The sequence below is a fragment of the Heterocephalus glaber genome, unplaced genomic scaffold, assembly GCF_053883595.1.
Source record: "Heterocephalus glaber isolate CG9 unplaced genomic scaffold, H.glaber_assembly_v1.0 deba00001594, whole genome shotgun sequence".
Classification (NCBI taxonomy): domain Eukaryota; kingdom Metazoa; phylum Chordata; class Mammalia; order Rodentia; family Bathyergidae; genus Heterocephalus; species Heterocephalus glaber.
Genome location: NW_028258369.1, coordinates 8398880 through 8543058, shown reverse-complemented (window position 1 = coordinate 8543058; position 144179 = coordinate 8398880). Strand labels below are relative to the sequence as shown.

General features: G+C 39.5%; 2 protein-coding genes and 2 pseudogenes across 5 annotated transcripts; 3 read left to right on the top strand and 1 right to left on the bottom strand.

Moving 5' to 3' along the window:
* The first annotated feature begins 7036 nt into the window (after nucleotides 1–7036).
* Nucleotides 7037–46040, top strand: LOC101726620 (membrane-bound transcription factor site-2 protease). 2 transcript variants are annotated; one of them, XM_004866187.4, is made up of 11 exons: nucleotides 7052–7285; nucleotides 10642–10790; nucleotides 13400–13610; nucleotides 18138–18241; nucleotides 19970–20097; nucleotides 33697–33815; nucleotides 35099–35279; nucleotides 38107–38201; nucleotides 42024–42219; nucleotides 43748–43823; nucleotides 45350–46040. In XM_004866187.4, exons 1-11 carry the CDS (start codon nucleotides 7211–7213, stop codon nucleotides 45570–45572), a joined length of 1557 nt encoding a protein of 518 aa, XP_004866244.1. In that variant the 5' UTR covers nucleotides 7052–7210; the 3' UTR covers nucleotides 45573–46040. The 2 variants fall into 2 exon arrangements, with proteins under 2 accessions (XP_087049763.1, XP_004866244.1); XM_087193637.1 differs by lacking the exons at nucleotides 33697–33815; nucleotides 35099–35279; nucleotides 38107–38201; ... (1 more) ...; nucleotides 43748–43823; nucleotides 45350–46040 and adding an exon at nucleotides 23441–24650 and having other exon boundaries at nucleotides 7037–7285.
* A 26659-nt stretch (nucleotides 46041–72699) lies between these two features.
* LOC101703575 (archaemetzincin-2 pseudogene) lies at nucleotides 72700–75074 on the bottom strand (annotated as a pseudogene).
* Nucleotides 75075–86156: 11082 nt separating this feature from the next.
* LOC147823259 (U2 spliceosomal RNA) lies at nucleotides 86157–86321 on the top strand (annotated as a pseudogene).
* Nucleotides 86322–86348: 27 nt separating this feature from the next.
* Sms (spermine synthase) lies at nucleotides 86349–143051 on the top strand. Of its 3 annotated transcripts, none has more exons than XM_087193635.1 (11): nucleotides 86349–86369; nucleotides 117217–117337; nucleotides 120272–120365; nucleotides 120881–120945; nucleotides 126429–126604; nucleotides 128007–128163; nucleotides 128736–128814; nucleotides 133925–134039; nucleotides 134947–135026; nucleotides 140879–140994; nucleotides 142538–143051. In XM_087193635.1, exons 2-11 carry the CDS (start codon nucleotides 117270–117272, stop codon nucleotides 142575–142577), a joined length of 990 nt encoding a protein of 329 aa, XP_087049761.1. In that variant the 5' UTR covers nucleotides 86349–86369; nucleotides 117217–117269; the 3' UTR covers nucleotides 142578–143051. The 3 variants fall into 3 exon arrangements, with proteins under 3 accessions (XP_087049761.1, XP_087049760.1, XP_087049762.1); XM_087193634.1 differs by lacking the exon at nucleotides 86349–86369 and adding an exon at nucleotides 94397–94716; XM_087193636.1 differs by lacking the exon at nucleotides 86349–86369 and adding an exon at nucleotides 94864–95157.
* Nucleotides 143052–144179: the final 1128 nt, after the last annotated feature.

Genomic DNA, 144179 nt, shown 5'->3' with positions numbered 1-144179 from the left:
TTTAAACATTTATAGCTAAATAGATGGACCTTGAGACCATACTCTTAAGTAAAATAAATTGGACCCACATATTTACATACTGCATTGTTTCTCTGGTGTGAGAAACTGAAAGTGGAACTAAGGACTAAAATGTATAATAGATATTGGGAAATGGGAAGAAAATATTCAAATGGGAATGGGAACAAGGGAGGGGGAAGGAGAAAGGAAGGAACAGACAAGAAAAAAAGTGAAAATAGAAGGAAAAAAATGGAAAGCTTTTGTACATAGGGAGAGTAAGGGGCCTGAGGAGAGGGGGGAATGGGAAAAAAGAGGTGGGATGTATCATGTACAGGTGCAAATTCCCTATGATGAGTGTTATCATTATGTATACCTAAAGTGTACCAATAAATGTTTTGTTATAAAAATAAAAATAAAAATAAATTACTCAGTCTGTGATATCCTGTCACAGCAGCACAAAATGGGCTTGGACAAGGTGCAAGCTAAATTTTTCAAATGATCCGTCAGAATCATTGTTGACACAATTCTATGCTTTGTGAAGAAGTAATACAAATTTAAAATGTTAAAATTAGCTTTCTGTAAAATAAAAGCAAAATTTTCTGTTATTCTACCTATTTATTTTGCAGTGCTAGGGATCAAACCCAAGGCCTCGCACATGCTAACTAAGTGCTTTACTGCTGAGTTACATTCCAGCTCTTAGTTTTTTGGGGGGTTTTTTACAGTCCTCATTATCTCATTTAAGAGTATGCTCTTGCTCCAAACTGAGCCAATTAAAAATCTATGTTCCATATATCATGAGAAGTGCTTTACAGTCAGTATCTTATTCGTTGCTTGAAAAAACACTTGCTGACATTATCCACATTTTACAAATAAGAAATGAAGTAATTTGCAGAAATGCACACCTGGTATGTAATGGAGTTAGAATCTGAACCCAGACCATCAAATTCTAGAGAATTTATGTTTAATAACAAAATTGCACTGGTTCTTAAAGTTAAAAAAAAAACAAGCCAGGTGTAGACCACTACATGTGTGTAATCGCAGGACTCGGAGCCTGAGGAGGCTGAGGCAGGAGGATTTCTGTGACTCCAAGGCCAGCCTGAACTACATAGCAAGACCTTGTCTCAAAAAAGGGTGGTGGGGGGGGTGTCAGGGATTTAGCTCAGTGGTTACGCTGCCTGCCTTACAAGCATAAGGACCTGAGTTCAATCCCCGGTACCAAAAAAAAAAAAAAACTAAACTCAAAAATAAAACAAAAGCTCACAAAGAAGTAATACCCAAGGAACATTCTAGGATTGTAGTGTTTAACATTAAGTTTTATTGGTTCTACCCCTCCAAAAGTTATCCTAAATCCAACTGTTATGGCTTGGGTCTAGGTGTCCCCCCAAAGCCTCATCCAGTCATGAGGGGAGATGCTCTTCAGAGGTGGCTGGATCAGTATGTGTGGTGCTGGGATCAAGGGTGTGTAATTACTACATCAGTCCACTGATTGGTTTGGCATAGTTCTGGCTAGGAGTAAACTGAAGCTTAGTCCCTGTGTTTTTATTTTATTTTTGAGAAGGAGTTTCTATATGTTGCCCAGGCTAGTCCTGAATTCCTGGACCTAAATGATCCCTCCCGAATAGCTGAGCCTACAGGTATGTGCCATTGTGCTTAGCACAATCCTTGTGTTTTTGAAGATGAAACTTTATTCTATAAAGATAGAAGAGTGGTTCCTAACACAAAGACGGTTCAACAGAGACTGTAAAGTTAGCAAGGCTACCAGAATACTGAATGAATGTATCTTTTCATTAGCTAGTTCTTAAACTTAAGTGTGAATCAAAATCTCCCAAAAGGTGTGTTAAACTGCCACCTACAGGCCTTATCTCTTAAAATTTCTAAATCAGAAGGTCTGCAGGTATAGGTGGGGCTACAGAACCTGCATTTCTAAAAGTTTAATGAAATCAACAAAGAGCATTAAAGGCCATCCAAAATATGACAGAAAATAACCATCCTAAGGTCAGTTTTTTGTGATAATGGGGATTGAAACCAAAGCCTTTGCAGTGAGCTGTATCACCAGCCCTTTTAAAAAATTGTTGTAAATTTTAAGACAGGGTCTTGCTAAATTTTTAACATCCATGTCTTTCTCTCTCTCTCCCTCCCTCCCTCCCTCTCTTATAAATCTAGAGAAGTAAGTGAGCACTAAAGCTGGTGGTTGCCTTGATGTCAATTGATCTTAAATAAGCCAGAGCTGCTGGGGCTTTCAGTAAATGCAGACATTAAAGCCGAGAGACTTGGAAATTTGCCTCTTTTAGTCTTAGCTGTACATGGAGAAGAAAAAAGTCTCCAATAAAATCTTCTGATTATGAACTGGCCTCCAGTAGGTTTGAAGTCTATAAGGCTGAGTAATTTCTATTGCTCCTAGTTCAGGCTTTTCTTCTATATTTTTAAAATCTGAAATTTATCACAGATCAATTTTCAGGTATCATATACTTAATTCATTCATTTGTTCTTCAAATGAATTTTGTTTCAAATGAACTTTTTAAATTTTATATTTGAGACAAGTTCTCCCTAAGTCACTAAATTGCCCAGGGTGGGCTTCAGCTTGCAATCCTCCTGCCTCAGCCTCCCAGAGTACTGAGATTACAGACATCCAAGAGCACACCCAACTAACACACAGTGGAGTAGATTACACAAGACATGAATACTCTGAGGCAAAGATTGCCTAAAAGCAGTAGTAACTGGACTGAAAACTGCCTATGTTCCGTATGTGAAGATGAAGATTGAGATATGTGGGAGCTACGAATCTTAAGTTCCTTCTAAACATGAATTATCAGAAAACCTTTTCTTGAATTGTAGTCTGCTGTAATATTAAAAGCTATGATATTAAATGCACTACTTTATTTTGAACAGCAGACATTTGGAAACATAGAAACAACTGCAAGTCATATTTAAGATAGATGGCATAGTGAATTAATAACAGATTCAACTCTGCTTGTGCTTAATGGTTGGGAAATTATTGAGGACTCATACAGCTATTAACATAATACATTCTTACTGAAGAACTATATATGTGATGGAAAATTAGTAAAGAAGAGTGCCATGCAACTGTTATTGATGATACAGTAAACAGTGAAGTTTAAGCATGACTTGGGAACCATAAGCATACAATGTTTTGTTCATACACCCTTGTGAACTATAAGCAAAAAAGCAATTACAGTGGTGCCTTGGTTCACGAACTTAATTCTTTCCATGAATCTGGTCACAAACCAAATTGGTCACGAACCAAATCAAATTTCCCCAAAAGGTCAACATTGAGGGCTGGGGATTTAGCTCAGTGGTTCTGCCATCTGCCTCACAAGCATAAGCACCCAAGTTTGATCCCCGGTACCAAAAAAAAAAAAAAGGTCAACAATGAATCTAACCATTGAATTTGATTCAGTTCTCGTTCAATAGAAGAAGTAAAAACAAAAACAAAGTTTTCAGAGTGCAAATATTTCTTACATGATAGCTTCTGGAAAGATACTCTTATTGTACTGATACTGAATACATGCAATGAAACTGAAATGCAGATGGAAGGACCAAGATGATTGGTTTCTTGAAAATCAATTATACCATTTCATTGCCACATTTGCAGAACCAAGGTTTAAGAACATATTTTACTCAAGTGATTGTGTAAAGCACCAAATGCAGGCAAAAAAATTAAAAATTAAAAATGCAAGTTAGAACAAAACTTTCTGAAAGATTTTCAATGAAGATTTTTAGGGCCGGGGATTTAGCTCAGTTGTTTCGCTGCCTGCTGCACAAGCACAAGGACCCGAGTTCGATCCCCAGTACCAAAAAAAAACAAAAAAAAACAAAACAAAACAAGATTTTTACCTTAGTTCCTATTAAACAGAAAGGAAAGCTTAGTAATTCCGTGGAAACACCAACACTAGCAGTATCCTGTGACAGCAAAGCTAACCAAACATTATCTGCTATTCTACCCCCTTAGGTGAAAGGGAGCACCTATTTAGTAGATAACACTAACATTTATTTTCAGGCATGTTCTTTTCTAGAGAATTACAGTCCTCCTTCCCTTTTAATTAGGCACAGTCACCTGACTAGTTTTAGCTAATGAAACCCAAGTGTAAGTGACATTGCACATCTGGGCTATTAGCATTTCATTGCCAGGGGTAGATCCCCTAGTAAACTCTTTTCCTGCCTTGGTGAACTCCTAAGCCTCATGTTGAGCTGCAGACATGATTAATGGTAGGGACTCCATTGGCCTGCTACCCTCCCCCTTGATCATCCTGCTAGCCCATGATGGACACACAGTGCACAAGACAAACATCTATCTTTGTTGTTTAAAGCCACTGGATTTTAGGGCTTGTTTCCAAAGCACACCTTAGCTTATCCTGATTGGTGCAATTCAGTGTCATAAATGTAGAGTGTAATAGCCCCAGAAGCAAAATATCGGCTTACAATAATGAGAAATAAATACTCCTGAATGTAACATCAAACTTAATACTCTTTGAATACTAATATTTTTAAATTGGCAAATTAAAATTACATGTATCTATTGTGTATGGCATGTTGTTTTGAAATATAAATACATTATACAATGGCTACCAAAATACTAACACTTTAAATTATAAAATTGTAATATACAAACAACTTAAAATTTCTATATTTTGTGTATATTCTTTTATCTTAGAAAGTTATTGTAAGATGATGATATTCTGCTTCAGCCAAATATTGATTTTTAATGTACAGCTGTTCTGCATTTAACTAAAATATACATTTGGTGCCCCTCTAAAAATAATATACTAAATAAAAATGATACGAATAAAAGCCTGGCTATGTGTGCTTGATTTAAAATAGCTACTTGACAGAAACCTGAAATAATTTGGAAATTAAGACACAAATTTATTCTGTGGAAAAATACCGTGATCTTTTATAATGAAGCATTCTTTGCTGTCATTTTGTGCATCCTCTGTCAGGTCTCTTCTGCTGCCACCAGCTGGCTTCCACGACTGCTAAATTTCAGGAACCAGCAGGATTCAATTCAGTGCTTTGTTTTGACTGCTGGGCTCCTGATGAGAACACCAACTCAGTTGAATAACTAAATTTTTAGGCTGGGAACAGAAAAGCACAATCAACTCATTTCCTACATATTTAAGGTTATCAAATAACAACACAGTAGCTGGTACTTGTCTCAGCAAGTGGTCCAGACAAAGCTTCAGGCTAACAAGAGAAGCCATTTCAATACTTAAGTTAATATTATTCTCCCAGGGAAGAACACCGTTAAAAACTACAAAATCATTATATAAGAGCAAAGGTCAATTCTAACACTATTGTGTACCAATAGTCTTAGTGTAGTTTGAAGCTTTAATAACTTCAGAAATATACATTCTATGAATTGACACAAAATATTTGAAAAAATTATTTAAATTCTTTCATGCTTATTTGGTATTGTGAATTTTTGAACAGTGAATGCATTTTAATTTTCTGTTTCAGTCAACGTTTGGCACCTTCTGTTAGAGGGATTAAAAAATTTAAAATTCAAAATTATTTGAAATTCACAAAACTAAGCATAAAAGCAATTTAAATAAGCTTTCAAGTGGTGATTTTTGCAAGTTTGTTGAATTTATACTTCATAAATTTTCAAAGCTTAAAACAGCACTAAGATTTTTGGGACACCTGTACATAGAAAACTGTGGAGTCACATAATGCTTGAATATAAACTTTTATAATTTACACCCTATGTCCAAAGAAAATTGAAAGCATTTGTAACAATATATACACACATATATTTGCACAGAGATGGGAAACCGAGTCATAAAATGTTTGAAGCTGGATAAACATGTCGCTAAGTGATGAAAACTACAAGAAAACTATAATCAAATGAGGCAAACTGCCAGCAACATCTGTAATACAAGTTTGTGGTATTATACTATAATTTCACTTTAAAGGGGGTTGAGGGTACATTTATGTTTGAAATATTTGTTCTTAAGATAGTATTATAATCTCGATATTTTGGTATTAATATTATTATTGCTAATGATGCTTTTCCAGAAAAGTAGAAACAAGTAACTTTCAAAGATGAACATTGTGAGAATGCACCCGGGCGAGGGGTGCAGCTCAATGGTATGGCACTTGTCTAGTATGCTAGAGGCCCTGGCTTGCAGCACTGCAAAACAAAACAAGACAACAAACAAAATGAGAAACATTCACTGCAATGAACACGGTTTTCCTTCCCATTAGAGATGATCTAGTTCGGTGGGTCTCAACCTTGGCTGTACCGTGGAATCATCTGTGAGTTTAAAAAGTATAGATGCTAAGGTTACACTGAGCTTCTGATTTAACTGGTTTAGGGTGCTGCATTTTAAAGCCCCTGATGATTCCTATGTGTAGCCCAGGCTGAAAACCATTGCTCTAGTCCAACATATAATCAGATATACGTCAACATAAAAATAATGTGCAGAAGTTTGTAACTCCAATTTTTAACAGTAGGACTAATCTCAAGCTCTGTAATGAAAGAGACTTTAAAGAAAAAAATCTGACTTAACAACATAGCTAAATCTCAAAAATATGTCAAGCAAAATAAGCCAGACAGAAAAAGCATGATTCTGTTTACATAAAGTTAAAAAAAAAATCAGAATGGTGATGGGGGCAGGGGAGGACTGATTGGGAAGGGAAATGAAAAGGATATTCCTGAGGTGGAAATGTTCTGTTTTGATTAGGGTACATGGATTACACATCTATCAAAACTCATCGAAACTGATACTTTTAATCTGTATGTATGATTTTGCTATATGTTAAAAAAAAAGGATGAATGTAATTAAACATAGATACCTATAGTAGAGAAAGCAGAGATGATTATTTCAGACGACCCTAAACTTGCTAGATTCAAAAGTACAGCAAACCCCAAATTAAAACCAGTGAAAAAGGAAAGCAGACAGCAGGGAGGGCCAAAGCCTAAGAAATCACTAGAAGGGTGGAAGCCAAAGCCAAGCAGCACGCCTGACGGCGGCGCCCTAATGCCGCACGAAAATAGACCCCTACGCCATTTTCCCGTACTTCCAAATCTGCCCGTGTGTGTTCAGGGGAAGGCTCCGGAGGGAAACGTCGCCACCGCGGCAAAAGACCCGGAGACAACTTAGTTCCTGCGCCGATTTTGTGGCAATAAAGCACGGGACGGTTTGCGGCTCGCAGAGAGGTGGACCCCGGCACTCGCCTTCTTTCCGCTGCCGCCATGATTCCGATGTCGCTGGTGGTCTTAGTGGTGGGTGGCTGGGCTGCCGTCTACCTGACCGATTTGGTGCTGAAGGTGAGGGCCTCGGGCCTAAGTCCCTGGCCGGCGGTGTCCAGGACCGGAACGCAAGGTCCTCTGTCGCCAAAGGCCTTTTCTCTTTTCCTGGCGAGCGCTTCCCGGGCAGGAAGCCGCACCATCCGTGCCCACGTGCGGCCTTCCGCGTGGCTTAGCGGCCCGGCGGAGTAAATCAAGCGCGGCTGGCTGAGGGAGGGGTGTGGCTGCCCGGCGGTTGCCGCTTGCGGGCGATCGGACCCCGCAGCCTTTGGCTCCTGCCCGGGAGGCCCCAGGGATGGGTTAGGGAGAGCTGGGCCTTCCTGGACCCCACAGCAGCAGCGTGTGGGGAGAAAAAGAAAACGTTCACTTAGGAAAGGCACTGTTTTTCCTTATTGTTTCAAGGTTACAACTCTCTAGATACTTTGGTTTTGGAACGAATCTAAATCAAGTCGTGATTAAAATCCTTGGTCTCAAATTCAAAAGTGCATATGATCATCCGGGATTCCGGTTAAAATATAGATTCTGATTCAGAAGGTCTGGGGCCAGGCCTATGATTTACCCTTCCAACCAGGTCCCAAGTGAAACTGATGCTGCTGATCCACAGACCATTCTTCAAAGTAGCACAGTCAAGCAACAAGGACTTAGATAACCGGTTTTCTACTATTCAAATTCTGATTTGCACCCTGCACCTTCTTCACTAGTCACACACAACCTGGGTACATCCTTCATTTTTCAGTTATTTGGGAATGGTAGCAAAAAATAAGTAACAGTTGTCTGGTTCACATGTTCCAGGTAACTTTTTAGAACTGAATACAGTACTGGGGAGTGGTTGTAACTATTTGTGTGGAATAAGATCGCATAAATTCTCAAAGGTTTAATCAAAATAACAATTACGGATAGTAAAACTTTCATGTTAGGAATACAGTTTTAAGTAGAATGGTGTAGTATTGTGCGTCTTAGACATAACAAAGTGAAATGGTACTTGTGCTTCTTTGTCATATTTAAACCTGCTAAGTGCTAAAGTTTATACAGTGTAAGTCCTTAGGGCTCTAGTGGTGGTGAACCTATGGCATTCATGCCACAATGGGCTGTTTGTATCATTGAAAGCTCAGAAAGGTTCACCATCACTGGAACTTCTGCCACTTCCTAGCCATTGTGACCTTGGGCAAATTACTACCTGTACTTTGGTTTCTCATCTTTAAATAGAGATAATAACAGGAAGGATTTCCTGAGATTATAGAGAGGAATGCATTAGTGGCATCCACTAATGTAAAGGCATGCTACCTGAGGTTCAAGGACCATTAGCACTTGGATGATCTGGGAGCTTGTTAGAATTTGAGGCCTTGCTGCTGACCTACAGAATCAGTCTGCATCTTAACAAGATTACTGAGTGATGCCTCTGCACATTGATGTTTGAGAACACTGATGTCAGGGACTTGCTGTAATGCTTAGTATGTCATAAGTACAGGCCACAGTAATTTTGTTTGTGGTATTAGAGGATTTGGGGGTTGTTTTTGCAGTGCTGGGTATTGAACCCAGGGCTTCTGACAAGCTAGAGTGCTCTACTATTGAGCTACATACCCAACATGATTTTGTTGTTTGGGGGAGGGAGTGAGGAGAAGCCACATGATTTCCTCATGTTGCATATGTGAAAAAATAACCTGTGAAACTTGTACAGTCTCTGGTCAAGGGTGTGAGGTGACGTCACTTTCAGTGACAGCCCCTAGCTTCCTATGAGCCCACTAATCCCTAAGCAAAAGACCTAACACTCATTTAGAGTATCTGCTTGGGGAATGGAGAGACTTTAGCTCTTAGGAGCCTGTACCTTAAGCTTCTCTGCTTCTAGGTTCATGTGCTGTTCCACTCTTGGATTTTCTAGGATTTCTGCAGTAGACATCTGCTGGAGGAATGTGTCACTCTTTTTTTCAAGTCTTGGAAAAACTAACAGATTTGAAAAGCTACCTGAAGACTGAGTTCAGAAAGCATTACAGATTCAAAGCCAAGAGATACCTGTATTCAGACTGGCCATTTTTTAAATGACTGATAGGCCTAGTATAGCCTTCTAGAACAAATAAGTTTCTCACATAGATGGACATCATTTATGACAATATTTACAGCACTTATGTAATTGTCAGATATTTAACACAGCCTTATGTTATCCACATCCTACATTAGTCAAGGACTTCATACTTTCCTAAAGATAAAACTCTCTGGCTGTGTATAAGCAGCTAGTCCCACAACCCTGGGGAATTTAGATTTTTACTAAGACCAAAATGGCTTTAGGTAAATTTTGTCCTTTTACTTGATGAAAGTTGGTGTAACTTAGGGCTTCCTCAGAAGAAGAAAGCACTAATTCCAACTAACTTGTTTCTTCTGTTGAGTTGACTGGAGGTCTTTTAAAAGTAGAACACTAGACCTCTTTCCTTTCTGTGACAGCAAGGTCATCTATGCCGTCCAACACGGTAGTTACTGACTACACATGTGGTTATTGAGCATTTGAAATGGAGCTAGTCTGAATAAAGATGTGCTCTAAGTGTAAAGTTGACTCCAGCTTTCAAAGAATACCAAAAAGGTATCTGAATAACTTTTTATATTGACTACATGTTGAAATGATATATTGGGTATTAGGAGTCAAAATATATGAAAATGAATCTTTAGTTTTCCTTTTTAAAATTTGGCTACCAGAGTGGTGCCACACCTGCCTGGCAAGCTCAAGGTCCTGAGTTCAATCCCCGGTACAGGAAAAAAAAATTTTGACTACTAGACAATTTAAAATTGCATATATACCTTGCCTTTGTGGCTCACATTATATTTGTATTCGACAACACTGTTGTAAGTAGAAATCAACAGAATTCTTTTGTAAAAAACTAGATAGTGTTTTAGGCTTTGTGAATCACAAGATTTCTGTTGCATATTCTTGTTCATTGTGACCTTTTTTTTTCTTTTGAGACAGCCTGGCTATGTAGTTCAGGCTGACCTCGAACTCACCATGTAGCGTAGGCTGGTCTCAAACTTGCAGCAGTCCTCCTCCCTCAGCCTCCCAAGTGCTGGGATTACAGACATACACCACCACACCAGGCTATTGTCTTTTTTATAATCTCATAAAAATGTAGAAACTATTCTTAGCTCACAATCTCTATGAAAACAGGCTGTAAGATGGATTTGGCCCGTGGGCTGTGTTTGCCACACCCTAACCTGAGCGCCTGAGCTAGTTTGAGACTTTTAATACTCTGAAGAATAAATTTAAAGCTTCAAGAGTATAAGCATTTGAGCAATCAGCATCTTGTTTTCTTGTAAAAAATACTTTTTAAATTTCCTTGTACATTATAAATTGTTCTTCAAAATTGATTGATGTGAAACTTTTCTTTTTTTCTTAGTCATCTGTCTATTTTAAGCATTCTTATGAAGACTGGCTGGAAAACAATGGATTGAGCATCTCCCCTTTTCACATAAGATGGCAAACTGCAGTTTTCAATCGTGCCTTTTATACTTGGGGACGGCGGAAAGCGAGGATGCTTTACCAATGGTACTCTTCACTTTCTCTTTTTGGTTTAAATTAGTTAGGAGGTAGTGAGAGATAATTTGTTATATTAATTATTTCCATTATTTTTGGTCTACTGGGTTTTAAAATATTCACAGAAAAACTTTTTTAGAAACATGGGATTGTATCGTGCTTTTGATGACATTAAAAGATAAAGCATTTATGGTGTTTTATGGTCTGAGGTTCATGATGATCTGTGGAGCACATAAGATCCTGACAATTTCTGTAGTTGGAGAATGTGGGGTTGGTGGGTAGCATGGTCTAAATTCCATTTTGTTAAAACTACAGCTCCAAGCAGATTAGAGCTAAATGTAAACAATCAGATTATCAAAGAGTTAGCAGAAAATGCAACAAAGTAGAAAGAAAAAAATAATGAAGAACAGAAATCAGTAAAATAGAAAGTATATAGTGAATTGGCAAAGCCAAAAGTTGATTCTTTGAAAAGATTAATAAATCCCTACTATGACCAGTCAAGAAAAAAAGAAAACACAGTAACTAAAAATCAGAATTCTATTGACATTAAATAAATAATAACGAGCCAGGCATGGTTGTGTGCACCTGTAATCCCAGCACTTGGGAGGCGGAGGCAGGAGGATTGCCACAAATTCAAGGCCATCTGGGCTGCATAGTAAGTTCAAGGCCAGCCTAAACTACATAGTGAGACCCTATCTCAATGAATCAGTCAATAAATACATACATACATACTCCATTATAAACAATTCAACTATAGATTTGACAATTTATTTCTTTTGGAGGCACAACTACAATTTATTTCAATGTAAAAGTAATTACCAACTGAAACAAGGAGCTTAAATGCTTATATCAAACATGTTGTCCCAAATATTACAAGAAAATGAGGCTATAAGACCTACAAAGTTAATCTAATTTACAGAACTGTCAAACACTATTCAACAAACTTGAAAACATACAATATCTTACTAGGCCAAACTACCACTGAGTTCAAATAACTGACATGGAAGTATTTTGGTAAAGTCCCCACAGTGAGAGTAATTTTAAAAGCAGCCCCTATGTTCTACAGAAGAGTGACAGTGAAAACTCGTCACATTCTCTGCAGCACTACATGGCGCTCAAGCATTCAGGGGGGCAATACCCTGGACACACGGCTTATTTCACGTTAGTGAACAAATCCAAGATTTTTATAACAGTTCTGACTTTGGGCCAGAAGATAAAATGTCCCAAATATACATATATACAGACCCTAATTTCTAGCCTTTAGAATTCTCTAGTTCTGAAAAATGGCTTTTTGACTTGTTTTTAAAAAGGAGAAAGTGTGCTATACACTTGTATTTGCACTTTTGAGTTAAAGAACTATACACATCAAGTGAGCTTGGGATGGTACTAACCTATTTAAGATTATGTACATTATCTTTGGGTATTCATGAGGATTAGTTTAACTGTCTCTTGCCTTAGAGCATAGCAACTTAATTTTTTAAGTTACCCAGGAAATGTATTCCACCATTTACAAAAACAAAAATTCTAACATGCTACTTTACAAAATCATGGTCTTATTTACCTGCATACTCTTCCACAAGATAGGTATACATTAAAAAATATTGTTCAAAAACATAAAAATATATATTATTTCTTTCCTTTGCCATTTATGCATATAAATATTTTACTGACGATGCATTATTCAACAAACAAATGCAAAAATTGTTTATATAAAGTGTAGTTCTCTGCTATTTAGCAATAGAAAATATAAAGTGAGTACAATGTAAGTAGCCACTGAAGAGCTAAATTCAAGAGATTTAAAAAACCAAAACAGCAGTGAATGGTCCCTTGTACAAAAGTCCATTAAAAAGTCAAGATTTGGGCCGGGGATTTAGCTCAGTGGTTCCAACGCCTGCTGCTCAAGCGCAAGGACCCAAGTTCAATCCCTGGTACCAAAAAAACAAAAAACAAAACAAAACAAAAGTCCAAATCTGACTATTTAAATGAAATAACTTCCTTGAAAAGCAATTTATCAAAGAATTAGAAAATGTAACAAATTATTCCCAACTATGGAAGAGTATTTTTTTAATTAAAAGTTAAAAAAGGACCTACTATTAAATTTTGCCATATTAATATTTAAATTCATTTATCACATAGTAAAGCTAAAATACAATGCAGACAATAGAATAGGTAGATGATAAAGAATGGAAATGTATAATTTTAAGTTTCCTAACTATATTAGAGCAAGATCAACAAACAATGCTATGTAAATAAGTAAATACATAAGAGGCAACACGTTTTGTTTTGTTTTTTTCTTTTTTGGCAGTTTTAGGAATCAAACCCAAGGCCTTACACATGCTATGCTACCACTGAGCTTTACCCCCAGCCAAAAACACACTTTTTAAATTAGAAATGATATTCAGCTTCTTTAGGTACCAGGAAATTTTGTAATTTATTAAAACTGCTTAATGAACCTAGCTAGTGCCAAACTTCAAGTATTTGAAGTTCAGAGAGGAAAAACAGTTATTGAAATTTTTAGCCCTTATTTTAAAACTATGGAAGTGTGGCTGGTCGCTGAATTTGTTAGTCCATATATTGTGAAGAATCATACATTTATGTGATTTGTTTTTTCCTCTTGACAGGTTCAATTTTGGAATGGTGTTTGGCGTAATTGCCATGTTCAGCTCTTTTTTCCTCCTTGGAAAAACACTGATCCAGACTTTGGCACAGATGATGGCTGACTCTCCTTCTTATTCTTCCTCCTCCTCTTCTTCCTCTTCGTCCTCTTCCTCATTCTCTTCATCATCTTCTTCTTCCTCTGCTCTTCATAATGAACAGGTGCTACAAGTTGTGGTAAGTCCCTTCTTTGTGCATTAAGTAACTTTGTTGACATATAGATGCAAGATATTTTTTCTGGCTAATATAATTGTTTTCCATAATATAAACATGAAAATGAAAGTCCCACAATTCTTCAAATTACCTGCTTCAACAAAAACATTAAGTAATTAGCCAGAATCGTTGCAATAAATATTTGGTGTGGTATTGGTAGTTGTACCAGAGAACAAATGCACCACTATCAAGACTGTTAGCAATTATTAGCTATTCAGCTTAATTCATGATATCCTCTTAAGATGTTAAGTGATTGTTTGAAAGAATAACCATGCTGATTTAAGATCTCTATGATGTGTAGATAAATTGCATTTTAATCCTACACAAAGTATCCTCTGTCATTTTCATGGCTTTCAGAGCCTAACCAAACCAATAATACCCTTTTTTGTTGTTGTTGTTGTTGTTGTTTTGTTTTGTTTTGTTTTGTTTTGTTGAGACAGGGTCTCGCTGTGTAGTTCAGGCTTCCCTTGAACTCATCATGTAGCCCAGGCTGACTTTGAACTCAAAACAATCTTCCTGCCTCAGCCTCTCTCGAGTGCTAGGATTATAGGTGTGTGCCACCATGCCCAGCTAATACCCTTTTAATTAAAGATATGGGACTAGGGCTAAGGGTGTAACCTAGTGGTACAGTGCTTGCTTTGTATGCATGCACAAAGACCTGGGTTCAGTCCCCAGCATTGGGGGAAAAAAAGGTGTAAAACCTTTCTGAATGGACACTGTGATTTCTTGATGTAAAAAATAATGTGCTGAGTTGTGCTCCTGTAACTGTAGGCTATTTATAATAATTATCATGTCAAAGCACACATGTGGACCTATACCTTATCATTTCTTGTCTCTAGAGTTTAGAAAGGAGCTTCGCATTGGCTCACTTTTATTTCACATTTTTACATTTATATTCCCATTCCATGAGTTATGGATGTTATATTTTTAATCACATTCTTATTAACAGAATAGACTGTTTAAGAGTTAGTAACAGAAAATAGAAGAAAAAGTGGAAACAAAGCTTTTGTACATAGGGGAGAGGGAATGGGATAAAATAAAATAAAACTTTATAAAAAGAGTAACAAGTTTTTATAAAAGTGTCTCTTTTTGGCCTCTGCTATGCTGTGTTATTATGGAGAGATTTGGAAGTCATTTGTAGAGAACAATAAAGAATGGTATAGGTCTTTCTTAGAGGTAAAAAAGGTTCACCAGGTGAGGCTACAGAAGATATGATTTATTTCTTAGGCAAATGTTTACTGGGTATACTCTGCTTACTAGCTGTGTGCTGTGTCCTGCTTATTCGGGAACAGAATCCAATCCTAGTTTTCGTGGAGCTTTCAGTCTCTAAGTAGAGCTGCTATGATTATGCTACAAATGGGCATCATACAAGGTGCTGTGAGAACAGAGGAGTACAAGGTTTGCCTGGTGGAAAGAAAATAAAACTTCAACAGGAGGATGAGGAAAGTCCACATAATCTAGAAAAGGAAGATGAAAATTGAGCATCCCAGTAATTGAGGGAACGATATACATAATGTGGACATGCAGAGGGTATGGCCATAGTACTAATAAAATCTAGTTAACATGCGGTGCTTTGTGTGAGGTTTCTGTGCCTGCATATTTTAATTTTTTAAGTTTATGAGTACGTGTGTGTAGTACATGGTGTTTGCATCCCTTGTGGGAAGTTGGTACATGTACATAACACATCTTAATTCCTTTCTTCATCCCCCTTCCCTCCCTTCCCCCTCTCCTCATCTCTGGATCCTCCTTTTTTATGTACATGGTTGCAGTACTTAATGTTTACATTGCTTGTGTGGAGTAGGTACGTGTACATAACACATGCCAATTCCTTTTATTCATGCCCTATCCCCACTCCCTCCATCTCATGATCCCCTTCCCCTTTCAGAAAGATCTATCTCCCTACTTCCTATTATCTATCTTTTATTTTGCTCTTTCTTTTTACTCTGAGTTTCTCATGTAAGAGAACCCATGTGATATTTAAGCTTGCATATCTAATTTATTTCACTTAACTTTATGGTCTCAAGGTCATTATTTTATTCTTGCAACAATCCCAAGATATTGGTGTTCTTCCTGACTTACAGATGAGAAAATCAAAGCATGGAGAGATTAAACCACTTGTGTGTCGTCACAGCTGGTAAATAGTAGTTCTGTCATCGCTGACCTTAGAATCTACACATCATTATGTTCTACTCTTCTTAAGAAAGACAAATAATTTTCAAGGGAGTATAAATAATTTTGACCTGTGTCCATGAAGTGTAGCATGGAAGAATGGATAGGAGTATTGGCAAGAGAACAGGACAGCACAGGAGACAAGATGAGAGACACTGTATAGGTAGAGCCTAGGTTATAAAAGACCATTCTAAGAAGTTTCAGTTTTGTACAAAATAGACCAAAGGTGGCTAGACTGACATGGAGAGACCATTTAGTAGGGCAGTTGGGGTAATTTGTGTGAGAAGTGACATGGATTTAAACTAAATTAGTGATGAGGAGAGTGAATGGGATGGATTCAAGAGATCCTATGGAATAGAGTTCTGAGACATAGTGATTAATTAAATGAGGCTAGAGGGAGAAGGAAAACTTTAGGATGATTCTCAGGTTACAGGCAGGACTGGTTATTGTTCACCAAGAAAGAAGATAGGAGAGAAGGAAACCTGTGTGGAAGAAATATGATCATTGACGTTGTCTGTTAAAGTTAGAACGGCAACATTAGAATTACAATTAGAAATTATTTCTTCTCTTTGCTTTTCAGTTTATTCATGGTGCTCACAAAAATACTGATGCTGTTAACCCAGTGCTTTGGAACTATTAAGTCAGCAGCCCTCTAGTCCACTGTGCATAGTTATGTATAATTTTTTTAGTTTATTATTACATGTATGTAGTACATAATGTTTACATTCCTTGTGGGGAGTTGGTACGTGCACATAGCACATCTTAATTCCTTTTCTCATCCCCTTTCCCTCCACTCCCTTCCCACTCAACCCATCCTTTGAGCCCCTTCTTTTCTTTTTTGGACATGTTTGCAGTACATAGTATTTACATTCCTTGTATGGAGTTGGTATAATTTAAGAATGTCATATGTCTTGACTTTGATGTAAACCCTGTATCTTAAAAAACATACTTTCTGTTTATTCCAGAATTCTTTGCAGCCTTGTTCAGTATTGATTCCCAAAATCCTGGCCCTCTGTGTTGTTGAAAGTAGATGTATTCACTATTCTGATACATCTAATACCCTGTGCAATCGTGGCAGAGGCAGATGGGTGATCTTGTACTGTTGCCAGCAAATAAGACCTACCATCTGTTGGTATAGTCACACTCAGATTCCTTCCTCATCTCTTCATTATTATATCCAGAAAATAATAAATAAAAGGAACAAATATCTGATTGTATAAAGGTTACTTATTTATTTGAAATAAAGTAAGGTAACCAGGATATTTTGTGAGATAAGCAGTGTGTATGAGAATTAATCCTAGGGACATGAAATTAGAGAGGACTCAGAAAATAATTCTGAACCAAACAGATGCCTGAAAACGTGGGAATGGAGCATGTATATAGAAAGAGAGACAATGGTCTTGTGAAAAAAGTTATCAGTAGGGTCAGACTAATGAAGCATTGTGCATACATTAAGATTGATAGTTATGAAAATAGTTTCATAACCAGAGAATGGACCCTTGGAATCAATGGAATTTAGAAAATGATCCAAGCAGCATTCTGTGACTCTCCGCTTCAAAAGGAGGTAAAAAAAATTAAATTCCTCTTCTGTGCAGCACAAAAATAAATTCCACTAGAGTTAGAATTAAAGCTTTAAATCATAGAGAACCTTGGAAGAAAAAAAATGAGGTTGCTGGTTATGTGCACAGAGTATAATGGGCAAACTGCTGAAATAGGAATGAAGGGTATGATTCTCCCACACACTGAGCAAGTGCTTTATTATATACTAGCTTTCACTACCAATTGTCCTATAACTTGAGAATATTGAAACAAAACTGGCTGATTTGGGAAGTGGTTTCCCTGTATGACTCAACAGAAGTGCTTGGACCTTTGCAGTAACAATGCAGAGGAAGGACTCGAAATTTTAATAAGAATTCTCAAAACGAGCATCCAGCCTTTGAGGGTGGATCAGCTGCTGCCTCCTTCATTGACTGGTACTCTGCATTCCCTGACACTTACTGGGCTCCTTCATTCTTTCCCATGGTGAAGACTTCAGGAAGCTAGAATTAAAACTTTTTAACCTGGTGTTTCCTATTCTCTTTATGTTGGTTGTGTTTGTTCCAGAGAAATTGCCTACTTAAAAAAAACATGTTTTTGCTTTTATATTATAGTATAAATATCTCAAGAAGTGAATCATTAATAGTCATATTACTCTCAGTTTAAGGAACATTCAGTTTGGCAGTTTAAACTTTAGTACAAAATGAATATCATGTCTTTTGGTGCCCAGTTGGGGCTCCCATGCATCCCCACTGACAATTGCTGCCATATTGTGTCTGTGAACAGGTTCCTGGTATAAATTTACCTGTCAATCAACTGACCTATTTCTTCGCTGCAGTTCTCATTAGTGGTGTTGTACATGAAATTGGACATGGGATAGCAGCTATTAGGTAATGATATTTACCTTTTTTCTACTACATACAAAGATGCTTTTAAGAGGGCTTAGTATTAAAATCTGCTGTATCTGATAACTATTTGTCTTTCTGGGATATTACCCAGTACATATCATGTATTACTTTGAAACATCTCTTTAATAGAGAAGATTAATATATTGATGAATATGCTCAATTAACCATGTCACATCTTTAATCTGAGTGTTTCTATCCTTTGCTTGTCGCCAGTATGGTGACAGTATGGTGTTGCCAGTATACCTTCGTGGTGCTTCAGGGTTTTTCATTCAACCTTGAAAGCTAATCTTTGCATCATTGGATTGGAATAATGGCCACCCTACTCAACCCCTTCTCCTCTGCACCTTAGTACTTTTTTTCAGCCTATCAGCTGAAATAATTTCCTGCTCCTATTCATGTCCTCCACTGGCTAGAGCAAAAAAACTAGGGGTTTAACAATTAACATAGCCTATCTAGTAACAAATAGAAGAGGATGAGACCTAGGACTTGCTTTGAGTGTCTTGTCCTGTTGGTAGTTTTGATTACCCAAATCTATCATTCTGATTATACCTGAGCACTTAAAAGCCTGTGAAATTTATAAAATCATGATTGAAAGGGAACATGTCACAACTCTTCCTGGTTGTGCTCACTTCGGCAGCACAGATTCAACTCTTCCTGCCACCCCATTGATAAGTACTACAACAGTCACAAGCATGCTCACAGGAATGTGTTTTATCCTTCCGCTGTATGCACCAGCAAAAAGGAGAACCGTTGTTTTAGAGGAGAGAGTTTAATTGCTTCTTATTACTTTCCAGTTCTTATGAACAAGAGTCTATTGACTGGCAATAAAACTTCATCTTGACTGAACATATACTGTTACATGGGAGTGCAAAGTAGTGATTCACAGGGGAGGCTACCTTTTTTTTTTCAAATTCCCTTTACCTTTGCTTCTACATTTTTAGCTTTTAGGGTTTTACATATAGCAGTACTGATATTAACAGTTTAATAATTTATAATATGTTTATGAAATAATAGGTAATTTTTAATAAAATCCCCATTGCCAACAAAAAATAGATTGTATAATTAGTTGCCTTATAGATTTAGTATTGACAGCACAATATATTAAGGTGATGCTTTTTTGGGGGTGGCTGTTTGGTCTTATGAGACTATTAAATATAATGTGCATTTTTAGAAAATGAAATGATGAAATAGTCCTATTAAGGACAGTCTGGGCATTATACATTTTTAAATATACTTATCTTAATGTTAGTACAGTAGGAATACACTTACCTAAATGTCCACCATTATTCATAATAGCTAAGACAAATAGAATTTAGATAATTTACTTGAATTATATATTCTTCTATGTGTTTCTCTGAAAATAGTTCATAGTAGAACATAAAAATATTTATCATTTAGTTTCACATAGAATTATTAACCATTACTTTATATACGTGACTAATTTGTTATTTATTCAGCATATTGGCTTTTTAAATTTTGAAGTTGTAAGTCTCTTTCAGAATGTCCTTAGCCTTATTTTATAAAATTTAATTTCACAAATAACCAAATCTGTATGACACTATTATAAAATGATATATCAGTTATTCAAGGAGACTTTATTTCTTAAGCAAGAATTTGAATTACAATGAATTTTAAGATTACCTACATTATTAGTTTGATAAATGCTATAGCATTAATTAGTAAATTCCTTTCTCTTGTGTGATTTCTTAGGGAACAAGTTCGATTTAATGGCTTTGGGATTTTTCTCTTCATTATATATCCTGGAGCATTTGTTGATCTGTTCACCACCCATTTACAACTTATATCACCAGTCCAGCAGCTAAGGATATTTTGTGCAGGTAACAGATTTTTTTTTAAATGTTCATCTGTGGTTTTAGTTTTCTGTGGTTAGTGTTTTAGTGGAAAGTACTTACACAAAAAAATTATTTTAGTAGACTCCCTCAAAAGTATATATATAGAAAAACAATTTACATACCAATTTTCTCTTTAAAACAAACTAAAAACAACCTAAATTTTAAAAAATAACAAAAAAAACTTCACTCTCACTGAAGCAAAAACAATGACCAAAACCTGAAATTACAAGCTATGGAGAATGTCAGCTCAGCTGAAATATAAGGAAATTTTCTCAAATCAAAGGAGAATATAAACAACCAAGAGGTAAAACAAACTAATTCAGGAATGGAGAAGACATAGTATGCAGGGATGAATAGTGCACTCTAGCATTGTCAAATTTCAGAAAAACAATTACTTGAAGATATATAGCTATGTAGGGAAGAACTGTTGAGAGACACAGATCTATCTGAGCTAAATTGATACAATACAAATCTATCACAATCCTGCATCTCTTTTTTTCTTTCTTTTTTTTTTTTTGGTACCGTGGATTGAACTCGGGACCTTGCCCTTGTGAGGCAGGCACCAGAACCACTGAGCTAAATCCCCCAGCCCAACCCTGCATCTCTTTAAATTGAATAACTTAGCCCAGTGGTGGTAAACCTATGGCGCACAGGCCACAGTGACTATTTGTAATAAAGCTCTAAAAGGTTCACCATCACTGACTTAAGCTAAGCAAGTGTAGAATTAAAATTCTTGAACACCCTTGAGTATAAGACACTAACCAAAAAACTGGAGGTGGAAAAAGTAAAACCAAGAAGTCTGTGAAGTACTAATTTCCTCCACTTAATGAAGAGAAAATCTATCTGAAGTTGACAGGTCAGAAATAGAGGCTTATATGTAAACACTACAAGATCTAAAAACACATATAAACCTTCCAGGTTATCAGAGTAAAAACATGAAACAGACCAAAGAAATAGATCGTAAAGCAAAATTAAAACAAGGTAACAAACCTAAAAGACCAAAATGCATTTATTTAGTTAATATATATAAATGAGATAAGCTCTCCTATGAAAAGAAAATGCTGGGCTGGGGCTGTAGTTCAGTGGTAGAGTGCTTGGCTAGCATTCCTGAGGCCCTGAGCTTGATCCTCAGCACTACAAAAAAGTAAAGAGAAAAGAAACATGCCCTTAGTTTGGATTAAAAAGATCCTAAATTTGTGATGTATAAAAGAAATTCATCAAAAAATACTCAAAAAGATGGGAAGTAAAATAATGAGCAGACTATACTGTGAGAAAATGAACAATAATAAAACAAAGCATTCAGTTAGACATAAGGGATGTCACTTAATCACGAATGTAAGCTGTCATTAAAATTTAATGATTCTGAATATTGTATCAAATAATAAAAAACATCAAAACACAAAACAAAACTGGAAAAAGTTCACGCAGAAACAAATTTAACAAAGCTAATTGTCTCTCAAAATATGGAAGATAGGGCCCAGGATTTAGCTCAGTGGTTCTGCCGCCTGCCTCGAAAGCACAAGGTCCTGAGTTCAGTCCTCGGTACCAAAAAAAAAAAAATATGGAAGATAAGCATAAAAAGTCAGGCCATGAAACCTGTAATTAGTAAAGTAAAAATAGGTAAGTCAAACTATGTACTATGAATACAGGAAACAGTTTCAAGTGCCCATGAAACTCAAAAAATGAGCATGTATTAGTTCACAGAGAAGACCTCAATAAATTACCAAGAGTACTACTAGGAACCTAAGTAAACAACCTACAATTTATAAATTTATCTTACCCCTTGGATGAATTTAATTTGAAAATGTCATTGCAGTATATCTAATAAATGATGATAATGAAATCATTTTACTGGAATAATTTACATATAAAGTTTTGCTAAAAGAAAAATGTACTGCCTTAGGGACTTACTGTGCAATTAGAAATAGAAATGAATCAGTTAAGCATTCAACTTAAGAAATATGAACAAAGCTATAAAATAGTTAAGTAGCCAGTCATGCTGGTGCACATTCTGTAATCCTAGCACTTGGGAGGCTGAGGCAGGAGGATCACTGCAAGTTCGAGGCCAGCCTCGGCTACATAGTGCAGGGTCAGCCTGAACTTCATAGTGAGACCCAAAACAAAGAAACAAAAATCCACTTTAGCATAACCTTCCAGATAGCTTAGAGAAGGAAATTAAGATTTTTTTTTTTTGTACTAGGAATTGAATCCAGGGCCGTCTGTCACACTGAGGTACATCCCCAGCCTTTTTAAAATTTCTTTCTTTCTTTCTTTCTTTCTTTCTTTCTTTATTTATTTATTTATTTTTCTAGTTCCCCAAGTTGTCTAGGCTGAGCTCAAACTTGAAATCCTCCTGCCTTTACCTCCCAGAATGCTGGGATTACAGGTGTGCACCACCGTGCCTGGATAAGATTTTTTTAAAACCAATATGACACTGATATATCTTTTGTGTAAAAGCACAAAAAAATCTGCAGATACATAGTATAGCCCAAAAATCCAAGGATAGTTCAGTGTTGGAAAAATCTATTTGTGGTAAATAATTGCCATTGGGGGAATAATATTCCTTATCTCAGAATATGAGACAATATTTAACAGATTTAAACATCCATTAATGGTTTTGAACAAATCCTTAGTAAAAGTAGGAATAGGCAGGTATATCATAATGATATAACATTTAGTAGCATTCATATAAATAGGTAAGATAATCCTGCTATCAAGTATTAAATGTTGGTCTGTAAACACGGGACAGTGCAATTAAATAAAAAGGAAATAAAGAAGTAAATATTAAAAAGGCAAAGGCTTTTTTTCAGATATTATTATAAGCCTCATTGGGGGGTGAAGTACAGAAAATTTGAGTAAAGAAACTGGTTGTGAAATTAATATTCAATCAACAACAGCTAAGTGATACACGGAGTGGTTTAACTCAAGCACAGCAAGCAGAACTGTGTGTGGTTGAGTGAGTACACACCCTGAACGCACTCTGCTGGGCGGCAGAAAGCACTTGCGTGACGTGTCCGGACGCATGCGTGAGGTGCCCGGGCGCAACTGCCCGGGCACTTGCGTGAGGTACTGAGGTGCCTGGGCGCATGCGTTTGGAGTTCCCAGAAGCACGTGCTTCTTCCGTCTCATTCTCCGGCACCTTTCTATGGAGCTGGAGCTTTCCTGAGGTGTGGGCTTTCTTAGGCCCACACTTTTGTGTGGAGTTGCAGCTTTTCTCCCCTCTGTCTTTCCTCTCCGCGGCTTTCTGACCACTTACGGCTGCCAGAAGTCAAGACCACTACAAAGGTTTCGGTCATGGCCTCAGACGACAATATCTACCTCACCAAAGATTTGGAATTGCCCTCAGAACTCCTGGAGCTGCAACAGGTAGATGTGGAGGCGGTTCCTGGGGACACCGGCGGGATGCAGACCATCTTATACCAGGATACCGTTGACAGTTGGGTCCACGGTGGCTATCGTTACCCGCCTCTGATTGCACTGCAGCCCTTTGACACCAGTAATGTGAGCTATAGTGACCACGACCAAGAATTCATCATGGTGGAAACCCGAGAGGAGGTGGTGGACTATTGCGACATAGACAGTCCGCAGATCAACAGTGAGTTCGAGGGCCAAGTGATCATCCCAGTCGACGATGAAAACAATTTCTTTCAGCCAGTTCCCGTCTCTTTGCCGTTCTCTGCCACAACACCACCCTCTGATCACGGCACAGAGCACAGCAGTCACAGCAAGAAGCACAAAGAAAAGGATAGTAGCGGTGAGGCCGGGGCAAGAGGCAGCAGCTCCGAGCTGGGCAGCGAGAACTGGGAGCAGAAACAGATAGAGGTCCAAACCCTGAAGGAGGTGTTCCCTGTCATCTTGTCATCCTCAAGCGATGAAAGAGATCTTGCGATAGACATTTGCGGAGAGACTGAAAACACAACTCCTGATTATTCGGAATACATGACAGGGAAGAAACTTCCTCCTGAAGGAATACCTGGCCTTGACCTCTCTGATCCCAAACAGTTGGCAGAATTTACAAAAATGACGGCCAAAAAACCCAAAGATGGTATTCCGAGAACTGTAGCTTGTCTTCAAGAAGGCTGCACAAAGATGTTCAAGAGTAGCAGTGCTATGAGAAAACATCTGCACACCCATGGTCCCAGAGTCCACATATGTGCAGAATGTGGCAAAGGTTTTCTTGAGAACTCAAAACTTAAACGACATCAGCTGGTTCATACTGGAGAGAAGCCCTTTCAGTGCATCTTTGAAGGCTGTGGGAAACGCTTTTCCCTGGATTTCAATTTGCGTACTCACGTGCGAATTCATACAGGGGACAGGCCCTTCATGTGCCCTTTTGAGGGCTGTAACAAGAGATTTGCTCAGTCAGCTAACCTGAAATCGCATATCTTAGCACACGCTAAGAACAAGAACAACCAGTAAAAAGGGAAGATCCTTCTCAAACTCGAGAAGGATCTTCTAGTAGTGTAGTTGGGAATAATTATGCCTCTTGTTTGTATATTGTTTCTTTATTTTTATTAGTACATGTTTGCAGTACATAGTGATAACGTTTTTTGTTGGGAGTTTGTACATGTACATAATTCTTTTTTGTCACTATCCCCTCCCATCCCTTCCTGCCCCCTCCAACTCTTGACCCGTTTCCCATTTGAAAAAGCTCTATTTCCATTTTTTCTTCAGTTCTTTTTTTAATCCTTTTTCCCTTCCTCCTCCCCTCAATCTCTTGTTCCTCTTCCCATTTGAAAAAGATCTCCCTGTATAAACTTCATGTTTGTATATAGTTTCTAAGAAAAATTTTAATGCATCTTTTATAGTTGAAAAGTTATGTTATGCTAGAACAGTTAAAAAGAATTTTAAAAATAGCCTTTCAGGCTGGGGATTTAGCTAGGTGGTGCAGTGCCTGTCTTGCAAACATAAGGTTCTGAGTTCGATTCCTGGTACTAAGAAAAATAATAGCCTTTCTATAGGATAATATTGTTAAGATACCATTTCTTGTTCTATAATGGTGTTTTGTGAACTTAGGTTTCAATGGGTAAATAATGGGATTTCTTACGTTCTTATAAATGTGAAGTTCACTTGTTGCTTACAGTTTTTTAAAAAATCTGTATTTTTCCATTTGATCTCTAGCACTGCAAAAGGAAAAAGATCTTTTACAAATGTTCATGTTTATACTTTTAAACTTTTAGGAATATGCTTGGCAATTATATATGTGGTTTTGCTGGAAGTGGGTAAGTTTTATTGAGAAAGATTTTCTTTAAAAAACAAAGAATTATATGGATACATATTTTCCTTCTGAAAAGTTATATAAGCTTTGTATAATAATTTTGTTTGTATTGTTTAATGGTAACACATTTTGTATAACTATCTTTTAGGTGTATTATGCAGTATCTAATGCATTAGATTATTTAATAGTCAATGTAAACCTATTTTGGCCATTTTCCAAAAAATACTACTAGATCTTGTTTGTAATTTATTTGCCTGTTCAGTGATAGAGACCAGTCGTAGAATGTATTGTGTATATATATTGACTTTAAGCACTTGGTATGTACATCTAGTGTAATGGGAAAAGCAAAAAAACCCAAAAAACGCTGTTTTAAAGAAGAAAAAGAAGTAGCTCTGGGGCTGGGGCTATAGCTCTCAGCAATTGTGTGCATGCACAAGGTTCTGGGCTTGATCCTCAGCACAACTCCCCAAAGATAGCTTACCTGTATAAATATATATTAGTGATAAAGGAAAGGGAGAGAGTGCTACAGGCATCTGGTGGGTAGAGGTGAGGAATGCTAAACATCCTAGATAGAGTGCATAGGCCAGTCCTCTACAACAAAGAATTGTCTGGCCAAAATGCTAGTAATGGCAGTGTTAAGTCCTCCTCTAGGAAAAGTAAAAACATCACAGAGGTGTGTTTATAAATAAATTATAATAATAGACAAGAGGTTGTTTAGATGAAGGTAGTGTGTGAGCTCCACAGCCCCCCATTGCCACTTAGCCTTCATGGTCAAATTCACAATATAGGCCAGTACCTATATCTGGTACCAGCTGCCTGCCTGGTGAGAAATAGGAGACTACTCAGAGAGCCAAGGAGTCAGCACTCCTGTTTGCCCTCACCTTTGTTCTCTTTATTCCTTTGTTCTTGCCTTGTTCTGTGATTAGCACTTGAGGGGTGGGAGTTAGGGAGTAGTATTGTGAATTAGTTTCACTAGAATATATTCTAATGCATATTGAATTGAGTGAGTGAAGTTTTGCGGTTTGAATTGTATTAAACTATGAAAGCAGTATAAGAAAACGCATATGAATCTTTTTTTATCTTAAAATGGAAAAGATTTGCTACAAAGGAGCCATTTGACCATATCAAATTTTTTTTTCTGGAACCGGGGATTGAACTCAAAACCTTGCGCTTCCAAGGCAGGCGCATTACCACTAAGCTAAATCCCCGGCCCCTTTATCAAAATTTTTAATGCCATATAGGTAAAACAAGCAAAATAAACTTAGGGATGAAACTTTTAATACCGGTTACAAAGGACCAAGTTCCTCAGTGCATATAAGTAATAATATGTGCAAATTAGTCTTGTAAAAAGACAGGCTAGCCGAACATGGTGGTGTATGCCTGTAATCCCAGCACTCAGGAGGCTGAGGCACGAGGATCATGAGTTCGAGGCTGCATAGTGAGTTCAAGGCCAGCCTGAACTACATAGTAAGACTGTGTCTCACCATGAGTTTGAGGCCAGCCTTGTCTACTTAGTTCAAGGCCAGCCTGGACTATATAGTGAGATCCTGTCTTGTCACAAGTTCAAGGCCAGCCTGGGCTACATAGTGAGTTCAAGGCCAGCCGGCACTACCTAGTTTGACCCTGTCTCTCGGCAAGTTCAAGGCAAGCCTGGACTACATAGTGAGTTCAAGGCCAGCCTGAACAAAATAGTGAGACCCTATCTCGCCATGAGTTTGAGGCCAGCCTGAGCTACTTAGTGAGTTCAAGGCCAGCCTAAACTACATGATGAAACCCTGTCTCACCACAAGTTTGAGGCCACCCAGGCCTACTTAGTGAGTTCAAGGCCAGCCTGAACTCTATAGTAAGACCTCGTCTCAAAAAACAAAAAAAAACGGCTAGCCAAAAATGACCAAAGTTATAAACAGGCAATTTGATAGAAATAGGTGGCTTTCAGACAAGAGAAATAAAATAACCTTATAAAATGTGTAGGCTCATTCATAAGAAAAGAACTAGAAAGCAGGACAATCAGCAGACTATCAAATCCAGTATTGTTCAGGGGAAGGAAAACAGGAAATAATGTAAACTTGTTGGCGATCACTATCAGTACACATGCTTTTTTGACCCAATAATTCCATTTCTAGGTAAAATTCCCTTTCAGATTCATACTTAAGTAGAACCATAATAATAAAAGCAAATCTGTTTATTGCATCACTGTGTGAACAGGTTAAAGCACCCTAAGTGATCATTAATACATAAATAAACTGATGTTTTTGTGATGGATTACTGTGTAGCAAATATATGAAATAGGATTGATATGACTGTACAAATAAGGAAAAATGTTCAAAATATGGCATAAATAATTTAGTACTTTTGGTGTTTTAAAAAGATATCTTTGTGTGTAATAGAAAAGATTATTTTGGGGCGGGGGATTTAGCTTAGTGGTTCCACTGCCTGCTTCATAAGCACAAGGTCCCAAGTTCAATCCCTGATACCAAAAAAAAAAGAAAAGATTATTTTTCCAATAAGTCCTGAGCCATCTTACCCTCGAGATTTCTGGAATTTAACAACTTAGATCACTTTTTAAAAATTTTTTACGATGTGAATATGGTACATGGAACATGTGTTAGCTAGGTATCCAACTGCTCTAATAGCTAAAATAAAAGTGGCCTCAGTTCTGAAAACATTTCACATGTAAATAGCTCAATGTTGATAATTCTGTGATTTAGGAGGGTCTCTGTTGTTAGCTTTGCTACTCCTAACATGCAGTTTCTATGCCACAGTCTCAAGTCTAGCTCCATCATAACCACTAGATTCCACAGTAGGTCAGGGTGGTCCACATCATTTCCATTCGAACCCTGATACTCATACCCACCCCCCACTCCCTGTGCAAAAATCTGCTGTAGAAAAAGGGAAGACTTGGTACGGGAGGAGGGGCATGCTAGTGAATGTTTCAACACCTGGCTCTAGAAGGTATAGTGAGCAGCTCTGTTATTAGCATTTCCTGGTTCTGGTTTCTGTGGTATGAATACTCCCATTGTGGCCAATTTCAAGTTGTAACCTACAGTTCCTAAAGAAGAAATTAGGAGGAGATGTACACTATTGGCTCTGGAAAGCTAATAGGAGCAGGCTGCAGCACACTTCTGAGTTCATATTACATCTCTGCCAAAGGATAGAATGTAATTGTTAGGCAAAAAAAAAGGAGTTTACAGTCTAAAACTGAGGGCTGCTGGTGCAGCTCAGTGGTAGAGTGCTTGCCTAACAGACACAAGCCCCTAAGTTCCATTCCCACCTCCACACACACATAAAAAGTGTTTACTGGCCAGGAATGTACCTCAGTGATATATCATGTTCAAGGCCCTGGGTTTGGTCCCCAGCAACATACACACCAAAAAACACTGTATACACCTGTATCTTGAAAAGCCTTTTTATTTTTCCAGTACCAGAAATTGAACTCAGGACCTTACACTTGCCAGACAGGCACATCGCCAGCTGCTGAAAAACCTTTTATTATGTGTTTCTGTATACATTTCCAGACAGATATGCACACATGAAGTATTACATACACCATGCTCATTCTTCAGTAACTGAAAAAATTTTAAAAATACAATTTTTGAGGGCCAGGGATTTAGCCCAGTGGTTCTGGTGTCTGCTTTGCAGGCGCAAGGTCCCAAGTTCGATCCCTGGTACCAAAAAAAAAAAAATACAATTTTTGAGATGGATAATCATGTTAAAAGTCCTTTAAAACTGTTCTTAAATATCCTTATAAAAATATCCTTATAGAGTTATTAGAAGACTTGCTGTTGTGTACTCTTGAATAAATAATAGCATGTCATTCTTGCTGGTGTGAGCAAAGAAAGTTTCTGGAGGAATAATCAAAAAATAGTAACATTTACTGTGAGTCATGGCGCTGGTGGTTAAGAAATGGTATTTAGGAAAGATTACTTTTACTTTTTATTTTTCCTAGATTTTGGATGTTTTTTTAGTCGTATATTTTTTAGTAATTTTTTTAAAAGCTACTTAAGAATTTTCAAGATTTTTTTCAAGTTTTGGTTAAAAATGCACCAACTAGAGCTAGATGTGGTGGCACACGTCTGTAATCCCAGCGCTCCAGGTCTGAGGTGGAAGGATTTCAAGTTAGAGGCCAAACTGGAAAATGTAGTGAAATCCTGTCTCAAAGTTTAAAAAAAAGGGGCCGGGGATTTAGCTCAGTGGTTCCGTCGCTTGCCTTGCAAGCGCAAGGACCCGAGTTCAATCTCTGGTACCAAAAAAAAAATTAAAAACACTGGGGATTTTTTTTTCCCCTTCTTTTATTGTTAGAATTGGCACCTAAGGTCCAAAATTAATACTTAAGAAAGTTGTATGTCCCCACACCACGTAAGAGTTTATTAATTGGGACAGAATAAACTGGCCTAGTCCTGTTTTCGAATTTACCTAGCCCATCACCCCCCCACCCCGGTATGATTCAGTCTCGTAAAGAATGGAGTGGCTTTGCCAGGCAGGGGGCAAAGTGGGGGTGAGGAGATGCACTTAGCCTGCAGCCAATAGAGAGCAAATTCAAAGGATAAGGACTGCCCAGAAGAAGGCATTAGTATTTCATTCCCTGCTGAGTGTTTGTTGAACTGTGAGCTCACACTGGTGCTCTTATTAAAGTGGAAGCAGGTGTGGGAAACATGATCTCTGAAGCTTGTGATATGCATGAATCGCAGAGGGAGGAAGGGAGAGAGAGAGCCTAATTTATTAGTTTTAAATTTAGTAGTGTATCGTTTCTACTTCTAAAATGTTCTCTTCCTTCCATATTAAAAATTTCAGGGTGGCTGGGATTTAGCCGAGCGGTGCTGTGCCTGCCTGGCAAGAGCAAGGTCCTGAGTTCCATTGCTTGTACTGAGAAAAAAAACTCCAGGGTGGGCCAGGAATGCTCCTGTCTGGAAAGCATGAGGTCCAGAGTTCTATCCTCTATACCAAAAGAAAAAAGCCCTAGGTGCATTGGGTGTGGTGGCACATGCTTATAATCACAGCACTCAGCAGGATGAGGCAGGAGGATTGCCACAAGTTGGAGGCCAGCCCGGGCTACTTATTAGTGAGTTCAAGGCCAGCCTAAACTAAATAGCAAGACCCTGTCTCGCCGGGCATGGAGCTCAGCAGCACAGTGCCTGCCTGGCAAGCATGAGGTCTTATGTTCAATCCCTGGCACACACACAAAAAAAAGCAAAAAGAAAACATATTTCGGGCCGGGGATTTAGCTCAGTGGTGCTGCCGCCTGCCTCACAAGCACAGGGTCCTGAGTTCGATCCCTGGTACCAAAAAAAAAGACCCTGTCTCAACTGAAAGAAAAAAAGCCCAGGGTGTCATTTATGTTAATCTACTAAAGAATATTTAATTTATAATATACTTTTTTTTTTGGTACCAGGGATTGAACGTGGGACCTTGCGCTTGCGAGGCAGGCTCAGGAACCACTGAGCTAAATCCCCGGCCCTATAATATACTTTTAAAGAGTTATATATGTTGGCACCGCGCCTGCCTCGTAAGCGCAAGGTCCTGAGTTCGATCCCCAGTACCAGAAAAAATAAATAAATGGCTGGGGATTTAGCTCAGCGGTTCCGCCGCTTGCCTCGAAAGTGCAGTGTCCCAAGTTGGATCCCTGGTACAAAGAAAGAAAGAAGGAAAGAAAGGAAGAAAGGAAGGAAGGAAGGAAGGAAGGAGAGTTATATATGTAATAGCTGTTTTTTAAGCAATGAAATGCATACTAATTTTGAAAAGGAAAATCCAGTACCCATCTTTATGAAATTTGGTGAGGAAGAAAGATGAGATGGGATACATCATTGGCTCACCGTAAAGGCAGATACTTAAATTATTATTATTATTTTTGGTACCAGGGATCGAACTCAGGACCTTGCCCTTGTGAGGCAGGCAGCGGCACCACTGAGCTAAATCCCCAGCCCAAGATACTTAAATTTTGAATAAAAGTATAAAGAATTTTTAGAGACTGGGGATACAGTTTAGTGGTAAAGCACTTTCCCAGCATTGCAAGGCCCTGGGTTCAATCCCTAGCACAGTCAAAAAAATAAAGAATTTTTAGAAGAGAGATTGAACTACCTGCTATCCAGTCCCAAGTGGAGAGTAAATTCTCAGGTTAGGGTATAGGTCAGTGAGAAAGCACTTGCCTAGCAGGCATGAGGCTTGAGTTTGATCCCCAGCAGAGCCAAATAAATTTGTTTGTTTGTTTTTTGAGACAAGGACTCACTATGTAGTTCAGGCTAGCCTTAAGCTCACTATGTAGTCCAGGCTGGCCTCAAACTTGTGGCAATCCTCCTGCCTCAGCCTCCTGAGTGCTGGGATTACAGATGTATGCCACCATGCCCAGGTCAAAAAAAAATGTTTTTAGAAGATTAAACAGTGCCTGCTATCCAATCCCAAGTAAAATATAAATTCTCCATTTAGAAGTATAACTCAGTGGTAGAGCACTGGCCTTACATTTGTGCAGTTGCGAGGCCCTGGGTTCTGTCCCCAGCACAAACACATACACACACAGCCACACAAAACCCACAAACTGTTCTTTATTGCTAAAAATTCCTAAATAGTGAAAATAAAATTTAATCATTCTGGCTCCACACTTAAGTTTTTTAATTCATTCTTGAATATTGAAAACCCTGTTCTTATTTTTATCAGCTAGTTGCAAGTTTAATAAGGAGTAAATAGCAGAAATATTAGTGACCATAGAGATGATGTTAATGATATAATTATAGTAAGCTATGTCCTTGCCAAAGTGATAATTTATATTTTTTCAGATATAACTACTGTGGGTGATCCTTAAAATAATGAAGTTATTAGTTAAGTTATTATTATACCTATTAAGTCAGCTGGTGACCAGGGAATCACTTCCGTGTATTGAATCATGCATACTCAGATTTTTGTACTCTTACCCCAGTCATATTGCTTAAAATGTAAACCAGAATAAAATTTGGACATCAATTCTATCTAAGCCCTGCTGTTGCTTGGCTGTTCTTTTAACATTGTAAAGCAACAGATGCCATGCCATCATAACTAACATTATTCTAGAAGTTCTAGCCACTACTATAAGACCAAAAGGTGGGGAAGGGGATGAGGTATAAATTTTGGAGGTGATAAGTGATCTTTAGCAAATAATGAAAAGCCCAGGAGAAGAATTTAAAGCCTAAGCAATCCTAAAGGAAAAATTCATTTGGCAGTTGATTATGAAGTAAACACAAAAATGAATATCATGTCCTGTATATCTAAACTACCCAATAGTGTCATGGAAAGAAAAAAAGTACCATTGAGAAAGTAATGTGATATATAAAACATCAGAAGTTAATATTTTTTCAAGAAATATATGGGCCTATATAGAGAAAATTACCAGTCTTTAGTGATAGATATAGAGATGCCATGATCCTTTGTCAAAAATGTAAAATTATGGATTCACCCCTAGTTATTGTAGTGACATTAGAAATCCTACTTTGAATAATACTTGGTGGTTGTCAAAATGATTCTTAAATTTCTCAGAAAGAATAAAAGGGAAATAACCAAAGTAAACAAGTTTTTACTTAAATACTGAAATATTACTGCCAGTAATTACAACTGCTTTACTTGACACTGATGTAATATTACCAGTAGGAAAGAGTAAAAAGCAGAGCAGGCCAATATTAAAAGTAGTCTGTTGGCCGGGGATTTAGCTCAGTGGTTCCGGCACCTGCCTCGCAAGCACAAGGTCCAGAGTTCGATCCCCAATACCAAAAAAAAAAGTAGTACTGTTGGACCAGGGCTTTAGCTCAGTGGTTCTGCTGCCTGCCTCACAAGCGCAAGTTCCCAAGTTCTATCCCCGGTACCAAAAAAAAAAAAAAAAAAGTAGTACTGTTTTTTAAAAGGTAGTATTTAATTTAGTAAGAAAATAATACATTGCTAAACATTTTAATAAAGGTAGTTACATTTGTAAATCACACTGTGCAGAAAAAATAAATTCCAAATGGGAAATAAATATAAAAACAAAACTTTAAGACCACCTTCCTCTAAAAAAAAGTAATTATATAATATTAGGTGTAGGAAAGTCTTCCTATGCATCGCTGCAAAGGTTAAATATATGATGAAAAAGATCAGTGGATTACCATTTTACCATTTTCTAAAAGAAAGACCCAGCATCTTTATGGTTTCTTGTTTTATATTCTGTGACATGCTGCATAACTGTTTGTTCTACCAATATTACTCTCCATAATAATTTTAATTTGTAAAATTAAAGCAACCTCTTTTTTCAAATGCCATTTGGGATTCCATATCCTTTTTCAGCAGGAATGTTTTCTTAAAACTTCCTCTTAACTTTTATTTGAATATATTTGCCTCTGTTGAATTTAATTACTTTTTTTCTCTCTTTTCAGGTATCTGGCACAATTTTGTCCTTGCCCTCTTGGGTGTTTTAGCTCTTGTTCTCCTTCCAGTAATTCTCTTGCCATTTTACTACACTGGAGTTGGGGTACTCATCACTGAAGTCGCTGAGGTAAATAATGTATTACTTAGGGCATTCTGTGACCAAGCATTGTGTATAATAGCATTTAATATCAGGTACTTTTATTCAAGCTTTTCTCATACATACAATGCTCGATTTCTTCCAAAGAAATTACTGTAATCTTTTTAAATCTAAATATAATGTTAGTTAACACATTAGCTTTTTAAAAATGCTATGAAGTTTGTTTTTGTTGTGAGTTACAAAAATAATATCAAGATTTTCTACGTGTACTTTTCGATAGAATGCATCATTTACTCTTACTGTTTGTATCTTTTGAGAGAGAGAGACAGACAGATAGACAGGAATGAACCTAGGGCCTTCATACTGACACACTGAGCTACATAGCCAGTCTTTTTTATTTTTAAATTTTGAGGCAGGATCTCGCTAAGTCACTAAGTTACCCAGGCTGGGTTCAAACTTGCAATCCTCCTTTCACGGTCCCAGAATGCTAGGATTACAGGCATGTGCTGCTGTGCCTGGCTGTATCTTTGTTTTTGAGTCAAATGTCATCACTCTAGAAGTGTGTGTGTGTGCACATACACACTCATGCACATACACGCACACATATGTGGGTTTGTGTGTTACCGGGGATTGAACCTAGGGCTTTTGCACTGAGCTATATATGTATTTCTTTTTATTTTTAAATTTTAAGATATGTTAGAAGTAAGAAAGATGAAACCTGAACTACACAGCCAGAACATTTCTTAGGAATTTAAGCTGCTGTTCATTCCTTTAGACAATAACTATTATGATGGCATCAAATCTTCTGTTCAGACATTCTGAAAAGGAAAATTGCCTTTGTGAGGAATTGGCTTACATAGTCATTGCGCTGAGGGTATTCTCTGCATATTTGAGACTTTTTTTTTTTTAATACAGGGACTGTCTTCTAGTTGAATCCACTGAAGATACAGGAAAGTTTCCCAAAAATTTTAATTAGCAGTTTGAGAAAAAAAAATTACCGTTTTTTTTTTTCTTCTTTGGTGCTGGGATTTAAAGCTAATCATGTGATACACCCTCAGCATCAGTCAGCAAATAGATTTACTTTTTAATTGTGAAAAATAAAAAAAGAATCTTTGGAAAATTAGGGAAAGCAACTATAATTGCTGGGCTTTATTTTGTTAATTTCCTGGAACTATTGGTCTTAAAAAGCTGAATTATTTTCTGCATTATTCAACATATTATATTCTATTGACTTAGTGTCTTTTACTGTTATGTGTTCAGAGTAATCTTAGCTTCTCTTCATACCTTGTCTGATTTGGTTTTGCCTTCCTAAGGACTCACCTGCCATTGGACCCAGAGGCCTTTTTGTGGGAGACCTTGTCACTCATCTACAGGATTGTCCTGTTACTAATGTACAAGATTGGAATGAATGTCTAGATGCCATAGCCTATGAGCCCCAGATTGGCTACTGTATAAGTGCATCAACTTTACAACAGTTAAGCTTCCCAGTTAGAGGTGTGTATGCTTTTTCAGTGTAATTTAATGTTTTAAGCATCAATGCCTTCCATTCACTAGTCTTTAGATCATACCTATACCTTCATTTTGTTCCTATCTTTTTAAAACAATTCAGTAAAATAAATAGGCTCAAACAAATAAATACTCTTCTTGGTAAGTTAGATACTAAATATGTTTGTTTCCTTTATTATATATGGTTGTTGAACTTCTGACTACTTTTGTAATACCATATTTGACTTTCAGGACTGTATTATATAATTTTTTGCTTAATAAAACCCTTGTGTTAAATCAGCATTCAAGCTCAACCATACCTAATAAGCTAAATTTTAGTAAATACCCCCAATATAATACTATCTTTATGTATGTGTGTAGATGCAGAATAGTATCTTTATATATCTGTGTAATTTTTTAAAGTTAGTGTAAATAACCTGAAGTGCTTCTCCTTTGCATAAGCTTTTTGGGTTTTGTGGTGCTATGAATTAAACCTAGAGCCTTGTGCATACAAACCACACACTCTACCATTGAGTTAGAACCCCAGTTCCCTCATAAGCTTTTGTTAGAACAGATAAATAACTGATAGTTAATAACTGAATACATAAGACCAAAGCATAAGCATTCTATATTAATATATTATTAACACAGGCATGCAATAAGGAACAATTAAAAGAAATAAAAGAAAATTGACAAACACAGACACAACCTGACATTTAGAAAAGATTTCCTTCTTCTGGCCAAGCCATACCTAAACTTCAGTGGTTCCAGTAGTAGCTATGTATGGACAATGGCATGTGTAAGGCTATTTAGGGTAAAGTTATTTTATGTCTTTTATATGGCAGAAACCCAAAGAAAGTTATCTTGACTTCCAAAAATACCCCATAGAGACAGATATGTTGTCCTGTGCAGCAGGTGACAGCTGAAGCAAGTTTCTTCTCAGAACCTTCTGAACATTTTGAGTTGTTTCAGGTCTGAAAAATCACCCTCTCTACTCTTTGTACAAATTTGAAGACCCAAATTTTTTTTTTTTTAGTACTGGGGATTGCACTCCAGACCTTGGCGCTTGCAAGGCAGGTGGTGGTAGCCGCACCACTGAGCTAAATCCCTGGCCCAAGATGGGATTGGAAGTGTTGGAAAATACAAATTTTCCTCAAAGCCTATATCTTTAAGAAATGCTCTAGCTACTTGTCTATATCTACTGGTATAGGCATATTGATTAATAATCAGGAATAATTTTACTCCTAGGCACAGTGATACACATTTGTAATCCTACCTACTTAGGAGGCTGAGGCAGGAAGATCACAAGTTTAAGGCCAGCCTGTGCAACTTAGTAAGACTCTTATCTCAAAATAAAAAGTAAAGAAGGCTGGGGGATGTAGCTCAGTGGTAGAGTGCTTGTGGGTTCAATCCCAAGTACTGCAGGAAAAAAATAATGTTATTAAATTACTGTGTTTATCAAAGGCAAAGTAGTAAGAACTGAATTTTAAAAGCTTTTAAATTTAGTTTTCTGTGCTTAACCCATTTTCAAGAACCTTTAATTATAAAATAATGCTCAAACATTTATAAAAGAGTAGTATAAACAGTTCCTCTTGTATTTTTCTCCAAGCTTTAGCAATTACCAACATTTTGCTAATTGTTTTCATTTAAGCAGGCCACTTTTTGGGAAGTAGTTTAAAGCATATCTCAGGCATCCTATCATTTCATCCATAAAATTCAGTCTGTCTTGGTAGATGACTCTTTAAATATGATCACAATACCATTATCTCACTGAACAAATCAATATCCAGTTGGTGTTCAGTATTCTCTAATGTTTTTGTTTTGTGGTAGTAGAGATTGAACTAAGGGCCTTTGCATAAAGCTGCATTCCCAGTCCTTTTTTTTATATTGAGAGTGTCTTACTCTGTTGATAAGTTTCCCAGGCTGAGCTTGAACTCACGATCCTCATGCCTCAACCTCCCAGAGTGCCTAACTGTTTTAATACTTGGATAGTACAGGGCCGGGGATTTAGCTCAGTGGTTCCGGCACCTGCCTCGCAAGCACAAGGTCCGGAGTTCGATCCCGGTACCAAAAAAAAATCTGGATACTACAATAGGTTTTTTAAGTCTCTTAATTTATAACAGTTCCTCTGTTTTTTAAATGTCATTTGCTTTTTGATAAAACAGGCATTTGTTTTATCAAATTTTGCATATTCTGGATTTTTCTGATATCACTAACGTGTTCAGATGCCCACAATTTCCTATAATCCAGTAATTAGGCCTACAGGCTTGATTTTTATACAGGAGTCCCCCCCCCCCCACTTTTTTCTCTTGACAAAATTCTTCACAGATAGCACTTGGGACTTCCTATTGCATTATATCAGAAGGCACCCAGTGTCTAATGTTCTTCCATTTAGTGATGTTAAGATTATTCAGGCGGCTAACCTGATTCTTTCAGGTTGAAATATTTGTCAACTTTCTCTATTCTCATGAGCCACTTACCATCTTCCAAAACTTTTCAAAAGTAGATAGATCCTTCTTCACTATCTACTTCAGAAAGGGCCCTGGAATTACAATTACAAAACCTACTGAGATCCTGAACTCCAACTTTGTGGGTGGGTAAGTTCATGAGGACAGCTAACCTAGGGTAAGTGCTGCTTCTTGACTTCAAATTGGATGGACCTGTTTTTATAATATAAAATCAAACTTCAGCAAGTAGGTCTCAGACTGAGCACAGAATTACATGGCTGTTTCCAGACTCATATGCTATTTTGCTTTTTTCTCATAAAAAAGGAAAATGTTCATTACAAATATATTTCTAGATAACAGATTCTAATAAACGCTGTACTTCTCTTTAGCATACAAACGGCTAGATGGGTCCACCGAATGCTGCAGCAATCACAGCCTCACAGATGTGTGCTTTTCCTACAGAAATAATTTTAATAAGCGTTTGGTAAGTTGTCCCAATGCAGTTTTGCTTGTCGAATGTAATTATTACAAAATAAGCAGAAAAGGCTAACATGGAATCTATGAAAACTTCTCACTTTTGTTCTATTTACTCTTCTATCATTTTATTAAAACCTCTCCATTTCAGATGTTACATTTCATCTGAGAATCTTTAAAAATTTATAGTGGTATAATATCTGATATATCCCAGAGTGGTACATTTCAAGCTAATTTATAGTAGGTGCACATAGATCCCATGCTCCTAGGGCAGAGAATCTGAGCCAGTCCCAGCACCCAGAAGGAAGCTCCCCCACCACCATCCCACGCTCCTAGGGCAGAGAAGGTGAGCTGCGTGGGCGCAAGAAGCACCCCCCCCCCGCCGTGGAAATGAGAAGACACGTAAACAAGCCTCAAAAACAGACTTCCAGATCACCTACAGGAACCCCAAAGGGAAATGATGTGGAATATTCTGATACTCAACCACCTGGACTCTCTGAACTGGCAACAAAAGAGGATCTGGGAAAAATGAAATCAGAAATAATTACTCAGATAACAGCAAAGATTGTGCTCATGGTGCAAGACATGATTAATCTAGAGAGGACACAGATAAAAAAATAGAGGATCTGAGGAACATGATGGAATCCCAACATAGAAAACAAATGAAATCCATAAAACAGATGCAAACAGATTCCCAGGAGATTAAAAACTCCATCGAAAGTCTGCGCAGCAGAATGAACCAATGTGAGGATAGAATTTCAGATATAGAAGATAAGATTGCAATTAGGAGGAAAAGAAAAATTGCTTTAAAATTGTAAGGGAACACGAGAAATCAATCCAGCAGCTGCTGTATGATGCAAAGAAGAATAACATAAGACTGATTGGAGTCAAAGAAGAAAGAGGAGAGAGTGCAGATGACATAAAAAAAATTCTTCACAGAAGTGATGGCAGAAAATTTCCCAAGGAGAGGAAAAGAACTTGACATACAGATAAGTGAGGCATATAGGACTCTAGCTAACCGTGATCAAAAAAAAATCTACACATAGGCATATAATAGTTAGGATTCCAGAAATCCAACAGAAGAACAAAATTCTACAAGCAGTGAGAGAAAAGAAACAAATCACATACAAAGGAAAGCCCATCAGAATCACAGCAGACTTCTCAATGCAAACCCTCAAGGCAAGAAGAGCTTGGAGTGATGTATTTCAAGCCCTAAAGGAAAACAGCCTCCAACCCAGATTGATGTACCCTGCAAAACTATCTTTCAAAATTGATGGAGAAATAAGATACTTTTATGATAAAGAGCACTTCAGGAACTTTATGAATACCAAAACGGCACTCCAAAAAATTTTAGACAATATCGTAGGAAAAGACAATGAGGATCACAACCCCAGGAAACCCAGCAGAATGAATCCACTGGGAGTGACAAATTAAACATATAGGGGGAGAATCCAACAAAAAGAAAAAATCATGACAAGGCTTTTAAAACTTTTAACTTCATCTCGCCAATGAGTGCATAATTCAATCTTGTTATTGTTCTGATTAGTATTTCTCTGATTCTAGAGTTGCACACCTTTCCTTGTGCTATACTGGCTATTTATCATCTTATGTCTACTTTTTAATTGGGTTGTCTATTAATGAGCTGTAAGAGTTCTTTATATATTCTGGTCATAGGTTATATGCATTGTAAATATGGTCTGTTTAAGGACTACATTTCATTTTAACGATGTCATTTAAAGTTCTAAATTTTGATGGAATCTCATTTATCAATTTTTTTCTTTTATACATCATGTTTTTTGTATCCTAGGTAGTTCTTGCCTACCCTGAATTCATAAACATTTCCCCTTATAATTTCTTCTTAAAGTTTTATAGTTTTAGTCTTTCATATTTAGGTTCATAGATCCCTTCAAGTTATTTTCATGTATGGAAATAAAGGGTTGAGGTTAATTTTTTATATACGGATACCAGGTGTTCTAGTGCCTTTTGCTGAAAACACTATCTCTTCCTCAGCTCCTGAATTGAGTTTATATTCTATAAAATGCTAATGTTAAATAATCTTTCAAAACTCAGTGGACCATATATGTGTGGTTCTATTTCTAGATTCTCTGTTTTATTCCAATGATCTATATGTCTTTCCTTACACCAACACTGCCTTGATTACTTAGAATTAGAAGAAGTCTTAGCTTTAGAAGAAGTCTTAAAATTAGGTACTAAACGTCTTCCAACACTGTTTTTTATTTTAGCTTTTCTAAGTCCTTTGTACTCCTACATAACTTTTAAATTTCAATATCCAATTCTTCATTTATAGCAAGTATACACAGACCTGAATTTTTATATATACCTTATGTTTTCTAATCCTGCTAAATTCAAATACAAGTTCTAGGGACTCCTAGAGATTTCTTAGTATTTTCTCTGTAGATAATCATTTCATCTACATATAAAGATTTTACTTCTACCTTGCCAATCCTATCCTAATTGTGTCATTTTATTGCCAGACTATTTTGGTGGGGCCTAGGTTTCAAAGTTTAATGGACAGATGAAGACTAAGCATATCTGCCCTTGTTCCCCACCTTAAGGAGAAAGCATTGTATCTTCTCCATTCATATAAGGCATTCTCACTGGAAGTATGGAATACATGTCTTTAATCTGTTGAGAAGGTTCTGTTCTACTTCTAGTCTCCTGATAGCTCTTAGCATGAACATCTGTAGAATTTAGTCCAATACTTTTTCTCCAACTAGTGACAGGATCATATGACTTTTTCCTTTCCTCTGTTAAAACGATGACTTTTGGGGGTGGATCTTCCAATGCTGAACCAACACTGCCATCCCTATAACAAAACCACTTTCTACATCCTGCCAGATCTGACTTCTAATAGTTTGTTTTGTTAAACAAATTTCTATCTCTGTTCATACTTTTTTCTTCTATTGTCTTTATCCAGTTTTAGGATTAGCACAATGTTGAGTTCCTAAAATGAGGGGAGAAGTGTTCCTTCTTTTTTCTGCTTTAATTGTTTGATATAATTTATCAGTTAAAATGTATATGAGCCTGCTGTTGTCATATAGGTAGTTTTTCATGCTAGGAATATACTTTCTTTAATAGGTGCTATTCAAATTTTATATTTCCTCCAGAGTTAGTTTCATTAATTTGTCTTCCAAGGTACTTCTTAGAAGTTGTCAAATTTATTTCAAAAAAGATTTTTGTAATATGCTTTCTATATCCTTTTAAATTCTGTAAAATCTTTGATAATTTGAGGGCCGGGGATTTAGCTAAGTGGTTTCTTTGCCTGCTGCGCAAGCACAAGGGCCTGAGTTCGATCTCGGGTACAAAAAAAAAAAAAAATCTGTGGTAATGTCTCCTAGATCTTGATATTGTAATTTTAAAAAATGTATAATAGATATTGTATAATAGGAAGAAAAGGTCTGAAGGAGTAGGGGAAGTGGGAGGGGTAGTGGAAAGGAAAAAAAGGGAAAAGAAAACATATGAGAAAAGAAAAAAAATGGAAACAAAATCTTTGCAAATAGGGAAGGGTGGAGGGGGTGAAGGGAGGGCAGGGGAAGGGGAAAAAAATAAGAACCAAGAGACTCATGTAATGGTACAAGATCCCAATGATGTGTGTAACTGTATTTTATACCTAAAATGTACCAATAAACTTAATGGGAAAAATAAATAAATAAATAAATAAATATAGTAGGTGCACATAAATAGTATTTCTTTTATATGAACTTAATTCCTAATATTCTAGGTGACACAAAAAATATTGAGAGAATATAACTTTGAAGTTTCTTATTAATAGATCATTTTTAATATTGAATAATTAATATTTTATTCATAGCATACATGTCTACCTGCGCGGAAAGCAGTGGAAGCCACTCAAGTTTGTAGGACCAATAAAGACTGTAAAAAAAGCTCAAGTTCAAGTTTTTGTATAATACCTTCTTTGGAAACCCACACTCGCTTAATAAAAGTGAAACACCCACCTCAAATTGATATGTTGTATGTAGGTCATCCACTGCATCTTCACTATACAGGTTGGTATTGTGGTAGACCCTCAGGTGGGTATTACGTGGTAGACCATTAGAAAATCATTAAGATCATGCATACTCTCAGTGGTAGAAACTCAGTACAAATCCTTGCCTTAATTTCATTTATTATAAATTTGATCACTTATCAACGTTTTACTGCCTTTTTCTTAAGCATCAAATGAAAATTAGGCGCTAGGATGATAATCTGAATTTATGAAGCAAGAGAAAGAACTTGCCCTGGAGAATGATGCATTTTTCCTTCCCCACTGTTTATGCCAAGTTAAATAGATAATCTCTCAGATGTTCTCTGAGAGTTTAGCAAACTTATCCAAGCTCCCTAAAACAGTAGCAAGAGCTGCAGACCCTAAGGAATACCAGGATACAAGGAGACGTAACTATAACTTATGCATGACCCGTGAATTATATATGAATATAATTGCAAAATTGGGCCAACATCATCATTTTACCAATAGCCACATGATTGGGTTAAATATATAGCTTCTGCATATGGCTGAATGTCATATAGTTTAACTCATTTTATGGTATAAGATTCCTTATGTTACAGTTTTAGTGTGTTTACTATGCAATTTGCCCACTTAAAGTACTCAATTGAGTGGTTTTTTTAGAATATCCAGAGGTGAGCAACTATCACCACAATCTAGTTCTAGAACATTTTCATCAACCCAATAAAAAAGCTACTATTCTTTAAGCAGTCACCTACTGTCTCCCCAACACCCCCCAGTCCTTAGCATCCTTCAAGGTTCATCTATATTGTAGCATGAATCAGTACTTCATACCTTTTATAGCCAAATAATATTCTATTCTATGGACTGACCAAAGTTGTCTTTATTGATTTATCAGTTGATGGTTACGTAGGTTTTATGTTACTCTTTAAAACGCTTTATATTGTATTTTAGTCATATCCTGAGAGAAAACCTGGGTTATTTTTCTTATCTATTGGTTTGACACTAAATGACTTTTGGAATATTAAATGCATTCTCAACAATTGAAGAATTGTACCTACTTCAGGTAATTCAGTAATGTGTACCATGGGTTCTCCCTAATTACAGGATAGGTTTTAATGTTTTAAACAAAAACAAGATTATGAAACCCCTTGTCTTAATCCTTTTTTTAGCTGTGAAGTAAAGAACCGAGACCAAAAGAAAACCCAAGTAACATATAGTTGGAATAAATGTGAAATGATAAGAGCTCTTTTGGTATAAATTACAGTATATTTTAAGTCAACCTCTATATTTGGTAGTCATACTTGGTTTATAGTATTTTTATCTTACTCTCACCTCAAAATATAAGTATACACGGGGGTGTGAAATTCATTACACTATTTTTATCAAATATTTTAGAATAATCAATTGCTTTCCTATGTGAGGTATATAGCCTGCCTACATATGTTTAGGAAGTACTTTCTCAACCAATTCAATAAGCTAGCCCAATTTTTGACCATATGGTAAAATTCATAATGCTGTTGGTAATCTGTTATGAATAATATTCATTATTCCTTTGTTTTATTTTTTAGTGAGCATCACCAGTTTTATCCCACGTTTCAACTTTCTCAGCATTGATCTCCCAGTGATGGTGGAGACATTTGTCAAGTATCCTTTCTGGTATGAAAAATTGTTTTACAAATGTGTTACGTAGAACTTGATTAGTTTTACCTTGAATAGAGCATTCTAGATATAGACTGTGCAGGTATCAATTGCTAACAACTAAAAATGAGACTTTAAAGCTGAAAGAGATAGTGCTCTATCTAGGAAGGAAAGAGGAGAAAGATTGATTAGGGAGGGAGAAAGGTTAAGATGTAGAAGAGAAGGAACCCAGGATACAAATTGATAGTTGAATTTATAAAAGATGAATCCTTGGGCCGGGGATTTAGCTCAGTGGTGCTGCATACTGTCTCTCAAGCACAAGGTCCTGAATTCGATCCCCAGTACCCAAAAAAAAGCAACTCAGTGGACAAAATCTCATGTGGTCTTTAGCATGTAATGTTTGAAAATAAAAGATGAATTTTTAAAAAAAATTGATTATTTTATACACTTGAATCAATGAAAAGTTTTGGAAGAGATCTTTATTTGTATCACTTTTAAATCTTTTTAAATTTTTTCATTGATTTGCAACAAAATGAAATGGAGAACAAATGAGCATTACTAAAAGTGTATAATCAAGTTTGTATCTTGAGGGCCGGGGATTTAGCTCAGTGGTTCTGCCACCTGCCTTGCAAGCAGAAGGACCCGAGTTTGATCCCTGGTACCAAAAAAAAAAAAAGATTGTATCTTAAAGTCTTTGCAACTTTTTCTGCAGAGATTTACAGTATAACCTTTTTTTCTTTTTTCTTTTTTTTTGAGACAGGGTTCCACATTGTAGTTTAGACTGTCCTTGAATCCACTATGTAGCCCAGGCTAGCCTCGAACTCATACCTATCCTCCTGCCTCAGTCTCCCTAGTGCTGGGATTACAGGCGTGTGCTACCACACCCAGCTACATGCTACACTATAATCTTACAGATGATGATATACTAAAACAAGGTTCAAGGGTCAAAATTTCTTTTTTTCTTTTTTTTTTTTTTTTTTGGTACCAGGGATCGAACTCAGGACCTTGCCCGTGTGAGGCAGGCACAGTGCCACTGAGCTACATCCCCAGCCCAAAATCTTTGTTTCTTAATGTAAGATTTGCTAAGGATCAAAAAATAGTTTAGGGGCTGAGAATGTAGCTCAGTTGTAGAGCACTTATTTAGTATGTGCAAGGTCCTGGGTTTGTTACCCAGGACTACAAAAACAAAACAACATAAAAAATTAAATTTTTCCTTATTTTTTATTCCTTCTACATTCCTTTCCCTTGGTATATCATTAAGGAATTATAAAGACTTAGTCTTCCTAGGAGTTCATTATAGATTGGTTAGTCTCTAAGTGCTTTGTTTTTATTTTTCTAGTCGAAGTTTTTGAGCTTCAAAATAGTATAAACTCATTTGTTTTAAATAATAGAGATCTATGAAGGTATGGAAAAGATTTAAAGAGTTTTTTAAAGTCTATTGTGATTTCATCCAGCACAGTACAGTATCTACTAACTCATGTATGGTTTCCACTCACATATCACAGCTGGCTCCTTAACTGATTTTAACCCAGGTACCTAATTTCCCTTTCTGGAGCTCTAGCCATTGTTAATGCAGTGCCCTGCTTTGCTTTGGATGGTCAGTGGATTTTAAACTCTTTCCTGGATGCTACTCTTACGTCAGTGATTGGAGATAATGATGTCAAAGATCTAATAGGATTTTTCATCTTGCTTGGTGGCAGCTTACTTTTGGCTGCCAATGTCACCCTGGGACTCTGGATGGTTACAGCACGGTAATGTTTGTACTCATCTGACAGAATGTCTGAGTTATATGGTAATATCCATTGACATTGAAATCCTTATGTGGTATGAAATGTAAAGTGTTTCCTTAAAATTATATTTTGGCCAACATCTTTAAGCTCCTCTTAGATCCAAAGTATGGTGTTAGCAGGATAAACAGAAGCAATGAAAGGCACAGTAACTTATTACATGTTAGTTAAAGATTGAATGTATACACTTCACATATTTGTGGAACAATTTCTAAACAAGTACAAATTCATGTAATACCATTTTGTGTAACTTCATGTAGTATTGAAATAGTATAAAATATAATATAAAGTATTGAAAACAGAACTGGGTGGAAATAATTAGTAAAAACTTAGTGTCATTAGTCAATATTTAAAGGAGAACAGGGCTGGAGATTTAGCTCAGTGGTTCCGGCACCTGCCTCACAAGCGCAAGGTCCCGAGTTCGATCCCCGGTACCAAAAAAAAAAAAAAAAGATTTTAAAGGAGACCAGACTTTGGCTATGCAGAAGAGTGAGTGTATTCTTGGCCTCTATCTTTGTCTTGTTTGAAAAGCATTTTAAAAGTTAATGATATGTTGTTTTATACTTTGAAAGCTGAGGTCTGATTACAGTTAAATTAATAAAATTCTATGAAAGACTCTACTGACATCAAAGGTGAAGTCTTTGTCAAATGATACCAAGGAAATGAACAGAGTTGAAAATAGGGCCTCTGATATCATGAGATAGTTTTTCCCCACAAGTGCTGCCTGGTTGATAAAGTGTCTTTGCACCCTCATGAAACAGCATTAGCCTTCTTACTCAGCTGCCGGAAGTGTCTCACACCAGCAGCCTGTGAGCTGAGGCAGTCAGGGTTGAACCTCAGAACTAAGCCAGGTCCTCTGACAGATCACAGTACTAGGCACAGGATCTTCAACAGACCTGGTTACTACTATTCTCTCTAGAGCTCTGAAGCTCACAACACTCCCAGAGCAGACATTTTCTCTTCTGCTACTGAGGCCATCTGGGCCTATCTTTGAGAAGCAGTGACCTTAACTTTGAGCCATACTCTGTCCTCACCAGTGGGCTTCCATGCTTCTCTGTGCTGGATGATTAAACATCTAGTCCTTGCCTTCCATCCTTCCTTTAAGCTGCCTCTGTGGGTCCACAGAAGACCTGGTAGTACAATGATAGTGGCTACACATGAGAGGGCACAAAAATGTATTTGCCAGAGCCTAGGAATGTTTCTTGAATCTGAAAATGCCACACCTGGTTTCAGGGTCTTAGGGAATAAAGATACAACCCTGGGAAATTTGGGGAGCCAGCCGGCCAGTGTGAAGCTGTCTTAGAGGCTGTTTCATGTGTGTGTGTGTTTTGCAGTACTTGGGATTGAACCCAGGGACTTGCTCATGCTAGGCAAGTGCTCTATCCCCAAGCTACATCTCCAGCCCTTTTGATTTTTTATTTTGAGAGGATCTCACTCACAAGGCCTAGGCTGGCCTTGAACTTGCAATCCTCAGCTTCCCAAATAGCTGGGATTACGAGTATGCACCAACAGTCCCAGAGAACATGCTGTTTCTTTGATGAAAAATGCATACTTCACTCATATACTCAAGAGGTGATAAAAAGCAATAACCCATTAATAACAGTGACTTGACCTTCTTCACTAAGTGAAGGACTCTGTGGGTTATCTTTTTCAGATCATTAGTTGTTCTTTAAGCACTAAAGCTTTTAAATCATTTTAAAGAAACTTTTTAGATTATATTATAAATTTTTCTTCCTTCTTACACGGATCTTATATATTGAATATATTTTTAGCATTAATGGTTCAGCTCATCAGTTAATACCAGTACTAAAACTATACAAATTACTAGTTTTTGCCAGAAAATGTGGCATTTATTCTGTTCTTAGGTAGACAGTCATTCAGGACCAAAGTACATTAGCATAGTAATACCCAGACTTGTTCAGGTGAATTTGGGGAATACCATGAAATACTTGCATAATTAATTTAATTACATGAATTAAACAGTTTATTAAATGTTGTGTATGTGCAAGTCAGTTTTTTTAAAACAGAAAAAAAGTTTTGCAGTGCTGGGGATTAAATCCAGGGTCTCACGCATGGATGGACAAGTGCTGTATCACTGAGCTACATCCCTAGGCAAAGAAAAAATTTTGCAGAGGAAATTCTACCCACTAACTACTCTTTATGGGTAAAGAAAAGAAGAAACAAAGCCTCATTTTATCTTAACTGTTAAGCACTGTGGTCTGCTAATCCATAGGATCAGGATTTGGGAACTACTGAGGGAGGAAATTGAGCAAATCAATACCATTTGTGTAGGAATGGCCTCATTGTATAAGAAAGGAAGTGTTATGGGTTGTCTCTTCAGCTTGACTGTGGGCTCTTCTAGAGCAAGGACCGTGTCATATTCAACTTTGCATCCTTGCCACAATGCTTGAGACATCGTAAGTACTTAATATGGTTGAATGGATGGTGATTAATGTTATTTATGGATTAGAAAAGCATGCTTCTATTTAAGTAAGCTGTAAAAAGTATTATTAAACATTTACTGTAAATATGTATTAACATTTAAAAAATTGGAAGGTCTTTATGTCCTTGGTATATTATCATCTTTATGAATTCATAAGAATCTATTTTAGTTTCTGTAGAGCAGTTAGAAAAATGAGTTGTTTTTGAGGATTTGAAGAAAAGTGTTCTGTATTGTCACTTTAACAGTGAAATTTTATTCTTTGTTCCTACTCTGCATTGTTTACATTTTGAAAGTTTTTTTAATCACCTGCAATCAGTAAAGAATGTATATTCTTGTCAACATCTCAACTTGAAAAGACATACAGTTAACCTTTTGACCTTTTGGCAATTGCTCTTCTAGGTCATTGTTCTCACAGCAAATTGTAGACTTGTGCTTCATAGTTATATGTCTCTCAGACATCATTCTGTCCTATGATATTTCTTGAATGTCCACACACTAAGGATGCACAGGAATTTTTTTTTTAATAAATCCTTTGTGCTGTAAAATTTACTCTTAAGCGTTAACTTGAAGATACCATAATTGCTGGTATTTGATATTTAGCAGTAAAAGAATAAATATACCAGCATTTTATGTTTATAATTATCTGTGTTTTTTTTAAATTGTGGTTTTTATCAAAACTGTTGCCCTTATAAGAGTTAGATCTTAGTCGTTTTTAAATTCTTGATTCTAAAAGCAGCTTTCACTTTTCATTCACATAATCTGTATGAAAGTTAATGCAGATCTCAGTAAGAAAACTTTTAAATGAGGTTCCTGTGTTCTCACTACTATTTTGGAAATGACTGGTATATGAATAAACAAAGAATATTATCATGTTTCCTTTTTAGAGTCTGACAGAATTCTTCTGTAAGTTCATCTGTGTTTTTTAGGAATTCTTGAAAGTCTTTTAACTGTAACACTTGGTTGATTCTTGAGCTTTTGCCCTAATGCATCCTATTGTGTCTCCAAAACCAGCCTCCCCACCCTCTTTGCGCTCTCCCTCTCTTTACCTAGGACCCCCAGAATTGGCTGGGAATTTAGCCCAGTTCCTGAGTGGCTAGCCTCATTCCATTCCTCACCACTGATCCTGTTACACTACAGTTAAGACGAAATGACTGATTATCTGAACCACTTTTAAAACAGCTTTATTGAGATGAGTACCATAAAATTCACCCATTTAAAGTGCGTAATTCAGTGTAAACGATTTTTCTTTTAAAGTTTGATCTAACAAAGTATACATATGCTTTAGTATTATCTAAGCTTTTAAGTAGATGTACCTATGATAAAAGATTGGAAGGGGGAAATATGTTATTTCACAACTATATTAACTTGAGTAATTTTCACCACTGAAATGGAGTTGAATAACGTTTATTTTGAAGGTAAAGCATGTAGATGTATTTCTTTGCGGTGAGCATTTTAAATCAGTACATTTGCACTCTTGCTATTTAGGCCACACTAATTTGAATAATCCATTATATATTTTATTAAACTATGGCAGATGAATTCAGTGAAAAGAAAGCCTCCTTTCAGAAACAAATGTTACAATATGGTGTACTCGGTGTCAGTAGAAAAAGAAATGGCTAGAGGAAGTTGTAATTCTAATTACAAAGCATGTGTAATTAAAGCATTGTGTAATTTAATTTCCCACTGAAGAGGAGGAAAAACATCCCCTTCTTAGTTTTGTTTTGCTAAAGATTAATGGATAGCCAACAATTGTCCCTTCTTACTAACTAGATGCTTCTCAAACTTTTTACGGACATGTTATGTGGAGGAAAAACGCAGCAGGATCTAAGAGTACAATCTTATAATTGGCTCTCTGTGGTATAAAATTGAAGTCTCACTTTATCTTAAATTTATGTACATAGATCTTGCTTTCTGTTAATCAGATATCGTAAAGCCAGGTCTCATCATAAAGCCAGTTCTCCTCTTAAAGATATGAAACTAAACTGTAAAAAAAATTAGACTATAAAAATACCAAAATTTTTTTATTTCTAAAATACATTGATAGAAAGTTTATGACAGCTGGTCTGTAGACTAGTGACAGTCTGCGGGGGTGCTTTTGTCCATCTGTTGTGAAAGGAGGAAAAAAAGCACATGTACAATATTGTCTTTAACTATAAATTAAATATAATATATATGTGATGCTATAAAGCTGCCTACTGCCCTTTATCAAAGTGCTCTTTTATTTAGATTATGGAAATACATGCTTAATTTCCTTTAACACTGCCAGATTTCTCTCCATAAATGGCTTTTTATAACCAGTACTCTGTGGAAAGGCATGAAAGTTCCATGTTTCCCCAAACCCTTACCACCACCAGAAATATCTGATTTCCATGTTCTGGCAGATCTCATTATAATTTTCCTTTGTCAGATTATTCATAAAGTTGTACATCCATATCATTTTTTGCCATTTTGATTTTTCATTTTGCCAATTGGTTATTCATATCCTTTGCTCAACTTTCCATTGAGTGTCCTAATTTTTCTTATTGATCCATCAGAATTTCTTGTATATTCTTGATTAGGGATCAACAAACTACAGCCTTGTAGGCTAAATCCTGCTTGGTACTGATTTTGGCACAGTTTTATTGGAACACAGCCACATTCATTCATATATGTATTGTCTTAGGATGCTTTTGTTCTACAATGGCTGAGTTGAGCAATTGCAGCAGAGACCATATAGCCCACAAAGGCTAAAATATTTGCTCTATTTTTCAAATAAACAGAATAGGCCAGGGATTTAGCTCAGTGGTTTCACAGCCTGCTGCGCATGCGCAAGGACCCAAGTTCGATCTCTGGTACCAAAAAAAAAAATTAAATAAAAAAAAATTAACAATAACCCATGCTCCAGATATCAATCTTATCCACTTAAGATGTTGCAAATAATTTTTACAATCTGTTACCCATTTGTAAATTTTATTTATGAATTGTTGAATAAAGATCTTTACTTTCTTGACTTATTGTTTGTGTTTTGTGAGTCATTGAAAAAGTCTTGTCCTATCCCCAAGCTTACAATAATATTCTCCTACATTTTCTTCTATTTGCTTTAAGTTGTACTTTCACGATGAGATCTTTAATGTCTGAAACATGATACAAAGTAGGGTATCCAGGTTTGTTTTTCTGTACAGACTAAACTATCCTTAAAATGGACATAGTAGTATTTTTCTTTTAAATAAAATGATTTCTGTAAATTTCGTTTAGATGTGTTTTTTTGTTTTGGTTTGTTTTTTTGTGGTATCAAGAATCGAACTCAGGACCTTGTGCTTGCCAGGCAGGCACAGAGCCACTGAGCTACATCCCCAGCCTTCTGTAAATTTCTTAATATGATACCTAGCATATTCATGTTATCAGTACTGTGTTCTTAAATTATCTTCAAAATGCAGAATTCTGGCATGCTTTACTCTCATAGCTCAGTCCTCACTGATAGTAAACCTTGCCGCCTTTTGGTATGCCTTCTAGGCTTCCAGTGCCTTCAGGCTGGTTCTGGTTGTCTAAAGTGATTCCCAGACCTTGACCCTCTTAAGCATTTCTTCTCCTGATCAAATTAGGTGAAAAAATCACAATATTTAAACTATTAGCTAAGTATTTTGCTTACTGCATCTAGTCACAATAACCTGTGTTCATGCATGTTCACTGACGGTAACATAAGCCAATATTTAAATCTGATTTTTATGGTTTATATCTAAATGTCCCCCAAAGTCTTATGTGTTCATAGTTGGGGCTTTTGGGAGGTGACTGGATCATGGGTGTGTGATATTCATCATTGGATTAGTCCACTAGTGGGTTTATATCTGGGTGTGATGTTGAAAGGTGAAGCCTGGTGGGAAAAGGTAGGTCACTGTGGGTGTGGTGTGGAGATAGATAAATAGATGGATGAATAGACAGACAGATCCCTGTCCCTCCCTTGATGGCACACTCTGCTTCCTGGCTGCTATGCTATGAGCTTTCTCCTCTGCCATGCCCCTCTGCCATACTGCCCTGCCTTGGAGGCAGTCGACTGTGGACTGAAACCTCTACAAACTGTGGGCCAGAATAAACCTCTCCTCCTTTAACTTGTGAGTGTCAGGTATTTTGTCCCAGCAGTGGGAAAGTGACTAAGACACTGGCCTTATGAAAACAGTATTTTAACTCAGAGGGAGACACTGTGGCAAGCAAACCAATATAAGAGAGAATTTGGATTAGGATGGCCTTTGAGGCCAGCAAATCAGACAATAGGAAGCTCTCTATATGGTATGGGGTATTGTGTTTCAAAATAAACCCTTTTTTAATGTGTTCGTTGTAATTTTTATTTTTTGTTAAAAAAGAGGCTAAACTTTAAAAACTGTATATTCTTTTGTACACTGTTAGTAACATCCTTTCCTCATGCTTCCCTGTAATGATTGTCATCTTACTGCTTTTCATCATTCAGTACTCACATTTTTACAAAGGATTTACAAACTTAAACTGATCTTCGTTTACAGGTCTCTGATTTTCATGCTTATTAATATCCCTGCTTACCTTTGGGTTACTTTGTTTCCATCCTTTAATGGCTTCTAGTTTTTATTTCTAGGCTTTATGTGTCACTAGAAATCTACAGTGCAGGTAGCACTATACAATTTACAGAACGCCCAGTTCTCTAGTTCAGGGCACCCCTTTTCCATCATGGAAATACCTAAGACACAGGTTTGTAACCTAGAATTTGTTCAGAGAACATAGAATTGCAACAAAAGAAGATAATGTAATTTTTTAGACTTTTATTAGAAAAGTAATTTATTACTAGAAAAGAAATGCAGGTTCATTATATAAAACATGTTTGGGAAAAATAGTGATTTATTGAAAAAATAGGATAATTTTATACATAAACTAGTAACCTAATATTCAAACTTGACAATGTATTATAAGGATTTTTCCATGTTATTAATATTCAATGGGCCAGTAATATTGCTGTGTTAACTATGCTATGATTTAATCACTTCCAAAGGAAATGGATAGTCTTAAGAAATATTCCATACCAACCAGTGAGAGTCATAAATTTATTTCCTTCTGTAACAAATATAATTAGTAAAATAACCTCTTGTTTGGAAAAGTAAAATAATAAATAATTGCCTTTTTGTTTTCTTTTCTTTTTTTTTTTTTTTTTTTTGGTACCTGGGATCGATCTTGGATCCTTGCGCTTGCACAGCAAGCGGCGAAACCACTGAACTAAATCCCCGGCCCAATAATTGCCTTTTTCACTTCAGTAATAAATGAAGTATATATCTCATGTTTTGATTGAATAGAATGCTTAAATCAATTATTCCTTAAAGTTTTTTTTATAGAATTAGTATTTCTTATTCCTAAACAATACAGAGGAGCCATCTGGATATTAACCTCAACATATGTCATTATTGAAAGATACTGTTTTCATCAACTTCTTAATTGACATGTTTTTTGCTTCATAGATGTTAGAGCTTTAATTCATTTGTTAAAAAATTTTCTTTGGAACAAGTATCCTGATTTTAAAATAAGAATTTTGGGCCTGGAATTTTGCTCAGTGGTTCCGCTGCCTGCCTAGCAAGGGCAAGGTCCTGAGTTCGATCCCTGGTACCAAAAATAAAATAAAATAAGGATTTTATCTTCATCAGTTTTAGTTATATAATGATTAAGTATGGAGCACTGCATTCTTTGATCACTTGTTCAAATATGTGCATTAATTTTTTTGTCATAATTCAAATCATGAAACTAAGGAGTAATAAAGATACTATAAATTTGTATTTTATTGCAAAATTTTAAATCAATTGAAAAGAAGTGCTTTTTTGTGCTTAAAATGTTTTTCTTCTGCACTCACTCTATTTGACTTTTTTTTTTTTTTTTTTTGGTACTGGGGATTGAACTCAGGACCTGGAACCACTGAGCTAAATCCCCAGTTGTATTTGACTTTTATTTTTTGGTACTGGGGATCAAACTCGGGTCCTTGCGCTTGCGCAGCAGGCAGCGAAACCACTGAGCTAAATCCCCGACCCCTATTTGACTTTTAAACTTGCCAAGTTTTAAGAGTGTGACACTTGTAAATATGTCATATGATTAAAAAAGATTCCATTTTCTCCCTGCTTATCTCTATTCTTCAGTCAATGGAACTGATAAACACAATCTTTTATTCCTTTAACAAATATTTATTGCACACTTGATATGTGCTAAGCAGTGTTCTAGACTCTGAAGATACAGCAGTAAATTACACAATTCTCTTTTGCATTTTGTAAGAAAAAAATGTCATTTACAGTGATACCTTGGTTATCGAGCTCAATTCATTCCAAATTCATTTCTCAACATCAAAAAGTTCAAGAACTGATCATATTTTTCCTAGAAGCAATAATGGAAAACCAAATAATTGGCTCTGAGACCCAAAAATTACACTTATAAGTTCACTTTTCCAGGACTTTGACAAATTTTGTGGTGATTTCTCTCTTTAACTCTATCATAGTTCTCAGTTTTCCTCTTAGTTTTACTGCTGGTATCACTAACTTTCTTTGAAGCCGTGGTTACAGTATTCTATTCAAATAAAGCACAAAAAAAGGCAGCATGATATCGAATGTTTTAATGCACTGACACATGCACTATATGTTGTCTGAGTAAGAGCAGTGCTTAGGCTGAAGTGTCACCCCTTTGTGTCCTCAGCGAGATGCAGTGCATGACTCTTGGCCGTGCAGGTTTTTTCAAGTTGGATATTTGGTTCAACTATCAAGCAAAGTTACAAACACCTAGCAGATTTTTTTTGAACTTTACTGTTGGAGTAATGGAAAGTTTGAGCTTGGAGCTGTTCAACAACCGAGGTATCACTGTATTTTAAAACCAATAACTATATCCTGAGCACTAAATGTCGCAAACATGGACTGGCAAAACATTAAGCTAGGAAGATTAGCAGAGACCAAGTTTTAGAAATACATTAAGGACAGAGTTGACTTTAACTTCATTGCAAATGAGAAGTTATTGAAAACTGCAAGCAAGAGACTACCATAATCAGATTTGCATTTTGGATACAACCACCTTGACTGAGGGTAAAGAACACCGGGAGGAAAACAAACTGGCAGCAAATAAATTGGTTGGGACACTGTTCTGGTAATCTCCAGCAAGAGATGATGGTGATTAGAATAGGGTGGTAGCAATAGAGATCAAAAGAGAGACAAACTATGTTTTATGGTTAGGAGCAGATTAGGTTCAAAAAGAGGTCAAGAATACAAACAATGGCCATGCCATTAAGGGAAGTAGGGAGTACTAGAAAAGGAGCATTTTAATTTGGAACTCTTGAGTTTGAATGTCTGAGAGAGTTGCAAGTGGATATGATAAGCCAGCAGCTGCATGTGCAGGTGTGGAACTCAGGAGAAATGAGTTGGAGATAAAATACATGAGCTGGTGCATCTCAAATACACAAGTGAATCCTTGGAAGTGGATATAGTTCAGAATGTAGAAAAATAAAAAGGAGAGAAGGTATCCTAGGATAGAGATCAAGGGAATACTAGTGCTTAGGTTAAGAAAGAGAGAAAAGAAAGAGAAAAAGAAAGAAAGAAAAGAAATGGACTGAGGGTGTAGCTCAGTGGTAAACCACATGCCAAGCAAGTTCAAGGCCCTGGGTTTGAACTCCAGCACAAAGAAAAGAAAAGAGAAAAGGAGGAAGGAGGGAGGGAAGGAAGGAAGAAGGGAAGGGAAAAGAAGCAAGCAAGCTGAGAAGAGTCAGAAAGTTTAAAAGAATGGGCTAAGGTTGTGGTTCAGTGGCAGAGCTCTTGCCTAGTATGTGCAACACCCTGGGTTCAATCCCCAGCACAAGGGAAGGAGAAAGTGAGAAAGGAAACAAGAGTTTGCAAAGTATTACAAAAGGGAAGGGATTGGTGTAGAGAAGAAGGGGATGATGTCATAAGATACTTTTGAGAGAGAAGTGACAGGATGAGGACTAAAAACTGTCCATGGTATCTTGCAAAAGATTTCAGAGATGATCTTGAGAAAGCAACCCCAGTGTGGAAAAGTAGAGCCAGGTAGGAGTGAGTGTAGAAGGAATGGGATGTGTGCAGGCAGAGATTCCAAATACAGAAAATGCATCAAGTTGTATTTGTCTTTTTTTGGGGGGGGGGGGTTGGCGGGGTACGGGGGATCGAACTCGGGACCCAGGAGGCGGAACCTCTGAGCTAAATCCCTAGTCCCAGAAGTTGCATTTGGAGGAAGAGCAGAGAAACTGTAGGACCAGGAGAAGGATGTAAAGGAAAATTGTTGTTAGCAGTGGGAGAGTCACATGCATAGTTTTGGTGCTGCCAGAAAGCGCCCAGGATAAAATAAGGAAGGAGATGGCATCCAGAGCATAAGTAGAGGTAAAGAAGGAAAAGTGGGTCCAGGCATAGTTACCTGTGGATATGATGGAAAATATGTAGATCTCCATCATACATCACCTGAGCCCTAAATATCTAGAACAGTGCTGGCACAGAACATACACCTTAGAAGCCCTTGCTGAGAAAGGTGAGTCCTCATGCAGCTGCAAGCAGAAGCTTAGCCACCTCCACTTCTAAATAAGAACTGCCAACCAAGAGGCACTAGAGGATTAGTGACAGGGTGTTCAGTCCCGAATGATAGCACTGGATGTCCTAATTTGGCAGATGTTACGTGTTTACCTAAGTACTCAGGGAGCATGAACTAAAGTATAGGAGTTGAAAGAATCCAAAATAAGCCACTGTGGTCCAAAAATTATTTTGACCTTGAGGTATTGAAGTTACTGACATTCCTTATTTGCCTAAAAAGCAGAGCCTACCAAAGAACTCAGTTGTCATAAACATTCTCCCCGGGAGCAACTTACTTATCTTTCAAAAGTAAATCATTGTTTTTGTTTTGTTTTGTTTTTCATAAGTATCTGTCACCAGTCAGGGTCTGAAGACATTCCCAAAAGAGGTGAAGAACGGATTAGTAAGAGGCATGGAGATTTATTTAGAAGAGAAAAAGAAGTACACACTCAAAATGGATTGCAGGTGTTCAGAGACTGAGATGCATTATTCTCTGGAGCTGAGAATATTTATGGTTTTTTGAAAGGTGAAAACTTGTGGAATTTGTGGATCTACAGGAAGTTCCATCTTGGTTTACAGGAGAAAAGGACGACCCATCCACAGGTAGAAAGATAATGACTCACTTTACTGGTAAAAGGATGGTCCATTTTGCAGGAGAAAGCCATGGGCCCAGTCTATTGAATATATATTTTTAAGATAGATGATCTAAGATGTTTTACCTAAAAAAATGTTCTTTGAACTCTCTGGGGTTTTTTGGTTTGTTTGTTTGGTTGGTTGGTTGGTTTTTGAATCAGGTTCTTGCTCTGTAATTCAGGCTGGTCTTGAACTCACAGCAATCCTCCTGCCTCAAGCTCCTCAGCCTCCCAAGTGCTAGGATTATAGGCATGCACCACCATGCCCAGCCCAGAACTCTCTTGTTTCTTTATGTTAAAATCAGGTTTCTGCCCTTTACATTATCAACTAAGTTAATTTATGGATTTGTAGTATATTTAAAGGATTTGGAGTGTGATAGGCCTGGAAAAAAATAAGCATAAGCAAACCTAGGGAGTATAGATATGGATAGCCTTGGGTATCATTGTGTCCTAAAATAGCAGTCTTCTGAAAAGTGTAATTTTTAGCCATGTGTGGCAGTGCACACCTGTAATCCCAAAACTTGAAAGGCTGAGGCAGGAGGATTACTGCAAGTCTGAAGACCAGCCCAGGCTGTATAGTGAGTTCAAGGTCAGCCTGGACTACATAGTGAGACCCTGTCTCAAAAAAAACCACAGTTTTTAAACTAAGATTTTCTTTGTCTCCTTTCTGTCTTTATTTCTTCTACTTCAGCATCTTTTTCCTCACCCTTTCTAAGAAATCATTTTTCTCTCCAAGAAGGGCTTGCTGCCCCTCCCTGCTCCCTCTTGAAATGGCTTATAAGCCCCAGGTTCTAACTACCTCCATAAGTTTCACTTCCATATGAACTCCCATGCCTACCTACATAATAAAATGTTTCCATTATCTTGCTTATATTTCTTTTTTTTGCTTGTCCTTTATCAGTTTAATTTGCAAGTCTCCAAAAATGTTTTTCCTCCCTGACTGAGTAAATGTGCATGACATTTGAAACTTACTCTCAAATGATTCAGAGAGAGACAGAGAGATATTGAAGCCAATGTGGCAAAATATTAATAATTGTTAAAGCTGGGTGAAGGGTACAGGGGAGTTCTTTGTATTCTTGAATTTTTAAATTCTTTCAATATAAAATTATTTTCAAAATGAAGAGATTCTGTATTTACTGATTATCTTTGCTTTTTTATTTTCTGTGTTTCTATTTTCAATGTCAATACCTTTTTATTTCACAACTTTCTATGGATGCAAAAAATGAGGAATTTGAAAGACAGCTGATTTGGAATTTGGACAAATGATATTTCTGTGTCTTCTTTAATGTCTCCCTCTGTAAAATAAGGATAATATCTTCAAATTTTTGCTACATATATGGAGATGGGTACACAGTAGGTGAAGCAGAAGATTAGTGCATAGCAAGTTGGCTGGAGAAGTGGGCATGACCTGTTAACTGAAAGTCCCAGGACACATGCCGAACAGTTCCCAAAGCTCTATATGCAGAACCAGAGTGCTGTCTTCAATTCTTCATATGAGAACTCGAACAGGTTTTTCATAGGATGGCCTAGACCTGACACTAGCATAAGGAGTGAAAGATACATGGGGCTCAGGGCCACTGTGCTCTCCCTTGCACAGCGGTAGAGTGCACTTATTTTCCTAGTTTTAGTTGGCCCAAACTTGCTCTGCAGAGCATGCTTATATTCCTGCCAATGTAAAGCCTCACTACCTTTTGCACATGTCTTGACCAGTTCTTTGCTCAAGACAGAACATAGAAACTACCTCTAGAAGGAGACTCCAGCACCCCAAAACCCAGTAATGTAGGCACTCAGTAAATGTTATCCCCATTATTCCAGGACCAGTTCAATTCACATTTCCCTATGAAACCTTCCCTCATCACCCCCTTGATGACCACAAATTTGTATCACACCATATATTTACCTAAATGGCTTTCTCATACATTCAAGTTGTGAACCTTCACAGGTGTACAGTGTAAGATTCACTTTATTAGCTTAAAAACAAATCCAACTTATGAACAATTCTCCCAGAACAGAACTCATTCCTAAATTGGGGACTTACTTTTCTTTGAATTCTACCAATAACCTTACAAGTTAGGTTAGCATTTTCCTTGCCTTACAGTCGAGGACATTAAATGAAGCTAAAGGACTTAGCCAAGATTGCAGAGTTAATAAAAATACCAGAATGAGATCACAGGTTCAGTTAGCCCCAAGTTGCATTCTTTATGTTACACTATGATTTGATATTTTTCCTTCTAAAGTAGTTTTTGTTTTTTGTTTCCTTGGTTTTGGGTTTTGGGTTTTGGGGTTTTGCTTTTGAGACAGGGTCTTGCTATATTACCCAGGCTGGCCTCAAACTCCTGTGCCCAAGTGATCCACCTGCCTCAGCCTCTTGAGTAGCTTGGGACTGGAGACATATACTACTATGCCCTACTTTAAGTGTTTTTAAAATTGTGGTAAAGTACATATAGCATAAAAATTTACCATCTGTCTTAGTTACTTTTCTCATTGCTGAGACAAAATGTCTGACACCCAAAGTTAAAGGAGAAAAGGTTTATTTGACTCATAGTTTGTAGAGGTTTCAGTCCATAGTGGACTGGCTCCAAGGCAGGGTGGCACGGCAGACAGACATCACAGAGGAGAAACAGTCCACAGCAAGCAAGCAGGTGAGAGCACATTAGCCCTCCTTCCGATCCCTTATATTGTACGCAGGCTACCTGCCCTAGGCTGATGTAGCACTCACACCCTTAAAACTAGCCAGAACTAGGCTAAATCAATCAGTGAACTTCTTTAGTAATCACACCCCCTTGATCTCACACACTCTAGATCCAGCCACCTCTGAAAAGCACCCCCCATGACTGCATGAGGTTTTGAGGGGACATCTAAGCCATACACCATCTTAATCATTTTTCTTTTCTTTTCTTTTCTTTTCTTTTTTTTTCCATACCGGGGATCAAACTCGGGACCTTGCACTTGGAAGGTAGGCAGGATTTTAATCATTTTTAAGTGTACAGTGGTATTAAATGCATTCACACTAGTGTTGCAACTATTATCCATCTCTAGAACTTTTTCTTCTTGCAAAACTGATACTGTGTACCCTTTAAGCAATGTCCCATTCCTCCACTTCCCCCCAGCCCCTGACAACCACAATTATACTTTCTGTCTCTATGGATCTGACTGTTCTAGGTACCGTATATAAGTGGGTCATACAGTATTTGACCCTTTGCAATTGGCTTGTTTAATGTAGCATAATGTTTTTAAGATATTGTAGTACTATTGAGGCGATACTCTTAAGTGAAATAAATAGGACACACATGTGTAAATACCGAATAGTTTCTCTGGAGTGAGAAACTGAAAGCGTAAATAAGGACTAAAAGGTATAATAGATAATGTGAAATAGGAAGAAAGGGGGCAAAGGGGAAGGGGAAGTGGGAGGGGTAGGGGAAAGGAAAGAAGGGAATGGAATTAATATGAGAAGATAAAAAAATGGAAACAAAGTCTTTGTAAATAGGGAGGGATGGAGGGGTTGAAGGGAGGGCAGGGGAAGGGGGAAAAATAAGAACCAAGAGAGATTAGGTAAAGGTGTAAATTTCCAATGATGAATGTCATTATATTGTATACCTAAAATGTACCAATAAAATAATATTTTTTTAAAAAGATATTGTAGTGCTGTGGTGCATCAGAAATGTTCCCCAAAGGCCCATATAAAGTCTTGGTCCCTTGCCATAGCATTAGTGGGAGATAGTGGAACCCTTAAGAGATAGGGCCTAGTTAGAGGAAGTCAGGTCATTGAGGGCATGCCCTTAAAGAGGATATTGGGACCCCAGCCCTTTCCTCTCTCTCTTTAGCTCCCTGGGCCTTGAAGTGAGCAGCTTGTTTCCTCCATAACATCCTCCTTGGGCCTGGGATTTAGCTGAGTGATTTCGCCGCCTGCTGCGCAAGTGCAAGGACCCGAGTTCAATCCCCTGTACCAAAAAGAATAAATAAATAAACCAACAAAACAAACATAACATCCTCCTTACCATGATATTCTGCCTCACCACAATTCCAAAATCAGTGAAACCAACTGACCATGGATTGCAATCTCTGAAACCATGAGCCAAAATAAGTGCTTCCTCCTTGTAAGTTGATTTAGCTCAGATATTTTATGACAGTGATGGAAAGCTAGTATATTAACATATGTCTTAAACTTTGGAAATGTGTGCTCATGACACTTAGGTGTAGCCTCGTGTGTCCTATTTACTTTCTTGATTTAGAAGCTCCCCGAAGGCTACAACCTCACACTTTCTCTTGGTATTGCCACCCTCATAAGTACCCAGTTCATAACAGTCCTCAGTGACACCTCTTGAATGGATGAGTATGGGCCACTTTAAAGAAAATGATTCCCCCTCTTATACCTGTATACTCCAATTTCATCCCCACTCCCAGCTATTGGAGGCAGGGTGGTGGACGGACAAGCATAATTGTTCTCTTTACTATTGCAAAAGGAGCCCAACAAATTAAGAAGATTCCCCTGTATGCAAGCATGGAGGTTTAGTAAATTTTAGACATGTAACATTGGCTCAGTGACCAGTATAAAAACATATGGTATGCAGTATTCTTCAAAGAGAGGAAAAGGTCTTGTGTTTTAGTGATGAGAGAGAAAGAGATAAGTGAGAATTTGGCTATTTTTTTCCTTCTCTGAGAAAAATAAGAGACTTGTCACATTGTAGCAAAAATGGACTTTTCAAATGACCAATCATCAATCCTTAATGTTACCTGAGTGTAATGGAGATGCATGTGCCTTGGCATGCTATTGGTTTGGTATATAATTCCTGAAAGTATTAAGGGATAAAAAGAGGAGAAATGGAGCAAGACATATTTTGGGTCCAAGTTTTAGCTCAGCCACCCACTAGTGACTTTCAGAAGGTGAAAACTTTTGGGTTCCTTTCAATAACACACCTGTACCTCCACCTCTCTGAAACAGTGGTGTTTCAAGGGAAAAATCTGGTCCCAGAGCCCAGAGCAAAATATGGCCATGTAAGGAGCAGCCGCTCGAAACCCAAAAGCCTGTATCTTTTTGTCTTGCAAAAGCACTTCTTGGGCCCCATGACACCAGTCCCTCTCCTGAGCCAAACATTCAAGGTGTATGTTATAAATGCAGAAGCTACTTGTCTTAGTTACTTTCTTATTGCTGAAACACAATACCTGACACCCACAAATTAAAGGAGGAAAGGTTTATTTTGGCTCACAGTGTGTAGAAGTTTCAGTTCGATCTGCTGGCTCCAACGCAAAGGGACATGGCAGAGGTGAAACAGCTTATGGCATGGCGGCATGAAGCAGAGAAAGAACAAGGGAAGAGGGAAGGAGACAGACCCTTTCAGGCCGTGCCTCCAGTGACCCACCTCCTGCAATCAGACTTCACCTCCCAACATCACATTTAGCCATAAACTCATCAATGGACTAATCCACGAATGAGTATCACACTCATGATCCAATCATCTCCCAAAAGCCCCACCTATGAGCTCATGAGGCTTTGGGGGATATCTACATATAAAGTGTAACATTCTCTTCCTGGCCCCCAAAAGATTCATAATCATCCCTTTATGCAAAAGGCATTTAGTCCATCTTTAAGAGTTACCAAAATCCTAAGTTTCAGCATTGCTGAAAAGTCCAAGTTCAGTCACCTCTGAGATTTAAGGCAAACTCTTAGCTTTGAGCTCCTGTAAAAAGGTAAGAGGAGTTCAACAGTGTCAACATACAATGGCACAGGGTAAACATTCTCATGCCAACAAGAAGACATAGAGGGATAAAAAGGAATGGAACCACTGAGTTTGATCCCCAGTACTGGACCAAGAAAAACAAAGGAATGAGACCAAAGCAAGACTGAAACCCAGCAGGGCAAATACTGTATTTCCATATCTAGCACTCAGGGCAGTCTGTGGCAAGAGGTGAACTCTGAACCTTGGGCAGCTACACTCCTACATCACTGCAGGTGGTTGTGGTCCTCATGGCCTCTCTTGGGTGGGCTTTGTCCATTCCTTGTGGCTTTCCTCAGATGTTCCACATTCCTGGCTCCTGGATTCTACAATTTTCTGGGAGCTCCACCGCATTTTGGGGTTCACAATCACAACTTTGGCCTTTTTCTGAAATCAGAGTGGAAGCCTCCCAGATCCCACAACTTTTGTATTCTGCATGCCTATAAAACCAGGAGAACATGGATGATGCCAAGGTCTGTCACCAGTCTGAGTACTAATGGAACCCTTTTGCATCTTGCTGACAGTTGCAGAGGCCTCTAAGTACCTGGATTGCTGAGCACAGTAAACTGATCCTGGGGAATCAGTTCCCTAGGCAACCTCTCTCCAACAGAGTGCCCTGAGGCTCTCAAAGCAAAATCCTTCAGCTGTATACTCTTGAGTCCGCCTTGGGTGGAGTCTTGCACATGTGCTGAAGCCATTTTTCCTATTGTACTATTCCAAAGTACTGGGCTTCTTTTTAATGCTATTCTTTTCAGCAACCAAGCTGGCCTCTGCTTCTCCTTTGCAGGTCCCAACTTTACTGGAACTTCATTTCTGTCCAAACTCAAAACTTTTAAATCATTCACCTGCAACATTAGCTATTGCTTTGCAACATAGAGCTAGCTAAAAGTCGCAACAGTACCTAAGCTGCAGCCTGAATGTTTAGCTGCCTTGAAATTTCCTCTTCCAGATTAATTAGTCCACCACCGTTAATCTCAGTCTTCTGCAAAGTCTCAAGACATGAGCAAAATGTAGACAAATTTTCTGCCAGAGCATAAAACACATGATCTGAAGCTCATCTGCCGATAGAATCCTTGCTTCCACCAAAAACCTCCTGAGCCTCATTTTTACTGGCTGCATTTCTGTCAACACTCTAGTTTTCTGAATTCTGACCAGAATCTCCCATCAAGCTTGGTTCACCGCATTCTAGGGCTGCTTCTCCAGCCGGCATCTCCGAAACTTTCCAAACTCCTCCCGCAAGCCAGTTCCAAAGGCGATGGTCAGGTACCATCACAGCAACAGCCCCACTCCCAGAACCAAAATCTGTCTTAGTTATTTTCTCCTCACTGAGACACAATACCCAAAACCTGCAAATTAAAGGAGGAAAGAGTTATTTTGGCTCACAGATTGTAGAGCCTGGATTGTAGAGCCTCACAGATTGTAGAGTATGGATTGTCAGTCCATAGTTGTCTGGCTCCAAGGCAGGACAGCATGATAGAGGGGAATAGCTGAGGAGAAAGAGCTCTTGGCATGGCAGTGGGAAGCAGAAAGTTGAAAGGGGGAGGGAAGGAGATAGACTCTTTCAAGCCACGCCTACAGTGATTCACCTTCTCCAACCAGGCTTCACCTCCCAAATCACATTTAGCTATAACCTCCTTAGTGGACTAATCCACTGACAAGAATTACACCCCCATGAACCAGTCACCTCCCCAGAATTCCCACCTCTGAGCGCATGAGGCTTTGGCGGGGGACATCTAGATACAAACCATAACACCACATGTTCCCAGGAAGAAGCGATATGGTCCAAGGAGTCTAAGTCCACTTTAAGCCAGGGCATCCCTAGAAGATACAACTTGACGAATCAAATCCAAACATGTCTGAACAAAGGCCTCTAGCACATTTTGAAGTGTGGTAGAATGAAACAGATTTTGCATGAATAGCTGGACACAACCTGAAAAGTGAAGTTGTTTGGTATACTAAATTATGTCCTTCTATGTGTCTACCAAGACACCATTAACACATCTATCTGAGCATGCAAGGTCTGTGGAGACATGGCAACACACAGGATCTTGAAGGTTCTCTGTTATTAGGTTGGTTTTTAATTTTGCAACCTACTTGTAACTTTAACATATTTGCAGTTTTTTTATATAGTATATTAAATTTTTCATACTGCTTTGTGTTTCTTTTCTTTCTTTTTTCTCTTCAGTACCATGCTAAACAAGTACTCTAACATTGAGCTATACTTCCAACCCTCAGTTATGTTTCTTACAGCTCATTTTTAAAATTTTCAAATCAAAACAGGAAATAAAGAGAACTACAGTATTTAGAATGCTTGAAGAACTATTGTAATATTACAGATTTTTCAACTGAGGAACATTCTCCCAAAATATGAATTGTCACACACTTTCCATTGCCTATCCCAAAGCATTCCTCTCTCTCTCTCTCTCTCTCTCCTTTCCCTTATGCAGGGGGTGCTTTCTATGATAGAGGCTAAAAATGCCAAATTCTCTTCCTGCCTCCTTGAAAGTAGGGCTGGCCATGTGACCTATCTGGTCAAATGAGCCCCTCGGCAGGACTCATCCCAAAAGGCTGCTGAAAATATCTTCCATCCTGATGAAAGCAGGAAAAATTAAGGGAGTGCTTTCTACTCCACCCCTTCCTTCTAGTTAGTTCATAGGGAATTCATTTCATGGGACATGGAAGTCATATTGCAGCCATGAAGCGGTATGCAAAAGACCGTGTTCTTAGGAAGGGAACATACTGGGATAGAAAAATCCTTGGTTACTGATGACATAGGTTATCCTGGGACCACGGACCTCTAAATGTCTGTTTATGTAAGACAACTTCCTGTTGGATGTGCCACTTTTGTTGGACATTGTTATTCGCAGCTGAAGGCATCTTAACAGACTCAATGGGATTTTAAATACAGTGCAGGAGGAAAATATTTTATACTAATTATACTGATACTAAATATTTTATGCTAATTTTCCTTCAGTTACTGGGACGGGGTGTTACTGGACATTAGCATATGACAAAATCCTTGCAAAGAAGGGATCTGCCAGTTTAGACACCCAAGGGGTGCCCTGGCAAGTATCAGGATAGCAGTATCAGAAAGAATTGTTCATCATGTACAAGAAAAAACACACTGTGAGTGAAAATGTACAGATTAGGAAAAAATTTTTGCTTAAATTTATTGACACCATCATCAGAATACAACCTAGAAATAATTGCTTTAAATTTCAGGGATAAAGATTGCCGATCACAACTAGTCAAGGTTTTACCTAAGGATTCCAATTCAAATGTGCCCTTTATTCTGCTTGTAAGGGGAATTTTAAGTTCTCCTATTTGAAATGTCATGTAAATTTTCCAGGCTGAAAATAGAATTCATGCACAAAGTGGCTTCGAAGTGGTTTCTTTAATGCCTGAAACAACCCAGATATTTGACTCCTATTTTACTTAATAAATCAGAAAAAGCCATTTGCTGATAAAAGTTTGTCCTTCACAAGTATCACATAATGAACAAACCCATTGTTTGTACCTAGTATTTTACAAAAAAAGCTATCTTCATTAAGATTATTGTAATGCATGTGGAATTTACACATTCAATTTACAGATTTAGAATACTCTATACTTATCAAGTTGTGTCTATTTATTTATTTATTTATTTATTGAGAGAAGACATCCATTTTTCTCAAAAAGTATCAAGGCAAGTTTTAAAAAATGAAATTGTGGGTGAGGGTTATAGCTCAGTGCTTGAGTTCTTGCCCAGCATGAACAAGAAACACTACTCTAATTTTTTCTTGCTTTTCTGTATAAGAACCGGCCACAAAGAATTTCTCTCACCTGCTTTGTCTGATTGTAAGTTATATGACCCTCATTGCAGGGACGGTCCTATTTCATACCTGAAAAGAAGGAATCCTATAAGTGAGGAGCCACCAAGAATCTTAACAGGCAAGTGCTGCTGGGTATTATCCCCTCAGTCTCTTACCAGAAACTTTTTGTTCAACACAGTTCTACGTGGCTGTCCCTGCTTCATTGTTTAAACCTGAACATAAGAACAGATAGTACAGGGGGTAGGGGACTTAGCTCAGCGGTTCCACCGCCTGCCTCGCAACCGCAGGGTCCCGAGTTCCATCCCTGGTAGCAAAAAAAAAAAAAAAAAAAAAAAAAAAGAATGAATAGTATACCTTGTGTTGTGTCTTTGGATCTTCAGTCTGAAGGCTCCTATATCATGTAAAATTATGATCAAGTTAATTTGTCATGCTTTTCTCTTGTGAACTTGTCTTGTTAAAGAACTGTTAGCCATAATTTTTAGGATGGGCAGAAAAGGGTTCACCCCTTTTCCACCCCTAAAGCTGTCACAAATTGATAGTGGTGGTGCCACAAGCATTTGAGGGTAGAGGCCAGGGATACTGTGAGACATCCCACAGTGCATAGGGCAGCCTTCACAACAAAGAATACCCTTTCCAAAATGTCAACAGTGCCAGGGTTGAGAAACCCTGTTCTACACTGAAGGACCCTAGTTAGCAAGACAGACTCCATATTGCTGCTTGGCCCACCTGCCTGCCCTTTAGATGAACTCAGAAGGAGGAAGCTTAAAAACCTCCTCCCCTTAGAAAGTCTCTTTAGAAATAACAATTAATCAACTATTGTTTTACAAATGTTCTAACAGCAGGACGTTCTGCTTCTGTACCTTTTGCTTGCTTTGCTAGTTCTATCCCATGGGGGCGGGGGGCTAGAAACTGCTGGCCTCAAAGGTGTATAAAACATGTTTGTCAACCCCTAGTCGAGGCTCGGGTCGGATGCTCGGCTCGGGTCCGATGCTCGGCTCGGGTCCTGGCCGGTAAACTCCTGTGTGAATTTAATATTGGTCTCTGGTTGGTTCTCTCTCACTGGGTGTAACAACACCAAGAACTTGTTGTTTAAAATATATACAAACCAAGCCCGGTGTGGTGGCACAGATCTACTCAAGCTACTCAAGAGGCTGATGGAGGAAGATCAGTCTGGCAATTCAGCAAGACCTTACCTCAAAATAAAAAAGTAAAAAAGGAGCCAGTCATGGTGGTGCATTCCTGTAATCCTATCGCTCAGGGAGGCTGAGATAGGAGGATCCTAAGTTTGAGCACAACCTGGGCAATTTAGTGACTTAGTGAAAGTTTGTGTCAAATAATTTTTTAAAAGGGCTTGGGAGTATAGTTCATTGTGTAGGCCCTGGGTTCAATCACCAGTACTGAAAAAAAAATTTTTTTTAGAGAACATATGTGGTAACATGAGGAAATATTTTCATTTAAAAATACAAGATGAGGCTGGGAATTTAGCTCAGTGGTTCTGCTGCCTGCATCATAAGCGCAAGGTCCCAAGTTCCATCCCCGGTACCAAAATAAATAAATAAATAAATACAAGATGATATGAAACTTTATTCATTGCATGATTATCACAGTGTAAGAAAAGAAATTAAACAAAATGCTATGCATTAGTATAATCAAAGCTATTTACCTAAAAATGCTACTTCTAAGAATTGATCCTAGGGGAAAAGAAGGCTATATGGAGATTTTAAAAGTAGAAATAACCTTAATTATTTTTAATGAAAAAAAATGGAAACAAGCCAGGCATGGTGGCACAGGCCTGTAACCCAGCACTTAGGGAGGCTGAAGCAGGAGGATCACAAGTTCAAATTCACCGTTAAGGCTTGCATCTAGATGTCCCTCCAAAGCCTCATGTGCTCGTAGGTGGGGCTTTTCAAAGGTGACTGAATCTAGTTTTTGTAAATATGGATTAAGGGTGTGTGATAGCTAAATTAGTTTACTGATTGGTTTAGCATAGTTCTGAGTGTGGATATTAGGAAGGTCCACACTAGCTGTGTGTAGCCTGGGTGGGATAAAAAGAAAAGGAGGGCTTGCTGCTGCTTTACTGCCTCTTGCCTGCCCTGCCATAGACTGTTCCTCCTCTGCCATGCCCCTCTGCCATGCCGCCCTGCCTTGGAGCCAGCTGTCTATGGGCTGAAACCTCTACAAACTATGAATCAAAGTTAATCTTTCCTCCTTTACCTTTGGGGTGTTGAGTATTTTGTCCTAGCAACAAGAGAAGTAACTAAGTTACCCAGTTGGGCAACTTAGCAACTTAGCAAGATCCTGCCTGAAAATTTTAAAAGAAGGCAGCTGGGGCTACAGCTCATTGTGCAGGCTGTGGGTTCAATCCACAGTACTGCAAATAACCAAACAAGTGGAAGCAACCCAAATGTCCAATTCAAATATAAGTGATTAGTAAAAATCAATACTACAATATGATGGAAAAGTAAACAGTCAATAAAGAGATGTTGAAACAGGTTTATTCACATGGCAGCATGTTCACAATATGTTAAGTGAAAAAAATCTAGATTAGGAGTGGGGATATGGTTCAATAGTAGTGTGCTTGCTTAGCATGTGCCAAGCTCTGGGTTCCATCTCTAGCACTGTTTAAAAAAAGGCAGATGGGTACACATTTAAAATCCCTTAAAAGAAAAAGTATGAATCTGTATACATTGGGTATAAATGTGTATACATATAAGTTTGAAAGGATATTCTCTCTAAATGTGGCTGGTTATTTTTGAGTAGTAGGACTATTGGAAGGTTATCGTTTAGTTGTAGTTGTTGTTCATTTGTTTTCCTGTAATTTTTATATTTCTATAGTAAGCATTTACCTGCATTTTAAAAAGGATATGCATCATAATGTTAGCAATGCCTACTGAATAGAACTATAGCTCTCATTTTTCTCTTTACATCTTGCTTCCTGTATTTTCCTAATTGTCTTTACTTCTTTCACTTGAAAAGAGATGAAGAAGACAGCATCCAGGCAGTATCCTCTTTAGAAGAAATATCTTGGGTTAGTCACATTCCTTCTTTAAAATACCTATCTCAGCATAGACTACATTATGTTGTGGAGAACAAACCCAAGGAACAAAGATGTGTTTCCCATTCATAATAAATGCCTATTACAGGGCTTATCTTGCATTTCTGTCCACCATAGTGATTCAAAAATTTAGTCTGTGTATCAGCCACCATGTCAAATTGCCACGTGCCATGCTAGAAGGAAAATGAGCTCTGGGAAGTTGCATATCAATGATAAAATGTTCCAGCCTGAAAATTACAACTATGACACAATAGCCACAATTAGCCACATAGCCCTATCCAACCAGAAGGGGGCCAGGAAGTGGGTAAAACAGGTTATATTTAGTAAATGGCACCAAATAACACAGCTCAGACAATAGTAAGCAAATATTGGAAGAACTGTAAGGAGCTACAACAAACCCATGACTATAGTGGTCATATTCCTGGCATCAGTAACTCCAATCTGTGGCCAGCTTTATTTTGTTAGATGGATTCTGAGTACAGTGGCACATGCCTGTAATCCCAGAGACTTGGAAGGCTGAAGCAAGAGGATCACAAGTTCAGGGCCAGCCTGGTTAACTTAGAGAGATCCTGTCTCAAAATTAAAAGGCATTCAACAGGACCACAACAAGAAGAGAGAAAAAGACAGGGAGGGGAGGGGAGGGGGAAGGGAAAGGAAGGAAGGAAGAGAGAGAGAGAGAGGAAGAAGAAAGAAAGAAGAAAGGAAGAAAGGAAGAAAGGAAGGAAGGAAGGAAGAAAGAAAGAAAGAAAGAAAGAAAGAAAGAAAGAAAGAAAGAAAGAAAGAAAGAAAGAAAGAAAAGAAAGAGAGAGGAAGGTTTATGGATGTGTCAGATGGAGACCAGAAACCACAAGCAAAATAGAATATGCTCTTTGTGAAATCAAAAAGTAACAGTGCATTTGTTGATTGTGTGTGGCAAGAAGCAGAGCACACAATGCACACACAGGTGGCAGTGTTTCACATTTACTCAGGATCTACCCAGCTAAACAATGAAAATGTAACTTTCTTCTTCCTATCTGTCCATTTCGATTTACCTTACAAACTTGTACCACCTAGACAGGAGAGGGGACATGACTGAGTGTGATTGGTTATTCTCAGTTCTATCCCATAGATAGAATTTATTGCAATGTAAAAAATCTTTGTAGGTAAATCGTCTCTACTTGAATAACTTGGTTAAGTGCATAACCTCGTAAGAGTTCCACCCTTCCGTGGCTCCTTTCTAAGATGGCATCTGGTGTGCCAAGGAGGGATGCAGCTTCTGTGGCCTCTGGTTGGCAAAGAGCAGATGTTAATCTTCCCAAAGAAAACCAGGATTCAGATATCCTTGCTTCCTGACCTCTGCGTTCTTAGCAACCTAGCTACCATTCTTCCTACCCTAGTCGTTCAACCCGGAAGGAGGCGATCATGCTAATTGGGTCTTGTGACCTGCCTCCCAGACTGATCTGTCACCTTCTTTTCCTACAACCAGAAGGAAGTGAGGGATGCTTTTTCCCCTTCTTTTTTTTTTTTTTTTTTTTTTACTGTTTAAGGAATTTTTATTAAAGCAAGAATTTTGTAATCCAAATTACGTTTCCTTGCTCAATTATCAATTCTGTTACTTAAAACAGAACTGACATCTTGAGCTGTTCCACAGTAAAGAATTAAAAAATTAAAGAAAGGAATGCTTTTTTCCTCTTCTTTTTACAGCTGGGGAGCCTCCCTTCTATCTTGCACTTCAGGCCCATGTATTGCAAAAGAAGCTTTGTTACGTAGAAAGGTCTTGCTCCAAAAAGCCTGTGTTTTAGGTACGCTGTCTTAATAAGAAGAGGTCAAGAAAATTAGGTTTGAGTTTCAAAGCTGGTGAATGGCCTCTGTGTTCCAGGCAAACTTGCCTGTCCTTCTTTCTTGGGACAATAAGACTGATGACGCTGTCAGAAGCCTATCAGAAAATAGAATTTCGGGCCTGGGATTTAGTTCAGTGGTTCCACCCCCTGCCTCACAAGTGCAAGGTCCTGAGTTCAATTCCCAGTACCAAAAAAAAAAAACCAAAAAAAAAAAAAACCAAAAACAGAATTTCATGGGGGGGAAATCTAAATGCATTGGCTAAATTTTTATAAATGTGATCCCCAGAGAAATGAGATAGAGTGAACTAATGAGTGGATGTCTTATGAGGCCTTGGTATATCTTGTGAGATCTCCTTTCTCCATGGAAGCAAAGTATAATTTTCAAAGCTATAACCCTCATGAAAATACAGAATGAACATATATATCACAGGCTTTATGCATTAATGAAGGAAACAGCAGGATGGTAAATCTGGTGCAAAAAAGAATTCAGAAGACAGAGGCTTATGTGTTCAAAAAGAAAAGGCATGCTGTAATAAATTTGCTAAATTAGAGCCAAAATGGAAATAAAACCATAACCTCTGGGATTATCAGTTCTACTGTACAAAGATCATTTGTATCTCTACTGAGCAAATTACTCCACTTTAACATGTCTGAACCTTAGTCAAGCAACAGTTCATTCCTCTAGAGAACCAACTAATCCTTGGGTGGGCCCTGTAAATAAAGGGCTTTAAATAAATTTCCAGTCAGGACTTTGAAAGGACAAGCAGTCATCCTGTTGCTTATTTCCAAGTGTTAGGTAATTTTTTGTAACAGTCAAATATTGCATATATCCCACCCATCTTAACAGACACAAATGTCTTCTGGTGATAGCTGATGGAATGAAGAGCTTAGAATGGATTTAGAAGAATTTACAGAAATAAAAGATGGAGATTTAAAGCAAGTCCAGATTTTTACCTTAGAGACACAAATAAATTTTAGGTATTTGTAAAAATCTAAACTTGTGACTTTGTTCTAAATCTACAGATTCTAAAAATATTTAAATTACCTTTTCTTTAGAATCATTGTCTAGATAGACCCAACTAGGCCTGAATAATTCCACTGCCAAAGCAGATTAATTTGATTAAATGATACCACAAGTGAATGTGATAATTATTTTTTTAGTCATCATTGGTTACATAAGTTACCACACTCCATGAAATGAATGCTAGCCTATCACGTTACTTAAGTGACAAATATTATTGCATTGATAAGACATAGTCAGAGTTGGTTTAACTTCAAGGAATTTAGCACAGTTTACATATAAATTACTCTCCAGCTGATGGTAGTTTCCAAAATATATCTGATTTTTCCCACGTTTTATTAGTGCTTATTTTTATACCAATTAATGGGTTTCATTTTGGCAGATTTGTACATGCATACAGCATACTTTAATCATTTCTCCCATCACTGTCCCATTGCCCTGACCTTCTCTAGTTTCATATGTTGGGGGAGGATTCAATGTGGATAATGTATTTTGATAATATTCATGCCCTTTTCTGATTTTTTATTTTTTTAATTTTTAAATGTGCAAGTATTTATTTTAATTACTCTCATTGGAAGGTCCTTATTTTTGGAGAACAGCAGGCATTTTATCATCTACTTTTTCCATTTTTAAAGGCTTCTGCAGGTTCCAGCAAATTCTCGTTCTCATGACTATGTTTTACAGTTGCTCTTGGTATGTCAACAGATTCACTATCAGTCCTCCTCACCAGTGACTTGTACCTTCCAGCAGTGTTGAAGCCAACAGCACACTCACCACAACTTGCACATACAGAGAGGAAAAAGGTTTAAAGGGTACCAGTTGGCTTCTTTAAAGTGGTTGGAGCATTACATTAGGCATGGGAGCCATCGGCAGTGTCATAATCCAAATATATGTCCAATCTCATGGATTAAAGTCTCACAGGATCACAGCAATAAAGCACGAGTGATTTCAGGAATATGATAGTTATCAAAATTGGAATAGTCACTGGAAGATTTTTTTGTGGAGCTTTTTCACTTTACCTTCAGAACGCAAGGTATAGAAATCCCTGCCATACCCAGTGAATCTGAATATCCCCACACCACCTGTCAGAGAGGCCTGTCCAAAGACAAAATTCCAGAAGTCTCTTGGGAAAAGATCAATCATTGTTATCCCCACAACACAGATGACATCTTTAGGTTTCTTCTTTTTTCAAGAAATTCAGGATATGCCCTGCATGAATTTGTAGATTCTGCACATGATCATTGACTTGAAAGGAACACCTGGTTGTAGAAACAGAAACCAGTGCTAGGAGTTTTACTGTCAGCCCATAGGAAAATGCTTCACAGTAGGGCTTGAGCCATTTAATATATTCTTCACTGATAACTCTGATATTCTCTAGAGCTCCAACAGACTGTATATAAATACAGCGTGTTTCTGGAGAGAGTGTCTTTTGGTAGGGATCACTGAAAAACTGTTCAAGGTCTTGGGATGTCTCAAGGTGGGAGATGATCCAGTCTGACTGTGGATCCAAGGTCATGGGGCCAGAGAGATCACTGGCTGGCCGGAAGACTTCATTCATTAAATGCTCTTCCCCATCTTTTAATTTCTTATAGTATGAGACAAGCGTTGGGTTCTTTGAGAGCTATTTTTAGTGTCTGTTCAGAGTGTCCTACTATTTGTATAATGCCAGGTCTCTTCCATTCACACTATGTTTCTATGTAGAACTTCTGTCTTTCCACTGAATGGGTCAAACAGATGCTGCGTCACAAGGCTTTATAAAAAAGGAAAGCTCTTAAAGAAGTTTTTACCTTAAAGAGCTGAAATGTCTGGAAAAGTGTTGTGGAGGGTGCCTTTACCTCTCACAGGCCTCAACACCACCTACTGAGCCTCCCTTGCCCCTATCTGCTCTTTTAACATTTCATAACAGCTCTTTTGTAATACCATCTGCCTTGCTCAGATGGTTTTTGCAGTGTCCTCTTGGTTAGAAAGATAAAAGAAAATGAATATTATAATAGAATAAAGCCTGCTCTGAATAGCAGGTTCCCCATGGAATTTTGTTTTCTGAACAGAGAGCAAGATCATCTGATTAAAAAGCTCAAATTCTCTGAAACTTTCTGTTGAGGTCTATGGTGTGTAACATGAGCACATTTCCATATTAAGGTTATCCAGCTGTGAAAAACACAACTCACACAAAGCTTTTCCTTTCAAAGTTGAATAATATCTAAGACTACATATTGGTACAGAAATGAGAATTTTACTGTGTTGCTCACTGACTGCTTGGCTGTTTTTGTTTTTGTTTTTCCTGCAAGAAAGCGAAGACACATTTGAAAAAGCAAATGTTGCAACTCGAAAGTATGACCAAAGCTTAAAAAAATGTAAGTAACTATGTCACAGAAATGCAGGAACATAGATTCACTTGACTAATCCAAATAAATAATTAATCATATTCCTGGCAGTGTGGAATGCAGATTCATCTGCTATTTGCAGAGACGTCAGCAGGCAGGCTGAGAACTTTCCGGAATGTTGGAATCTGGAATGGCTTGAGGAAATATAAGTCAGTAATTCTGAGAGCTACAGATTTCTTAGACCAGTACACTTTCAAAATAAAGTTGATAGACCGGAATGGTGCTAACAACTTATTTTGATAAATAGTAATATTGGAGAAAGATAGTATTTATAATTTCTATGAAAGCTATGACTTCACAGATTCAACTTCATAAGAGATATGGCTGTACAGATTCTGTTTGGGGAGGCTAGTTCATAACTGGATTCATGAGAAGATTTTGGGGTCAAGATAACTTTAGGTAACTTCTTTCTCAAACCTTTCATTAGTGAACGTACCTACCATGGCCTATTAAGATGTGCATTACTCCTAAGTCAGGTGAATGTGACAGGACTAGACTTTGTTTGCAGATAGGTGCTGCATTCCTGAGAGTTTTTCTTTGGTGTCATCTTTTTTTTTTTTTGGTACCAGGGATCGAACTTGGGTCTTTCCACTTGCAAGACAGGCACCGGAACCACTGAGCTAAATCCCCAGCCCTGGTATCACCATTCTTAAGGAGGGTTTTTTTTTTTCACATGGCAGCTTAGTAGGAGATTTAAACATTAACCAAATTCCAATGAGGGTGTGTTTCTAGCATTTTTCTGCCCTGACTGACCTTTCAGCAAAAATCAATCAAATAATATTCTCTAGATGCTTATTACTAAGACTGTTGGATTGTGGGATACTAGATCTAGACCTGATGGAGAGGATTGAACACTACCCAGAGATGCTAGACTTTATTTTATGTTCAGTAAATAAATTGCGCTTGTAGTTGCCTCCCAATGAGGAAGGATGAATGTATTCTGTATGTGGAAATGAGGAAGGTAACTAGGGGTTTAGAAGTACCAATTTGCTAAATGTTCCCTGTGTCCATTTCCCTTTGTATTTTTCAGTAACAAAGACCCCCGTCCCTGAATGCGAGCTCCTCACATGGCAACCCAGCAATATACTACATTTTCCAGACTCTCTTGAAGGTAGATATAGTCATCTGACCAAGTTTAGGCCAATAGGATATAAGCAGAAATGATACATATTTGTCCCCATAAAGATGAACCTGTTGCCTCAAATCCTTGCGTTTTCTTTGCACCATTTGGGAAATGACCATGATTGGAACAAAGCCTCGGGCCCCAAGAGGGATACTGAAGATGGCAAAGCTTTCCGCCAGCCTAGGTTCCTATATGTCCTCATGGAACAGAGCTGCCCTCCAGACTCCAGACTGTTGTATAAGGAAAAATACACTTCTTTTTAAAATTTTCATTTTTGCAGTGCTGGAGAGCAAACAGGACCTTGAGCATGGTGGGCAAGAGCTGAATCATTGAGCTACACCCCAGCCCCTATACTTCTGTTTTATATAAGCTATTTTCTTTTGGGTTTCCTCTGACAAAGCAATTCTGCCTATACTCTAACTAATACATAGATGTATTATAGAGGAAACAAGAACAGAAAGGTGAGGATGAAGAGAAAGCAGTTCTTGTTAGCCTTAGTAAGTAAGCTTAGGTGCCAGGATTTGGCAGATTTGATAATGTGAACCATTACAGAAGGCCCAGGCAAAAAGTGATAATGTTGATGGTGATAGGTAAGCTTCAACTACCTTCTGTATGATCTTCATAATTCTGTATCTCCAAGTATAACTGTCCCCAGAATTCCATGTCAAGATTTCCAAGGGCTGGCTACAATCTATCATTGAAGAACAAATGAATTCCTCAACCTGTACATTTCAAAGCTTAGCTTTCTTCCCCACAGAGCTTTTCTTTCCTCTTTGTCTTAAGTTACTTTTCTTGTTGCTGAGACAAAATACCCAATACCCAAAGCTAAAGGAGGAAAGGTTTATTGTAGCTCACAGTTTGTAGAGGTTTCAGTCCGTGGTTGGCTGGCTCCAAGGCAGGATAGCGCGGCAGAGGGAATCACAGGGGAGAAATAGTCCGTTGCAAGTAGGCAGGAGACAGCAAAGCAGTGAAGAAGCTGCAGGCAATGACTTCATTCAGCAGCCCTCTTTCTGTCCCTTATATTCTGTCCAGGCTACACGCCCTTAGGGCAGGTAGCATCCACACCCAGGCTGGGCCTTCTCATTATCCACACGCAGAACTATGCCAAACCAATCAGTAGACTGATTTAGTAATCACTTACCTTTGATCTCAGCATCACACACTCTAGATGAAGCCACCTCTGAAAAACCCCAAACTATGACTGCATGAGACTTTGGGGGGACATCTAGACACAAGCCATAACACTCTTGTATTCTCTATTCTAGTTAATGATTGTGCTTTTCATTAATCATTCTTCATCCAATTGCAGGGAAAATCTAGTGTCACCCCTGATTCTCCACTTATAGTCATGCAATTTTTCATAAAGATCACCTGTTTCAGTGCTTTGCCCTTTATTCTCATAACCAGTGCCTTGATTCAGGCCTTCATTATTTCTTACCTCAAATATTTCAGTGCTCTCCCCTCTCTCTAAGTGATCTCTTTGATTTTTATCTCCCCCATGCCTCATGCTGCTCTCAGGGCTTTTTTCCAAAACACAAATGTGACCGCTTCACTTTCCTTGTTGATGCACGTTTTCCTTTTTTTTTTTTTTAAAGCTAAGGAGCCTAGACTCACTACAAGTCTCATCTCCTCTGTATGCTAATCAAGACTGTCAGTGCACTGTGGTTCCTATGAACACTGAGCCTTTATAGGCAGTGTCGTCTCTGACTAGAACATCTTCATCCCCTCCTCACTTAACTGACTCCTATTCAGCCGTTTAAGTCCAGCTTAAATATGACACCATGGACTTGTTTCCCAGAGTCCCCAGCTCATTTTCATAGTTATTTCCACCTTGATGTTTGAAAAGTATATGAATGAAAGATTGAATACTAAGAACTGAATCCTAAAGAACACACCTAGAAAAAGGCAGAAATTTTTAGAAGTGTAGAATTGTATAACTAGAAAAGGAGGTTATAGATTTTAAAGACCATCTAAATGTGTTTATAGATGAGGATCGGACACATTTTTTTTGAGACAAGTTCTCACTATGCAGTTCAGGCTGGCCTTGAACTCACCATGTAGCCTAGGCTGGCCTGGAACTTGTGGTGATCCTCCTGCCCCCCCAGTGGGATCAGACACGTTAAATTACAATCCCAAGATCAGGTAGCAGAACTGAAACGCGTTCAGTTTCTGGTGCTATTTTTTCCTACATTTTGCTGTAAATTCACTAGAACATTTTAATTAAAATGTTTGAAAAGTCGAATTTAAAGGTTTGTATGCTTCAGCTTGCAAATTGTACTTTAAATCAGATTTAAAATGATCAAAAGGCCAATGTGATCTTGCCAGTGAGATAATTGTCTAAGCCAGTCTTCTCTCAAAGAGACTGATAAAATCCTGTGTATAGGGGCTGCAGGTAGCTCAGTGGTAGAGTACATGCTCGTATGCTCCAGGTTCTAGGTTTGACTCTCAGTACGAGAGAGAAAGAGAGAGAGAGAGAGAGAGAGAGAGAGGTCCTGTGTACCTACCAATATTAACATTGAAAATCAAAAATCATACAATCTAAAGACTCTAAATATTACTTTTCCTTTTACCCTAGCAACACTTTAGCAGTCTTGCTTCTCAGAATGTTTTTTATTTTAATTTTTTTTTTTAGGTACCAGGGATTGAACTCAGGACCTTATGCTTGCCAGGCAGGCACGGTGCCACTGAGCTACATCCCTGTCCCAGATAATGTTTTTTAATTCAAAGATATCTTACATAGCAATACAAAGAAAAGCAATTATAGGGCCGGAGATTTAGCTCAGTGGTTCTGTCGCCTGCTTTGCAAGCGCAAGGACCTGAGTTCGATCCCCAGTACCAAAAAAAAAAAAAAGCAATTATATTAAAATATGGTTATTACAGTATTAGAAATTATACATGTATGATATAGTGCTCTACTTGCTCCTTCATTAATCTATTAATTAGCAAAATCTAGTGGGAATCTAATTTTGAAGTGGCAATAAGCATAAATGACATTTCAAGATATCTGAACAATTGTCATATACTATGAAAGTATTTGTGATTTCTATTGCTGTGATAAGTTATAGGTCTCACTAACATGACTATAATTTGATCCTTACATTTGCATTAAAAGAAACATCTGCTTTTTATGCAAAATTACTTTCCTTTTAAATTTTATTAGTACATGTTTGCAGTACATAATGATTACATTCATTGTGGGGAATTGGTACATGTACATAACACATCTCAATATCTCAATTCCTCTTTTTTTTTTTTTTTTGGTATGAGGGATTGAACTTGGGTCCTTGTGCTTGCAAGGCAGGTGGCATCAATTCCTTTTTTTTTGAGACAGGATCTCACTATGAAGTTCAGGCTGGCCTTGAACTCACTATGTAGCACAAGCTGGCCTCGAACTCATGGAGATCCTCCTGCCTCAGCCTCCTGAGTGCTGGGTTTACAGCATTATAATCAATAAGTAATCTCTGGGTTATCTTATTTTTTGTTGTGTTCTGTTTTTTAAGGCAGGGTCTCACAATGTAGTCCAGGTTCATCTGAAACTCCTGGACTCAAACAATCCTCCTGCCTGGGGCTCAGGAGTAGCTGAGAATACAGGGTGTGCACCATAGAGCCCAGTTTATCATTTGTTTGTTTGTTTGTTTTGTCTTGTAACTCTTCCTATGTCAATTTAAGACTGCCATAACTGGCATAATTGAGGGGCCCTACTTTAGATTTACATTTTTCTCTGTGGAAATGTCTGCTTTGATGCCATAGGAATACAGAAAGGAGGTAGCATCAATTGCGTGATTAATCAGTGAGCGGGCCCGAGAGCTGGCCAAAAAGATGGAAATCCAGCTGTGATGAAAATACTTGATTCTATTTGTATTTTGACAGTCTGTGTTTAAAACAGACTGCTGCCAATTCTATGTAGGTTTGTCAACTTGCAGTTATGAGCCCAAATTACAAGATTTAAAGAAAGCAAAAAGAGAAAAAAGTAGTTTTTGGTTTAAGTTTTTCACTTGGAGTTAGGATTGAGTGCCTGCTGAGAAAGTTTGTTTGGTAAGGACACTGCTCCTTGTTTTCACAGTAATGCAATGCTTTCCTTGTTAGGATAAGCATCCTACTGTATAAAACTAGTTGGATAGGGCTGGGAATTTAGCTCAGTGGTGTCGCCACCTGCCTCGCAAGTGCAAGGACCCGAGTTTGATCCCCAGTACCAAAAAAAAAACAAAACTAGTTGGATCTATGCTGCCTTCTTGGTACGATAACTTTAAATATAATTATCTGATCATATTTGAGCAATTGAGCCAGAGCTTCTTATAGTCCAAACTTCCAGATGTTCATAGCTATATCCCCAGTGCCTAGGATGGAACCTAGTAGGAGGTGAGTGGGAATTCCCACTGTCTTCCCTCCTTGAAGGTTTACCACCACTCCCTGTTACAAGTCAGGAACTACACTAAGCATGGAGCTTAGTAGACTAGTTAGTGTCAGTGAATCGATTCATTTGAATTGATTTATCTTCCTATGCATTGCTGTAACATTGAAATGTGTTTATTTGAATATTTTATACATACAGCATGATATATAGTAAAATGTATGTGATTTGTAATTAGTAACTAAATTGAAATATAGGCATTAAATTATAATTTAATTAAATAATTTTGAATAAAAATAAGTATGAAATAATGATTAAGTGTGGAATGAAGACATAATACTGAAGCAGAATTGAGTAGAGATGTAGATACTACTACTATACCAAAAAATGTAAAAAGCAAAGAGACTGAATGAAAGTATTTGGGCTCAGTTCTCTGAAACAGACTATAAAGAGCACCATGAATACTGTCATTAAAATTGTTCAGCATATATGTACAAATGCTGTGACTCATCTCTGATTTATGGAACTGTTGAAAGAAATAGACAACAAACTTAATTTTATGTTCATTGCCAATGCTCCTTGGTTGAACCACAGAGCTTTACGAAGTTCTACTGCATTGTTTACTCCAACTTAAGATTTTCTTGAAGCCCCCAAAACTTGCCAAATATTCAGTAATCAAAGAAAAATTGTACATGGAATTTACATGTTTGTTCACTGCATATGAACAAGATAAAATTTTTTTGAACAATAAAAATTTGAAACTCATTAAAAAGGGAAAAGCTCACTTGTGACTTAGCTAGACAGGTATTCATATAAGGGTTTATGTTGAAAGTGAAAATTTTTATGATGCAAATCAATACTAATGATCTTGTACATTTTTCTAACATGAATCAAATGTGCAGAAGATTTTAATTAATAGGCTGCATTATGTAAAGTGGCTGTAAAACTATAATAAAAAGTTCAAGAATACCTTATTTATATTAATCAATCTAGAATTCTTTCTCAAATCATACCATATTCCTTTGAATACAGGATACATAATGTTGAGCTGACACAAATTAGTGAATTTACTTGGACAGACATGGTTTTGGAACTGCGGGGACTCAGAGAGACATATATCTAATGCCAGTTCTCAGAGGTAGCCACAGAAGCAAAGCTCCTGTCTGACCTCCTCTTGTCCTCCTGTCTCTCACCCCTTCTTTTCCCCTGAGACAAGCCATAAAAACTAGAATTCCTCTTCCTCCAGATAGGTCACAGAAACTTTTCCCCAAAGTCAGCAAGAAATCTTAAAAATGTTACTCTAACATTTCCTCCTCCTTCTGTATAAGAGCTGACCTTAAAGAAATTATCTGACCTATGTTGTTTGATTGTAAGTCATAAGACCTTCATTCCAGAAAGAGTCCTGCCATGAACCTAGGAGGAAGAAATGCTGCAACTGTAGTCAGGCCTCGCTGGGTCTTGCCTTTCTCAGTCTCTCACCATCAGCTCATAAACAACCTTCCTTTCCTGTCCTGTCCTTTCCTTCTCTCTCTCTCTCTCTCTCTCTCTCTCTCTCTCTCTCTCTCTCTGTCTCTCTCTCTCTGTCTCTCTCCTTCCTTTCTTTCTTTCCTTTTCCTTCCTTTCTTTCTTTTTTGTGTTTTCTTTTTTCTGTCCCTTTCTTTCCTTTCTCCCCATTCCTTTTTTTCTTTCTTTGGTACTGGGGGGTTTCACACTGAGCTATATCCCCAGCCTGTTTTTATTTTTGAGACACAGTCTTGCTAAATCACAAGGTTGCCTAGGCTGAGGTCAAGCTTACTATCCTCCTGCCTCAGCCTACCAGATGGCTGGAATTAACAGGTGTGCAGCACCACACCCAGCTTAGCTCATACCCTTTCTCTCTAATCACAGTTCCACACAGCTATCCCTGCTGCATGAACTTAAGCATAAAAATGGATGGTTTAACCCTTGTCTCTGGGTTTCATTCTGAAGGCTCCCAAGTCATATAAAACCATGATCATAACCTCTTTGGTTACAAGGGTGTCAGTCATGACCCTTTATAATGAGCGGGGAAGGGGTCGCTGCCTTTCTACTTCACAAAACTGACATTCTTTTCTTCTTAGGCAAATCAATTCCTCCAAAAAATAACGACAACAATAGTAACTAGGGTTTTTAAAATGAAGACGCAAATATTAAAGGAAAATGAATTTTGTTCTCAATTTAGTTACTGGAAAACTTTTAGGTATGTTAAAACAACTTGAGTATGAAAATCTACATTTTGCCCACTGTAAATTTTATGAAAAATAAATATAGAAGAAGCACTTCCCATGAAAATATAGCATCCAAAGATGTGCTGTAAATGTAAAATACAAACTGGCTTATGATGAAAAAATTAATCTAAAATATCTCATTATTATTTTTATATATTGAGAGAATAGTATTTTGGATCTATTAGGTGAAGTAATATGTATTATTAACATTAATCTCTCCATTTTCATTTTTTTCTTTTTTACACTTGCTTGTAGCCAAAAAGCCAGGAAGTAATTTTACTTCTTTTTCAATGTGGCTACAAAATTTTTTAAGTTGTAGAAAAAAATCAAATTAAAAATTGCATCTGTGGCTCTATTGAACAGCACTGCTCTATATCAGATGTGCTTATTTGATAACACTCTGGTTAAATTTTGAGAGAACACAGAATTCTTTTTTTTTTAACACAGAATTCTTGCCTTATGATTTAGTAAGTAATTTTATTTCTAATTTTCTCGACATTCTTAGCTCAAGAAAGACTGCGCTGTGTCTGAGATTCGGAGTACCTTTTCAGGTTTGGAGCTCTGTGTCTTCAGAGGAATAACAGGAGTTGAGTGAGAAAAGAAAAGCTAAAGCCAGAACATGAAAAGTCTTCAAGCTATATATAGCACCTGCTGTTTATTCTGTAGGCAGCTGGATGCTATTGGAGGATTTTAGCAAGGGAGTGACTTTGTCATTTGATTTGTGTTCTGGAAAGGTAACGACTGGAGAAGGTAGGTGAGCCATAAAGTGCAAGGAGGTAGCATTACTGTACAGGATAGAAAGAATAAAAGCCTGAATACAGATAATAGGAAAGAGCAGGTGAGGAGAATGAAATGGATTTAAGGAAGCTTTGGTGACTGGTAGGGTATTGGAACTGGATAGAAGGGGTCAAAAATAATTCCAAAGTCTCTGATGTTGTCAGCTCCGTGGGCAATGGTGCAGTCAATATCGATTCACTAATTACAAGCATGTAAATGTCTCACGTTTGAGATTACACAGGAAGGATCTGGGCACAAAGCCCTAGGTTGGATTCCCAGAACGGGGGATGGGGTGGGGGTGTGGCTAGCTACAAAAGGTGAAAAAAGATTACTGAACGGGATGAAAGCCCAGTTTTGTTGAGGAAAGCACACACATACACACACGTGCACATGTGTGTGTGTGTGTGTGTGTGCACCAGTCAGCGCCAGTGTGAGATCTCCCCCCTTTTCTTGAGCAACAAATGAGAAAGACAGGAGGAGACAAAAGGCTGCTTTGATGCACTTTTGGGAGCTTGCAGGACAAAGGACGAAGGGGTGAGGATGTGATAAGAGAGTGGCTGAGGGGACCAACATGGGGAGAGAGGTGAAATGAGAAGGTAAGTGATGGGGGGGTCAAGAGACTCCGAATGGGCCTGGCACACATATAATCTGAGTGGCCCCACGGCCTTCGCATGAGCTGTGTCCTCCCTCCACTCCCTCTGCCCCTCATGCCTATCTAGAATGACTGGAGCTGAGGAGGTCAAGGGATTGAATGGAGCATAGGCTGCATCATCCTCAGAAATGCCAACACTGCGCTCAGGTTGGAGGTAGGCTTTAAGATCCCAAGTGGAGTAACAGTGGTGTCTGGTAGGGTATGAGAGCCCTGAGTGAGGCACGAACCTCCAGAGGTGGGGATGTGTTGTAAATTTTATGAAAGTCAAGTCTGTGAACAAAGGACTCAAAGTATCAAAAAGATTATTCTATTTTCCTCTACTCTGCACTTTAAAAGGAAGTGTTCCCTAAATCACACTTACTTGTACCAAGAGATTTCAACATGTCTTAGGCTCTGCCATGTCATATATACTTTGGAAGGATTGCTTGTTTTTAAAAAATATTCTTATATTTTCTATACATTCATTGTTTTGATAACCTTTTATTTTTATACACACAGTTTAAACTCACAGAAGAGGTACAAAAATAGCAGGAGGAGGTCTTGAATACCCTTTGCTCAGATTTAACAATTGTGGACATCTTGTTTCGTTTGTTTTGTTAATCTCTCTCTAGATTATTATTTGTGTGTGCATATTAATCTTTGCCCCAAACATGTGAGAGTAGATTGGCAACATTATGTTCCTTTACCCAAAATGTTTCAGTATGTCATTTCTAAGAACAGATATTTTCTTATATAACCTAACCACAGTGGACTGGTCAAAGTCATTAAAAATTTTACATTGATACAACATTATTGTGTAATCTACAGTCCTTGTTCCACTTTGGTCAATTATCTCTTTTTCTTTCCGGGTCTAGGCGCTGATTCAGAATCCCACATTATGATTTAGTTGTCATCTGTCTTTAATCTCTTCATCTGGAACCATTCCTTAGCCTTTCTTCATTTTGACCTTGACATTTTTTGAAGAGTAGAGGCCTTACATTGTGTGGAAGGTCCCTTAGTGCACATTTGTCTGATGTTTCATCATAATTAGATTCAAGTTGTGTATTTTTGACAAGATCATCCTCAGTACATCACATCAGGAGGCACATGATGTCCATCTGGCCCAGATGGTGATTATACCATTGCTTTGTCATAGCAAAGGAAATTTTTGTGGCTTTATTTTTTCCATTTGGCAAGCATTTTGCATTACAGTAAAATTTTCTTTTTTGCAGAAGCATCATTACCTGAAGCTTCTAAATAATAATAATAGTTATTATTATTAATTTGGTGTCTTGCTATGTGGCCCAGGCTGGCCTCAAACCCCTTCCAGCAGAGACCCTTCCACTGACCCTTGCACCAGAATAGCTGAGACTACAGATATGCACCAGTGCTCCTGGTTCTAAATCCTTTTTGATTATGTACAAATAACTAATAAACATTAAACTAGATTTTTTTAAGAACGTAAGTTTAAAATAATTCATTTTTACTCATGGAGTTTTAATGTCAACAGGTATACTTTGGAAAAAAACCTCTTCAGACAAAAGTGAGAAAACTACACATTTGTAAATAAGCTTGAAAAATTCAATTTTAGATTGTTAAGAGAAAAAGTTCTGGACATGATGAATGCAATTTTAAAGTATTAATATATTCTTAAAGTGTAAGATTTTTATGATTAACACTGTAATATGCCAGGCAATTTATGACATAGTGAGAAGAGAAGCATAGCTTAGTAGAGAACAGTGAAGTATCCTTTGTGGTGTGATAAATGTTTGAAGAAGATCCTCAGAGCCTGAAAGAGGGGGATTGTGGGACTGGTTGTGGCAAGTGGAAGAAGTTGAAAAGGGAGCCAAAGAAAATTTTAAAATAAGGCTTGCATCAACATATGTACAATGCTTTGAAGAAGCTGCAATGTGATTCAGGCAAAGGAAAAAAGAATATTTATTGTTATGCCTTTACATGCCAGAATATAATCTCTCGTTTTCATCTACCCTTTCCTTAAAACAATTGTCTGCATCGCTTCTCGGCCTTTTGGCTAAGATCAAGTGTAGTAACAATTGTCTGCATGCAGAATGAATATGCTTTAAATGAGCCATTCAGTGCTTTTTTCCTGCACTTATTTCCAGTACTGAGCAGCAGCATGACAGCCTAGAAATCCTCCTGCCTTTGCATCAAGACTGACCCTCACACCAAGCCTCACTCTACTCCAGAATGGCATGTGGCCTTGAGTAAGTCACTTGGTCTCAGTGTCTCCGTATTTGAATGGGAGGGGATGTACTTTGCTGGGCTGGGAGGATTAGAAACAATATATGCAAAGGACAGTGGCACTTTACAAATTCTGTGGCCCAGTCTAGTCATTCAGTGATGGAAGTTAAGACATAAAGACAACATATCACAAAGTTTCATTTAATGAAAAGAGCTCTGGCCTGGGAAGTAGGTTGCCAAGGATTTGATCCTTGATCCTTTATTTAACTAAGAGCTCCTAATGTTGGGTTTATCCCTCCACGTTTTGGAACTGTAGTCCCAATACAGGAGAGTTGGCAAGAAACAAGTCAACTTCTAGAGGAGCTAGCACAGTGCCACGAGTCCAGTGTGGGATGTTTCTCACTGGTGGGGTGAACCCTATGCTGTGGGAACCCAGAGGTGAGCAAGGAGGACTTGAACTGGGCCTTGAATGTCTGCATTCGAAGTTTGCCTCTGAGAAAGGAGGAGGCTCCAGAGGAAAAGGCAGGGTTCTACCATCTTGGAAAAGGCTACCTGCATGCCGTCCCACTGCCCTCAGCTTCCTGGACTGCCCCTGGCAGTGGCGTTGTATCAAATCCTGTACATGTTAAGGTAAATGGATTTGTTGTGGGCTTTAGAAATCTTTTAGCCCTTATGTAGGGAAAAGGTCACTGAAATGGCAATTACTCTATAAACTGCCAGGTACTCACCATTTGGACTGGGGCAAAGGAAACTAATGGTTGAACATCAGTCTTAGCTCAATAATACTAGCTAATCTTTCCATGGAGATCTCTATGTTCTGGGCACTGTTCTACATGGTGTACTTCAATTCATTAATTTAGTTCTCAGGACAATTGTGTGAAAGAGGTGCTGTTACCTCTCTTTTGCAGATGAAGAGATCTAGGCTCAGAAAGATGAGCCTTGTCAAAGGGCACCATCAAGCAAGTGGAGGAATCAGGATTAGGAACCATGTGGGCCAAGAAAAAGCCCTGGCCCTAACCATATTGCTGTTCTGCCTCTTGAGAGACTGAAGAAATGAGGAATCATTCTTCTAGAAAAAAAAAAACCCTCGAACTAACAACTGAGAATTTACTCACATCTTTAAATATAGCTGTAGTAAATGTTGCATTCAGAGGAAAAGCCAGGGAATTACTTTTTGGACCACAACACACTCTATTATTTGCTTTGGTAACGATTTTAATTGTTACTTGGGCATAAACGTTTAAGTAACGAATTTCAACAGCGAGGCCTTCCCTCCCTGGGTGTGTCCTTCTTTGCTTGGTGTGAGAGGAAAGGAGGGAATGAGGTGCCTTGGACATCATTTCACATGGAGAAATGAGGAGTTAGTAGAGCTACAAGTGAAGGTTCTCACAGGAAAGGCTGGCTCGGTTTTCTCCCTGAGTGTGTCCTCTCCTCAGGGCTGAGGGGCCTGTAGACCCAGCAGGGCTTCAGGCTGCTAGTCTTCATGTGAAGCCAGGCTTTCCCACACTGGAGGAGCCCTCCAGGGGTATGCGAACACATCTCAGGGAAACTGAGTCCACAGGGTTGGGCAGTGGCCCCAGGTTAACATCAGGAACTGACTCCTCATCCGTTTGGGTTCTATATTCAAATTCTATGTGGGACAGAGGAGACACAAATGAAGATTATGACTAGCAATCAGGGTGATTATGACTAAGACTAGCAGCCTTGGGGATCAGGAATATGAGGGGAATATGGATAGGAGCCTGCTTTTATTGGGGTCGTGAGTTGGTCGTTGCTCTCATCTCCCTTCCTCAGTGGTCCAGCTCCAGAAAACTTGGTCTCTGCTTGGCCCCATGCAGTTCTATTCCTCAATTTATTTCAAAAGACACAGATACTGAGGGCCTGCTGTATGCCAGGCACTGGGCTAAGTTATGGGAATAGAGGGGTGAAAAGTAAAGAGTCCTGAAGGAACCTGGCACCTGACTAACACCCATGTTCTTTTTGCTGTAGCTCCCTACCATTTACTGAATAAGTGTCATGTGTCACACATTCCCCTTAATATGTGTCATATAGTTATTCATTTAATCCTTACACTGACTCTGTGAGGTGTGTACTGTGATTAGCTCCATTTAGCGGAGGGAGAAACAGAGAGGACAATGAACCTGTCTGCTGACACACAGCTAGTAAGAACTAGGGTGGGAATTTCATCCCACACGCTGTTTAGTGGACTTAGGCAATAGCTCCAGAGAGGAAGGAAGCAGGCCATTTCCCCCAAGCACACACACCTGGGGGCCAGGTGCTTGCTGGTGGGAGGGAGGCAGATGCACATACCTGGTGGCTGAGAAGTCAGAAGAAAAGTGGGGATACTTTGGGATCAACTAAGGCTGAGCAAACAGAGGCAGCGTGATGAGAAAGTGAAGTCCCTTGGTGTCACCTGCCTGGGTTTGTGTTCTGGGCGTTCCACTTTCTAGTTACCTAACCTCTTAAGGCTATCAAAAGGATTAATTACTTTAGCTTTTTGGTTTTTTTCTGGTTCCAGGGATCAAACCCAAGGCCACATGCTCTACCACTGAGCTATACCCTCGGCCCCTGCAATTTAGCATTCAAACCCGAAGAAGCTATCAAAGTAGTTAAGTGTAAGCGGGAATTGGCCCTTTGGTCCTAGTGGTCTGAGAAAGATGTTTACCCCAGCACATTCTATAGGCCCACCCTTGTGGGAGATCTTGTACCTTAAAATATTTAGACATTTTTCACTTAAGATTTGAAATCTTGGAGCGGTTGGGGGTCAACACAAAGGAAAACCTTTCATTCAGCCCCTGTAGGCCCTTGGGAAATACTTAGCAGTGCTGCCTCTGGGGAAACAGAGCTGTTCTCCCTAAATGACCATAGGATCTCCTGTCCTCTTGTCTCTGAGAAAACCATAACTGTGAGGCTGGTCACACAATCTTCATTTTTGCTTTTCACCAACTCCTCACTTCAGTGCTGTCCTATCAGGTCTTTGCTTAAAATTTGCTTCAGATAATAAAATTCACTTATTAAAAATTTTAGCAAGGCATGGTGGCACAGGCCTGTAATCTGAGCATTTTGGGAGGCTGAGGCAGGAGGATCCCAAGTTTAAACCCAGCCTGGGCAACATGCCAACTTAATGAGAGCCTGTCTCAAAAAAAAAAAAAAAACACAGAAAAGGGCTGGGAATGTAGCTCATTGTGAAGACACTGGTTTCGATTCCTAGTATCTCTAAGAGAAAAAAATAATTCTATGCAGCTTGACCCTACATGGTTCTGTTACAGTTTGAATGTGGTTTCTCCACCCACCAAAACTCATGTTGAGGTTTGGACCCCACTGCAATGCTGGTGACAGTGACAGGACCTTTAAAAGTACTGTACTTAGGCCATGGGGACTCCATCGTCATGAAGGGGTTACCTTAGTTCCTTGGAGACTGTGCCTGCATTGTTACAGAGTTCCTTCCTCTGCTCATTCTCTTGCTTCCTCTCTTGCCTTGTGATCTCTGCATCTGCCCCATTGCTCTTCTGCTTTTCTGCCAAGCATGGAGCACACATGGCTCTCTCCGCCACCAACCCAGATGCTGCCTGACTGAATAGACCAGAAATCAGGGAAAACTAAAACAAAACCAAATCTTCTAGCTTCACTTGCTTTTAGTTATTTGCTTTTAGTTGACTTTAAAAGATACTAATTTTGAAGATCATGTAGCTAAATATGTATTTGTTAGCCTCCCACTAGGTTTGCTGAAGATAATACCTGGGTGTGTGTGTCATCACGATTACATTTGCCTGGTTACTTTGTAGGGACTTGAGGGCCACTTTTGTTAAAACTGCTGACTCTTCACTTGGGCTTGGGCAAGTGTCTAGTGGTGACCTTTGGATGTCAGAGGGCCAAAAACTCCACCTTCAGATCAAGCTGACGGTGCATTTTCTGAATATGTGTCTAATGAAGCCCCATGAAGATTGATTACACGTATGCAAACCACTGATTGCTTCACCACCAATCACCTTTTACCCTGTTTCTCTGTCCCACAAATAGCCCTAAACACTATTCTGGGGAAGGTGGGGATTTGTGTCTCCCACCTTCATGCTTGGATGCCTTGTACCTAAACTGTTTCTCTTTTGCAAAACTCATTGTTTTACTGATTGGCATACAAATGGGCCTGGTTCAGTCGCAGAACCATGAACCAAAGTAAACCTCTTTGCTTTACAAATTATCCAGCCGCAGATATTTTGATATTGAAACACAAAATGGGCTGCAAGTTCGTTGTTGTTGTTGTTTTAATTCAGGTAAAATTCATATAACAAATACTTAGCCATTTTAAAATGGGCAGTTCAGTGGCATTTAGTATATTTACTATGATGTGCAACCATCATCTCTATTTAGTTTTAAGACATCATCCCTGAAAGAAAGTCACTTTTCCACCCCACCACCCTTTCTGTTTCATATAGCTTTACCTACTCAGGACATTTCATATAAATGGAATCATACAATAGGTACTATTTGTGACTGGCTTCTTTCACTTATTACAATCTTTCTGAGGCTCAAGATAATATTTTTGAGGCTCATTCATGCTGTAGCATGTATCAAGACTTCATTAATTTTTTATGGCTGAATAATATTCCATGGTATAACATTTTGTTTATCCATTCATCTATTTTTTTTTTTTTTTTTTGGTATCGGGGATTGAACTCGGGACCTTGCGCTTTCGAGGCAGGTGGTGGAACCACTGAGCTAAATCCCCAGCCTCCATTCATCTATTGATGGATATATGGATATTTGGGGTGTTTCCACCTTTGACTGTTGTGAATAATGCTGCTATAAACATTCATCTTTTTGACACCTGTATTTAATTACTTTGTGTGTGTGTGTGTGTGTGTGTGTGTGTGTATATATATATATATATATATGCCCAAAAGTGGAATTATTGGATCACATAGTAATTCTGTCATTCCCTTTTTTCTCTTCTTTTTTCCATTGCTGGGGATTAAACAACCCAGGGCATCAGGCATACTAGGCAAGTGCTCTACTACTGAGCCATAACTCTAGCTCAATTATGCAATTATGGTAATTCTGTTTAGCCTTCTGGGCAACCACCAAACTACAGTATTTCCCACAGCAGCAGCACGATTTCACATTCCTACCAGCAACATAGCTGTTCGAATTTCTCTGCATTCTCATGCACACTCATTATTTCCTAGTTTTAAAATTGTGTTCATTTGTAGTCATCCTCCGAAATGCAGAATGATATCTGTTGTGGTAAAATGGGGCAGTGGCACTCCTCTTGACTTTACATGGGACTCTCCTGAGCCTTTATTTATTTATTTTATTTTAATAATTCAAAAGCCCAGATTGAAGCTGGAGCCAATTCCATGAGATGCTAGGGATGGGGCCCAGGCAGCAGCAGTATGTTTCAAAGCCATACAGGTGGTTCCATTGTGCAGCTGAAATTGTGAACCATTGTGTCAAAGATCCAAGCCCCTCTCCCCTGAATTAAGCACTCTTTCTATAAAATCAAAATTTGAAATTCTGTAGTGTTTACATAGCTGGGTGAGTCCACATTAATCTGGAAAAATGGCGAAGGAGTCTTCCAGATTTTTGTCAGCCATTCTAACCCTAATAGCCAATGCCAAGTTTGTAAAAGAGGAAAGTGATTTCACCACAGCTGCACACAGGAGGCAGAGAGGCGGGATCTCTCCAAGGGTCCCAAGAGAAATGGTGAAAAAGCAGGAAACAAAACAATAAAATAAAAGGTTACAGGCTTTAATGGCCAGGGTAGCTGCTAAGGGTTGCCAACTGCCTCCACCCCCTTTACAAGGAAGGTTTGGGACAGCAGCGTAATGAACAGCCTTGGGATGGTTCTTACAGCCTGTGGATGCTGCCAGTAAGCACCCGGCTGCCCTCCACTGCTACCACATCACCATCTCCATAACCTTTTTAACAAAGGACACTTTTTGGCTTTTAACTTCCTGCTTCCCAGGAGGTAGGTGATGTTGCTAACTCTGCAGGGCAGTATGGTTCTTCCCCTGAGTTTATAAAAACTCTGTCGTTGATGTCCAACTTGGCCTGAAGGCTAACAAGCAAGTGAGCCTATTTGATTGTAACAATTACACCACAAACAAAATGATTATTAGTCTTAAAATAAGCTTTGAAGCCAGGGGTTTAGATTATAAAACTCAAGCAATAAGAATAGGTTTCAGAATCCAAATGGAACTCAAAGCCCAGGTGGAGGTGTTTAAAAAGGCACTGAGCCTTTGGTTCTTGTCCACATCCTATCCTGATCAGTCTTGAAGGATTGAGTCGCTGGTAGGTAGAGCAAACACTGGGAACATCCCTGCAGTAACTCCTAATAGTATCCTAATAACATTGATTTCCTACCAAGACCCACTTGTCTCTGATGTGCTAAATTCATGAAGCATTTTTGTTTGCTTGATTTTTTTTTTTTGAGACAGGATCTCAACAGACAGCCTGTAGCTTAGGCTGGCCTTGAACTCACTATGTAGCTCAGACTAGCCTCAAACTCATGGCCATTCTCCTGCCTCAGCCTGCTAAGTGCTGGGATTCCAGGCAGTGCACCACCACACCAAGCTTTCTGGCCTGAAGCATTTTTGTTAAACTCCATTTTAAAAAATGGCTATCAACTTGTTAACGGCAAAGCATCTGAACGTTTCTCATCGGCATTTATTCTGTTCCTTGCAGGAAGCGGGGTGAGGCACAAGTGTTGGGGATGGGGGTCTCACTCCTGAGCTCAGGCAGCAGCCCCAGCCCCAGGGCTGCCTGCACCACCCAACGTGAGTTGCTGAGCAGCTACGAAATTTTCAGGTCTATTACAAAATGAATACACTGGACCCCTTGTTCAAAACTTCTTAAGAATTTCCGGATGGTGACAGCAGATGATTAAACCAAGTGCAGGGTTCTTTTGAGCAGGAGGCTTACCCTGATGCTGAGCTGGGAGAGGCACTCCTGAGGCCCCTGCAACATACAGGACAGAGACAACTACATTCTGGCGACCTGACTCCAGGGGAATGGCAAGAATTGGAGGACATCTCACGAAGAAAGAAGAGTTGCAGGCTGACACAGAGGACTGAAGGATGAGAGGGTAGAACAGCTAACAAAATTGAGGGCCTGGGCTCCACAGAAGGAAAACATGCGGAGCAACAAACAGGTCCCTGCAGGTAGGGAAAACTACTCGGTGCTGAAAAGGGATCCAGTTTTTAAGAGAGAATGGTCAGTAGAAGGACACTTACCAGGACACCTCCCGTTTCTTGTAGGATGGGGAAGGACTAGGCAAAACAGCCACTAAGACCGCCTGGGGGAGACATGAGTTTCATATCCAGGTTCTTTGTGCTTTTGTAGAGGCACATGAGTTCACTGACCTAAATTTTGTTTAGCCATTACAGCAATTCCTGTGGTTGCGAGAGGCACTGAAGCCTACAGAATGATGGAGGCATTTGCCCAGGGATATTGTCAATGCAATAAAGGGGGGGGGCGGTTAGTCCACAGACACGTCTGCTTTCTCTGCCCTCATCTTGTTGAATACCAGCTGCAACCTCAATGCTAGAAATAAGCCCACCAGAAGATTCACTGCCGCGCGTGAATGGAGGCTCCAAGCGATGGAGTCCTGCCAGAGGAGCTCCGGTCTGCAATTTCCCAGCCCAACCTTAGTAATAGTGTTATACTCTTACTGTACTTGCTTCTACTCCCTTCCCGTCTTTCATGGGAATCTAGATTACTCAAATCCCCAAGAGCTTTCTATTGTGTCCTCAAACAGAAAGCAAACCCTTGCTGATAATAATGGTAATAATAATCCTAATGAGTTTAAGTGCAGCATTCTAGGAAAAAGGCAAGCTGTACTTTTAGATTACAAGGGTGGCTCCTGGCATTGTATTTCTTTGACTTGGCCAGAGAATAACAGGGTGCTTCGCTTGGGAGAAGGTACGGGGAACTGGATGGGGTGGCCCCCCCGGAAGTCCTGCTGCGCTGTGTCAACCTAAGGTGACCTAACGGATGGAGGGGGCACCGGCCCAGCCCGAGGCTCAGCGCAGGGCGCGGCCATTGGTGACGCACGCCTGGGAGCACAGCGCCCACGTTTCCACCATTAGCGAGGCCTCATACCCGGCACTCCAAGTTCGGGGCTGGAGGCGTCCCCGCGTCCTCCCTCCCAGAGGCGGGCCGGCCCCGCCCCCGAGCCCCGGGTCGCTCTGGCGGCCCCGCCCACCTCCTACTCCTGGCCTCCCCCGGCGCAGCGCACTCCCCGCCGGCCGCAGCCTGACACGCCGCGTGGCCCCCTGTCTCCCGCGGCCGCCTCCCCCAGGCATGGCACAGGGCCTCGCCTCACTATGGCAGCAGCACGGCACAGCACTCTCGACTTCATGCTCGGCGCCAAAGGTGAGGGCGCCGAGCGCCACCTGCCCGGCCGTGCCCGCTGTCCGCGGGCGGGCTGAGGCTGGGGCGGGGTGGGGGGGGGGCGGCGGGCTGAACAATGCGGGCGGCTCCCGGGCTGCCGCGCAGAGCGCGCCTGGGGCCTCGTGCACCGGGGCCGGCGGAGGCCGCGCTCCTGCCCGCACCGCGCCCCTCTTCGCGCCCCGCTCAGTCCTGGCCGCAGTGCGGGGCTCCGAGGGGTCGAGCCGGGCGTGCGTTGGCCGCGCCACCGTCCTGGGTCCGCGCCGCCCACCCGCGCTCCACGCGGGCGCGCTCTACTCTAGCTCCGCCGGGGATTCCTTTCAGACTGCCGGCGCGGGCGGACCCTCCCGTGGGCTGGGGTGCCGGAGCGCGGTGGAGCAGACCGGGTGGGACCGCGCGGCGCGCCGGGCCCCGCCACCTCTTCCCGTGCGTGCGGGCGGTACATTTCCCTCCCGGGCGGGGCTTTCCCCGAGGGCCGCGGCAGCGCTCCGCTTGCGGGACTCTCAGCCTCTGCGTAGGAGGCTGTGCCCCCGGAAAGGGACGGGGGACGGGAAAAGGAAGCGATTATTATTATTGGGGGTGGGAAGGGATGAGGTCTGGGCGCGGGAATTATAACTCCCTGAATCAGGAAGGCTCAGAAGACGGAGCCAGCCACACCAGAATAGGCTGGGAAAGTGGGCACTGTGTGCCGGGATTTTGGAGGGAGGGGTGATTTGCCGGCTTCTGTTCTTTGGGCGCCTCTAGCAAGCAGGCAAGAGGCAGGAAGAACTGCTTTTGCTTTTGGTCTTTAAACCTGTGACTTGCGGACTTGGATCTGCACTTTCCCTTCGACTCACTTGGAGTGTCTCCTACACAACTTGTGTTTTCACTGTTCTCGCCTATTAGATTGTAGCCTTTTTCTGTTACCTCTTTTTTTTTGACAGAGTCTCACCATTCAGTTCAGGCTGGCCTCGAATGCCGTGTAGCCCAGGCTGGCCTTGAAATGGCGATCCCTGCCTCAGCCTCCCGAGTGCTGGGATTACTGGCGTGCGCCATCACGCCCAGCTCTCTGTTACTGTTTTTTTTTCCCCCTTAGGTACCCAAGATGAACTCAGGACCATGCTCGAGGCGCCACTGAGCTAAATCCGTGGCTCCAGTCTTACTGTTTTTAATAAAAAGACTGATGATTTGGAGCAGCATCTAGATTTGAGCACTGCTTTTTCTTGTCTTTGACAGAATCTCGATGCTGTGTAATTCAGGCTGGCCTTGAACACTCTGTGTAGCCCAGGCTGGCCATGAACTCACATCGATCCTCCTGCCTCAGCCTCCTGAGTGCTGGGATTACAGGCTTTCTGCCACCGCCAAGGCTGGCGAGCCCTGCTTTTTCTGATTGGTTTTGCATAACCTTGAGTTTATTTCTCAACCTTTCTGAGTCTCATTTTCCCTGCCCCCCCAATAAACGAATAAAAGGAAGGGACATCACATGTCATAAGACTTTTTAAGGAATTAGCTATAAGCTCCTAGGGTCGTTAAGCAGCAGTAGATTTGTAGGTCTTGAAGAAAATGAAGCATCTTTTAATTCCCACATTTGAGGTGACCATGGAGGGAAAGAAGACTGTTGGGGAGAATGTGGGGATAAAATGGTGCTCCTGTGGTGGAGCTGGGAGCAGTGTATGATCATAAGGTTTGGCTGAGAATTATCCTGCCCGCTTTAGGGCTGAATGGTTGGTTAATGGAGGTTTTAGCATTCAGTTTAATGGTGAGGAGAAATTGTAAATGGATTGAGGGTGAGTCTGGCAAGTATCCCTCGTGTAAGCACCATGGGAACACTCACCTATATTTATCCAGCATGAGTTTTCTTCTATGCTTTTGGCAGCGTGAACTCAGCATAGGGCCTAAAGATTCTGGCACTTTCCTCTGTTCTTGCCAGAGCCTTAATAACGCTTTGATGTGTCGCCTGAAACGATGGCTCACAGTGGGCTGCTTCTGTCCAGTCATTGTGCAAGTGGGGAAAACCCTTCTCTTAACTGCAAAGAAAACGAGAAGTCTCCCTGCTTTGAGTTGACACTGGTGAGAAAGGCAGACAAAACCATGAACATGCAGTTTGGAAGGGAGGAATCCCAATTCAGACTCCTGAATCAGATCTCCTGGCCCCTTGGAAGGTTGATTGTGTGAATGTGACATCTACATGTAGTTATGCAAAGAAAGTGAATTACAAAAGATTGAGGATAAAGCGGTGTGTATGCACACGTGTAAAACAGTATAGAAGGACCTTTAGAGGGACCCATCAAACACTAGCTGTTAATATTTTAATTCCCAGTTTTAGTCAAGATAAGAAAGCTTTTTTTCTTTTTTCCTTGGTACTGGAGATGGAACTCAGGACCTTGTGCTTGCAAGGCAGGTGCAGGGCCACTGAGCTAAATCCTCGGCCCTAGATAAGAAAGCTTTGATGTAGAAAAAAGTAGCATTGCATGGTAGGATGTGTGTATGTGTGCCTCTGTGTCAGACCTTGATTCATTACAAAAGTGTTCTGATTCTCACTATATTTCCATACCTGTCACTTCATTTGGAGTGAAGCATGTCACTTCATTTGAATCCACATTTAGAAAATAAGGGTATCTGACTAGTCTAGGATTTTCCTAAATTCTTTTCTCCTTCAATAAGGGGTGCTTAGTGAGAAATCCACGTGTGAGGTCTTCAAAAACATTTATTTTAATTGATGATAATGAGTCAAAAGGCTTTACTCTTGGCATGTGAGTATTGGATGTGACTCAAGAGTGAGTCAAATGTCTGGATTCATGTTTTTTTCCCATTTGTCAGTAATCCTTCCTAATGCTGCAGTTCCATGATGTGATTTTAGTGGAATTACAGTAAACTTGAACCACTTAGTTATGTTACTGCTGCGATTCCATATAGCTCAGTTAGCAGTGCAAGCCTGCTGGTATTCACAGCCAGCAGGACACCAAGAACAATAGTAGGTTGGGCCTGGTGATGCTGTTTAGTGTTCTGGCTGATGAGATAACCCACAATATTATTATTTTTTTTTTTTTGCTAGAAAAATCTCATCTTTGGTCATCTTATAGGTGAAGTATTAGATTCTGAGGACTCTTGAGCCCAGAAAATATTGTGAGATTTTTCAGTCTGAGGCTAACAAGAAGAAACATGGCCCATGTTTCTATAGTTTAGATATCTCCGGGCTGGTGGCAGATCTATGCTTGTTCCTGGTACTAGAGGCCAGGCAAGGTGCTGGATATGCAGAGGTGAATGCAGTGTCACTGCCTCTCTGCTCTTGTGGAGCAGACAATGTCTGCCTGTAGCTGGCCAGTCTGCTCTGGAAAGGTCTGGCAGTTCTGCTTTCTGTATCAGTGTCTTCCCCTGGGCTGGGCGTATCTTTGGAGACAGATGTCGAGATCTGTTTCCTGGACACAGACAGCTCCATTACATGGTAGGTGGTTGGTAAATGCTGATTAAATGGACCACATTTATGTTTTAGTGAAAGTGGACTGTTGGTTCACATTCATCAGGGGAGCAGGCACACATTTCCTTTCTAGAATTATGAGGATGGGTCCTGAGTTTGGAAACATGTTTGCAACTATTTGGGCTGTCCTTTGGGCCATTTATTATGATTTGTATAGGGAAGCTAAGTGACTTATATTGCTCATGTTCACAAATTAATTTCATTACAGAAATCTTTTTTGATAAATTAAGAACAGACGGCTGCTTGGGAAATAAGGATTTAGCAGAAAAGGTTTGGTGTAGGGGTTCTTTTGTGCCATTCCTGGGACCCTCATCAGGGAAGCCTATTAATTGCTTTCTCAGGTTACTTAAAATACAATTTTCAAAGTGCAAAACCCCCAAATGTATGGCATAGTAATATGTACTGCCTTATTAACACATTCTATAACAAGATGTAGTAGCAGGGCTAATAACTTATAATTTCAAGGTAGAACTGATCAAAATCAGTGTTTCAGGTGTAATGTATGTGATAGGAAACATCTGTGATTTCATTGCTGGTAATGGTTGGGAGTAGTTGATAATATGTGGATTTCGGTACTGAAGCATAAGTTGAGAAAATGCTAAATCTCAATGAGTGAAAATAATGGTGTATATTTTCCCACTCAAGTTCACAGATTCCTGGCCCCTTGGAAATCCTTGGACCCCTGCCCCCCAAGTTTAGACCTCATGCCCGATGGAAAGAACCGACTGCCTGTTCTGAGTATTTTAAGTTCCTCTTCCTCTTCCTGGGAGTAACTTCTACTTCATAATTGCCTCTGGGGCTAAACATTACCCTCAAGGGTACTCAGTGGTAGGATTTCAGATAATCCTCATAACAACTCTGTGGTAGGTTTTGTTGTCCCCATTTTAAAGATAAATGAAGCTTGCTTGTAATCTCCATGACCCCAGCACTCTGGAAGCCTGAGGCCAGAGGATCACAAATTTGTGTTCAGCTTAGGCAATGTGGTGACTTAGTAAGACCTTGTCTCCAAAATTTTTTTTAAAGGGTTTAGGGGTGTACCTCAGTGCGAGCCTAGAATTTTATTACCAGAAGAAAAAAAAAAAAGATAAATGGAGCTATTGACGTTTTTCAACCTTTAAGTGGTGTAGCTGGAATTCAAGGCCATATTTATTTGACAGGGCCTTTGCTGCTTCCACAACTGTAGAGCCTCTTTAAGGCAGTAATTCTCAGAGGGATGTTTTACTACTTTCTCTCCTACCCTGTAGAGGGCGTTTGGCAATTTCTAAAGATACTTCTCTTTTTTTCAGATTTTTGTTCTTATTAGTGCCTGTTTGCAGTACATAATCATTGTGTTCATCATGGGGAGTTGGTACATTCCTCGTGGGGAGTTCCTTTTACTTCCCTTCCTCTCCCCTTCCTCCCCACTCTGTCTCTTGGTCCCCTTCCCATTTGCAAAAGATCTCTGTTTCCTATTATCTATTTTTATTTTGCTTTTTAATTATTTATGCTTTGGAAACATTTTTGATTGTCACACCTGGGGAGGTACTACTGGCTTCAAGTAGGTACAGGCCAAGAATCCTGCTAAACATTTTTTTTTTTTTTGGTGCTGGGGATTGAACTCTGGACCTTGCGCTTGCGAGGCAGGCGGCGGAACCACTGAGCTAAATCCCCAGCCCTGCTAAACGTCTTAACCCGTGCCTAGGACAGTGCCTTTTCCCCAGCATCGACAGCCCCAAATGGCCCTAGTGCCTGGACAAAGTAGCTCTGGTTTAAGTTCTAATGAGGTAATTCAGTATTCTGGATGACAGATGGTCAGTAAAATTTCCTGGGTTCTTTCTGGAAGTCTCTATTACACACATAAATCGTTAGGGAAGAAGAATGGGCCCTGTCTTCCTCCAGCATTTTAGGAGCCCAGGACTGGACCAGAACTTCCTACCCTTCCTCCCTGGTTTTTTGAACACTTGGCCCATGCAACAAACTCCCATTCTCCTTTGTACTTGGTGAGGTACTCACTGGTGGAAGCATACCTTTGTGTGTTTTAAGTAACTAACTGTATAAAACCTAAACAACCCAGTTTTGATTGCAGTTAGGTTTTTTCTTGTTTAGGGGTAGAAAACTTTCCCCTCCTTACTCCATCAGCATTTGCATTATCCCCTTTTTGATTACACTTTATCCCCCATTGCCATAAACGCCAAGTTCAAGGGCCAATGGGCGGGTTTAACAGTGGAGCCTTGGGGGGCTGATGACTGGGAGTAGGGAAGGCAAACTTGGGTCCAGCTCTAGATTGAATGAATCATTGTCTTGAGGGAGTGGGTTACTGGAATTTGCGTTTTTAATCATCTTCCTCCGTGTAATTCTGATGTGATTAAAGCATGAGAACCACTCTATTAGATTCCTCATTAAAAACAAAAACTTGCGGCAGAAATCTTTGGCACACCTACCTCATCCCAACCACCAGTCAGTCCTGTCATTAAGTCCTGTTGTTTCTACCTTCTGAAAGCTCTCAAATTCATTGCTCATCTGTTTCCTGGCTCATTTCTTGGCCACAGCCTTACCATTTGGGGAAAGTCTCGATCCGTGTCACTTTTCTCGCCTTGCAGCCCTCCTGTGGGTCTCCATTAGCCCACAGATAGTCTAAACTGTGCATCACCACATAGAAGATCCCTTTCTACACAGTCTTCCTCGTCCCCTGACATGTGCCGAGTCTCAGTGTTTCCAGGGGCCAGGAGGCACCTGGACTCAGAATTGAATAGCTTTGCGGGGAGACTTCTGTGTGCTTTGTTTGCGCTGGTCTCCTCTTGTACATTAATTGTGTTTGAGAGCGTTTTATGGACTGCTTGGGGGAGGTCCCTGGTTGAGTCTGCCTTCCTCTGGCATGCCCTTTTGCTTTGTTGTGAGCTTTTCCTTTATTAAGCTCCCTTTCTGCAACTCTGCAAAAGATCCCTAATTGCACTGATCGTGCTCCAGATGACTCCAGGCTGAATAATCTCCCGGCGCTGGGAATTTGTTTTGTGGGCTTACCCTTAAAAAATTGTGTAAACCATAATGATTCTACTTAGAGAGTAGTGCCTACGTTATACACACTCTTTTCTTTAAACTGCTAGAGTTTAAGGAAATGGGTTTAAGGAAAATGAGAATTAGTTTGTCCTTTCTGTCAAGCAGCCTGTAGTTCTCATTAGGTAGTTCTCTCGTTTCAGATGCTTAGGGAAGTATATGGCTGTTGAAGAAATTGACTCCATGAGCAAGGCACTGGCAGCACCTAATGGGGAGAAGTGCTTTTTTCAAGTAATCTGAAGCCCTGCCTAAGCCATTAAGGAGAATGGTTTCTGATCGAATAACCGGTAGACAATTTGTCTTGTGTTTTTTTTGAGAGAAAGTTGGTTTTGATTTTTGCGGTGTAGGAGTTACCAATTTGGACTTCTCATCCATCCCCTCTGTATCTAGTTAAGATGGCTATATTGGATTGGCAGTCCCAAACCTTAACTGCCTTCCTAGGAGACAAAGACTGAAGTGCTGTAGTCTTTGAAAAGTTAAAGCTTTTGTTTTTGAATCGGATATCTAAGAGATTTGGAATTGATGGGCTTTATAATTTGAACTATGACCACCGAGGTTGTACTAACCATTTGCAGATAAGCATTAGTTATAAAATTATTGGTATAGTGGCATACCCTTATAACCCCAGCCACTTAGGAGGCTGAGGCAGGAGAATCATGAATTGAAGGCCAGCCTGGGCAACATAGCAAGACCTGGTCTTTAAAAAAGAAAAGAAAAGAAATTACTGCATTGTGGTTTGGTGTCTGTTTAAAAACATGTTCAATAAAGCTATTACTGAGTTGACTTTATCGAGTCAATGTGATTCCAGCTGTTTTAATCCACCATTTCACTGCAATTGTAACCCAAGCCTGCTGAGTGTGTACTGTGGCTCCAACAACCATTTCATGGTAGTTTAATTACAGGCTCAGTTCTTTTGAAAAAAGTTGGGAAACCTCCTCAATTGAATCTGCAAACCAAGTATATAAACCATGCATCAGTGCCCTTTTAAACCCTTACAACTAGGCACTTGTCCAGACCCCAGGAGAGACAACTTTGAGCCCCTAAGGTGTGGTGGGCCTGGATTTCATTAAATGGATACTGTCATCTGTCCACGTGGATAGTGTCCACGGAGGAAGTGGCACTGCTTGTGATCAGATGGCAGTTAGGTGCTAAGCCCCAAACTGAAAAGGAGCTGAGAAGAACCAGTAGCATGTTTTAGGTTCCTGAGTGGACTTGACTCTGGGTAGTTTAATAGGCACCTGAATTCCTCCCCTCTCCACGAAGGCGCTGATGATACCAGAATCCCACACACTATGCTGTTGGGTTGGAATGGCCAATAAAATGTTTGGAAGAATGTCAAATGATACATAAAATACTTAGCACTAATTGCAGTACTTAGGACCAAGTGCTTTGAAATTGTGCCAGTGGATAGATGCTCAGTTATAAAGAGGTGTGAATGTAACTTATTGAAAGACTTGGAAAGTTCTGCTGGCAAGAGGACAGGTAGAAATTAATGGGTTGGCCTGTGATCTGAAGACTGGTCTATGTTATTGAAAGGGCCTTCCTAAGTTGTTAAAGAGGATTTTTAAAGGATACTTTGATTTTGAAGGTATCACTTAGGTGTTTGCATTATATGACTACCTTTTCCCCTAGAATGAAATTTCTTCAGGGAGACTTCTAAGCAATTTTGAGGATACTATTATATTAATACAGAATTTTCTCTTGCAGAAGGTCTTCAGATCACAGTGGTAAAGAAGACTGTGACATGCCCATGGCCAGCCTTAGAGCATAGAGATCCATATAATCTTTCTCAAATTGGGTTCCACAAAGAACCCTTTTTCTTAGGAGGACTGGTGCCTCAGATTGTGCTTTGGGAAGCAGTGACAAAGGTTTTATAAATGAGATTTACATGGACTCTTCAGGCAGTTTAATGCTGAAGCTAAGTGGCTCATTCCTGGGATTTTGAGAAAGAAGGTCATGGGCCTTTCTGTGCAAATGTTTGATGCTCCCGAGTAGGGTTTCTCTAGTTTGAAGAAGGTGGCCTAGGTGTTAGAGGAAAGAGCTTACCCTCAGCTCCCTTTGATGTGAAGTTCAAGAATATGATAGGAATCTTTTAAAAGCATTTTGTGAATGTTAGTGGAGTTCCTTTGATGATTTTTTTTTTTGAAAAAAGAATCTGGCTTTACTTGAAGAAGTTACAGAAACTGTCCAAGTAGTGATTTGTACATTTTTCACATACAGTAATTTTCTATTGTTTTAAAACCTGTTTACTCATTTTGGACCATGTACATGGGATAGGACAGTATCAAAGGGAAACCCATCTATAATCATGTTATAAGTACATAACTGCTTTGATGTGTACAGATGGCTTATTCTTATAGCGTATATAGCTAAGGAAGGCAGCACAATATTTTGAATAAAATCACTGGGTTGCTGGCCATGGTGGTGCATGTGTGTAATAGCAGCACTCAGGAGGCTGAGGCAGGAGAATTTCTCTGAGTTCAAAGCCAGCCTGGACTACATGTGGTTGCAAGTTCAAAGCCGGCCTCGGCTACATGTGGTAGTGAGTTCAAGGCCAGCCTGGAATACGTAACGAGACTTTGTCTCAAAAACAAAAAAACACCCCACAAAATAAATAAAACTGCTGGGTTTTGGAGCGTAGCTGCTTGAGTTTAAATCTTGGCTCCATCACTTCTTGTGTGACTTTAGGCAGGTTCTTAACCACTGTGCTTTACTGAGTTGGCTGTATTTTCATTACTCTTGCATAGCAGCCATGAGAGCAGACATACTTGCCTTGTAACCCACCTTAGGGGGAAATCATTCATCTTTTACCATTGAATAGTATTTTATTAGCTGTAGGTGTTTTTGTGGATGCCCTTTATCAAGTTGAGGAAGTCCCTCTGTTCTGTTTTTCTTTTTATCTTGAATGGTGTTCACTTTTGGTAAATATTTTTTGTTTTAATTAAGATGATCATGTGGTTTTTCTTCTTTAGCCTGTTAATATAGTAGCCTGTTACAGTAGCCTGTTAATATAATAGATTCGACTGATTTATTTTTTGAATATTGAACCAGCTTTGCTCACCTGGAATCAGTCCTACTTGCTCATGGTATGGAATTATTTTTCCTATGTTGCTGAATTATATTTGCTAAGGATTTGTTAAAGGTTTTGTGGCTATATTCATGAGGAATATTAAACTGTAGTTTTCCTTTTTTGTCTTGTCTTTGGTTTTGGTATTAGGATAGTGCTGTTTTCTGGAGCAGTTTGTGAAGAGCTGGCATGGTTTCAGTAGCCACCTATTTCGCATGGGGTGATTGGGACAGTTTGTGTTTTTAGAGGAATTGGCCTATTTCATTTGCAAGTTGTCAGATTTGTGTAGAGTTGTTGGTAGTGTTCCCATTATTATCCTTTTGGTGCCTGTTAGATCTGTTTTTCCTAGTGTTGGCAATCTGTGCCTTCTCTTTTTTCTTGGTCATTCATCATTTTACTAAGCTTTTCAAGAGACAGTTTTTTGATTCATTGCTTTTTTCCTATAATTTTTGTATTTTCAATTTGATTGATTTCTGCTGTTACACTTTCCTTTCTCTTGCTTTAGGTTTCTTTTTCTTTGTTTTGATGCTTGAAGGGGAAACATAGATAAATGATCTAAGACTTTGGTGTGGTGGTGCATACCTGTAACTCCAGCACTGAAGCAGGAGTATTGGCATGAGTTTGAGGCCAGCCTAGACTACATAGAGAGATCCTATCTCAAGAACAAACAAATAAAAATATAGATATTGTACTCTTTTTTTTTTTTTTTTTGCTGTTTTGAGACAGGGTCTCACTATGTAGTTCAGGCTGGCCTCAAACTCGCAGAGATCCTCCTGCCTCAGCCTCCTGAGTGTTGAGATTATAGGTGTGCGCCACCATGCCTGGCTAGATACTGTGCTCTTAAATATTCTCATTCTCCAGTGTGAGTTTATTTGCATTAGGTGCCAAGGATACTTCCATGCACTTCCTAAGAAGTAGGAGTCCTAGTTGTATAGGTTATTTATTAGCTGTATTTCTTGTTTACCCTCAACATTTAATAAGTTGCTAACTTAGTTCTAAGAAATGGCTTCTGGAAATTCAGGTTGTAAAATCAGAGCTAAGTGTTCTTGTTGGTTAGGAATTTAGACCTTGAAAAAACCCAGGGATCAGTAGATTGAAGCCTTTAGGCCAAAGCGTGCTCAGCTGGCAGGTTCTTGTCTGACCTTCCAGCTAAGCATTTTTAAAGGATTGTAAGACACAGACAGACACACAGAGAAGAACCTGTGCCAGAGACCTGATGGGCCTGCAAAGCCTGAACACTTTGCTATGTGACCTTTTTACAGAAAACGTTTGCCTGTTCCTACCTTTACATGACACCCGGTGATGTTTGCTTGCTTCCGAACCACTGGGAGATTTTGAAGTACAGATTACCAGGCTCTCCACATGGCCTTTTTCTCATCTGGAATTCATCAGAGCACATGGCCCTCTCCATGTTTGGGCAGTTTTGACTTGTATGCTTTGCACTAATCTCCCATGGCATTTATTCTTCTCACACCTCCCAGGCTGGAAGTAATCTCCTTGGAGGTGCGTTCTGAAGGGGCCCACTTAAGTGTGCACTTTGCTGATAGTGCTGTGGGCAAGCCAGACAAGGACTGTGGAGGGGCCTCCTGAGGGGCAGCTCCCATATGTGATTTTTGCTGTCACAAAGTTCATAAAGTCCAAACTCTTTAATCTTGCAAACACTGTTTCATTGTTGATTCAGTCTGGCACTTACAGAAGCCCTTGAATTGTTCATAGAAACACAAATGGCAGTAGGTAGGACCTGGCTCGTAAAGGGATTCTGCCTACTTAAGTAGTGGGGAGAAGGCTGGATGTTTATGATATCGATGAAGTCCTCGGAAAGTAGATTTCCCAGATAATGAATGTGGCAATCCTACACTTTGTGCTTGGAGAAGGAAATCATGCCTCACTTTGGGATGGAGCTGAAGGCAGCTATTGTCCTAACTTCCATCCTTGAACCTGCCCCACTGCTCCGTGATGTGGCCCTGAACGAGGTGACTGGGGACCCTCTCCCATACCTCATAGCGGACTACGGGGGACTGTGGATGTTGGTGTAGAACTCAGGTCAGGGCTGGGCATTTGATTGGTCCAGATGCTTTTTTAAGTCTTCAGTTCTCTCACTGCAGCCATGCCCTGCAGCCATGCCCTTGACACACCTTCCTCCTGGTCCTCTTTGTGATGCTGTTGTGCCCTCCTTCCTGTTGCTTTGTGACTTGACTCCCACCCTCTGCGCCTTGTCTCCTGGCTTCTTTGTGGGGCCTGATCACTGCTTTGCTAGTTTTTTGCCTTGGTTCTCTTCACAGCCCAAGCCTGTTCACTCTTTCCTTTCCTCTGAAAAACGTGTTCCTTAAGCTGATTTATGTTGCTCAAGTGATTCCTTCCCAGATATGTCCAGTGACCTAGTTGTTCAGTGTCCCATAGCCACAGAAATAAGGGCATTTACCCTTCCCCCACATGAAAGGCAGGCTTTAGCATAATCTTCCCTTCTTAGGCCTTATTTTCTAAATCATGGTTAGATTCTCACACGGGTTATGTCAGAGGGTGAGGACAGGGACGTTTGGGTCACTTCCTAACTCTGGTGACATACAGCTCTCCCTGGTGCCTGAGGAGGCAGCCAGGGTGGATCAAGGCCTGGGGCTTATCTTTCTGCTTTTAAGCCTCTCCTAGTCTCACAGGAGAAATGGGCTTAGTAGGAAGGAGGAAGGGATACAATGTTGGATTAGTATTCTGTTTCCAAACCAACAAAGGTTTAGGATTGTGTGTCATAAATTATATGTTTATAAGGCCTACTTCAGTTTAGCAAGAGGTTGGCTCACAGAAGACCTAGATTGGTTTTATTTTAGAGGAGAGTGATGGGCTTCTGCTGCTTTCCAGAAAGTGTTGGGATGGGTGACCAGAGCTAGCCCCGTGTGTCCATGGGAATTGCTCCTTTAACTGCTTTCTGTTGTGGTGGGAATGGGAAGGCAGGGCAATGAAACAATTAGCAACACATTCCTATGATGCTATAACTTAGTGTGTTGTGAGTTTGAAGAAATAGTCATTGTGGCTGGTGCGCTATAAACATTCCCATCTGGCTTTCTTTAATGCACGTTTCTGTGAAAAGAGCTTGGGTGTTATTTTTGTGTTGGTTTTGCATGGCTTTTAATTCAACTTCAGTAGTTCTTTTTTCTTTCTTTCTGTAGTTAATTTTTCCTGGTTTAGTTGCTCTTCTTTATGAATATCAGAAACCATGCCCTCAAAGCAAGCCCTCCATCCAAATTGTTTTCTCCATTGTCTCATTCTGCGTTTTGCAACTGCATCTTGCTGCTGTAAACAAACACGGGCCTGGGACTGTGGCTGCAGGCACTTTAGTAGTGGCAGGAAAGTTGTCAGGAGCCTGCTGCTGGCTTCCTTGCTGCATGTCTAGTGCCTGGGCAGCGCCTGCACATAGCCACTTAAGGCACTTGCTACTCACTGGTGGCTGGGGATGGTAGACGACCACTCTTGCAGCCCCTTTACCTGGAACACATTGCATCTGAGTCTCCCTGGCAGGGCCTTGTGGTGGAGGCAACGAGAAAGGCCAGCTTCTGGAACTTTTGTTGTCTTGCCTTGATTACCTCTAAGTAGGAATCTGAAGGCTCAGCTTGTTTTTGAAGGGGATATACTATTGAGTTATGATTCAGTGCCATACAATTCCTTTATTTCATTCTAGGCAATTTGTTGGTTTTCAGTATATTCACAGAGTTGTGTGACAAACACTATAGTCAGTTTTAGAACATTTTCAATGCCTCAAAAAGAAACCCCGTGCCCCTTAGGCCTCATCTCCATCCCTCCTGGCTCCCCTCACCCATTCATTCTTCCCAGCCTCTGCCAACCACTAATCTGCTTCCTGTCCCTTGGATATGCCTTTTCTGGCCATTTCATAGAAATGAAATCACACATTCTCTGGTTGATCCTGCCTGGCTTCTTTCTCCTCTCTCCTCGCATGAGGTTTTCAAGGTCTGCCCATGTGGAATGTAGTACCTATCAGAACTTCTTTTATGGCTAAAGAACAGACCATGGTGTGCTTGTACATTTATAACTTGATGGACATTTGGGTTATTTCTGCATTTTTGACTATTATGAGTCATGCTGCTATAAACATTTGTGTTTGCTTGGGTTTTGTGTGATGAAATCAATCACTGTGCAGCTGTTGTGAAAAAGACTGAATTTGGGAATATGAAACCAGGCTGTTGAAATAAAGCATGCCCAAGAACCACCTGCTTGACCTTCACTTCAATCCCTGGAAATTCATTAAGCTTTTGAATGCTTCTAAGTCCCCTGATGGCCAGACTTTTTTTTTGGTACCAGGGATCGAACTCAGGATCTTGTGGTTGTGCAGAGGCGCTGGAACCACTGAGCTAAATCCCCGGCCCCAGACTCTTTTTAAAATGAAAAAGTTACAACATTTTAATATAATTTAACATTTTCTTATTGTGAAATATGAAGGATGTATACCTATATATCGCTTGATTTCAGTAATCTGGAGTTGCTGACTGTTGCTCTTTGAGTTTATGATGACACTTAGCATGTCCTGCGTGAGTTCAGAAGATGTTTTCGAGCTGGGTGTGATGCAATGCAGCACCTTTAGTCTCAGCTACTCAAGAAGCTGAGGTGTGAGGATTGCTTGAGCCCAGGAGTTCAAGGTCAGCCTGGGAAACAGAGAAACCCCGTCTCAAAATTCTTAAATCTATAAGCAGCGCTGAACCACCAGTGCTCTGCCACTAAGCTACATCCACAGCCTTTTTTTTGGGTATTGGCTTTTGAGACACGCTGTCACTAAGTTGCCCAGTTCCGGCTTGAACTTAGGATCCACCTGCCTTAGCTTCTCAGGTAGCAGGAATTACAGGTATCTGATTCCTGGCTTGGTATGTTCTTTCGTTATTCTTTTCAGTGGGGTTAGGACAGTCATGTCGGTAACTATCAACACATTTCTTAATTTGATATATAGTTTACAAAGAATAAATTTTCCTGTACAGTTCTGAGTTGTGACTAGTGTCCTCAGTTGTGTGACCACCACCACAATCAAGATTAGTACACCCCAACAGATTTTTAAAGCAGCTATCTAAATGACATCAAACTGGATTGTGGGTCTGCTTCCCTTTCTTCCTCTTTTAGGTTTCCGGCTCTATTAAGAAAAACCAGAAGGCTGTTGTATGTGTGAAGGAAAACTGTACAGCCCAAGCCTGGCTCTTAGCTTCTCTGGGGTTGTGGGGAGAGGATGTCTTGTTTATGCTTTCTCTTGCAGGGAGCTCCATAGAGCATCTAAGTGTAAGGGGGTGGAGCTTTGGAGATACCACAGGCACATCTGGCACAGCGGGGTCAGTCTGTGGAACGATGTGACCTGCAGTTGCTAGAGGAGGTGGGCTGGAGATAGATAGACCTTCTGTCTTGGGCCTCATCGCTGCATGGATGACACAGTGATGGGAATGATTAACTACATTTTGGAGCATCAGTAGCTCCTGCCAGTTGTAGGAGAGAGTTCTAGAAGGTGAGGCAATGGAGAAGGGGCTTGATGGTGAGGTGTGGAATTTCCAGCCTTCATAATTAAAAATACACTTGGCCCACATAAAAATTCATCCCCTGATTTCAGAAGCCAGGTGCTATTTGAATGTGAGAGAGTTGAAAGAAATGGGAACAGAGTTTCTTTTATTGCAACCCCTGCTTTTTCAGAAGAAACTTCAAGGCTTCAGCGATAGCAGGAAAGACCGAGTTGGCATTAGAGTCTGATGATTTGGTGTGAAGGGTGGCCGGTGAGTCGCTTTCCCACTGCTGAGACACAATACCTGTCACCCACAACTTAAAGGGAGGAAAGGTTTAATTTAATTTGGCTCAAGGTTTCAGGGGATTCAGTTCATGGTTGGCTAGTTCCAAGGGACAAATATAGTGGAAGGGTGGGGCAGAGCAAAGTGGCTTATTTCATGGTGTCTGGGAAGCAGAGCAGGGGAACAGCACCAGAGAGGGAGGGGCCAGGGACCAGATACAGTACTCAAAGTCATACCTCCATGATCCATCCAGACACACTCAGGAGTGTGCTTCACTATTCTCCCAGGTGGATCCCAAACCAATCATATTGACACAGTTAAGCTTAACATTACATCACATGGTGTCCCGCATAACATCCAGCATACCCATGGCTGGGGTTTTCCTAGTTGAGGTTTTTGAAATTAAAAACCTCTTAAAAAACTGCTTAAAGCCACATGCCAAAAGTCACAAGTAGAGACATTTTTTATCTGGATGTTAGGGAATTGCTTATTTCCTTAGGGCAGCCTCTGATAGACATCAGTTGTTAAGGAATATTTTAGCCCTTAAAGGTGAAGATATGGCTGGACTATGTCTGATGCAAGATTTCCTGCCTTTTATCAGGGTGCTTGGGTTTCAGTCAGCATACCTCCCTAAACCCCCAGGGCTAGCAATGTTGGGTCACTAAAGATAATCTGCTTATCTTCTTTTTTTGTACTGGGAATGGAACTCAGGACCTTGTGCTTGCCAGGCAGGCAGGCAGGCAGGCAGGCAGGCAGGCAGGCATTGCGCCAGTGAGCTAAATCCCCAGCCCACTAAGCTAATCTGCTTATGCATGCAGGTCTGCCTACTTTATGGGTCATCAATTAAATAGCAGTGCCTGACCATGCATGATGTCATGAACTTAACATTAGTTCTGGGTTCTGTAATGGAATCTTGCAAGGAAGTGTCTCCATTTTATGGTTGAGGAAGTTGGGTCTGTGAGAAGGGTCCTGACCAACAAGTTTGGGTGGAGCAGAGAGGCTGTGGTGGAAGATTTGTAGGAAGAGGCTTGTGGGAGGATTGTTTTGGTGAATCTTAGGTAGTGTTTCTCTTACCTGAAATGCTTGGGACCAGAAGTGTTTCAGATTATGATTTTATTTTGGATTTAGAGTATTTACATATGTATAATGAGACTTGGGGATAGGAACCATGTTTAAAAACGAAGTCATTTGTGTTTCATATATACCTTATACACATAGTGTGACAGTAATTTTCTACAGTATTTTTTGTTTGCCTGTGTTTTGAGTGCAACCCATCACATGACATAAGGTGTGAAATTTTCTGCCTGTTGTTTCCATGTTGGTGCTTAAGTTTCGGGTTTTGGAACATTTCAAATGTTGGATTTTTGAGTGAGCGGGGCTTATCCTGTATAACCAGAAGTGTGAGAAGAGAAGGCACGACCCCAATTGTGATTTCCCACTTGTGGTTGGAACAGTGCTGTGAGCAAGTGTAGGAGGCAGGCCCCACCTGGATATATAGATGTGGGAATCAGCCATCGAGAGCGGAAGCTCAGGGTCAGAGAATGAGGTTCTGGAAGAGAGGCTTATAACTGGATCTCCAGGAGAAAATGAAGCAGGGAGAGGAAACGTGGGCCTTGATTCTTTATTTCCCTCTGCCAGGCTTCCCTTCCCTCCTTTTGGTGGTGGTATATTTAATTTGGACCAGCTGATTCATTCTGTTATTGTTGAACAAAAAAAAGCAGGCAGTGGTCTGGAAAAGGGGACATTGCCTTATTCAGTGGATAAAGGACACATTTTGTCTTAAGAGAGGTCTCTGTGTTTCAGAACACTTTGGAAGGCTCTGAGTGATAACCCTAGTTACAATACATTATTCTTGCCGGTCCATTGAAGCGAGTTTTCTAAGAACTTATGCCAAACAGTGTTTAACTGGCCTAGTTTGGATGACTGTGTATTTGAAAGTAGTGCATTTATGTCTTTTAAACATTTGGACCTGTTTTCACATTGTCTTCTGATTCGTAGACATTTATAATTGCTATGGTTTCGATCTAGAATGTCCCCCAAAGCCTCATGTGTTCAGAGGTGGGGCTTTTGGTGGGTGATTGGATCATGGGGACACTATATAGCTGACTTGCTGTTAGAAGGTGGGGCCTGGTTGCAGGTGGGTCACTAGAGGCCTGATCTTATCACTGGCTTCTTTCTCTGCTTCTTGACTGCCATGGATTGAGCAGCTTTCCTCTACCATTCCCTTTCACCATGCTGTTTCTGCCATGAAGTCAGCCAACCATACAATGAAACAATGAGCCAAAATAAACCTCCTCTCATTTAAGTTGTGGATGTTGGATATTGTGTCCCAGTGATGAGAAAATGAAGATGATGATGATACTGTCCTTCCTTATGTTTCCAAGTTTGGGTATACTTCTCGGGCTTATTTTCACCATGTTTAGAGTACCTAGACGTTCTCTAGGGATTGTATTGCCACCTTGGGGCAATTGGAGTATGGATTTTTTTTAACAAAGTGGGAACATCACTGACTTTTAGTGGACATGGCTGGTGTCACCAAAGTCCTGTGAGGGACAGGACCAGCCCTTTGTACCATATTGTCAATGTCACCCTTAGTATTGAGGAATGCTAATAGAGCAAGTCCAGTTTGTTTGGTCATGTTATATTTTCTCTTCTAGACAGGCACAAAGGTTTAAATATTCAATTATTTATGCAAAAGTTTTTCTGAGGAGTTTCATGGAATTATTACCTATGACTTTAATTAGTGAAGTTTGGACTTTTAACCTTCTGGTTTTGTTTTTGTTTTTATGGTGCTGGAGATTAACCCCAGGGCCTCACACATGAGACCAGATGTTTTGTTGGATATTTTCATTAACTTTGGTGATTGGAGTGTATTTAGTATGGAGATGGTAGAATTGCTTTTTGTTTTCTTATTTTTGGGGTGCTGGGGATTGAACCCAAAGTCTCACATGCGAAGCATGTATTCTGCCACTGAACTACACTCTGAGCCCTTGTTTCCTTCTGCATAGGATAGTTTAGCTCAGCTGTTCACAACCACAGCTACACATTGGAATTTCCCAGGGAGCCATTAACAGTACTGATGCCTAGATTCACCCCCAGATTCTCATTTAATTGGTCTACAGTGTGACATTGGAATTATAAAAAACTCTCCAAATGGTTATAATTATGTGCAGCTAGGATTGAAAATTACTAGTCTAGATGTTCTAGAAACTGCAAAGATATTATGGAGGATGAATTCAGCCAAGTGAAAGAGTTTTTCATTTTTTACCCATGAAACATTCAGCACCGGAGATCAAGATGACTAAGGTAGCCATTGTTTTAAGCTAGTGGAGTACATAACTTTGGCTTTCAGTTTTCACTTTAAAACCCTGATTCTAGGAAAGAGAAACTAGGGAATTGGTTCAGCTCTAGCTTCCCTTTCTAGAGTCTTTCCCAAGGACCGGGAGCAGTTGGGGTGACAAAGGAGGCTCCCATCAGAAGGCAGGTGAATCTGAAGGTGGACAATAAGCAAAATGGCATGGTCCCATAGTCCCCTGCAGACACCTTCCTGGCAGGGCTGGTACATTCAGAGGCCTATGGGGACCAGGCGGCCCACAAATATGCTGGGCATGTGTGTGAATGTAGAACTGGCTGCCATAGATACTGTATATACCGACTTGGGCTATTTTTTTGCTGAGGAGGAGGAGAAGCCTATAGTGTGGAAATGAGTAATGCATTAAAGAAAATAAATTTTTTGGTACCCTTTCAGTTTGAAACCTGGCCAGAGGGTTTCCTTTAGCCCACATGATGCCTTTCTGCTAGTTGTGCCAGTGAAAAAAGGGGATGGAGCCATGCTTGGCTTGCTGAGGATTCAAAGCTTTGCATGGATCAAAGATGTCCCCTTTCCCTGGCCCAAGGGATGGAGTCTCTTCAACTCAGTTCCCTGCACCAGGGCGCCGGTCTACTGGACAGTCTGGTCAGTCACACTCAGTGTGGCCCTACCTGGAGTCCTCTTTACCAGCGTGGAAGATTTGTGTTCTGTTTTGTAATGTGCCAACGGAACTGAGTCTTGAGGCCATTTACAAGGAGTGAAGATTTGTTTATACACTTTGAAAACAGAAAACATGTGGTCTAGCCAGAGAGGGATTACATAATTACATAGTGGCTTTCACGTTCAGGCTCGGTTCTGCTGGGCTGGGTGTACTTTTCCCCACCACTCTGTGCTCAGCTCAGTCACCTGCATGGTTGGCTGACACATCAGGCTCTGATGACACACACAAACTGAGTTGAACAAGGCTAGTTCATTTTATCAAGTTTGAAAACAAATTTTTTATTTTGGAGAGGCGGAACTCAGTCTTAAATGCTACAGTTCTGAAGGTATATTTCAGGCCTTCCCTTTTAATTTCCTGAAACCAATTTCAGAAGAACAAAACAAGCTCAATTATTTTCTTCCAAATGAGTGTCCTGAAGGCATAGTTTTGCTAGGAGTGAGAGTTCAGTGATTGCTTGGGCCACTGCTCCTATTTATAGGTGCTTATGTTGCAATGCGTGTCTGATGTGGCTTCTTGCCAGCATTGACCCTGATGTGGGGCTTTTTCCTCGAAGTGGCCTCAATTTGTCCTTTTTGGCATTTGAATTGCCTGCTCATTTTTATTTTTATTTTTGGTTCTGGGGATCGAACTCAGGACCTTGTGCTTGCAAGACAGGCAGTGGAACCACTGAGCTAAATCTCCGGCCCTACCTGCCCATTTTTAAAATTGTCTTCTCTTCTGTCTCTTGTAAGCAGCTTGTCCTCCACCATCCTGACACCCTATCTGGCCCTACCCAGGTCCCTCTTCTCCCACGGTTTCAGCTGTGCCCTGGCACTGCTTTCTGAGGGGAGGAAACCCCTTCCCTGGGGGTGAACACCTGTTTGTGCTTTTTCTAGGTGTTTCTCTAGATCTCAGGACTGTCTGAATTCCCTCTGCTTTCTTTCTCCTTCCTCTTACACAGTTGCTGGTACTGCACAGGTCCTGAGGCCGCAGCCCAATTATTTTCTACCTACTCCTGCTTTGGAGGCTTGAGGGTACATGCTGCTGTCTAGTTTTATTCTAGATATTGCCATGAATTTTGGTTTTGCTGTCCCGATTGCCCTGTCTTTGGCAGTTCAAAAGATTAAAAATTAGTGTTTCAGTGTCATTTTTACTACTCCTTTTGCTCATTCTTGCTGAGTGAAGTTAAAAAAATGAGTTTTTGGTAGGTGTATTAGTGTGCTAGGACTGCTGTAACAGTACTACAAATTGGATGCCTTAGGTGTGAGAAACTGAAAGTGTAAATAAGGATCAAAATGATAATGTGAAATAGGAAGAAAAGGTCTAAAAGGGAAGGGGAAGTGGGAGGGGTAGCAAAATAAATATGAGAAAAGGAAAAAACAGAAACAAAATCTTTGTAAATAGGGAGGGGTGGAGGGGTTGAAGGGAGGGCAGGGGAATGGGGAAAAAAGAACCAAGATATATCATGTACAGGTACATTGTATACCTAAAATGTACCAATAAACTTAATGAAAAAAAACCCCAGAAATTTATTCTCCGTTCTGGAGGCCGGAAATCTGAGATCAAAGTGTGGGAGGGCCGTGCACCTTTGAGGGTGCTGGAGAGAAGCCTTTCTTGGTCTCTCTTCTAGCTTCTGATGGTTCTTCATGGCCCCTGGCTTTCCTCAGCTGTGGCCCTTATCACTGCAGTCTCTGCTTCTGACTTCGTATCACCTGCCCTTCTGCTTCTACGTCCTCTTTTGTCTCCTATGAGGACATGTGTTGTTGGGTTTAGGGCCCACCTGGATAATCTAGATGCTCTCATCTTGAGATTTTTTACATCTGCAAAGACCCTTTTTCCAAATAAAGTTATGTTTCCAGGTTCTGAAGTTAGGAAGTAGACTTCCTTTTGAGAGGCACCATTCCACCTATTGTAGGGGCAAGGCTGATCTTAAATGACAATAAATTCACATATTTTAAAAAGTTGTACAGGCAAGAATAAGACATTTCTGCTCTTCAGTTTGGCCTCTAAACTCCCTTCCCCTTCCATTTATGGCCTTCACTCTTACTGTGTACTAGAAAAGTCTTCGAGATACAGTGCCAAAAATCACTGGAGATAAGACTTTTTCTACCAGAAACCTAGACTATGCATAGTAAAAAAGTACTTTACTTCCAGTTCCAGTTTTGGCATCACTGGGTTTATGGCAGGAATTCTAATGCAGTTTTTCTGCGATCACACTGCAGTCAGGAATGAACCTGTTTTTTCTTGTGCCTCAGTTCAGGTCACAGGAATGCTTCGTTTTGATGCTTTCCAGGCTGCACCATGAGGAGCCAGCCTGTCGAGGCTAGGGGCACAGCAGAGAGTAGTTCCTCTTGTTACATCCTGTTCCTTCCTTTGACTGCTACCAGGAAGTGACTTCTTTGCAGATGTAACTCCAGAACAAATTGCATTTTGCCTGCCTTCTAAGAATTGTTACATTGGTTGTTTCTGAGAATCCTGGCTTTCAAATGAAGTGAACCTAGAAGTTAGCACATTTTACTTGAGGACACTGCTGTACTTTGAGGGGCAGGGTGGGGAGAAGGGAATACCCATAACTCAACAGGTGGTCCTGTATAGAATTGTTCTGTTTTACCATTTAGAACTGTTACTGAGTGTATCCGTTTAATTTCTTTTTTCCAGTTATATAAGCAATGCATCTGTTTTGTAAAACACCTGGAAAATGAAAACGTTTCAAATCATTTATAATAGCTGTCAACAATCAGTGACCACCCCCTTCCTAGGACTATGTATCTTCATTGATTTATTTACCTGAAGTGGAATCTTATTTATTTGACTTTCTTTAATTTCTGGTTAAGCTGATTATTTTGTTACGCTGTCTGTAGTTAGGCTGTCTCTCTGTCCTTATCCTTGGCACAGTTCTTTGTGGTCACTTTTTGTGTTCTTAGTGGGTAACCAGACATTCTGTGTTGCCTTTCCTTGCAGGAAGTAGAATGGTTCTAGCTCATGATGGGAGGGGTGATGCTGGCAAGTTTTTGTTCACATTTTCTTGTAAGATTCTGATACCAAACTATGTCTCATTAGCTTTCAGTCTGAATCAATCTATCTTCCTTCCTTCCTTCCTTCTCTCTCTCTCTCTCTCTTTCTTTCTTTCTTATCTTTTTCTCTCTTGTCTTGCAGCTGATGGTGAGACCATTTTAAAAGGCCTGCAGTCCATTTTCCAGGAGCAGGGCATGGCAGAGTCGGTGCATACCTGGCAGGATCATGGCTACCTAGCAACCTACACAAACAAAAATGGCAGGTGAGGTGGTCTTGAGGCTTCTTCAGATCTGGGCTGAAGGAAGAGCAGAGATGGGGGCGAAGTAGGGGCTGAGGGTGATGTCCAGGTAGTTTTTAATTCTTTGACAACTCTTAGGGGTGGTAGAATTCAGTGCTTCTCAATCCTAGCTGATGAATGTACATTAGAATTTCCTGGAAAGAGCTTTCACAAAATACCCTTGGCTGGGCATTTCGCCCAGAGATTGTGAGGCCACTGGATCTGGACATCAGTGTCTGTAAAGCCCCAGCAATTCTACTGTGTGACTAGAATGAAGAACCCCCAGCAGCATAAGCAGTTTGAAATGGCAGGCAGTGATCCAAGTTGGTTAAGTAGATTCCTGGGCCTCTTCCTCAAGACTTTCTGCTACAGTGGGTCTGGGTTAAGGACCTCTCTGATTGAATTTCTAGGAAGCCCTCTGGTTGCTGACGCTGCTGGTTAGGAGTGACTGACTATCCGTCAGTAGAGACCTCGGTAAAATGCAGGATGATAACGTCTACAAATAGCTTGACAGGGGGCTGATATGGTCCTAGAGTTCAACATGTTTTTTTTTAGGACTTTACCGACTGTATAGACTTGGTGTAGTCAATATGTAGTTGAAGTGAATATGTTCTGGAGAGTAGGAAAGAAAACCTAAATTAAGGATTGACCAGGCTCTCATCCTGGCAGTGTAATCAAAGCAGAAAGCATGTGGAAGGCAGTTTGGGAAGCTCTCACTCACATAGGACATTAAGTGCCTTTTCTCTGGGGATGGGCTGGGGTGAGGCTAGTGGTCTGGGGGAAGACTAGACAGGAAGGTTGGCGCAGGTGCAAGGCTGATGGGTTTGAAATGGCTTCAGTGTTACTCAGACCATTTCAGATTGCTGCTATAGAAGGCAAACAAGTGAAGGTATTTTTTTCCCTTGCCTTTTGTCTCAATTTGGAAGACAGAAGGGTTTACCACGGGCTACTCAGTTTATAGTCACCGCAGTGTCACAGCCACTTACAGCAACCCCAGCAGACCCTTTTAACCCAGCCAGCTGTCTCACATGGCTTCCTTCACGTCCCATTTTCTCTTCTGTTGAAAGAAAAAGTAACCACCCCCATTATCTTCAAGAGGCCCAGAAGACAAAATGCTATGAGGGGAAATTTTACTTTTTGAGCACTCCCCCCAAGTTGGCCACCTCTGTGGCACTAATTTCTGTTCTGTGTCCTAATGCCTGGTAAAGACATACCAAGCCCAGACCTGCATTGTAACTATGTGACCAAACTCTCTGTATGTGTTTAGCAGACTCCTCAAATGTATCTAAAATGATTATTTCTTCCTTAAGGGTAGATAGTGCAGTCAGCACCACACCCTTTGCAGCTGAGCCCTGCCTGTGGCAGGCAGTTCGTGAGGTTCCTACCACACACACCAATTCCATTCATAGAGAGGACTCAGAATTCTTCCCGGAAGGGAATTTTTGAGTGACAAGAGCTATTTGGAAATTGCTTTTGAAAGCAGAACAAGTAAAAAAATGAACATGCTTAGTTTCAAAACATATTTTCCACATTTGTCTCTCTCTCTCTTAATAAGCTGGGACTCATCTCAAGGTGCCTGTCTTGAAAGCCCACTTCTCCCCACCAACACATGGGCTCGAGAAAAAATGGAAGTTCCACACCCTCTTTATAGCCTGCTTTTAGCTTCTCCTAGGTTTGTGTCCCTTTGTGATGAGTAGCCTGGCCCTGGTCACTAGACACCTTTTTTCAGCTTTTCCGTATCTTTCCTCCCAACCTTTTGACTTTCTCTATTTGTGGTTAATTCCTGAGAGGCTCACATGCTGACCTCCCCACATTTGCTGTGTTGTGCATTTCTTTGTCCTTCTCTCACCCGCACCCTTCTCGTCCTTTGTGCTGCTGCTGGAGGGGGAAGGAAAGATGATCCACTCATTCAGGTGTAGACAGCTTGTGGTGTCTGGCCCCGGACTTGACTTTGAGGCCACTTAAGGGCTGGAGGTGAAAATTAAATAATTTTATTGTTTTTTAATCCAAGCGTACTACCTGTATTCTCTGAACAGAATTCATCTTTTAATTTAGTATTTTTCAAATGCTTATTTAACTATAGCTTACAGTAAGGAGAAATTAATTTCATAACCCTGGAAATATACACATGTGTGTATATGCAATACAAATATATAATCAGGGCAAACGTTTCAAGAGACATTTTTCTTGTTTTTATTTTTAAAATAACGGCTTTATTGAACTAAAATTTGCATACCACATAGTTTACAAACGTAAAGTATAAGATTCAGTAGATTTTAGCACATTGTACAACCCTGACCACAATCAATTTAGATCATTTTTGTTACCCCAAAACAAAACACTCTATCCACTAGCTATCATCAACAGACATCTTATTGTATGTGATATAGTCATATATTTTATTTTAAAAAGGCTGATCAGATCCACTGAATTAAGGGCCGGAAAACTTTCTATAAGGAACTACATAAGGTTGCTGTCCCATGTGTTTTTCTTAAACAACTCTTCAAAAATGTAAAACCATCCTTAGCCTGGACAATGCGCCTCTGCTCTGGTGGCTTTGGTTTGAACTTAGTCCGTTGGTAGAATTCAGTTTGCCCTTCCTCCTAAAGTCATTGTTACTAAACCTGACAGAATCACCCGAGGAAACGTTTTAATGTTCACAGATCTTCTGACTCTCCTTCTGGGCCTCAGAACCAGTTTTGAAGTCCTTAGCGTTTGGTGCCACCTTCTAAATCTTCCATAAATCCTCCATAGATGATTGGTAACTTCTCCCCTCAAAGCCCCTGAAAAGAAAGCCAGGGTTAACTGTAATGCAGGGGAAAAAAAGCAGTGGTCTTTTCTTTGAATGGCGACAGCCTCTTTTTCCTTTGGTGTGTTGTGATATAATTCCTCACCCTAAAATTATATTTTCTTTTGTAGCTTTGCCAATTTGAGAATTTATCCACATGGATTGGTATTGCTGGACCTTCAGAGTTACGACAGTGATATCCAGGGCAAAGAAGAAATCGACAACGTTGGTTTTTCACTATTTACCTTTTATTTTATTTTTTTACAAAATTTTACTTTCATTTAAGGATCATGAAATTTGTTTAGTTTAATGATGTAAAAATTTTCTCTTAATTGCTTGCTTCCCATTTAACTTGATTTTAATTTTCCCTAAGTAGTTTTAAAAGAGAAAATAGTTATCCCTTAGTTGGTTTTGGGAACCTGGCTGTCACCTTTCCCTTTTAACTTTCCCAGTATGAGTGATGATTTTGCTTTCTTTTGGAGGGATATAGACCCTGCAACCAGGACTTTATACCTGCAATATCCTTTAGTTTTCCCCTTCCCAGTTGTTTTGTTGCCCCGTGAGGGTTAGTTAGTAGAGTGGGACCAAACCTGGAGGCCACTGTAGGGACAGAAGGGGCACATGTATGGATCGATGTCACAACAGCTCTGTCAACCTGGTCTCAGGCTTCTGCTCTGCAATTTAGCTGTTCTACACAGCTTATTCTGTAAGCCTGTTGATTTCTTTTCTTTTAATTGTAGCTTTTGAACAAAGTAGAAGAGAAAATGAAAGAATTGAGTCAGGCCAGTATTGGGCGGGTGAAGCGGTAAGTCCACTCTTGAATGTCCTTATATATTTGTTTAGTTTGTAAAATAAACAGAATGGCAGTGTTGCCCCCAAAGTGCCTTTTGTTTTGTTTTATTTTTTGTTTTTTTCCCCTGGTACTGGGCATCGAACTCAGGACCTTGGGCTTGTGAGGCAGGTGTGGCGCCATTGAGGTAACTCTCTGGCCCCTTGCCAAAGTGCCTTTTTAAGATGTAGAAAAGATCAAAGTCAATACCTGCCTCTCTGGCAACTTTGAACCGAGCTCCTGGGCCCCTCACACTGCAACACAGGACACGGTGTATGAAAATAAACAGATACAGGTAGGGAACTGAAGGCGACCGGACGCAATGATACTGAAAGGTGATGTGGAGTAATTCCAGGAAGCTGGAAGTATGTGAACCGGAAACCCAGGTAGGGCTGCCCTCTCAGTCAAAGGGGAGCTAACACCCCCCCCCCCCCCCCCCGACCTTCTTTCCAAAAGAGAAAAGGACATGTGTCTCTCTGCTCAGGGTTCTGGGTTCCAGATTAGAATTAAGCAGTTTAAAGATACTTCTGATGGGGTGGAGTGATCAAAGCCATCAAGATAGAAAACTTCCAGAGGTACTAAGACTTGAGAGACCATCCACTATTAGCTTCTACGAGTGGGTTATTTTCTTTTTTTTTTTTGGTACTGGGGATCGAACTTGGAACCTTGCGCTTGCAAGGCAGGAGCCGGAACCACTGAGCTAAATCCCCGGCCCAGAGTGGGTTATTTTCAAATGGTAATAAAAATTGAAGCTTTCCCTGTCCCCTGGGAGTAGCTAAACACATGTGGCCATTTATTGTTCACTTTGGGATTGAACCCAGGGCCTTGTATACACTGGGCGCAGGCTCTACCTCTGATCTGTATCCTAAGCCCTACATGAGACTTCAAGTTAAAAATGAATAAACAATTAATGTCCTCAGTGATATTAGCCTCATGTCAGATAGCTCTGAAATGTCTGCCATTGGTGCCGGACTTTAAAGAACTTTGACGGATGTAGCAGTTTTGACATTTATTGGAAGGGATAGGATCTAGTAGGTCATGGGGTTTAAGTGCTTTGGATACACAGCATCTCATTCTCAGCAATATGCCCTTGCCCTGCCTTGGTGGCTCTTTATAAGGCCACAAGGCACAGGTGGCCCATCCCTTGCTCATAAGTTAGGCTCATAGATGGGAAGACAGGAAGGACTTTGCCAAGATCACTCTATCACTGATGGGAATGATCAGAATACTGGTTTCTCTACTTCATAGCAGTTTCCATAAGAGGAAATCCTTACTGGCAAGGGCTACAATGATTGATGATTAAGCACTTAATGACTCACTGTGTTGAGTTTGATCAGCCCATCAGGAAGCTCTGGGGCAGATGTAAGATAATTGTAAGATAAGGTAATTGTTTAACCTCCTGTAGTTGGAAAGGGAAGCAGGAAACTAAGTGAAAAGAACAGACTGGGTGCAAAACTTGCCCACTTACTAAAATCTGTCTCAATACACAGGTTTTTTTTTATACCCCGCCCAAGCTCAATTAGGGAGTCCTTAGCCATGTCTCTTTCCCTTCCCCATTTGTTTTTGTGGTGACAGGGATGGAACCAAAGGTTTCTTGCACACCGGGCAAGTATTCTACTACTGAGCTACATTCTAGCCCTTAGAATTTTAATATGAAAACAAATAACCAGGAATTCCTTATAGATTAAATCAGAAAATACAGTGGTACCTTGCTACACATTGTTAATTGGTTCCAGGAGGTGTGATGAATATCAAACAAATTGTTTTGGCTGGAAAGAGTACCCAGTCACAAGGCAATTGACACCAACAAGTTCTAGCTTATACATTGAGTACCAAACAAATGATGAATATAGGGACAGAATTTTCACATCACAACGTGTCATGTACCCAACTCGAGTTTCAAAACAGTCAAGTACCAAAGTATGACTATGTTTTATTGAATGTCTTTTGCAATGAGCTCTTCATTGATATCCCTGTCTTCATTCTCTATTTCTCTTCTCCCCTACCCCAACTTTAAACTTCGAACAGTGAACAGGCTAATCCCATAACTAATCCACCCTCACTATATCATCTTCAGAGGCTGTCAACTACTACTTAGCTTGCTATTCCAATAGAGTCTGCATCTTACGCCCTGCAGACAGATACTACACCCTTCCCCAGAGCTGCCCATTCAGTGGCACTTAGAGACCTTTGCACATGTGGGTCCCGGATGGGAACTCTTTTCCACACCTCATGACAATGCCTGAAATGGGCCTCTGCACACGAACATCTCTGGACAGAGGGGCTTCATCTGCGGTGAAGTGAGCAGGGACCCCTCTATCTGGGCTTTAGCACACAGAGTGGGGATTGGGCCTGGGAGGGCGCGGGGATGCAACAGCCACCTGAATTGAGGTCGTGGCTGTGGCCTCTGCCAACCAAGCCAGGAAAGAACAACAGTGGTGGGTGACCAGGCTGGGGACAAGGGCACTGGAGTTCCTAGCCTGGCTTGGTTGAGCTTCACTCTCACTTTGGGACAGCTAGGATAATGCTTCTTTCCCCTCTTTTCTGCTCCATTACCTCTTTTCAGAACTAGTGCTCCGTGCTTCTTAAATCAGTGAAAAGACCCAAGAACACCCTTCTTTAAAATACATCCACATCCACACCACTTTCTGGACACTTCATCTTTTCCTGCTCGCAGAGTTTTTCTTATCCGTAGCCATTTGAATTATGAGGTTCCCACTGTGTGGGGAAATGAGTTGGTCCACATTAAAATGCACTCTTGATTTTCCTCAGGCTTGCTCTAAGAGTGAGAAGATAGAATGCATTTCTGGGCTTCAGCATCATAAGAAGTCTGGTTCTTTTTATATTTCGGTGTAAGAGTTTCCTGAGATTGGAGTTAAGCTTTAGATTTTTCATTTCAAAATACAAGTTGTTGTTGCTTGTCACAGTTTTTGTATCTTCTCATAAAATAAGGATGAAAAAAATGAGAGGTTGAGAATATCTCGTTATATGCCCGTTGTTACTGGCCCCAAACAGGAGAAATATTTTACTTTTTGGTTTGGGAAATAACATTGTTAGAGATGAAATTATGACAGATAACTCAGTAATATCTCAAATTACTTTTCCCCTTTGGCTGATGAATTAAATCTGAATTTTGGACTAAGAAGCCATGGGATTTATCGAAAAAGTAATTCTTGCATTCTACTTTCAAATGAAAACAAGAAGAGAAGCTCACGTAAATTATGTTTCTTGCACCCTATCCCCCCACACACCTTGCTGGGGATGGAGCCCAGGGCTGAGCTACTCAACCAGTCCAGTTTCATTTGTTAGAAAATTTCTTGAATTGACAGTGTGCCTGAGCCTCAGCACACATTCCACCTGGTTCTCTGCAGTCCGTTTCTGACTTTCAGCAGTGAAGCTTGAAGTGAGTTTTGTAGGTTCCACAGTGTCTCCTGGCAGCCCATTACGGGGAAATGCACTTTATGCTGGGTTGAATACTTCAAGTAATGGCTTCCACATCCTGTTAGAGATCCTTGTTGGTTCCTTGTCAGTCTTTCAGAACCATTGTGTTGCAGTGGAGAAGAGAGCTCTTCAGCTTAACCCTGGCACTATTGACACAACTGAGAATAGATACTGTTTATTTTCAGTGGATTTGTGCCTAGTGTAGTATTGCCTGTAGCTGCTGGCTGTCAACCAGGGGGGAGGTTTCCTTCCCTGAAAGACATGACTTTGTATTTGTCACTTTCATGAGGGCCACCTTCCTGTTGACTCATTTCCCCACTTTACTCCTGTCCACTCCCCACTGCCCACCATGGCTGGAGGAGGCTTCTTCCAAGTCCTGTGTGCCAGCTGTCTGGGGGCTGTCCTGATTAGGGCTTTACCTTGTACAAGAAAAACCTCTGGTCTGCCTAACTTCCCGAAAGCTGGATTTGTTCACCAGAAAGGTGAAGTTCAGTCAGAGGTTGTTAGCTTAAATAAGAGTTAGTGGGAATTTGCATTGTCTAATGCTCTTTGTAAATGTTAGTATTTTCTTAGAGAAAGCCTCATTAAATTGTAACAGGTTCAGGCTGTACTCTTGGAAGCAGATGAAAAGGGAGTGGGAAGAGACTCATCAGGCAGGGGCAGTGTATTCCAGCCATGTGGGTGTCTGTGACTATGTCATGCTGTTCTACTGTTGAACAGTACTGTGCCTGAGAACACAACTTGCATGCTGCTTCTGTGTTATGTTGCAGTGTGTTCTCATTTTCTTTGTGTTTGGGTTAGATTTTCCAAGCCCCTTTCTAGGTCTATTTTCTCCTGTCATTTAGTGTCCTCTGCTGGTAATTTCTGGTGTATTCACCCTATCAGAAAAAAGAGTACTGTATTTGCAAAAGCATGGAATGAGAAAAACCATCCTTTTGCATCTACTCCAGTAATAATTGTTTTATGCAATAATCTTCTAGATGGATTGGGGGTGTAGCTCAGTGGTAGAGCCCTTGCCTAGCATGTGCAAAGCCCTGAGTTCAATCCCCAGCATCACAAAAGTCTTGGATATCACTGTCACTGGTAAAGGTTTGTTAAGAGAACACTGCCATCATCAAGTTTCAGAGGACCTCCCCCATAGCCTGCTTAGGAACTTCAGAAGATGGGAAGGGACCTTTGTAAGTGCAAATGGAGAGATCCAGCTAATGCCACTGTACCCAACTGATCACACTCTTTGCATCACCAATAATAGCACAGGCACACCTCTTATATTCTTTTTTTGTTTTTGGTACCGGTGATCGAACTCGGGTCCTTGCGCTTTGTGCAGCAGGCAGCCGAAACCACTGAGCTAAATCCCCGTCCCACCTCTTATATTCTTGATGAGACATTTGTGTAATGTATGTCAACCTGACTCTAATCATGAAGAAATCAGGTAAATCAACATGAGGGATTTTTATGCACAATTCCTGATCTAGACTTTTCAGAGATAGCATGAAACTCACCAGAATAAATCAAAGAATATTCTAAGTGAAATGAGTAAAAAAGAAAAAAAAATACAGTGTATGAACCTTTGTTCAAAAGCAGGAAAGCTGTATAGGACGTAATTGGGATAATTAGGGACACTTGAAGATGGATTCTGTAATGATAGGGTTGCATCCAGAATGGTTCTTTGTGACTGTAGTAACAGCAGTGTGGTTATACAGGAGGTCTTAAGCGATAAATACTTGCTGAAAAGTATTTGGGAGTGAAGTGTCATGTCTACAATGGACATTTTCTCCTTTAACCTTTTATTAGGAAATATTAGAAGCATACCAGAAAGGTTTTATACAATATGTACAATAGTTGATACTTGATGGTAGTAATGATTGTAAAAAAGTAAATGCCCAAGCCTTGGGTTCAATTTGTGCCCTCAAGGAGTCTGCCTGCAGCATGTGGCTTTGTTTTATATGTTCTCCATGACAGATCCCCTTGTAAGGTAGCATTCTAGAAAAGTTCATTCCTCTTTCTCTTTTTTCTAGTTTACCAACCATAGTTCGAGGAGGGGCCATCGACAGATACTGGCCCACTGCTGATGGGCGGCTGGTTGAGTATGACATAGATGAAGTAGTATATGATGAAGATTCACCTTACCAGAACATTAAAATTCTACACTCAAAGCAGTTTGGAAATATTCTCATCCTTAGTGGGGATGTTAGTAAGTACTGCATCCCTGTCCTGATTGCCTAGTAAGATAGTAATGTGTTGGATGATGGCATTTTCCTTACAGATAGCATATCATAGATTTGTCCAAGTTTATGTCTGACACTGCTATCTTTTAAAGTGCATACTTACAATACATTAGCCTGTGGATGGTCTGTGGTCTGGGTTTTCATATAAACTTTGTCTTGACATTGCTTTTTCTTGTGAGGAGTAATTAGATTGTATTATTTTTTTACTTTTTTTTTTGGTACCGGTGATCAAACTCAGAACCTTGCACTTGCGAGGCCGGCACAGCATTACTGAGCTAAATCCCCAGCCCAGATTGTATTTTTTTTTAAAGTACAAGTGCTTATTTAAAAAATACTTTGTCATGGAAAAATTCAAACCTAAGTACTGTATATACAGTAAACCCCTGACTTACGAACAAGTTCCGTTCTGGGAGAACCTTTGCAAGTCGGACTCATTTGTAATCTGACAAAGTGAGTCTTATACATTATACAGTACATCTGTGAGTCTTTCACAGTACACCTGTGAAAGTTTGCATCTCGAATGTTCGTAAGTCAGGGACTTGCTGTATAAACCTACGGTATGATAGACTCACATGTTCTTATCATCAAGCATCAATAATTATTAACTAACTACTGGCCAGTCTTATTTCACCAAAACTGTAGTCCATCTTGTCCTTGTCATATTATTTTGAAATAACTGCCAAATGTCGCATTATTTCATCTGTGAGGATGGCATTGCTTTTTTTTTTAATTTAAAAATAACTTATCAAATGCAACACATACAGAAATTAAAACCATTCAAAGAAGAATAATGGAAGGGAAAAAAACTGCAATAATACTCAAATACAGTAGAACTCAACCAAAACAAAACTGAAAAGCACTTAAACATTTTTCCATATAACTTAAAAAAACATCTCAAGCACCAAGACACCAAAGGATGTGATTTGTTTTAGAAAGATCCCCAAAACCAACATTGAACAAATAATGATCTGGAAAAAAACTCCAGTTAGCTAGCATACTCCACATAAGCCAAACTTCTCCCTAATTTAAATTTCGGTACAGTCATATGACACATGATGGAAACACAATCCGAAAAATGTGTTATTAGGCCATTTCATCCATGTGTATCCTTAATTACACTTTCAGTTTCTCACACGACATGGCTTTTAATTATCCATATCAGCACATTATTAAGACTGACTCTTCTTTGCACTGATTATTGCCATTTTTGTTAGGTGTTAGATGCATAAGTGGCAACCGTCTTGCGTGTTACTAACAGTTTTTGCAAGATTGAAAATTTAACATTTTAGCACTTTCTAAAGTAGTGAGGTCAGGTGGTTTGTGTACTTGAGTGGAGTCACCATTTGGATTTCTGTTTCTCCTCCCTAGATTTGGCAGAGAGTGATTTGGCATACACCCGGGCCATCATGGGCAGTGGCAAAGAAGATTACACTGGCAAAGACGTACTGATTCTGGGAGGTGGAGATGGAGGCATATTATGTGAAATAGTCAAACTGAAACCAAAGATGGTCACTATGGTAGAGATATCCTTTATTGCGTAAGAGAACAAGTTTAGTGGGCTTGTTTTGTTTCCTTTTTCCTTTTGTATCTTAAGTTCAAGTCTCACAGACTCAAGGCAAGTGTGTTACATAGAGTGCTTTGAACAAACATGTCACCTTGGTACTAGTAGCTTTTTATATGGCCACCAACAGAGTAGCAGAGAGAATGCAGTTGGAGATTAGACTGGCTTTCATACCCCATGTGCTGCTTACGGGTTGCCAAAATGGCTTCCCTAAGCCATTTTATGAGAAGAAAAGAAATTCAGTTCCTTTTGAATGTCTTTAGTGTGAAAATAAAAATCATAATTTATCTCATCAGTTCTAACTTGTGATACTCAAATTTGTATTACAAAAACTTTACTCTTGTTTTAACCTTACTTTTTACTGTTTTTTTTCTTCCAGCATTAGGGATTGAACCCAGGGCCTCGTGCATGGTAGGCAAGTGCTCTCCCATTGAGCTATAACCCCAGCCTTAACCTTTCTTTTTAAAGTGTTACTATTTTCAGAGTTCTCTGATATATACACATTCTCCTTAACCTGTTTCGGACATTGACCAAATGGTGGTTGACGCATGTAAGAAATATATGCGCAAAACATGTAATGACGTCTTAGACAATCTTAAAGGAGACTGCTATCAGGTAATTATTTTTCCTGTTAATGTATTTTTAAGTCAACTGATAATGTATAAGTTACTGTTTGGAATTGTGCTTTCTTAACACAGCTTTTAGCATAATTGGTTAAGAAGACAGATTGTCTCTTTGTGTGAGTTAAGTGAATATTTATATTTAGGGTAGATGTGTACAGATAGTAAAACAGAAGCCTGCAACTCCAGATTCTCTGAATTAAATCATATTAATTCTTTTCTTTTTGCTGTTGGGATCAAACTTGGGACCTTGTACATGCTGCACACACTCTACCACTGAGCTTCATCCCTGCCCACATTAATTCATGTATAAAAGATACTGTGTACCTTTTTATGACTTGCCAGCCACCACCTTTTGTCTCTTTCCTGAGTAATCTCTTTGAGCCTTTGTCTTTCATATGGAATTTGAGTATTTAATTGGTAGGTGTAGTTGATTAAAATGTTTGAGGTAGGAGCAGTTGCTTCTGGCTAACAAGCAATTAGTTTCTGTCCTAAATTCTACTGTGCTTAAAAGTTGACCAATTATAATATGTAGAATACATTTTGCATTGTTTTTTTTGGATGCATAGTTTTGATTCCCATACCTGTGGGGCTTTTTAGAACAAGATATCCAAGCAAAGAGTCATTTTAACAGATTTCTTAAATGTTTATTTCCAGATTTATAAGCTATTTAGATGAGAGCTTTAATATGTAAATTATTTAACACCCTCTTCTTAATGTACATATGTATGTGCATCTAAATTGATTTCATAGTACACGCATGTTAAGTTTTTAAAGGTGAGATAAATTCTGTCGATATTATAATGCAGTTGTGATTGTTTTGTGGGCCAAAAGGAAAGAAAAATATAAACTCAGCTCATACTATTCGGAAGTGTAAGAAGGGAGTGGAGAATTATGTTCTTTAGAGTACTTGGAGAGTTGCATAGTGAGCAGAGTACTTGCATAGTGAGCTCAAAGTTAACATTATTTACAAATAATAGGTCAGACATGTTGTTTAATCCAATGTCTGGTGGACATTATTTCTATTATAAAAATGAAGGTGAAGCTTAAGGAAGTTTAAAGGGAATTAATTCAAGGTCATAGGGTAATCTTAGAGGAATATGGCACAAAGTCCTGTCCCCCTGGCTGCTTATGTGGCTTTGTTATATGAATTCAGAAAAGACCAGAAGTGCAAGCCCAAAGTATCAGTATGGTTGAGTTGTTGACTGTAGAGACTGGATGTGAGTAGGAAGATTGACCAGTGGCCTGGAAAGCAGTCTCTTGATCTGAGAATTGAAGTGAAGGCGGGGCACAAGTAGTAACCCAGTTGAACGTGTGAGGCAAGGGAAAAGTCCTCTGTGTGTGTGTGAGTGTGTGTGTGGTGTGTTTTAGTGTTCAATGATAGGCATTGAATGAATATGTGAATGAGTAGTGTTAAATCCACCTTTATGGGAACCCATAGAAACAAATCACACCTTGTTTTTAATGAAAGCTGGACTAGAGGGCATTGGTGCCAGAGTGTCCCCCCTGCCCACCCAGCACAACCACCAGGGGAAGCCTGGAATATTCTTCTCTGGCCCAGAGTTCTCCTGAAGCTCTCAAGGCATGGGGGATTGGGTAGGAGACCTTGTCTGTCTGGAAGACCCATTTGAATACCCTCCCTTAAGGGCAAGCCAGCCCTTTGACCACTAACATACTACCATTGAAAAGATTCCAGGTATTTCCATGTGTTTATCATTTGAAAAGCAGATATCTCAACATTTGTTTAGAAAATAGAAAATGTTCCAAAGCACCTCCATTCTTTTTATAATGAATAAAACCTTAATACTGAAAAAACCTAAAGATTTATTATATACATTTATATACAAAATTTCCAAGTAAAATAGTAAGTTAAATCTGCACCTTAAAAGTTCTGTGGTGGAGCCAAGTAGAATTTAGTTTAGACATGTAAAGTCGTGAACTTTAAGAAATCTGTTAACAGAATTATATAAATAATTCAAAGAAGAAAAAATTAATAAATGACAAAGTTTGAGAATACTTAGTAGTCATTCTTAATAAAAATTCTTCAGGTGAAATAAGATTACAATAGAAGGAGTCACTGAAACATAGAAACCATCAGAAACTTAGCTGGACAGTTGTAAAATATAGTAAGTGGCAAAAGCCATTTCCATTGAAACTAGGAACAAAATGAAGATGCTTATCATTACCTGTGTTCAATATTGTTTTGAGGCAGCTAATATAGTAAGGCAGAAAAATGGAAAAAGTAATTGCTGATGATATTCATGCTTAGAAAATCTGGAAAATTAACTAGATTAATAAGAGTTTGATAAAGTGATAAATAAGTACTACATTTTTTCTCTATGCTAAATGCTGAACAGCTTGAAAGGAAATGAGGTGGAGGGTTGAAAGGCATCCTATTCAAAGTAATAATCAACTGCTCAATACCTAGGAATAAGCAAAAATGATATTGTGAGACTGATCTGAATCAAGATAGGATCTTATAGAGAGACATGACAACTGAATATGTGGAGAAGCATGCATTTCTTGCACAATAATAATAGGACATTGTCTTTTTTTCAATTATGAGTAATTCCAATCAGAATCCTGAGGGAGGGTTTAGAATTAGCCCAACCGATTTTAATTTTCATTTGTAAAAATAAGAATAGCCAAATCATAGTGAAGGGAAATTTGTCCCATTGGTTTTTAATTTACTGGAAGGCAGAGTAATCCAATAGGAAGTATGTCACAGGACCAGTTAGAGGGATGCCACGGGAACTTGAACGTGGCTGAGTGTTAGTCCTGTGCACACTGCTAGATTATGGCCTAAGATGCACTTCAGTTTACTTGGGAGAAGGTCTAGTTGATTTAATCAGGGGCGGCATAGTGGACTGTCCATCTGGTGAGGAGAAAGTTAACAACCTAGAAACCATAGAAAGAGGAATTTCAGTAGCTTAAGTTCGAGGTATAAAAACTAAAAGACTTAGGAACCTTTAGAGTATTTACCCTCAGAGTTGGGAAATACTTTTAAAAGGAAGACACTCAAACTGTTAATGGTATTTTGTTGTCATTACCAAGTGATAAGACACATGAGAGAACTGTAACAGACATGACTGGGAGTTAATCCCTTGTGTAATACAAAGAACCCCTACAACTTAAAATTTAAAGCTGAAGTTAGCTAAATTGATTAAGTGTAAAGGATATGAACAGATGCTTCTCAGAAGAGCAAAGCCAAATAAACTGGGAAAAAAGCACCCTGTTGGTGATCCAAAAAGTTCATTTTAAATCATTAGCAACAGACTTGGCACAATTTAGGAGAGGGACAATAATCCATGCTAGGGAGGATGCAAAGAAATCACTGCATGTGTGAGTTGTCGTTTAGAACATGAATTGCTATCAAAACTCAGGATTAAACCACACATGGCCTTTACCTAGATAACCCAGTGCTTAAGCACCCAGCCCACAGACAAAGGCATTCATACAAGGAGATTTACTCTGACTGTTTGTAGAGGCCAGGGCTTGGCAATGACAAAAACAAAATGTTTTTAGTGAAATGATGTAATTTTAAAAATAAATTTTATAATTACCTGGAAAAAAATGTTAGGCAAAAATGTGCAAGTTCAGAATGTGTGATTCAGGTTTTATGAAAGAGAACACAAATTTGTGTTTATGTATAAATGGATATTCTAAGAATCCATATGAGCATGTGGAAAAATTATGAGCATATCAAATGGGATTAATGTGTATTGTAGACAGCTAGGGGGTTAGTACACTATCTTTGCTTAGTGGAACTTGGATGATGCCTTAAGTAAAGCGAGTTATGAAACAGTGAGAGTAAAATTTTTTCAAAATTGGAACTCATAAAAATACAAAATATCATAGGGAGTTGTGGCAGATTTTTGATTTCTAACTTGTTATATGTAAATCTTTTTGTTGTTGGTAGAAAGCTAAAAGATAATAACTTCTTCTCTTAGGGTTTTTACCTAGAGCCAGATGTGTTCCCAGATATTTCAAAGATAAGGCAAACCCCAAAATTCCAGTCATATTTCCTGTACACAGTAGTTGTCTTCCCTTACCCTTGAGGACTATGTTCCCAGATTCTCAATGGATGCCTGAAACTGCATAGTCCCAACCCCTGTGTATGCCATTTTTTCCTATGCATACATGTCTATGATAATGATTTAAATTGAGCATAGTAAGAGAGTAACCATAACTACCACTAATAAAGTAGAACAGTTATAAGGATATACTATAATGAAATTGCCATCATCGCTACTCTTGTGTTTTGGGGCCACTGTTAAGTAAAATAAAGGTTACCTGAACATACACACTGTGTGACACTGCAGTCTGATAACCGAGGCAGCCACTAAGTGGCTAATGGATGGGTTGCGCACATTGTGTGGAGATTTGGGACAAGAGGTTGGTTCATATCTTAGGTGGGGTAAGGTTTCACCATGCCAAACACAATTTAAAACTCATGAATTTTCTTTCTGGAATTTTCCATGTAATATGCTCACATTGAGGTTGGCCATGGCACACGGAAGCCATGGACAGACAGTAAAACTGTGATAGCAAAGGACTGCTTTACTTACTATGTAGGATCTGTATGACAATTCCAGCCCTTAACTGCTGTTCTCTCCCCTTTGGTGACTCTTTTGTGGTGGAAGCTGATATTTAGGACATGAATTTATTATCAGCATACTTAGACTATTTGAAAAATTGTTAAGTTAATAGTTAATGTGTAAAAATCAATAACATAGTCATCAGTACAGAAGAAAAGAGTAGAGGAAAGCAGCGCTAGGGAAGGCAGTCTGGATCAGAGTTAAAAGTATGAACTTGCTTTTGGTGTATTTCTTGCCTCTATTTCTTACTGAGTGCTTTTGGGAAAGCTATGTAACCTCGCTTAAGTTAGTTTCCACCTGTAGAGTTATTGTTTAGATGAGATGAGGATGCATATAGGGCATACACTGATCACTTAATTTTTCACTATTACAGACATGAATGAAAGTCTTTGTATGACAGGTGCTGTGAATTTAAGCCATAGCTTGCACTTTCCCACATTCCTCTGCAAGTCTTGTTGAACTACATGCATATGTGTTGGCTTACTCATATCCTGTTCTCTCTGGAAGGTTCTAATAGAAGACTGTATTCCAGTACTGAAGAGGTACGCCAAAGAAGGGAGAGAGTTTGATTATGTGATTAATGATTTGACAGCTGTTCCAATCTCCACATCTCCAGAAGAAGGTAGGTTCTGTTTTGTGTTGTTAACTGTGGTAATTGTTCATGGAAATGTTTTCTCCAGGGGAGGGTGAAAGGATCTTGGAGATGGTCTAATTACGTTCTCTCATTTTATAAAGGGAATTAAACTGAGGCCCCTGGTGGAAAGATGGCTGGATTTAGATTTGACTTTAATTCCTGTTCCACCATTAAATGAATGAATTAACTCAGCCACTAGAAAAAAGCCACGAAGTGCAATGGCTCATAATCATATCATTTAGACATTACATTGCTTGATAATTTGTTTAAATTATGTGATTTTTATCTGTAGTGGCACAAATTGATGACTTAAACCAAGGACAGAAACACTCCCACTTCTCAAGTCACATACCCCAAATCTCTGCTGGTGTGTGCTTTTCTGTGTTAATATTTTTCTATGAATTTGACTTCCTGCTTAGTTTGCAAAATGGGGTCTCAACCTGATGACCCTTTCAGCTTTTTCTGGGAATGTTGCTACATTCTCTCTTAAAGCACTTTTCTTTAAGAAGTCAAACCCTGCCGTTGTGTGGGATCACTGTTTCTTAGGGGTGGGGGGAAGGGGATAGAACCCAGCACCTTGCACATACTAGGCAAGTGCTTCACCACTGAGCTACACTGCTAGCCCATTATATCAAATCTTTATTAGTGGTGTGAGAACAGTGCCGAGTAGATGCATATTTGATTTTAACCTTGGCGTCTATGTGTAGCATGCATGTGACATATCAGCTATGTGACTCTATTATTGTTCTGAGTAAGCTTTCAAATATTGGATGGGTCTTAGGCTCCTGGCTCTTTCTTCCTTGTTTATATTGAGTACCAGCATGAATATTTGATGATTGGTGTTTTTGATGCATGCAAAGCCGCATTTGTACAACTTAATTTTTTTAATGTCCAGATTCCACATGGGAGTTTCTCAGACTGATTCTTGACCTCTCAATGAAAGTATTGAAACACGATGGGAAGTATTTTACACAGGTAGGCTGTTTTTCCCCTGAGATTCTCAATGAGAATTTTGTATTTTAAAATTTGCATATTCTTGAAGTTTCTGTTAAGAATAGAATAGCACCATTGGATTATGTTCTCTAAGCAGTTGGTTTCTAAATGTCTGACCTTTTACCTTTTGGAAATAAATGAGTTTTTAGCGGGAACCAAAATTTATCCTGATTTGTCAGACCTGGTCTTTGGCTGTAGTATGAGCTGCTGCCACCAGATGGAGACACAGATTATGGGTTTTTTTTCCTCCCCTCATCTGGGAGACTTTTCATTGAAAAAAGCCCCTTTAGCCACATAAACTTGATAAACAGCTTTGCCTGTGGTATGAACTACAGCCACCAGATGGAAGCAAATTGTGGTGTTTTACTCACTTTCTAGGGGAACCTTAATTTTCAGAGAAAGTTTGAAGGTATATTTCTTGATGTCCATATAAAATACATGTATACACAAAACCTATTAAAATACTTAATGGATGCACCTTGAGACCATTAATGTTAAGTGAAATATCAGACACAGAAGCTTAAATATCACATGGTTTCTCTCATATGAGAAATCCAAAGTATAAATAATTTCAAGAGCAGAATAAAAGATAGATGATAGGAAACAGGTTGATAGATGTTTTGCAAAATGGGAAAGTGATCTAGAGATGGAGGAAGAGAGGATGGAAGGGAGGGGAAGGAAAAAGAATTAGAATATTTTAAGTACGTGCATCAACGCCCCACAATGAATATATCATTGTGTACTGCAAATATGTACCAAATAAAAAACTAAAACATCTTAAATTTTATTTTAGTCTCTTTTTTTTTGTACCAGGAATAGAACTCAGGGCCTTGTGATTGTCAGGCAGGTGCTGTGCCACTGAGCTGCATCCCCAGTCCTTAAATTTAATTTAACTGGTGCATAAAACTAAAAAAGTTATAAATATTTTGGGGGGTACCATATGATGTTTTGGTACATGTATACACTGGGTAGTACTTGAATCAGGGTAAGGATCTGTCTCCTCAAGCACTTGTCATTTCTTTATAGTAGAAACATTTAGAATCTTTTCTTTTGGCTGTATAAATTGTACAGTGGATAGTTGTTTTCCATAGTCACCTTACTTTTCAATAGCACGCCAGAACATCTTGCTCCTATCCAATACTATAACTTAGTTCTACTCATTGATCAACTGCTTTTTGTAAAAAACAAAGCATTAGTTATTTCAATATCAGGAACAGGTTTGAAGCATTAACTTTTCTCCTGAGGAGGTACTTACAGACCCTACTGTACCCTAGATATTTTCTGGGATCTGAGATGGATAATGCTGAAAACAACTTAGCAACTTCAAAACACCTTGACCTAGGCTCCAGCCTGCCCTGTTTCCCTCCTTCTCTCACTGCATACAAGAGCTGCAGACATGTAGCGATTCCTCCTGGACTTTGCACTTGTGAAAGGCTTGTAAAGCTTCTAGGCGAGCAAATAACTAAGAATGGATATATGCCCCCTGGTGTGTAGGAATGATCTTTTAAATACATTCTAGACTTGATTCGATTTATAGCAGATCTACAAACTGTGGTCCAGATCTGGCCTCTTGCTGTTTTTGTACTTTTCATGGCACATGACCATGCCCATTTATCACGTATTGTCAGTGGCAGTGAGGAATGGTTGTAAAGGAGGCTGTACATTTTGCACAGCCTAAAGTATTTCCTGTCTGGCTCTTTGCCGATGAAGTTTGCTGACCCTGTTTTGTAAGGTATCTTTAGTAAAACCTGCTCAAACAAAGGGTTCTTACTATAACAGCAACCCGGATTCAACAAGTTGGACTTTTTTGTCAGTGGATATTTCATAAGCAGAGCATACCTATAGCGTTTTTTTTCCTTACACATTTCTCCAAATAGGAAATCACATGCAGATTAAGTTGAAGAAGGATATGAAGTTCTGGGATCTTTAAACAAAGAAAGACTGAAAAGAAGCTGGATACAGTGGTATACGCCTATAATCCTTCTTACTTGGTAGGCTGAGGCAGGAGGATCACTAGTTCCAGGTCAGCCTGGACAACATAGTGATATTTTGTTTAAAAAATCAAAACAGGGCGGGGGATTTAGCTCAGTGGTTCCGGCACCTGCCTCGAGAGTGCAAGGTCCTGAGAGTTCGATTCCCAGTACCAAAAAAAAAAAAAAGAAAAGAAAAGAAAAGAAAAAAAAAAACAAAACAGGGCTGGGGATTTAGCTCAGTGGTTTCGCTGCCTGCTGTGCAAGTGCAAGGACCCGAGTTCGATCCCTGGTACCAAAAATCAATCAATCAATCAAACAAAACAGGGCTAGGGATGTAGCTCAGTGGTGCTGTGCCTGCCTGGCAAGCACAAGGTCCTGAGTTCAAGTCCTGGTACCGGGAAAAAAAATCAAAACGGAGGAGTCTCTGAACCTAGTCAGTTTGGAGTAGACAAAAAGGAGCATTAGAAAGTATGACTTGTTTTCTTTTCTTTTGAATATTTGCCTGGTAGACTGCCTCTTATGAGGAACTAGTATCTTAGAATGGAAGACCAGTAGGAATGCTTGCTTAGAATATCACCATAGTTCATTTGTAAATATTGATGACCTAGGCTTTGATAACTTGCATTTGCCAACTGACTTACCAACAGTCACAAGTATTATATGCCTAGGGCCATAGTGTTTTCCAAGAATTATCCAAAAGATGTATTACGGCATGTTCTCTGTCCTTATATTCATCACTGTTGGAAATACAGTGTCCTCATTTTGTAACACCTGGGGATCGTACTGTATATTCACTGGTCAGATGTATCTCACAGTGAGATTCATAGGGACTGAGAGGTGTAAGCTTTTCAGAAGCTGTACTCAAGTCAGGAAGCAAGGTGGTCTACTCAGGGTGTATTGCTATAGTCGCCACAGTGTGGGTTTTTTGGTCCTTCTTTTTTGGTGCTGAGATTGAACCCAGGGCCTTGCACAGTGTCGAGTAAGTGCTCTATCACTGAGCTGCATCCCACATGCTTGGGAGATCTCAGTTCTTGCCATGTTCACCCCTCCATGCAGGAGTGTGCAGCTAAGAATTGAAATAAGGTTAAAAATAAAATGAAAATGTTGTGTGGTGATTTATAAAAGCCAAGTGTTCCTGCCCCAAACTGCTTATGTCACAGTGAAGAGTTTGTGCTGTCACTGTTGTCACCATGGCTGCTTGAATGCAGCCATGTTAGCATGCCATGAAGCTGGGGAATGTGTTGTAGGAATTGTGCTGGGCCAGGTGGGCCAGTAGAACTCAAATGGGGGGGTTGCTTTTCTGGCCTAGGAGGCAGGTCCTCAGAATGGAGTACCCGTATTTCTCTCCCTTATACCTTAATGGATATAAAATTTGTATGTAACATGGATGTAAGCTACAATGCAGATGTACTAGCAAACTTCTGACCACTCCTGTCTCACTTCAACTGGATGTTGTCAGTACCCTTGACACATCTGTATTCTTTTTTTTGGCGGGGGGGAGGTACTGGGGATCGAACTTGGGACGTTGCACTTGCGAGGCTGGCGGTGGAACTACTGAGCTAAATCCCCAGCCCTCACATCTGTATTCTTAATACCTGCTGCTTCCTGTAAATAACCTATTCTTAGTGTCATTTTAAGAACTCCTGTATTTTCTCTATAGATGATTCACATAGGTGTGATTTCTCTGTTATTTAGTTATGCTTGCTTTTGAACCTGATAAAAAGGTGTTGCTGTAGGTACCTGCCTTTTTTACATTACAGAAATAATGTATGCTAACTTAAGTTTACAATATTCAAACGATACAGAAATCTATAAAGTAAAAAAGCAAGTGTCACTTAAACCTAAATGGGGCAAGGAGAACTGTCTAGAGCCGAAGCTGCTGAACTGCGATTTAACTCCTAGTTGTGCTCCCACCCCTTGTCCCATCTCTTCCTTTTGTCCTTAATGGGTGACTAATTCTTTGCTATTAGATTTTATTTTCTGAATCTCTTGCATATCTTTCTTTTTATAAAAAAGAAAAATGTTCTATTTAAGTAGACAGGAAAGTGAAATGTATCACGTTACTTTTTTGGGGTAAGTCTATTTGTGGAGTTTCTTCTTTTCTTTTTAAAAACTGCTTCTTGACAATGTTGGGAAAGAGCAAATTAAAACTTTCCCATTTCCTTACCACATTCTCTGTAAGGAGCTCCTTCCATATTCTCTCTTCAGAGAAAGTGTGTCAGTTTTAAGATGGCAAGGAAAACCATTCAGCTGTTCACCTTGGTGGCATTTCCACTCTATAGCTTCCCCAGTGGTGATGTGTTCTAAAAACAACCAGGCAGTGTTTTCTATTTATGATTCGTAAATTACACATGTGGTGTTTATGTGCTCTCATGGTGAACTTGATGTTGAAACCAAATTATATGCTGGTGAAGGGCATTTTGGTCAAACCCCACTGCAGGACCCTAGATGATGGGTTATTAAACAGCAGGCTCTGGAGGATGACGTCATGGTGAGCAAATGTGCTAAGTTGAAGCCACCAAGGCCAGCTCTTGGAAGATATCTCGTCTCGTCTAGGGCTGACTGAGCTGCTGGGTTTGAAATGGCATTTTCAGAAATTCTTACATCATAGGTTGTCTTCATTTGTAAATAATTTTCACTTTACATTGTACTTGGCTATTTTGAGACAGATTCATTGTAGAGTTCTTAAGAAAGAATGGTATCAATACATGGATTTGGTAGGCTTCTGAATGTTATAAGTTTCAGTGGTTAAAGAACTAGGTAATATTAAATACACATCTTGTTTTCTAAATGCAACATGAAAAGCAAGTGTGGGAAAAGTGGGCTAAAATTGTGATAAACTCTATCCCAGAGCTACTAAATCAAAACTTAAATGTCCTGTGATTGATGTACACACTAAAAATTGAGAAGCACTGCTCTAGAGCTAAGCAGACAATGTATCCATACAGTAGCTCTACCATGTTTTGTCCAGCATCTCTGATTCTCTTCAGCTTTTTTTTTTCTCATGGTCACAGAACGGCTGCTGCAGCTCCATGTTACGTCTGGCTTATAGACTGGAAGAGAGTTGGAGGGGCCAGTCACTCTTATCTTTGATTGTTCAGAATCAAAAGCTTTCCCAGCTGACTTCCGCTGTATTTCATTGACCACCTCTACCTGCCGAGGAGGCTGAAAAGTGATAACCAAAAAGGGAGAAGAGTTATTACAATGAAGTCAAGGGAAAGTTTTTGATAAAGAGTGCAACTGGTGCTGGTGGTGTAGCTTAGTGGAAGAATCTTTGCCTAGCCTGCCCTGGGTTCAGTCCCCCCCCCCAAAAGCAAAGCAGCCTCAGGATATCCTTAGAATATATATCTTGGGTGAACTTTTGTTTTGTTATGCCTTAAAATCAGTCACAGGTTTGGGGGAAAGGAAAGTGCACAAGGTATAAATACAGTTCCACGTCAATGTTTTCGCCTTTTAGAACGGTTCTAATTTAGACCATTCTGGAAATCAGGAACACTATCTCTTTGATACTTCATTTTCAACATAGTAGCGACCATTATAAAAATTACTTTCAGTAGGTTATGTGTATGACTCTGCCAGATTGCATGGTGTGTATACAGTGAACTGTGTCATTAACGAGAAATTGGTCTCACTGCTTTGTATTGCTTCACACTCTAATAATTTGAAATAGCTTGGTAAATGAGTAGGAAAATGAGCTAATGAGTCTATAAGTAGATTACAATGCAATTTGTGAAAATACAGAGGCCTTATCTTATTTTTAAAGATGGAGCTTTTATCTCAAGCTAGAATTGTTCTTTATTTGAGCCTTCAAATGTGTAGGACTCAAGAATCCCATTGCTTGCTTTTCTGTCTTTGATTTAGGGAAACTGTGTCAATTTGACAGAAGCCCTGTCGCTCTATGAAGAACAGCTTGGGCGCCTGTATTGTCCTGTGGAATTCTCGAAGGAGATCGTCTGTGTCCCTTCATACTTGGAATTGTATCCTTTGACTACGACATTGTGTTGCCCTATCAGAACATTCGAGTAATCATATGCCAGTCTTAACATTTTAAATCCTAATAATAAACAAAATTAGCTTGGTAATATATAAAACCCCAGTTCTCAAACTTGGCTAGGATCTCTTGGTGACTTTCAGAGAAAACACTGATTTCTGAGTCCACTCTCAGTGACTCTGGAGAGTGACTTCCCAGGTGAATAATTAAGTACCACTGGCCCAAGGCAGTGGTTCTCAAAGGTTTCCCAGACCTGCTGTGTTGCCCAGAACTAGTTAGATATGCAGATTCTCATAGAGGTTCTCAAAGGCTTCCTAGACCAGCTGGATCACCTGAAAACTAGTTAGAGGTGAACATTCTCAAGCCCCACCCTGACCTGCTGACCAGTCAGAAACGTGGAGGTGGGCCCAGTGTCCTGTTTTCATCAGCCCTCCGGGGGCCTTTTGGGCACCCAAAAGGCATGAGAATCCCTGGTTTATAATGCTGCCCTATCTGTGGCAGGTAAAAATTCCAGAGATACTCATTTTACTCGTATTAAAACTGACTTCAGTGTTAATTCCCACGCTTTACTTGATGCTAATTTGCAGTAGAAATTGAGAACTAAAACAGTGATGGGAACTGAAGTGTTAATGCTAGCAGTCCCCATTCCAGCCAGTAAAATTATTCCAGAGAAAGAGGAAAGAACGGGAGGAAAACTGAAATGCAGGCATTGTTAAAAATTTGTACTGCTTTTCCTTCTTCTCAGAGGCAGACAGGCTATAGTCTGCAGTCAACAGGATCCTTATCTGGGGTGGCCCAGGCTGCAGTTGTCATTGTCATTAGGGGAGATCCCTAGACTGCTGCTGACCTGCAGCTAGACTGGGTTCTGCCGGAACAGAGCCACACAGAGCCAGGTAGCCTGCTGAGGCCCGACCCCAGGCAAGAGGCAAGAGCTCCCTAGGTCCGTCATGAGAGGAAGGGATACTTTGTATGTGGAGTAGCTGTGTCCTGAGGCCCGTGGAGAGATGGGACGTCTCCCTCCACCTGCTGCCTAGATTCAGTGTCCTTCAGCAGTGTTTGTGTAGTCAGGTCTGTGATTACATGTTTAGAGGCTGGAAAATCAGTTGGTAATGTTTGGGGAAAGGCTTCTGCCCTCTGGTTCCCCTTCTTCCCTCCTTCCACTCCCCCCTTTCCCTCCAATCTCCTCCACTTTTCCTTGTCTCTTTTCCTCACTCTGTCTTTCCCTTCTTTCTTATACTATCTCCCCAAACCTTTTTCTGGGACCTTGGAAATAGTAGTGTTACCAGAGAAAATCTCTGTGTTCCTTCAGTTTAGCCTTTTGCCCACTCAGTTTTTCCTTTAAATGTCCCAGGTGGGAAGTGTCCTAGGCTGCAAAGTGGCCTTGTGCAAAGGCTTTTATTCTCATGGCCACACTGCTCTAAGGCATGCAGCTTTTCATTCATCTTTCAATTTGTAGGCCAACACACAGATGTTAAGTGAGACCTGTTCTGCCTTGAATTACCTGCTTTCATTCCTTAACTCCTGTCCAGGTGGGTATTTTACACTGTTTGGAAGAAAGCTAAACCCTGAAGATGGATGTCCCAGTGAGGTGTGCTGCAGATAGCCTTCCTGACCTCCATACGCTGTACATGCCATCAAAATGAGTCAGGCAATTGATTGTGACTTCCTTAAAGTTTCCTCTTTTTAATTATTATTTTTAATTTAAAAAAGCAAATGGAAAATGTATATTTTGATGAGCTAGGGTGTTATTTTTTTGAAAGTCAGCTGAAGGACAATTAGTACAGCAAAGACTGCTAAATGCACTGACCCCCTAGAATGTGATTTTTGTTACTTTTTATTTCTGTGTGGGTTTTTTGTTTTGTTTTGTTTTGATTGTGGTGGAATTTAAATTCGGACCTTTGGAGGAATGAGCATCATTGTTTTTGTTTCAGAGGGAAGTTCTTGATGGTTTTAAAAAAATTGACTTAGATTTTAAAATTTGGTCCTTTTAAGAAAGAGTTAAAAATGAATAGCAATGCTTCAATTAAAGTTACAAAAGAGATATTTCATGTGTTCTGTTGTTTTATTTCAGCCCAGTCCCCTTGTTCTCATCTCCGATGTGTAGAACAAAAAGGTATCTTTGTTTTTAGTTCGGTTATAACATTCGGTATCATTTATGTCCTTGTAATAGAATGACCTTGGGGGCTTTTTTGAACAGTAGTAATGACTTCATTACCACTGCAGTAAGTCATTCAGAGCCTATTATATTCACTACTTCATTATAAAGTTGACCTGAGGATAGCAAAGGATCTTGCCTGACTGTAAAGTTGAAAGTCAAAAGCTTTCTTCTATTCTCACCCTTACTGGTATATTAGATGTGGAAATAAAGATCATTTTGGATAGTTGCTGTGAGTAGAGTTTGTGGAGAGACCTGTGGCAAACAGAACTTGAAAATTCTCCTAAGCAAATGCATGTGACTCTCAGATTGGTATTGTATTGTGGGTTAACAGTCCACATCAAAGGTTAGCTTATATTGATTGAGGTTGTTACAGAGACATTGCGGGGTTATCATGTTTTAGAAAAAAAATACTTTATCAGTGAAATCAGTTTATTTTTGTTGAATTTACAATAAGCAAAATGATAAAAATGAAATATTCAGGGTCCATTTTGAGATAGAATTAGTGTCAACACAGAACATCCTTCCAAAGTAGGAACAAATGGTAAAGTATGTAGCAAGTGTTTTTTAAGAATGAATGTAAGTAAGCCTACTTCTTTTCGTTTTTTTGTTCTTTTTATTGAATTGGCATGGAAGAAGAAATGGTATGGTAGAATAAAAGGAGCTAGAAAGTCACACTGGAACTAGAGAAGTTTAAGAAATGTTTTTCTTGTGCTTGTACAGGTTAAAACCCACATCGGTGGACATCCTCCCCAGCCCTTCCAGTTCGGCTGTAATGCTTTACAAAGGCTCTCTTTACTGTTTAGAATTTAAAACCATCATGCTATTATTATTAGAATACTATTTGGAGTCAATAGAATTGGTTTTTTTTCCAGTTTAGGAAGGAAATCATTTGGATACAGTAAGTGTGGGTATGACTTTGTACTTGAAGACTAGCTTGAGGCCAAGGCAGCAGGTCTGCTGATAAGTCTGGTGATGCAGTTCCTGCTAAGAACTGAAAGGTAGAAACAAAGTGG

Bases quoted from the DNA above. Each gene is read 5' to 3' on its own strand.
- Sms (XM_087193634.1), top strand. From the start codon at position 94,668: ATGGCAGCAGCACGGCACAGCACTCTCGACTTCATGCTCGGCGCCAAA. The intron at 94,717-117,216 runs GTGAGGGCGCCG...CTTGTCTTGCAG, and splicing joins CTTCATGCTCGGCGCCAAAG to CTGATGGTGAGACCATTTTA. The intron at 120,366-120,880 runs GTTGGTTTTTCA...TTTTAATTGTAG, and splicing joins GCAAAGAAGAAATCGACAAC to CTTTTGAACAAAGTAGAAGA.
- LOC101726620 (XM_087193637.1), top strand. From the start codon at position 7,211: ATGATTCCGATGTCGCTGGTGGTCTTAGTGGTGGGTGGCTGGGCTGCC. The intron at 10,791-13,399 runs GTACTCTTCACT...TCCTCTTGACAG, and splicing joins GCGAGGATGCTTTACCAATG to GTTCAATTTTGGAATGGTGT. The intron at 13,611-18,137 runs GTAAGTCCCTTC...GTCTGTGAACAG, and splicing joins AACAGGTGCTACAAGTTGTG to GTTCCTGGTATAAATTTACC.